Here is a 136,429-nt window from a genome sequence, read left to right on the forward strand (position 1 = left end):
AACTCATCTTATCTCACCCATAGTCTTACACCTGGTCCTATAGTATACACCGGTCACCTTATTAACCTTTCAAGCACTTTGCTCCTCATGCAAACACTTCCAAGAACTACACAGGCAGGACATTCCACCACACCCAGCATACTATTTAGGGGACGATCCCTCTTTTCTGTCAAACGCGCTTTGAAGTACTTCGCAAAAGCTACATTTCTGACCCTCATTTCATACCAGGCATAATAACAACCTGGCCTTCTACTCGAACCCACATGCCTTTATTTGATTTCACTTTTGTTCTTGCTGACCGATTTTTGTATTCACCTCTTCATGTTCAGAGCTAACCACCCGTTCTGGCGCTCTTTTCTTAAGCTGGCATTGCGCCATTAAAATCGCGCTATCATCATCATCGAAGCCGTCAAGATAACAGCTCCTGAATCCTGGTAGCCTCTTTGGAGGAGAAGTTCACCAGCCGGGCGCAGTCGAGCCGACTCCGTACAGGTGGACGAAGCGGGGAAAGGCAGGCGGCAGTCTCGTCTGACGCCGAGTTCTGGCGCTTTGAAATCGGTTGCAGCCTCGCCTGTGGCGGGGGGATCGGGCCGTCCGTGAAGGTCTGCAGGAAACCGCGAAATCCATCCTGCAGCAGGGTTGCGACATCCTCTTGTGGGCCTCAGGTGGTCCGCTCCGCTTTCGGTGCACCGCTGGGCGAGTTGCGATAATGTGAAGGGCCACCTCTTCATGGCTAGTGGTGGCTGCACGCGTGAACGTTGAGGCAACTCCACGTTTCCCTCCATCAAAGATGGACACCAGGATACCCAGCTGAGAGTTGGGCCGGCTTCGGAACCGCTGCAGAAAAGCTGACCCAGCCGGAATGCTCATCAGGCGCTCGGCATGATTCAGTCCGGACTGAAGGCCCTCATCTTGATTGACGATGTGGCTGCCTCCGTGTCCGTGCTCCCCACCGGGGATGACCGTGGTAGGCACAGGCAGATGGTTATGGGTCGACGGTGGTCGGCTTTTAACTCCTTTCAGCAGGCCTGCTCATCGACACAGAGCTATACTCGGTGACAACTTAAGAACGGCACCGGAAGTTGCCGCTGTGCCTTATCACCGTAGCCGGATGTTTCTCGACGCGGCGCAAGTAGGGCGTTACTGGGAATATTTTGAACATGGCGTGAGCCGTTCCCGTGATTTTGTGGACTTAATATGCTTATAAACGACTCCAGTGACGACAAACAAACTGCGTGAGACAAGGCAGACGATATCACGCATTCATAGCAAAGCCCTTTCAAAACGCGCCCGCACTGACGTCACGGGTCCGGCGCTTTGGTGGAGTGATACACTACATGTGGTGGTGCCGTTCTTGAGTTGTAACCGAGTATAGTATGGCTGCCGGTTGTGAAGGCACTACGGGACCGAACCACGGCTGCGCTAACATACGTACGGCAACTCTTGGCACGTAACAACTGGCGCACGTATGCTGCGGCACAGAAGGTGTTTCATGGCGTAGCCCCCTCGGCCATGCTGTACGCGCTGTCTGGGTTCCATCTGGAACAGCACAGTCAGAGCTCTTCTACGCGTGCACATGTGTTCTACCTATTGGCGGTGAGCGCGAACACAGGCGGCGCTGCGAAGCGCGCCTCCGTGACGTCAGCTTAGGGATTCTCGCATTTGTCGTCTGCTTCACTCAGTATCGCTCTCTCTGCTGTTTCTTTGCGCTCGGTCAATGTCTGATGCTTGTCCGCACCAGAATTGGTGTGTGGGTAACCTTTTATCATAATAATAGGCTTACAATCGCATACACTAGCTCATGGTGTCAATTAAAGTATAGTTTTGGGTACCGCTACGGGAGAAACATTGCCGGCCCCACCCCATTCCTTGCGAAGCCGGTCCTGTGCGGAGCGCGAAGAGTCGGAGCTAGGCGTCAGCTTCTCATGTAAGCATTCGAACAAAAGGAACAGTCAGCTGCTAATAACCGACAACAGCGAAAATGGAAGACCAAAACAAATTCTAGGCCTTCAGGGCTGTCGGCTTTGGCAGAAGGCATCACGATTCCCGGTAATCATATGTAAGGTAAAAGTTTTTGCAACCTTGCCGAACGCTCGAACGCGTTTTGTCACATCACTTTACGTTGTCAAGGCATGAAAGTTTGCCGACATGCGCTATAGTCTGCAAAAACTGTAGGTTGAGTTTCAAATAACCCAGTGTGTATATACGCGCGTGCTGATTCTATACCAGGCATCCAACCAGTATGGAGGTTTATTGAGCAAAACGAGTCACGTCTTCGTTAAATTTATAGTAACACATATATGTTTGTTAAGACCTGGAGGGATATTTCGGAACATTTTGCACAGCCATATTTTCCCGATATTCGGATATGCGTTATAGGAAAACTGCACTCAAGAGGAGGAGGAGGAGTAAGGGGAGGAGGGGAAAACTTTGTTTAACAATTAAATCGATCTGGTTAGTGGGCCGGGTCCTCAGTCCAGGACAAGAGAGCAAAAGTAATTTTCTTCAAATCATAGAACGCCATCCCGAGTAGAATAGGATTTGTTCTTCGCGCCTGGAAGGGTTGAAAAGCAATAAGGAGCTACTTGGAATTCTTCTTCGGTTTCGAGCCTTGTACTATATGCAGGTATACTATTTATTACGTTAGGTAGCGAGTATATCATGCCTTCAACACCGTAATTATGTCATCATTGTTCGAGTTCAGTTCGTTATGATAACGATATAATTACGATAGAAATTCGGAGCACAAAAGCCGCCTTCGAGTACTGTGGACCACGTTGTTTAGGGCGCGATCACGGTGGTGTAGCACAAACCTTCTCATTGTATTTGCATGTAAATAAACAAAGCACGCTGCGGATATGCACCTTCTTGCACGCAGCCGTAATGAAAGCCAATTTGTGAAGAAGGGAATGTATGCCATACAAAATGAAGGAAATATCCACACGGCCTTTGTGAGGCTCCCAAACATCCCGAAACCTCCTAATAAGAAGTTGGTGACGGCGCAGAAAAAAAATAATGCGTTGGGCAGAAAAAAAAAAGCAAGAAAACTTAATCCGATACAAGACAACAACGAAAGAAACAGAAGAAAGCCGCTTTATTTCCTGCTGTGCGATGAGCGTGTAGAGGCCACTGCTTGGTACGTAGTATTAGACTGTTGATTCTTCATAGGAGCATCTCAAAAATACTGCAGGGAAGTCTACGCATTTGGAATACTTATCGAGAAGCTCTGATCGCTGATCCTCGCGAATAAGCAAGAAAGGACGAGTTACACACGATCTTCTGACCGATACTCTGAAGAAAGTTGTTCTCTATCTCTTCGTGTGTTGCAAACTTGTGGGGGATACAGCTTCAAATTATTCAGATGCGTCAGAAGCTGGCAAAATAACTGAGTCGCTAGAAATACGCTTTTTAACGCACTACAGCAACGAAGCGGGCGATTTCTAGACCAGGCACTGTTGCCCCTCACAAGCGGAGTGTAGCAGACGACAGCGGCGCGAATCCCTAAGCCGACGTCAGAGCCAGGGGGCGCCACTCAAAGATCTCACCGCACATTCACCTGTCACGCGGAACTCACCAGGATAATTTTTCGTACTATTTTATTTACACTATATGGACACCATCGATATAACCGTTATCCTGGGAGAGCAAAGGGTGACTAAGCACGGGCGAGTTTGAAGAGATGACAAAGAAAAAGCGCCAATTTTTTGTCCTATTTCCGCCGCAATGAAAAGCGGAGAGAAACTAGGCAAAAAGAGGGAGCATAGTTTTCGCTGGAACACGCAAAAATTTCACGAAACTCTACCCACAAACAGCTTCGCTGTAATAATTACGCAATTGGATAGTTACGCGCCAGAACCAATTTACTCGCGCAGCGCTAAAGCAACGCCGTTGCCGCGTCGCCCTTAGTGCGGCCGGCTGTGCACTCTGCCGGCGCTTTCAGTCGCCGCCGATTGAAGCGCCGCCGCTATTTACAGTTGTTGGAGGCAAAAGCCACTACAGCCCCTCTATCGCGTACACGACCGTTACCGGAAACTTGCGCAGCGGATAAGAGCAGTTCAGGGAGGCTTTATCGGTCGGCGCCTGTTCTACTCGCACAGAGCTCCATTCGCGCTGCTGCAGAGCGGTGTGGTTCGCTTCTAGCTCGCTGTAGTAGACGGCTGCACGTGTGGCTGCATCGTCAATTACACATATCACGTCGATTGTGTTCGTAGAAGCGGGAAGCTCGATAAACACCTGTCCTGATGAGTTATTACGGTAAGTGTTTGGGTTTTATTAACTCTATATCAGATTTAGTATAAGTATACTCCTAGAATGGCGTATCCCGTAGGCATTCCTTGCACGTGCGCATGTGGCGGAATTCAATTTTAACGTTGTATGGTTTCTCAATTCAGTGCATGGCAGATGCGAAGCGAGTCAACTTTTGCCTGTGATTCTTACAGTTTCTGTGTTTAGCGGAACTCATTTCCCTGTTATATGTAGTTGTCGTCGTGCACCTTCCCTTTTAGAAGGTTTTCTTTGTTCTTCAACGTCCAGTTATGTGTGCGAGGCCGAAAGGTCGGCTGCTTGTGCGTGCATCCCGGTAACGGAATTCCGTGGCGATAAAAGTGAACGTTGGGCTAATCTGAGGAGTGGCCGTTATCTAATCGCTCGTGAGCTGAAGTACGTCGCTGAAAGAATTCGTTGAGAAGGTCAACGCTGTGTCCGTTTGTGCGTACGATATTCTTGGGCAAAGTTTGAGGAGGAAGTTTTATAAGGAGAGAAGTGTTGCTTGAGGAGAAAATTTTATATAGAGAGAAGTGTTTCTCGTTAAAGACACGGGTCTGGTAGACAGATTTTTTCAACGGGCACCTGTCAGGCCAGTGGCTTATGTTTTGTGTATTTGACGCAGTTGATCGATTCCGGCACGCATGCGATAAAGACAAATTGTTCGCCGACTTCTGTCGCAAACCTATTACGCCAGTTTTCAATCAATGCGATACATCAGTGAGTCAGTAAAACTTTTACTGAAGCCGAGTAAAAAGAAAGAAAAATACAAAAAGGTTGGTGGCCTTTTCTCAGCCTGGTCAGTTCGCACTCCCAAAACTCTGGGGACGGGAAAGGGAGGGGCGTTGGAAGATAGGGTCCTTAAGTTTTAGCAAAAAGTGTGAAGCATAAAATCTGTCACGACAGCAAAAAAAAAAAAGAAAAACTGCGAAGCAATGGAAATACTATCAGGTAAAATGCAGCATAGAACAGAGGAAGTGTGAGAGCTTGGACGGTGTGTTAAAAGAAAAGATCACCCACGGCTAAGTTCTCCCTGCGGGTGAGAGTGACACACTGCAAAAATTAGCATCACTATTTTTGCGGCAGAAATTGACTGGTGAATACTACCTACGATTTTTAAGACTTCTTAAAACTAATAACGTTATTATATATTTTTTTAAATATCAAAAACTTAGGTTAACCGCTACTTTCCACTAACTTGTACTGTAAGTGCATGGGTATCCATGACCTTTAAAAAGACTCTGGAATGGCTGTCAACGTGTTTATAGTTGTTGACTAGCCGTAGTACCCGCAGTGTTAACATATCGATGTGTGAACACATTGAGTAATGCGTATAAGCGCGTAATTTTACTGGAAACGAGCACTGGCCAAGTAGGTGTTGCTTAGGAGAGACTTAGAATGTACGTTGTATAATCCGCAATCGGTACATTACAAGCAAAAGACAGTTTGATATTTGAACGGGCCTGCGAGATAATAAAATTTTGGAGGGAACATTACCAGTTTTTACTTTCTTAATAGTGTCATAAAAAAAGCTTCATTGAGCTCCTACTTCATGATAGGAATGTATTCCTGGGATTTTAAGCTCTAGGTCCAGCACTTTGGGATTAGGAGTTGATATCACATATTACTCCGTTTCACTTTACACTTATTTAAATTTACCCCCATTGCAGCTCGTTAAGGGTACACTAACCCATTTCACTTTACAAAATTTACTCCCATTAGAGCTCATAAGGGTGCCCTTTAAAAATATCGGTTGGCCTTTTTCAGGTTTTTAAGACGAAATTTCGAAATTCTTACCTTGAAATTGTTTTGCTTTTGACATTTGTACCGGTAATATTTGCAAACAGGACCCGTCGCATGTATAAAAGGGCTCGAAAAATGTTGCGAAATTCGTACAAAGACGCAACCACATAAAACGGTTTTTAGGCATGCGCTTGAGTTACCTATATAAAAACAGCTATATGGGAATGCGACCGCGAAATAACGAAGTCATCCTAAAAAAACATTTTAGCAATTTCACTCCATTAAAGGGCGTAATTTTTAAACATTACAGCGTTATTTATCTCTGCGCCATGTTAGGAATGCACTCCCGAAGTTTCAAGTCTTCAGGTCCAGAAGTTTTGGTCAGCGTTCATATCACATGTTAGGCTTCATCACTCCGTTAGGTGTGGAATAGCAAAAAGACCTCTCGCCCTCTTGAAGGCTAAGGCTAGATCTTTAGGTTGTAGTGCATTTATATGAATAAAATTTGTAACAAGAGTCACTTCGATGTTTCAACAGGCCGGACATGCATTTAGTTATCCGTTAAAACAGACAATTTACTCCTAATCTAGATTCGCCTCATGAAGGTTGATTAGGGCAAAACCCTGTACTGGGTACTTAATAATTTTAATGGGTCACACATATCATAAAAAACACTTTGATCTCTTAAAGCGGCAGCAAGACAATGAGGATTTCGCTAAAAAAGTGGCCTCTTTTACTTGCTTAGGTGGTTTGAATTTCCAAACATTCAGCCTTATTGACCCCTACACTGTAACGGGAATGTACTTCCGGAATTCTAAGATTCCGGGACAGGCACTTTCGGCAAGGCATCTCATGATTCCGGTCAGTATGTCGATTACTTTTCTTTATACATGCAAATGGCTTAGTTCAATACCCCTAAAACGGAAGGCTGACACCTACGTGACAAAGACACGAAAGTTCCTAACAGAGTGATGTTTGGCATCTCTTTTTGGCGTATCATTTTCCAGTTTTTTGTGTGATCGCCGCGTTGATCACAAGCGATCAGACGCGACTTGTACAATAAACACACAAGCAAATGTTTTTTGAAAACTTTGGATTACTTGAAAACTTCGGATTGGAGTTGTAACGTCGAGGTGATTGGTTGATTGTGGGAGTTGAACTACAAAATGTTGTTCGGTCGCCGAAGTCGATGATCGCTGATCTGGTGAAGCGACGACTCGCTGGCTCGTTGGCCGACGGCACATAGCCGACGACGGTCTACTCCAAGTAAACTCAAAATGTACAATGTGTACACTTTATTTACATTACTTGTTTACAACTCATGGCTCGTGATCGCAAACAAAAGGTCGGGCAAAGCCCGCGCCGAGCGAGAGCTCGTCGCTATCCACCTCCTGTCTCTGTTCCCTCTCCGTTCAATCCATCAAACTCTTCGGTTTTACCGCCAAAACCCCGCCCACAAAAGGGACGTCACAACGGGAGAGTGAGGATGGCTCATTGATTACACCACACTAGGCCACTCATTGGCCGCCGTGACAAACAAAGCTAGGGGTACAAAATAATCACATGACCCACTTCTCTCACTCTCATACAGAAAACCAGAGGTATTCCGCAAAACGCAAATATAACAAATGAAAACCAACCAACTAAAAGCAGACCCAACTCCGGTAATCGGCTCTCGGGCGACACGTCTTGAAGTCTTGACATACCGTGCACGCCTATATTTGGGCTCCGCACCGCCAGGATTCCTTTCGTTTGCTGACACGTGGAGCGCCTAACAAAGTCTTGTCGCCTATACCTATTGAGGCATCCCAGCCGCCAAGTCGCCAGGCTCAGACGTGTGACGAATGGCAACTTCGCCCAGTAACTTTGAGCAGTGCAACTGTCATAGACTGAACGTCTGGTGACCAAGGTTTCACCCCTTGACCAACTTTCAGCTCCTGTCCGGTTCGGGGATTCTCGCGGCGGTAATCATCATCATCATCATCACCAGCCTATCTACGCCCACTGCAGGGCAAAGGCCTCTCCCATTATTCTCCAATTATCTCGATCCTGTGCCAACTGTGACCAATTTATCCCCGCAAACTTCTTGATCTCATCTGCCCATCTAACTTTCTGCCGCCCCCTGCAACGCTTGCCTTCTCTAGGGATCCACTCTGTTACCCTTAATGAGCAGCGGTTATCTTGCCTTCACATTACATGCCCTGCCCACGTCCATCGCTTCTTCTTAATTTCTACTAATATGTCTTTAACACCAGTTTGCTCCCTGACACTCTCCGCTCTCTTCTTGTCCCTTATTGTTACACCTATCGTTTTCCGCTCCATTGTCCGCTGAGTAGTTCTCAATTTAAGTTGAACCCTCTTAGTGAGCCTCCTACCTTCGGCGGTGGTAATCGCGGTAGTTAAAATATCGACGGTCCCCTTCCGTCGGCTTTTCAGACGAACGCAAAGAAATCCTGCTTTGGAAAGCTGACATCGCTTTCATCTATTATGGAGTGGCCGACTCGCTTGTATGCGTCGTCTCCGGGCCCGCTCGTCGGTTGAATATAAAAGCTCGGCGAATAACAAAGAAGCCTCCGCAGTTTCTTCCTACGCCCCTCGCGCCGAACCCAGCTAGGCTGGCGGGGAAGCAAACACAATGCAGGTAAACAAGCTAACCCCAGCGGAATATATCTAGTTGCCGGGCGGTTTTCATTATTTAGTGACGGGCCCGACCTTAACAGTGGGGTTTAACCCGCCGACGCAACGAAGGCGATGAGGCGCGCCGTAGTGGAGGGCTACAGATTAATTTTGACCACCTGGGGAGCTTTATTGGACGCCGAAATCTCGTACACACTGCCGTTTTTGCCTTTCGTCTCCATCAGAAAAGCGGCCGCCGTGGCCGGCATTGAACCCGCGTCCTCGTGCTCAGCAGCACAACGCCTTGACCACTGAGCCACGGCGGCGGGTGATTGATTGGTTGGTTGGTTAGGTGGAAAAACGTTTATTGAGCTTAAAGGTAAGGGGTAGGAGGCTGTGGGTTAGCCTCCTAAGTCCAGGGGGCGTCTTGTCTAGGCTGCCTCCAGGGCAAGCTGACCAGCAACGGTGCGGAGCTCGTCAGCTCCGACTCCCACACTTCAGTGGAAGAGGAGGGGTGTGGGTGTTCGGGGAAGGAGAAGACGAGGTGGTAGGTGTTGAGAGGGCGCAGTCGGGTTGAAAGAGCAGGTTTCGCTGTGCAGGCTACGGAGGATGTAGGCTTCTTGGGCGGTAAGGGAAGAATGGGGGGGGGGGGAAGGGGGGAAGGTGTCGCCGTCGGGAGTCGGTGTAGTGGGAGAGGATGAAATTGTAATTGGGTTCGAGAGTGGTCAGGGCTGGTTGGTCGGGGGCTAGGGGAGTTGCTTGATCGAGGCTCGGCGAGGGAAATGCCCGGGTAACCAGTGCGCGGGCTGCGGCGTGGGCCGTCTCATTCCCTGCCAGGCCGGAGTGGCCGGGGGTCCACACGATGGTGAGGTCGATGTGTTCAGGTAGGCGTTGAAGCAGTTGAAAGGCCGCTGGCGGTGCGAGGCCGGCTTGGTAGAGGCGGCAGGCTTGCTGTGAGTCGGTGATGATGGTTAGGTAGGGTTGGTAGCGGTGGGTCAGGGAAGCTTGGGCGTGGGGATGAGCGGTAGGAGGCTGCGGTGGGGTGGCGACTCTCGTTGGTGAGGACTGCGATGGTGGTGCTGTGGCGGGTGGAGTACTGGGCGATGTCGGTATAGCGGGTGTTGGGATCCGTGCCGTAGCGGCTGTCGAGAAGTCGGACGCACGCGTTGCGGTGGCCCCGGTTGTAGAAGGGGTGCACATGTTCTTGGGGACGGGAGGGACGTGTATGCGTGGACGAGTGGAGAGGGGAATACGTTGGGGCACGTGTGGGGTGGCAGGGGCCGTGCTTCTGATGAGCTGGAGTACCCGTCGACCAGCCGGTCTGAGGGAGAGTCGGTGCAGGTGGGAAGTGCGTTGGGCTTCCAAGATTTCTGTGAGGGTGTTGTGGAGGCAAAGCTGGAGGAGGCGTGTGTTGGAGGCGTAGGTAGGTAGGCCTAAGGCTGCTTTGTAGGTCTTGCGGATCAGAGCGTCCAGCCTGTTAGCTTCCTGTATCTTCAGGTTGACGAAAGGGCAGCTGCACGTGAGGCGACTGATGACGAGGGCCTGGACGAGTTTGCAGGTGTCCGGTTCGTTGAGCCCGTAGGTGGAGCCGCGGAAGCGCCGAATGAGGTGCGTGAGTTGAGTGATCGTCTTGTGGAGTTGTTGGAGAAGAGTGGCGCCGGAGCCGTCGTAGTGGAAAAACACGTCGAATCCCCGAACGGTGGTTACTAGTGGTGTGGGGATGCCGTGCATGGTCAATTGTGGGTCCGGGGTAGGTTGTGGGGGCGGCCGCGGATGCGGGCTCGGAAGAAAAAAATGAAACCTAATTTTTTATGAAGTGGCTTCTCTGCGTTGTTTCAGAGCGAACACTCTATGGTCTGGCTACATATACTGTAATGCTCTGTTTTTTTTTTAAATTAGAGCGCGATAAACACAGCGACATAGAAGAGGCACAACGGGACAACCCCTCACTGTCAGTTAAAAGAGAACTCTTGTCTCGTCCTGCTTCTGTGCCGTTGTGTTTATGACGCTCTATGTTACAGAAAAAGTATGCACCAATACGTCAGCAATGTATTGTACTGAAGCTTGTATTTTTTTCGCTGTGTTGTAGTCGCAGTTACGCTATCCTTTTTACCTACTATTCTTGCGGCTGTTCGATAAAATGCTACCAATGGGATGGATATATTGTCAGTCACTGAAGACAATACTAGCTACACTGGTATTTGCATAACACTAAGTGTATACACCTAGTATTGTGCAGCTAAGGCGCAGCCAGCATATGTATGCTAGCTGCGTCTTGATTGCCGCTGGTGTGAAATTAAAGTAATAAAGTGTAAATAGGCAAGCGGGCCAGCAAGAGCGAAAATTCTTGGGCTGGCTGCGTGTCGTGGTGAAAAGTGGGAAATGAATGAAAAACACGCCATCATCGCCTTCCGTCTACTTCAACGTGTCCTTTGCTCCCCCTTCTTCTTACATGATTGAGCGATTGGATCAAAAAAATATGCACGTTGTTAAATCCACCTGCACGCACTACGGCAAGCATAGTCTATCTTTCATTTTAACCAGTAGTCCACCATGTTTTATGGGGCTAGAAGTAATTAACCGCGTTAATTACCGTGACGTTATTTTTGAACTCTGCATATTTACCATTGCGTGCTTACTCTTGAAGATGCAATGCATGACCCATCTTCGCCATCGTGACCATCCAAATAAATAAATAAATAAATAAATAAATAAATAAATAAATAAATAAATAAATAAATAAATAAATAAATAAATAAATAAATAAATAAATAAAACGCTTGATCTCTCTGTCGTAGTAATCGGTAAAACAAGACAAAAAAATGTGCTCTAAAATCTGTAGCTGAGCGAATGATATGCGGGTCGCAGCTGTCTCGTGGGCGCGCTTGGCGAGGGACGTCCTGCTGGCGGGTCGCTTCGGCAAAGGTGTACTGGCGTCAATTCCGTGACGGATTTGACGGCAGTGAAATCTTGGTGTAAAACCCGACAACGAACAACCCTAAGTGTAATGTACTCCTTAGTACTAAATGTCGCTTCCCCGCAAGAAGACCATGTGTGCAGGGGTGCACCCTTTACAAGCCGCTTGCTTCGTTGTGCTGGCGTCATTTCCGTGAGGAATATGACGTCACACTGAAATATTCGTGTATCACGGAATAAAACACTTTCGTCTTAATAAATAAATAAATGTGACTTGAGCAGGTACCCGTTCCTATCAAGTAAAGAAGATGTTTACGGCGTCTCCAAATGCAGGCTGTAGTTGGACTATACACACACATCCACACGCCCACACACACACACACACACACACACACACACACACACACACACCCAAGCACACACCCGCATACACACACACACACACACACACACGCCCACACACACACACACTAAAAAAAGTCACAGCATATCCACGGGGTGAATGATGATGAGTGGGCGAAGCTCCTGAGGGGAAATCATCGGTAAAACCGTGACTCTTCAGTGAAAGTTCGCCCACTACATCTGTGTCCGAACGTAACGTCTAGAAAGTCTCGCTTAAACCGCGCGTCGGCACCTTGGGGCTAAGCTCGCCTGATGCGTTTTGCAGACGCCTCACGAGCTCTCACTGCATCGGGGTCTGCCTGCCGATACGCGCGCTTTCTCGCCGCTTCCCGTTCTCTGACGTTTTGGAGATCCTCTTCGCGCCGCAGCCGTGCCGCTTCGCGTACGGCAGGGTCCTCGCGCCGTTGCCGTGACGCTTGGGCCTCTCGTTCTCGAACGCTGGGATCTTGGCGACGTCGTCGCGCAGCCAGACGACACGCTTCGGCCTCCCGCTCTCGTACGGCAGGATCTTGGCGGCGGCGTCGCGCAGCTTCACGGAGCGCTTCTGCCTCGCGGGCCCGCACATCTGCAGCCTTATCCATCGGGCGACTCCGAGCGCGCGCCAACAGCGAACGGATTTCATTACAACGCTCCCCGCCATCTAGTAAACAATCCAAGAACTAAACTAGAGGTAGCCACGCCATCTAGTAAACAATCCAAGCGCATCTTTTCATCATATACAAGTACCGCCATCTAGTAAACAATCCAAGAACTAAACTAGAGGTAGCCACGCCATCTAGTAAACAATCCAAGAACTAAACTAGAGGTGGCTACATACATACGTCGAGGATGGACAGACCCACGCCTTAAGGAGCTTCGCCCCTAAAAAAGAAAACATTTCTTAACGAAGTATCGGTTCAGTATTCACCCTTCTTTTGTCACTCACCTTCATCAGCAGCGATTCCACAGGACTGGAAAGTAAATTAGTACCATTTTTAAAGCCCTGTGATTATTCGGCTCCCGCTGTGTGTGCATGAGGTGTTCTTTTCACTATTACTTCCTGTAGACTTCTCAAATGGATCTTACAGTTTCAGGTCATTAAATATCTGGGGTACGTTGACATTCTCCACTTTCAACATCATTTCCCGAGTGCTTCATTATTAGTACAGTGTAAGTTTGCTCAATTCAGTTCAATTTTCGCCCTTTGGAACTGCTCGCGCACAACATTTTTGGGACGTTGTGCACCTGGTAGGCTTATCGCAGCTCGTTTTTATTGTTTTATTGTTTTCTTTTATCTCGCCTCCCTTCGACAGCATGTGTACGCGCTTTAGTGCGCAGTACTTGATCGTCCGCTACTTCGGTTTAATGGCTAAGCCGGCATCGTGGCCGAGCGAACGAAGGAGACACCGAAGACAAAAGGGCAACGGAGGAGGAAAGTGTGGCGAAAGTGTAAGGAGGAGGGCGGTATGCCGAGGCGGCGGGAGACGTTCTCTCTGGCGGCGGCACGCTACGAGATAACCGGCAGTACGAACAGGCGGGGGATAAGAGAATAGGGAAAGTGTCACAGGGAGGACAGTATGCGGAGGCCGCGCCACAGAAGACCGGTACGCGCTGCATACTGTACGTACATGGGTTCTTCGTCGTCCTCCTCGTCGCCTGGCTCATCCGGACCACGTAAAATTTGCGCGGAAGGTTCAAACAGGATGTGCAACAACATACGTGGTGGCGGCAACGCGCTGCGAGATGACGGCAGACTAGCGCGCGCCACCGTGCGTTTGCTGATCACGTGATCACTTCCTGAAACGCAGCAGCTACGCGACGGGACCGAGGAGATCACGATTCCCGCTGCGCCCAAATTTCGTATAAGGGAGTACAGTAATCGCCAGCCATTTTTTTAAGTTGCTAGTTTAAAAGTCAACCTAACGTGTTTTTTTGTAAATAAAAGATCGGTGCCAGTATCATTTATGTTGTAGTTTGACTCGAATATCTCACAAGTTCTAGTTCCCTTAGCGCTACAAGCCATAGCAGACGTTTTGGTACTTTGGACCGGCCTTGCCTTCCTTACATTTAGTTGTAGCGTTACTTCAGCAGTTTTTTTGGCCGGGTGAATGGTTTTAATGAGCCAGGAAGAGAGACCAAAATTTTTGCCTTTAATTAGCCCTAGAAAGACTATCCCCTTTAGAAAATTTCCCGGGCCAATATTGAGGCGGCCATTGGCCAAGAATAATCTTTAAGATCTTTAAGATCTGCGTGCCACGTGCTTATAGAAATTCCGGATTGGTTCTTTTCTTGATCGCTTCCTTGACTGCTGATTAACTCAGTTGCAAGACTTTTGCATTTTATGCACTCAACTGCTTTACCAAAACGGAATAGCGAAAATGCGTCCTGTTCAAAGCTCTTCGTCTTAACGTTCATACCTTTTTGTTTACTAATTAAGTCTTTTCGAGAATGCTTGAATGCATTGGAAGGCCATGATGGCAAGGTAAAAGATGGGCCATTTGGCACGGTGTTCAAAATGTAACAGCACACTAATAAATGGGATAGAAAGATGGCTCTGTGCATCTTTGTGGCCAAGGTATTTAGATTGGTGGTGTAGTAGCTATTTCGAAGTGCAGTGATGTCTAACAATTCTATTTCATTTGCTCATGCAGGTGGTGGTTATAATCTTGTTGCGGGGGTGTCTCAAGCACCGGGTGAGTCTAGTTGCATTGAAAATTTCCATTATCCTTCCCACTAATAGGGGAGAAAGTGAGAGAACACTTTATTTTGAAGCCAGGGTCCAAGTAACTGAAATGGCTTAATAATACGACTCAAAATCGCTCCTCAAGTTCTTCAGGGGGTGTGACCCATGCCTCTTAGCCAGAAGGGCGCTTTGAGACAGGAATTGGCATCCCAGGGCCGCGTTGGGCGAACGTAGACGCTGGCCACAGTGGGGTCCGTGAATCCCATGCGCACCGTGACGGCGGCGCATTCCATGGGGACATCCACGACCGAGGCCAGGTCCACAGGAGCACTGTTGAGCACAGCCGTCACGTAGACAGCTGCCTGGAACTTACCTGGTGTGTGGCTGGCGTGTTGGCACGGATGGTTGGTGCAGGAGCGCTTGTTGCGCTTGCGTGGCACACGTACCACGGCAGGCGCAGGGAGCTTGTACAGACGTTGGTCTCCTGCAGCGCCAGCACATTATAGTGCTCCCGCAGCTGCTGCTCTCCAGTTCCGCATGGCGCAGCCCCAGGTGGTTTCAGTTCCACTGCAGGATGCCTGGTCGCTGGCCTGTCCTGCAGGGTCTGTTAGCCATGTTCGGGGGTGGGGCGTTCAGCTGTGCCAGGGTGGCAGTGGCAGCCAGGCGTGCGGGTTCCTCAACAGGAAAGCGACCCACTGGGCTGTGCACCAGGGCCAGGAGGACGGGCACCAGCTGCTCTTGGCCGGTTCCGGCTGAGGCCGCGTATATCTTCCCCACCACTAGCTTTGCGGACGGCTGGGCAGGTGGGCGCCTGGCTGGCTGGCGTGGCTGCGTGGCAGGAGGCTGCTGCATCTCGCGGCTGGCCTGCTGCTGGCTGAAAAGTTGGAGAAACAGTCGAACTGGCGCCCCTCTCTCTTGGTCGGAGACCCGGCTGTTGCACCGTCATCATCATCAGCAGCAGCAGCCCACTAGGTCCCCTGCAAAACGAAGGCCTCTAACATCGACCTCCAACCGCTCCTGTCCCGCGCCGCTCGAGTCCATTCTTTGCCTCAGAATTTCCTTATTTCGTCCCTCCATCGAGCAGTCGGCCTTCCTCTTTTTCTAGACCATTCTCTTGGTGCACCTAGTACCGGCTGGTACTGGCAGCGCAAACTCGGCGCCGGGAGCGGGAGCTTGTCTGGTATCGCTACTCGAGGGGCGAGTGTACGTTCACTACAAGGAGAATATCACGCCGCGAACGCTGGCTGAGTGTTCCCACTTCGTCAGTTGGTCCAGTGGCCGTCTGCACGTGTGCATTGTGAAGGAATGACTTTGCAGATTCGTCGTCATCGTCTGCAGCGAGGCGGACCCATGACGCGCTGGTCGCCACGAGGCACGCGCTCATGTGCGCTCGAGCTCCTCACGTGGCATAAGCCCACGCACGAGCATGCACGACACCGGGCGGACGCCATGAGGCACGCGCTCACGTGCACTCACGGTTTTCTGTTTCCGCCGGACGGATTCGTGATGGCCTAAAAATCTCTGCTTTTGAAAACGCGTTTGAAAGAATGTGTTAACCACAGAATATAAAAAAAGCTCGCACCGAAGCTTGGCGCTTGTGGATGGAGCACCAAGTCCAAACAGATGACGTGCCAGCAGTGCGACCGCGGGAAAATTGGATCTGGCAAATTTCCGATGGGTCGACCCAAACAGGAGGGGAACGGTGTGAGAAGAGGGCGGCCAGAGAAGAGAGGCAGTTACGTGGCAAGGGCACCGGAAGGTTATATTTTTTGGACGACATTTTCAGCGACGCGAGCAGATAGTTGCTTGCATTTTGCGCACCTGTGCCACCTCCTCAACATTTGCTCGCCAAACTGTCGTCTGCTGCGTCTGCGCCGGCAGATCATCGAACATCTGCGGGGCTGCGAAGTGACGTAGGGCTTCGATGGGCCGGCTTTTGTCGCCGTTGCTACGCCGCTGTTGCCAGTAGCACCCTGAGAGCGTGTAATACCACGCTGGTACCTCATCGGGGTTCAAGGGAACTTTGTTCTTCGAGCCGGGGGACGAGCGGGAGAGCCCCAGCCCTGTACGTAGGGACCTACCCGTAGCCAAATCTCAGCCACTCCTTTTTAAATAAATGTTTCTTTCTCTCTATGTCTGTCTGTCTCTCACTCTCTATCCACACTTCCCCCAATGCACCGGTGACCACCGAGTCTCTCTTTCCTTTCTTTGCTCGATGGCCAAAGCCAGTTAAAGGAACGGATAACCGATTTTTGTGGGGTGCATACATGTCATCTAACTCATATGAAACCGGCGTTTTGTATACTGGGGTAGCCACAAGGAATTGCTAATAAACAGGCGGAATTTTTTAAATTTACCACTCAAATTTCTGGAACCTGAAAGGTGGCGATACGTTGGGCGTAAACGTGACCATACGTTTCGTGTCCAAAACACTCTATCGATTTCAACGCGTGATTCAGACATTGCTTGAAGAAATAGGAAAGGTTGTACATTATTGTTATTTTAGCCGGGGAAACGTTTTTGAACACCTCTTTGAATCTCACGTGCAGTTAATGGTTGCCACATGGCTCACTGTCACGGTTGCAAGCACTCGTTCTGGCGGGACACGTAGGGCTGGAAGATTTAATAATTCCGATTTCAAAAGATTTAGGGGGCTATCAGGAAAACAGTTTCGAATCAAGGAGTTTTAAGTGATTTGCTTTCATTTGGGATAAAGAAAATATACTCGACAAAAATCAGTTGTCTGCCCCTTTAAACGTTTCAGAGAACTTCAGGTGGCCGGCTGATACAAATGTAAGAGCGCTGCGGGACCATTTAACGTTTATAAATAAGAAGCATAGTTTGCTCACAGCCGGCATCTGTAATTGCCAGCGCTTCGCTTGCCTCATCTACGAAATTCTGTGCATCCAATGTGCTGCTAAAATTCGGTGGTAGTTTTTGAACTATCATTGTGAGTTTTTATAAAAGAGCCGGCTTTCATAGTGGATGTGGTTATCTGCGACAAACGTACTGTGCAGTGCTATTTATCCACTGTAGAAAAAAAGTGACGTTAACTTGCAGTGATTAAATTACTGATGGACCGCCTCTTTATTTTACTCTTTTAGATCGGCCGTGTCATTACTGCGGAAGAACCAAACTAAAACCCACAGCTTCAACCTCATCTCAGACTGACAGCCAAGGCGAGGTGAGGCCGTGCCAATGTCGGAACAGTGTGGAATATGGTCTCTGTCAATGGAAATGTTACATACCTGGCGGGGACCTTCACTTCAGAACGGCTACAATTAATGCTTGAACTTCTTTACTTGCTATTACACACCGTAATTTATCTCTCGCGCTCTCTCTATTTCACACACACATACACACATGTATGTATAATACGGGACGCGCATCAGAACATTTGGGGGTGCGTTTAATGAGTACCCAATCGCGCCGAGGAGCTGCTGCAAAAAAAGTGATGATGATGAAAGTGCAAAGCTTGGTGGTGAAGGTGGTATAAGCGCTTGCCTGTGGGGCTATGATAAGTCCAAATGCTAAGATGGGTAGTTAAGCATCACCTAGGAGACAGGTACGTCGCTGGAGTTCACTGTTTCAGCTCTGGGCAGAAACTCCTCTTTAGACGGCAAAACATAAAGGGCGCCGAAGAAATGGTTCGAAGCGTGAAATATGCACAATTTCAGGGCCGTTGGAATGACGGTTGGGTAAGATGCAATTTGGGGCCATTTTGTAGTTGGCTGGAGTGTCGGCTCAAAAACGGCGCAGGGACTGGTACAACGGAGACGGAACTTTTTGCATAACCACTGGTGCGCGCAGATGACGCAAAGGAAAGGCTCAGCACCTTGTTCAACAGAGAGAAAGAGAGACGAAGTTTATTAACCATTCTGCCCTCTTGACCCAGGGAATTCTGCGAGGGCACAAAACAGCCAGCAAAAACTAGGGAATCCCAGACTACAGGACGCCCAGTTCAGGGCCGGTGCACAGAGCCGTTTCTGAAATTAAAAATGTATATTTTCCCTCCCTAACCCTCCCTGGAGATTTTCTCCAATGAAGATTGCCACCACTGTGCCTTGCTTCTTACGGGGGGCCCACATAGCGGCTCCAGCTGCAAAGTATTCCACCTTGGAGCACATTAGCAACTATACAGCCCCCATTGATTGCTCAGTGATCGCTGCATCATGGGCGATAGGGACCCGGATTCCTACGCCGCGCTCTAGGATCTGCACCCCGCTGAGTCAGGGATATATACACACACCCCCAAAATTCCCCCAGGGGTATTTCAACAACCCCCAAAATCGAAATTCTAGGTAAACTCCTGCCACGAAACATCTGCGAGCACCACTAAGCTGGCTGCTTTGCCTTGTAATTTAAAGCAGTCAGCCAACAATGGGGCGTCCTCTCCGATCCCCGGTCAGCCCTCAAAAGCTTAAATGGGCCCTAATAAGCTCCTAGATGTCGGGATTTCAGAAGTGCAATTGCTAGATTACAGCTTACGACAACATATACCAAATTTTACGCTCTGCGTAGTTCAGGGGCCGTACTAACATGCCAGAAAGAATCTTCTTTTTTTGATGTTTACATAATATGTATCCTCGTCGCCACTCACTGAAACACTGACGATTTGTGTTGGGGTGTGGCGCCGCCTCTATGATGCATCTGGTGCTGGAGACTACGGCACCGATATAGGTGGGTTCACTCAAGGGCTGCGGCGAATCGGCGTTTCCGGATTTGAGGGGGAAGGGCAACCGGCGGTTCTTTCGGCGGTTCGGACGGCCATCTATGCGAGCGACTCACCTACAGTAAAGCCCGCTTATATCGAACAGCGCGATGATTGTAAAATAGTTCGATATAGCAAAAATTCGATGTAGAAAGTGAAGCAAAAAAAACTTATATGAGAGCAATCTTGCCGAGAGCAATCTTGTCAATGGAGTAACGAGCTAACGCTGAGCTCTTACGACCCTGCAGTTCACTATTGATACGACACTTTCTCGGAAAGAAAACATTAATTTATTCGAGTGGAAGAACTGTGTGAGTGTAGCCTGCTTCTTGGAGCACAACGCGTTGCTGGTGACTGCTTGCTCCCGGTATCTAAACAGTCGACAAGCACAAGACCGCTGCCCTCAATGGCAGTGCAGTATCTCTGTAGCAGGCCCGCGGCAGCGACGGCTTCGCTCGTTCTCGGAAGTGGTATGGAGTCCTCTGCGTCTTCGACAGAGCGTAGACAAGCATGGATATAAGCGAATAACGGCAAACTTAGCGAACCGAGCAAGTTCGCACAGCGAGTGGCGCGGACTTGAAGTTCGGTGACACCGGAGCCCGCAGCGCCCAATGTGGCGCTTTCGGCTCCAACGGCATGCATGCGTGGAGCTGGTCCACCCTGCCACGGAAGTCGCAAATGACACCCGCGCCACCGCTGCGCGCCGATGTATTGCGGGAAAGCCAGCCGCATGCCTATGGAGGGCGAAAAATTCCATTTAAATTAAATTCCATTTAAATTAAATTCCATTTAAATTCCATTTAAATTAAATTACAATTAAAGCAAATGATGCTTTTAAGCTCCACACGAACTGTCTGAATTGCGTTCACCCAGTCGTTCCTGATACAGGATAAGTAGTGTTGCAACCTTCGTAAATTATGTACCGTGCGGCAAGACTGCCCTTTGCTTAACAGGGCCATAATTGAATGTGCGTACAAGAGCATATTAACATTGTTCATTGAGGTAGCGAATTCGGCATTGTAACGGCTGAAAGCATTTTTCTATGTTGCGCAAGATTCAGCTACCCTGCCATTTGCAAAGAACCTCAATGTTGCGCACTCATTTAAGCAGGGATTCAGGAATCTAGGGAAATCGGAGGAAGATACGTTCACATAATCAATTAGTGAGTGTGGTGCTTAGCAATCCCTGATTGTTTTGCTTTAGAAATGCAACGGCTGGTAGTCAATTTACGGACTAGTGTTCGACTTCAGCGCGTGCTGTGGACTAATCTATGGCCGCTGTTTTTAAAGCTATCTTTTGTAAGACTGGGGAAAAAAACATTGGCGGTCCCGTGCACGCATGAAACTATCCATGCTATCTGCGAAAAAATCAGGTTGGAGGGGCGTCAGAAGGGGAGGGAGATTGGCTGTGTTTCTACTATCTAGATGACGTACACACACCTTCACATCTACCGACGCCGGTAAGTGGTAACGGCGCATCGAAGGCCCAAAAAAGAATACCGCTCGCAGCAGAGCGCGAGCACACCAAGCTACTGCATGAAGCGTACAGCTCAAGCGACAATGAACGGCGGGCTGGGGCGGGGCAGCGCGAGCAGAGCCAGAGGTTAACTTAGAGCTTCGCTGGTTAACAATGTGCACTGAGTGCATAGGCGCATTCTTTTATGTTTTCATACTTACACAAGATTCTGCGGCCGTGAACAGAATATCAGTTGTAAATAGCGCTTCTTTTACATCTGCTTCTTGTTGCCATCCGTCGTGCTCAAGTGCAGTCTTGACCAAATAGTCGCGAAGATTTTGAGGACGTACTCCTTTCCAACGGGCCGGCTGTTGTACTCTGACCAAAAGTATTTGATTCCCGCCTTTTTCCTTTCAGTTTTCATTTCAAAGGTTTCTCGGACCTGAGGCCGAGTTGACCGACGTGGAGTTTGTGGTGGAGTGGCAGCAGACTGCCGTAATTCGCTCGTTCAAAGCGCACCGGCTCATCTTGGCCCTGCAGAACGAAGTGTTCAAGGCAATGTTCTACGGTGATTTCCTCAAGGAAGAAAAGGTGGTCATTACGGACTTGCATCCAGACGGCTTCCACGGTCTGCTTCGGTAAAGTATACCTTTGCGTTTAATCCAGCTATAACAGACTGGGCGAAAAACAGTAATATGTAACTGTCTTAGTGGGTTTTACGCTGTTTTTACGAGAGGTGGGACAGGGGTGTCCGGTCGACATCTTTAATTTTGGCGAAATTTTTATATAGTAGCCGAACGATTTTTCGGACGTGGAGAGGAACGAAAAATAGTTCGAATAAAAAAGCATCCCGAAAAATGCGCGAGTCGCAAAAACGAACTTAACAGAACTGGAGATGTCGCGTATGGTTCCGTGTCTTAAACTCCTCCTTCGTGTGAGGATAGGGGTTAACCCCGTGACCCAAAATTACCACAATGGCTGCCGATCAAGTAAAAGAACAGACTGCACGACGCGCGAAACAGGACAACCTGACGATGATACTGCTGCTTATATTCAGCGTCACCTGGTGCCTGGAAAAATTGATGCCTAAAAGAAAACTGGCCAAGTATGGCCCGTTTCCGGCTTTCGAGATTACTTCCGGCGCAAACAAAATGACAAATTATGGCCTACAAGATCAGTTTGTTACTCCGGTGGGAGTCATACCAGTCCCCATAGAAAGCTAAGTGGCTTAGAATTTGAAATGGCGTCGCCCTGGACTTGCACCATGGCTCTGTCGAAAAAAACGTCCGGAAAATCTAACTTTCGGCTTTATTTTGTCCGAAATCCGAAATATCCGTTGCTCACGTACATTACTTCTATGGGACAACTGGCGGTTCTTCAGGAAAGTACGGAATATACAGCAAGTCCAAATTTTTGTAGTTTGGAAAAATGGTCGGCTGTTGTAGCTCCTTGTGCGCAGGAGAAAACTTATGGAAAAACTTATGAAGGTATGGAAAACAATATTCCTCTTCCTCCTAAAAATTCTCGAAGCCGGCTCGAGTCACTGGCGCGTGGGGCGGATTGCGAAAAATTTGAAGTTTCTACCCCGGCAAAACAAAAAAACTGCTGCAACTATCGCCCTATAGTTGGTACCACAAGCTGCATGCAGCACTGTGGAGGCTACATTGTTGTCAACAGAGCGCCCACTGAGGGCGCCTAACTCACCGTGAAGGGGGTTTTGAAAAGACCTTTCATGCAGTCTCCCCTCTCGGTAGGTGGAACAGCAAGGCTCCGGCGCCTATCCTCGCTTTCCTTCGCGGCGCTTTATTGACAACAATGTAGCCTTCACAGTACTGTATGCAGCTTGTGGTATGAACTATAGCTTCCGAACACGTTTCCGGACAGTTCCCACTGTCATCAATGGTTTCATGGCAGCTGGGCGGGCCTGCATTAGCTCGTGAGAAAAGTGAGTGCAAAGTAGTTTAACCTTTTGTTTATCCCAAAACATCACCTGGAGCTTGAAGAACAACCACTGGAGAACACCTGCGGCAAGTTGTAACTCTCTGAGTGGTATATGTTTGGTGTTATCGACGTGTGAGTGCAACTTGCATCACGGTCATATGAGACTATACGGGACAACAACTGCACGCAATCTGCTCCAATCTGCCAAGTAAACGTAAACGTAAATGCAAACGTAACTAGATGCCCCCCTCCAATCGCCCAGTCATGTTTATTGTCTCTGCCCTAGCTGGCCATGTGCCAAAAAAAATCCAGAGCCGAACTGGACAGTGAAAATTTTGGCATGAGTCCTGCGACTATGACTGTGTCTATGAAACGTATGGAGAGGATGGTTCTCGCAAGAATTCAGTGGCATTTAGACACAACAGGCCACCTTCACCCACGTCAAACGGGGTTCCAGATGCACCTTTCTACTCTAGACAGCTTAAAATTGCTGTCAGAAGATGCTATAGCTAACACCTCATCATGTGATCCCCGTCTAGTGGTAGCCATCGACTTAAAAAAAAGCATTTGACTCGGTACTTCATGAGGCAGTTATCCAAGGCGCACGCAACCGAGGAATGGACGCAAAGCCATTCGCCTTTGTACAAGATTTCCTGCGAGACCGCCACTATCGAGTACAAGTTGGTGCCACACTCGGCCCCAAAACAGCAAACTGCGCCGGAGCACCTCAAGGTTCAATCTTATCGCCAACGCTATTTAATATCGTCATGTCTGACCTCCCCCCCCTCCTGGATGAGATTGGAGGCTTGCGTTTCACGATCTATGCAGATGACATTACGCTTTGGACAAAGGGAGGCTCATAGGCGAACAAGAACAAGCAATGCAGCAAGGTCTGAACACAATCTCTTCTTTCTTAACAGAGGTAGGACTCGCTCCATCTCCAGAGAAGACTGTTTCTGTAGTAGTGGCAAACAAACGGCTACACAAACAAAATATAAAGAGCCAGTTTAAGCTCACCATGAATGGAGTACAAATCCAAGAACGACCTACTGTCCGCATTCTCGGTCTTGACGTAGACGAGGATGGGGGCGCCATCACGTGGCTCAAGAAATTGACCGCAACGTGGAAAAGTACCCTTTCCCTGATCCGTCGGGTTACTTCAAAGAAGTGGGGCGCCGATGAACGCGTTCTTCGCATTTTGGTAAACGGCCTGTTGGTTCCAAACGCGACGTACGGGTATAACTTCTATAGACTCACAAAAAAACGAGTCTGTAGAATACCTTAACCGCGAAGCCATGCGAGTTGTCTCTGGTTTCCTCACTTTGCAATGGTCTATAACCTCCACTTTCACTCAGGGATGAACACCATTGAAACAGAGCTGAAAGATTAGGAGTTTCACAACTACTACGCCTGGAAAGCACTCAAGCCGGCATGGCCATTCTTCGTCAATGTGGTCACTCGCTGGACAAGAAGCCTCCGATCTACCAACCGCCTGAACCACGGAAACTAATAGCCATCGTTGATCACCGGCCCATGCCCAAAAACACAAGCGCAGCGCATCCGAAACGTCGCCAATGAGCAGCAACGACACACCTAAAAGAGCTCCAGCGTACCGACGACGACAAAGGGGTGCTCAGGATTTACACTGACGCAGCTCTTCAAGATGATCAGGTCGCCATAGCGTGGTACTGCGACAAGACCAAAACAAAAAGAGCTCTCCGTGGTACCCCATCTGTGAAGGAAACGGAACTGAGGGCCTTACTACTAGCGACGGAAGAAGCGCACAGAATTGCCGCCACAAGCCCGACTGAGGCACCAACCAATTTTCTTCTCTACGTGGACTCCAAGGAAGCCGTGAGAGAATGCGGAAAAAATAACACGCGCAGTCGGACGGTCGCAAGAATTCGTGCAGTCGCAAGAGACCTCCGACAACTCGGCCGCACACTTACAATTCGCTGGGTCCCTGGCCATAACGGGATACCGGGCAACGAGGAGGCACACAAGGCAGCACGGGAGATGCTTGGCAACCCCGATAATTGCCAGAAACCTCCGTCGCGACCGACGAACGTCTTCCCCGCTCTCCAAGCGTGGACGCCTCCATCTTTGGAGGTGCTGCCCGACAAGTCGGAAGAGGACGGGTATGACTACAAGGAAGCCATTGCCAAAGCACGTGCTGAGCGTCGTGCAGCGCTTCGACTTCGTCTACCCGAAGAGGATGACCCTCTCCCATCCGGTTACAACCGGCGGGCAACGGTCGCACTCCGACGCATTCGGACGAACACTGCCGTAACGCCGCACATCATGGCACGCTTTCGTCTACACCCCGGCGACGGTGCCTGCAAACTCTGCGAATCACCTGACAGCCAACAAGTCGCTGACAGTGAGCATCTGCTATGGAGCTGCCCTGCCTTGAAGGACCAGAAAAACCGCGCACATACGCTCATTCCCCCTCACGTCAGGCCACAAACGCTGCGGGAGTGGACCCATCCCGAAGGGTCTACAGAACACAGGAAGATGGTCCTCGAATCTCTTCTCGTATATGTTCGAGAAGCCGCCGTACAAAACCACATTTAGTCGGGACAATCAACGCCCCCCCTTCCTCCAACTCTCTTCCCCCACCTCCCCCTCCGGCGATGGCAAAGGTGAAGACACGGAGTGTAATTAGGACTGATAAATACATATTACAACAAAAATATGACTGTGTCGCTGAGGTGTGAAAGTTAGCATACTTTGGGGAGCCAAAAAGAATGTTAATCACGAGTTGGAGTGATGACTCAGTGCACAAACGGTATTGAACAGGGTACAGGCCATGGGGCAAATTCGATGTTTTTGTTAAGGTTTTGGATATCTTTGACGTAGAATGTATTTAACGGTACGTGTTTCTTTCCACATCGTATTCCACATAGTCCTCTTGCCGCACTATCAATAGCAAACCGTGCTCAAGTGTACGAGCATTTATGAAACGATCGCTTGTTTCTTCAGAAAAGTATCGCATTTTTAGGGCTTTTTGGAACGAATATTTCCTTGGTACGCCGAATCTGGCCACCCTGGTTTGGAGGGAATAAATAAGGAAGGGCAAAGCCACAGGTGATGACAGAATAACCGTGGATCTACTTTTAAGGATGGAGGTAATGGTCTACTTGGAAAGCCAAGAAAACTTGCGAGGATGCCTCCGGACGTCGAAAGTATGATGATGACGGTTGCATTTTAATGGCGCAAGGCACACTAGGCCAAAGAGCACCAAAAACAGAGGGTTAGTTAGCTTATATATTAATGATGATGATGATTGGTTTTTATAGCGCTAGGTCGACTAGGAGCAGTTAGCTTAGATTAAAAGTGAATACTAAACTTCAACCGCAACAGAGGTAAAAACAAATAAAGACCATGGAGATGGCTGGTGTAGAGGGCCAGGTTGTGGTTGAGCATGATACGATAATAAATTCAGAAATTTAACTTCCGATAGGTACTTAAAAACACGTTTGACGAATGCTATGGGTGGAGTGGGATTTGTCGTCTATAGATATATGGAAAGTGTTTGCGTGGTATGGTGTGGAGCGCCTTGCATGTGATTCGTATGTGAACTACGGATAGGCCCTCTCGACACATGCCGCACAGGGGTCTCGAAGACCCAGTGAGCAAGTGTGAATGTGTTACAAAAGTTTCGCCTATCCGTAGCCTGGCTAAGGCTACTTCCGTGTGTCCGTCTTGTTTTTCTGTTATGTATCTACCTAAGTGTGGCTTTATAGTGTAGAGTTTGTTCTCTGTTTGTGTGTCCCATGTTTCCTGTCAAGGTTTGCGTAAAGCTGTCCGTACTAGTGGCCTCAGGTTGAGGTAGGGACATACGGTACATCTATGCTACTGCGGAGAGCAGCCACAGCGGCACTCTGGTCAGCAATTTCGTTCCCCGGAATGCCACTGTGAACCGTAACCGAGTAAACAATTAGTTTTGAGTGATTAGCAGAGGTTAGTGCTTTGATTAGATGCTCGAGGACAATGTTTTTTGTATATTGGAAGCAATTTAATGCTGTTAGCACACTTAGTGAGTCTGTAAAGATAATGGAGTGTTCTGTTCTGGTTTGTGTAATGTGTAATCCCTAGTTCCTCAGCGAGGGCTATCACTCGGATAGAGAAAGGAGCGGTTGTCGAAGGCCGTACTGCGAACAACGGATCGGATGAGATATTCTTTATGATCAAAGTACATGGGTGATTTTTTATGGAAGTCGCCTTAATGGCATACAGCAACGAAGTGTAAGAACGTAAGTGTTCAAGGGTCAACCTATCACACTCTGCATATAGTCTTTCAATGGGGCTCGTCCGGAACGCTCCAGATGCAAGACGGAGTCCCAAGTGCAGCACTGGGTCCAACATTTTCAGGGCAGGTTTTCAGGAGGACCCATAGCCGACACTCCCGTAGTCCAACCGTGAGCCAACAAGGCTGGTAAAAACGCGGAGGAGTATTTGTTTGTCCGCCCAGTAGGAGCAATGCGAAAGGACCTTCAGGATATTCATGGTTTTTAGGCGTTTTTGTTTCAGGTGTGGTATATGGGGAATGAATGGCGTTCCTGTTTCAGGTGTTGTATATGGGGAATGAGTGACAGTTTTTCATCAAGTACCACGCCTAAAAATTGTGTTCCATTTTGGGAGAGATTGAGACACCTTTAAACTTAATATCAGGGTCAGCATAGATTCCGCGCCTCCTTGAAAATACAGCACAGGTACACTTTTCTGGATTAAGCTTAAATCCATTCCTATCTGCCCAGTCAGCGAGTTTGTTCACACCAAGCTGGACTTCCCCCTCGCAAACGGACTGATTACAGGATTTGAAGGAGATTTGAACGTCGTTTACATATAGAAAGTAAGAAATTGTTGGTGGCAATCCTTTCCCAAGTGAGTTCATTTTCAAAATAAATAGCGTGCAGCTCAAAACACCCCCTTGATGCACACCGTTTTCCTTGACGTGAACCCGGGGATGTGTATTTCCCACTCTCACACGAAAAGTTCTTGCTGACATGTAGCTTGCAAGCGTATTTAACATGTCTTACAAACCAAAAGACCTAAGGTCGCTAAGAATTCCATAGCGCCATGCAGTATCATACGCTTTTTCAATATAAAAAAATACTGTCATACAATACTGTTTATGAATAAATGCATCTTTGATGTAGGATTCTAACGCAACAAGCTGATCATTTGTAGATCGTTTCACCCTGACGCCTGCCTGGCAGCCCTCGAGAACACCGTTGTACTCCAGAGAGTACACAAGTCTTCTATTAATCATCTTCTCGAAGAGCTTGCACAGGCAGCTTGTCAGGGCGATAGGGCGATAACTGGCGGGAGAGGATGGGATCTTCCCCTCCTTCAGAAAATCAATACTATAGCCTCCTTCCACAGACCTCGGAATGTGCCCCGAGAGCCATATCTTGTTGTAAAGGCGAAGGAGTGGTACAAGAGTGTCTGTGTGTAGGTATTGTATCATTGTATATATTATGTTGTCTGGGCCCAGAGCTGAAGCCTTACAGTCGCTCAGAGCAGCCCTCAGCTCATGAAGCGAGAACTCAAAGTTATAAGAAGTGGCTGACTCATTTTTATCGCATAGTGGCTTCTTTTCAGCGGCGGTTTTGTTTCAGAAAAGTGTGTGTAAGGTGCGGAACTGGACACTTGTTGGAAGTGTTGTGCGAGTGTGTTAGCCTGGTCTTCGAGCGTGTCCCCTGTTGTGCTAACCAGGGGCAGGCTGTGTATCTGTTGCTCTTTAAGTTTACGTATTCGTGTCCGGAATTCTGTGTATCAGTGTAAGAGTTTATGGATGTGAGGAAGGTGCGCCAACCCTAGTACGACTATCCAGAAAAATCCCAACATAAACATACTTCACCAAAGGGGTTATGTCAAAGAGCTTAGGAATTACCGACTCGTCAATCTATTACCTCTTGTACACCCGATGTTTACAAAGCGTCTGTTACGACCTGTATTTGTAACAACGGCTCGAACAAGCTCAACTTCGGAAAGGTGCTCAACGGCGGATCACCTTCATGCCATACACCTTGGTAGGAAAAGTCTGCGGCGTACAAAAAACCTTTTTAAAAACGCCTTTTGTTCAAGTAGAAACGTCTGCAAGCATTGAAGGATTGAGACAACGGGCGTAGAAGAGACGTACATAAAGCTTTTAACTTACACACACTACATATGTGCGCCCACGATAACGTGTTATGTGAAAAGCGCGAAAGTTAGCATTACAAAGGGTGTCGGACAAGTAAATGAACTATTTCTGTGCTGTAACTAATTTGACCAAAATTTCCTAAAGTATGTATTTCGGGAGCTTATAGGAACAATTCACGGAATAAAGTGTGTAAAGAGAAAGTATTTGAACCAACTCAGATTTGTGAGTGACATTGCCTTGTTCAGGCGAGAATTGCACTCCGAAATCCTTGCCGTAGGAGTACCATAAACAGAGGGGGGCGAATCACATCGTCACTCAGAAAGAAGACGCACCATTCACCCTGGCAATAAACTACGCGATGGAGCGCATGAGTATAAATCAAATCTCCCTTTGTAAGAGAAAGATAGCTTAAATTCAGAGCTTTCTGCCATGCAACCTGAGCCAAAGACCAAATTCCAAACTGCTTCGAGCGTGTTGGAATGGCGCGGTTAGATAGACGTCGGCTTCATAACGCGAGAGACTCAGTTCGATTCCGACCATGCGAAACCTTTTTTTAACGCGCTTGTAGTGCCTTCGCTTTTGTTCATCGTCATTTGTAAAACACAGTGGGCAAAGTTCGCTTTCCCCCAGTGCGTTTTCGGGACGGAATGGTCCCCATCAGTCTGATCAAGGAAGCTTCGCTTTATTTATAGCTATTTCAAACAAGTTGTGAGTGCTCATCGAAACAATGACAACTAAATTGGACGTAAAATTCCACAGGCATGAGAGCAATCGGCAACCTCTGCAACCAAAAAGAATTCGTTACACAACCAATGTGTTGCTGAAAATTAGAAACTTGCATACTTATTACGCACCTCAGTTCACAAATCGACGATGGTAGCTCCTTCGTGGGTGGCACCTGGAAGGCGATGGTCTATTCTAAGGTTTACAATTAATGCTGAAGTAATACCTACAGAGCATAGGATTTCAGCTTTTGTGCAGAGCCCGCATCAAACGCGGTTCGCTTGATCCCCCGAAAACCCGGAACACCTGGGTTATATTACGAAGACCCCACTTCCCAAGGGGGCATCATGCCGAGAGTGAGAAGGAGCTGTTAATTAATCCACATTACGAAATTGATTGGCTAAGAAAACAACCAATCTAGCTGTGTGTGTGCACAAAAAGTTACATGACCCGACTCGCTCTATTGCGGGTACTCAGAGATGTATTCTCCAACGCCATTTAAATGAACAGGGACTGCAAAAATTCTGAATTAACTTCTTTTTGTACATGTACTGAATTTGCAGATACTTCTACAGCGGGCGATTTGAAGCAAACAGCATCAGTGATGCCTACTACACGAGGACCGCGGCTGCGAAGTACCTGGTCACGGACCTGGTCACCAGATGCACGTCTTACATCGAAGGAAACCTCAAGCCTGAAGATGTTTGCTCGTATCTGGATCACATATTGAGTTCCGGGGAAAGTGATGCGGACGCCCCTGCCAAGGTTTTGCTCCGCATTCAGGGCGTATCAGTACTCAACTCCAGAGCGTTTATTTCCTGCAGCGCCCAGACAGTGAACTACATACTGGACAACGTGTGGAATGTTGCTGAAAATGGGCTTGTGAGTATTGTGTACAGGTGGGCGACGACCCAATGCGTGGGAAAGGGTGTTGTGGGAGATCGGCTTCCCGAGATGGTCGGGGAGTGTATGCGCCCCTTGCTTCCGAAGCTCCGGTTGCTCGCGCTCACGGCGGATGAGTTTGTCAGGGGACCGAACACGTGGCGTATCATGACAGACGCCGAGGCTCTTGCTATACTCGGCAATATTGTGGCGAAAGGCTCCATGCCACTGCCTGCGGGATTTTGTGACGTGCCAACCCAAAGAGTTGGAGGTGACGCTGAGCGTACGACACCAAAAGGCATTACACAGTCTTCCAAGCAAAACGTTTTCCGTGGATGGTAGTGGTGTTGTTACATTACGTGACAAGTACACTTATACTGATAAGATATGAATATCAAAAGCCTTAAGCTGTGCGTGCGCTGCACCCACAAGTGGTACCGCAGAGTGATAAACAGAATAAAACTTTTTGGGAAGACGAAACCCTTAGATGTCTAATCAAACGCGACAAGGTTCCGTCGTCCGTTGAAAATGGCCGAAGCTGTAAAAAGAAAATAAACAAAATCAAAACACATTCTGTGTCATGTGTGATTTAAACTCAGGTCTTCATATCAGGAGCCAAGTGCTCTAACCGCCGCGATAATTCGGCCGGTGCCCAGGCAGAATGGCACAAGCATTAGTCTGATGCGTTCGTCTTGAATTAGCCTCATGTACGCGCCTTCGCATTAGCCACATTTTAGCTTGAATTTAGCCTGATTTTAGACTGAATTTACCTCGCATTAGCTTAAGTTCGCCTGATGCATGAGCCTTTGCATTAGCATGATTTTAGCTTGAATTTAGCCTGATTTAAGCCTGAATTTAGCTTGAATTTAGCTCACATTATCTTGAATTAGCCTGATGCATGCGCCTTCGCACGTGGCGGCATGTGCGAAGTACGGGTGCACGCGGAGGAGACCTCTGGCTGTGGAGAAACTCCCGCGCGAAGTGTGGCCTCTCCGCTTGTCTTAGTAATTCGTGACAGAAGACGAATAAAAAGACGAAAGGGCCGCAAAAACGGTGCAGCAGTAGAGAAGTCTTTGATTAATTGTCATAGTCGCCTTCACGCCAGGCAAGTTAAGTGCGTGATAATTTTTTTTTGTCACTCATGATTGTAGTAACCATTTTGCCCTTTTACTGGATAACAACACCGTCTGGCGCCTTACCTGCCGCGGTAGCTCAGTAGGTGTGGCGTTGCGCTGCTAAGCCCAAGGACGCGGGTTCGATTCCGGCCGCAGTGAGTGTTTTCTGGTAGAGGCTATAAGCGAAAGCGCTCGTGTGTCGGGATGTCGGCGCACGTTAAAGATCCCCAGCTTGTCAAAAAGAATGCGGAGTCCTCCACTCTGACGCACCTCATATATCAGGTGCAGCTTCGGCGTCTTAAACCTCACTAACATCTGGCCCCTTTTATTACCTGTAATCAAATACCCCAAATTGCACGCATCAAAAAGGGCAACAAAAGCATAGGGGTTACCTTTCGAAATGAGAAGGGTATAATGTAGTATATTGTATACAAAGTCCATTTACACTGCCGGTGTGTGCTCAAAAGCATTCCTGAATATCATATTGATTGATTGTAGGATTTAACGCGTCGACGCAACGCAGGCGATGAGGCGCGCCGCAGTGGAGGGCTCCGGATTAATTTTGACCACCTGGGCATCTCTAACGTGCGCCGAAATCTTCCACACACGGACGTTTTGGCTTTTCGCCTTCAACAGAGAAGCTATCGCCGCGGCCGGGAATCGAACCCGCGTCCTCGTGCTCAGCAGCGCAACGCCTTAGGCACTGAGACACCGCGGCGGGTCCTGAATATCATAGTTGAAACCCTTTTGGCCCAGCTTGCCACCTCTCGCTACGACTGTGCCTCTGTAAGTGCACCGGCGAGTTCACTGCGTCCCCTGAAGTCATACTTGAGACTCCCGTTCGAAAGGCAAAAAATCCGTGCCCGATATTTCTGCTCTGCTGCTAGTTGGCAGCTATAGGTGAAATTGGCTGCAGTGCCTGGATGCACCTCCGTCGCTATGCGCATTCAGGCACCCATCGGAAGCACCAGTATTCAGGCGCTCAGCTGGTGCTCAGCCGCTCAGCCGCTCACCTAAGCCAGTCGCGGCCACACCTCATTGGGTAGACAGAACGGGAACAGAAAAGTCCGACTGTGGCACCTTGCAGCCATCGAGCGCCAAAGTGTCAGTGAGAATCCGGAAGATGTTTTAGACAAGCGCAAAACTCGGTGTTTTAAGCTTTTTGCAAGGAAGGAAGGAAGAAAAAATTTGTTGAATGCCTGCAACAGGCACAGTGTGTACACTGCGCCCGGACGTAGCCACTCGTCGATCCCGACGTCACCCGAGTAGCGAAGGGGTGGTCCGAGTAGGAGAGCTTTTTGCAAACATAACCTGGACATGAGAAGCTACTGTATAGGAAGTCCCAATGCCGATTATAATGTACTGGCTTGTTTGATAACGAAGAGAAAACGTTCTGAGCTAGTCGGCGTTCCAAAATCAGAAGATATTTGTACAGCACCTGAGCAGCCTTCACCATCGCACGACGGTTTCCACATCGTATCGCCCTCAAATCATCCTTCGCAGGTAAACTACACCGGACCCACATGTCTGGCTTCAATGTTTTGTGTTCAAAGCTTTTAATTACACCCACTTTCGAGGCAAATGACTAATAGAAGCTGGTTCATTGCCGACTTTTTTCTTACTACTATTTGATATAAATCCGCTTGTTCCGCGTAACACTGGCTTCACATGGCCCCTCAAGTTGGCCCATTAGGTGTCATATGCATGCGTATTGGATAAATTATTCAGGGGCAGGACAGTTGAATCAGATTTTTGAGCAGCGAAATTTCGATTGTGGAGCAGAAGAACCTTGATTGGGAGCAGAACGACATTTACCACGTCACCTGAGGAGCCCAGAAAATCAAATTCCTGGCAACTCGGCGGGGGGGGGGGGGGGGGAAGGGGAGGGCACTGTTTAATAGCTTTTGAAAATACATGACATTGAAACAGCCGTTCAATAGTTTTTTCTACCAGAGTATCACAAGGTACGAACTGCACTACCTTTTTAGAAACCATTTTTAAATACTTAAGATCTATGCATAGATAGCCTGGAGTGCCGTTCAAAATGACCATTGAAGAACTAAGGAAATGTAAAGCATTTTTGTTATCATGTGAAAGCCGAAATTATTATTTTTGTAATCCCAGACTCTGCTTTACGCACAAGCGGAGAGCCACAACAAAAGTAGCGCAAAGCGAGGTGATAGTAGTGGCACCCCACCAGCCCATTTCAATCCCTAAGGTGCACGTCCACTACGATCGTACTCTGAGTGACGTTGCTATATTTAGCCACCTCCTTTTTGGCATTAAATTTCACCGCAGATAAACCATTATTACTAGCGTGCAATAGTTTGATGAAGATGATTGGGTTTGTATGGCTAAAGGCCGACTAAGGGCAAAGAGCGCCAAGGAAAAGCTGTTTTATAAGGATGAAGTGACAGTAAACGTAAAATATATAACTAAAATACACGCGAAATGACATAGAAGGCAATGTAGATGCCTGGTGTAAAGGGCCAGGGTGTCAACATGCATGGTAAGTGATGCAGTGCAAAACCTGACATCGCTAAGAAAGTTGATTGATTGATTGATTGTAGGGTTTAACGCGCCGACGCAACGCAGGCGATGAGGCGCGCCGTAGTGGAGGGCTCCGGATTAATTTTGACCTCCTGGGGATCTTTAACGTGCGCCGAAATCTCGTACACACGGGCGTTCTTGCTTTTCGCCTCCATCAGAAAAGCGGCCGCCGCGGCCGGGAATCGAACCCGCGACCTCGTGCTCAGCAGCGCAACGCCTTAGCCACTGAGCCACCGCGGCGGATTCGCTAAGAAAGTTAAAAGTACGCTTGTGGGTAATTATGGAGTCGTCCCCTAAAAACTACGATCGCTTTAGTGGGATGTGTTGTCTGTATATTTGTGAGAAGTGTTTGTGTCGTGTTGTTTCTAGTGCCTTGGATTGTATAAGGATGTGGATCACGATAGGCCGTCTCCACACCTGCTACACAGAGATCTTGGAGGTCCAGTGAGCAGATAGGAGTGTGTTGCATGTGTGTGCCCTATCCGTAATCCAGCCAAGGCGACCTGTGTGTATCTATTGCGTGTGTCAGCGGTGTATTGTGCCCCAAGTGTGGCTTTATTACGTGTAAATTCTTTTCTTCCTGTTCACTCCAGTGCGTTTGCCGTTTTTTGAGAAGTTGTCTGATGTGTGGCTTGATGCCGGTGTAGGGTAATATTATGTCTATTCTATTCAAGAGTGTAGCAGCAGCGGCGATATGATGCGCAGCTTCGTTCCCGGCTATACCACAGTGCCCAGGGACCCAGCAAAGAGCGCGCAATAAAAGCCCATTCCGCTATCGGACACTGCTGGAACATTTTGCGGCGATGTAGCTTGCGCCGCCACTTCTGCAGTGTCGATCGTCTCATTCCCGCCACTCGCAATCTCGCTGTCAAATGCAGCAATAACTTAGCGTTATATAACGCCGCAATGAGTCCGAAATTTCACTTCAAGCACGCACCGCGCCTCACACGCAAGGCCGAACACGGCGAATTCGCGAGCGCGTTGTTTTTGATGAACTCCTGTCTTTTCGAGTTGTGAAACTTCCTGCAACAGATCAAACGAATAAATGTAAACCCAGACACCCCCATAACCAAAACCACGGTAAAAATTGGCGTGAACCACGAGCATCTGCCTGAACCACGAGCAACTGCTTCGCCCGGCGGCCACGTTTTCCGAACTTCACCACACCAAAATGGCCTCGTCCAGTAATTTCGATGGTGTTTGGATTTTTCTGGCGCAAGGCTGACTGAGGGCAAAAAGCGCCAAAGGATAGTTGTTCATTTCAGTGATATGACTACTAAAAGTATTTTGGTAAAAGTACGCATCAAATCAAACTAAAGGCAATGAAGATGACAGGTGTAAAGGGCCAGGTAGTCGTGATACATGATAAGAAATGAGAGGTAAAAATTTGACATCAGTGAGAAACACAAACGCACTTGATTGAAAACATGGGCTCGTCTCCTAAAAAGTATGATGAGTGTAACGGGATGTGTTGTCTGTATACCTGTGGGAAGTGTTTGCATTGTGTTTTGTCAAGTGCCTTGCATTGAATGAGTACTATGTGGATTACGGATAGACTCTCTCCACACCCGCTGCACATGGGTCTTGGCGATCCCGTGAGCAGATGGGAGTGCGTTACATGTGTGTGGCCTATCCGTAACCTAGCTAAGGTCACTTCAACGTGTCTATTGTGTGAATCAGTTGTGTATCGTTCCAAGTGGCTTTATTACATGTAGTTTGTTGCCATTCTGTTCACTCCAGTGTGTTTGCCATGTTCTCCGCAGGTGTTGCCTGGTGAGTGGTCTGATGTCAGTGTAGGATACTGTTGTTATGTCTAGAGTGTTTCTGAGTGCAGCAGCAGCAGAGGCCCTTTCATCAGGCAACTCGTTGCCAGCGATCCCAGCGTGGCCTGGAACCCAGCAGACGGCCAGACTCAGAGTTGAGGCATATGCTAACATCAAAGATTTAAAAACGAGATTGACAACATAATTATGCTAGACCTTTGGGATGATGATGTACACGGCGCTAAGTGAATCCGTGAAAATGATGGACTTAGCAATATTATGGTCCATAATGTGATTTAAAACAAGAACTATACCATATGCTTCCGCCGTAAAAATGTCTAATTCACAATCATGGTTTTACAAGCATTGAGGTTGGGTCCATGTGCAGCACAACACCCCGCAGTGGACGTTTTCGATGCATCACTAAAAATTATTCCGTCCCATATATTTCCTGAAGATACATGAAATGCTGCAAAATGGCAGTTGTGGGTATTGTGTTTCTCTCAAATTTGGTAAATGACAAATCGCAGAATACCGGGCGAAGATGCCACGGGCTACAGAATCAATGACGGATGTTTTGAAGGTATCTAAAAACGAGAGAGAAAGTTCAGAAGCCTCCTCCCTCGCCTTAACTGAGAAAGGCACAGAAATAGATGGACGACTTAAAACAGTTGAGCTGTAGATGTATCGTTCATTATACATTTAATGGGATGGCGAGACATTGATGAAACTTTGAAAGCCGACAATAAATCGACATACTTGCGCTGGTACCATATGCAACATTTGTCACACTCGACGTAGTATTTGCACAGGGCTAGTACGGAAAGCACCAGACGCAAGCCGAAGGCCAAAGTGCAGCACTAGGTCGAGCAGTTTTAAAGCTGTTCTCCTTCCTGAACCATCTACAACACTCGCATAGTCTAACCGCAAGCCTACCAGGCTGGTAAACACCCGCAACAGAAGTTGTTTGTCAGCACCATACGAGTGATGCGACAGGACCTTGAGAATATTCATTTTTAGATGCAAAGCATCTTTTAGTCGACCCTCCGTCTTCCGGCGTCCGCAACTCTCCCCCTAAACTATATAAAAAAGAAATATTTAGCGGCGCCCGGTCTCGATCCCACGACTATCTGGCAGCAACGGTAGGTACGTGGCGCTCTTTCCACTTCGCTACAAAACGGGGACAGGAGCAAGTGCTACGAACGCGTCTTATGTTCTTGACTCATTCAAACTACGTCAAGAAGCTACTGATAGAACGAAGGCACGCGAAGCTGAACGTCAACGGAAACGACGAACTGAAAACTTTAGAGGAGGACGTTGAATTTCCCGTGGGAACGCTGTGGCGGAAAGCGCCACGCGCCTTGCAGCTAAACCAGAGAAGAGGACGGAGAGGGCGGGAGACGGGGTAGGAGCGTGAGCACGCAATAAAGACGAGAACCAGGAGGTGTTCGATCAGGTAACTCCGGTGTCGGTCTCTTCGCTGTCTACATTTCTCTACATTTCTCTGACTCTACATGGGGGTTCTCACTACGTTCCCATTCGTGCTCCGATAAAGGAAACAACATAACGGCAACACAATGGAACCTACACAGAACCCCTATGATGCTTCGCATCCTCCTCATGGTTCCCCACGGGAAGATGGTGTAATTTGTTAAGACATTTTTGTTTTAGTTGTTTCATATGCGGGATAAAGGAAAGTTTTTCATCGAGAACTATACCTTGAAACTTGTGTTCTTTCTTGACCGTAATCGAGACACCATTCAGTTTGATGTGTGGATCTAGCCTGATACCACGTCTTTGCAGAACACAACACAAGTGCCCTTAACTGGGTTCAGCCTAAAACCGTTTTTATCAGCCAATCCAGCTAGTTTGCTGACACCAAGCTGGACTTGGCGTTCGCAAATTGACCTATTGCAGCATTTAAAAGATATGTGCACATCACCTACATATACTCTACAGGAAATGGTTCGTGGCAACGGCTTTCGAAGTAATTCATTTGACTATGAACAATGTGCAGCCCAAAACGCCGCCTCGAGGTACGCCATTTTCCTGTACAAAAACACTTGAAAGGGCAGTGACTACCCTTACACAGAAGGTTCGTTACGCCATGTAGCTAGAAAGAGTGTTAAACATATTGCCCGAAACACCGAATACTTTTAGGTCACTGCGTATCACGTTATCGCCAAGCGGTGTCATAGGCTTTCTCAAGATAAAAAAATACCATTCTGCAAAACTTTTTATGGATGAAAGCATCCTTGATGCACGACACAAGGGCGACAAGTTGGCCGTTTGTTGATCGCTTTGCGCTGAAGCCTGCCTGGCAGCTCTCGAGAAGAGCGTTGTACTCTAACAACTACACGAATCTCCTGTTGATCATCTTGGGAAGCTTGCAGAGGCAGCTTGTGAGGGCTATAGCCGCGTTTACCTGAATGCGACAAGTGGCGCATCGCATCGCGTCGCATCAACATTCTAGCGCATCGCATCCATGTAAAAGGGGCTAATGTGCTAGGAGAGCGCGTCATGTTAATGCGCCAGACAGGGGTGGATTTAGACGCGAAAGTCGACTTTTGAAGTGCATGTAAACGCGAGCGCATCGCAGGAATTATGGCAAGGAATTTTCTGCGCGTCTGCTGCGCTCTCCAAGTTGCGGGACAGCAATTTCCGGCACTCGGGTGGAGAAAATTCTATTTGCCTTTTGGCCTGTTCATGTGCTGTTGCAATTAGGTACTAAACCGGTTGTACTTCGGTGGTACCAGGAGGCTATTGAAACCCCTATTTACTCAATGTCAATATCTAACTGGGGGGCAAAATACGACAGCCACCTGCTCGTGGTTCCCCCTGCCAGCTGGCTGGGCAAAGGCGGTTTCGGCTGCCTAGCTTTGGTCGGTTGCTAACGGCAGCGGTGGGTGGGTACGCCAGGACCCACTAGGGGTGGCAAAACCCCAAGGGAGTTGAGTGACTCCCTGGAACTGTATGGGCCAGTTCCTGCCCAAGAGGCCGATGCTGGACGCAGAGGAAGGGCCGGACAGCCTGGGTGGCTACAGAGGTTGGTCTGTTGGTTCAATTCGAACCAAATGTGCTGCAAAAAGGTCGCGGATCAACTACGACTCTCCAAGGAAGGGGGAGGTAATGTGCCCCTGTAATCCAGTGAAGAGGCCGGAGTGTCAGTGTTGCGAATAACTACAGCACTCATGCAGTACAGCCGTTTAGTTAGAGATAATCACGGAAGCGGTGGCCTGGCACAACCACCGTGGAAGCGATGGACACCAAACAGGCTGGGAGAGTAGCGAACCCCTGTAACCGTAGCTTGGAAGGCGATCTAATCTGCGCGCAAGGGGAAGTGACGAGCCTTTCTAATCTAATGTCGTATGGGTGAAGTGTTATGGTCCGTTATATAGTTACCATTGTGTACCACTATGAGGCCGGGGGAGTAGCGTGCCCCTGTAACCGGAGCTTGGAAGGGGCCTATAAGCGAGCGGATCTCCCGCCGAGGGATGTGGCGATTCCTTGTAACCTCAGTCGGAGGGGCAGATGGGTACCGTTCGTTTTATAGATGCACTGGTATACTACTATGAGGCCGGGGGTGTTGCGGTTCCCTGTAACCGTGGCAAGGTACCACAAGGGGCCTATAAGCGAGGTGATCCGCTGCTGAGGGAGGTGACGATTTTTTGTAAACTAACGTCGCAGGGGCTTTACCAAGGGAATTGATGAACACTTGTAACGTCAAGTCAGGGGGTCGTTAAGCGTTACAGTTTCGCGTTATAGAAGGTTCGTAAATATATATGTATACCGCTAGAAGGCTGGCGTTGTGGCGAACCCCTGTAACCGCAGCTGGGAAGCTGGGAAGGGACCTGCTAATGCAAGCTGATCTGCTGCTGAGGGAGTGACGAGCCCTTGTAACCTAGTCTTTCGGGCATAAGGCAGTACAGTTCGGGTTATAGCTGATTTGGTATACCACTATGAGGCCGGGAACGTGGCGAATCCCTGTAACCGGAGCTGGGAAGGGGCCTACAAACACGAGCTTATTTTCTGCCAAGGGAAGTGACGATCCCTCGTAACCTAGTGTAGTAGGGGCATGCAATACAGTTCGTGGTATGATGGCAAATGGTGCATCGCTATAAGGCCGGGGGCTTAGCAGTTACTGTAACCGCGCCACGGGGCCTACAATGTGAATGGATCCATTAGCCGAGGGAAGTGAATGAGCCCTCATAACCAACGGTCTTAGTTGCGAGAGTGCTCAGTTAGGGGAATTCCGCATTCCTCGTAAAAGCGGGGAACCGCTACCTCTTGCACGGGATGTCCACCTGGGTGCCGACACGTAGGTCCCTGGTCAGCGAGAATCAGGGCCAGAATCAGGGAGCGAAAAAGAGCCCCTCTTGCAGTCGAGCCTGCGCGCAGCGACGTACTGCGTGAAGCACAGCTCAAGCCCAGCTACGGTACGGGCGGAGATGTACATTACAGCTTCCTTGTTTAACGATCTGTACAAGTTCATGGACACATTTTTTTTTGTTTTTGCAAAACTTTTTGTTGCCCTGAGAGATTGCTATTAGTCTGCTCTGAATTCGACACGGCCTGATTGTGACAGCAGTTGACGTTTCCTCGTTAACGCCGTTAGGTTGCGAGGTTTGGCGAGTTGAATAACATGATGGCTTGGGGTTTAAGTGTGGAATACCGCAACCGATATTTAGTCCACTTTCATGCACAGGCGACGGCCCTCAACATCAACTACTGCTACACCGGCCTGTTTGGTTTGGCCTGTCTGGACACCCTGACGACATGGACAAAGTGAGTACATTCTTGGTCTCTTTATTTTATTTCGGTCAGCTCAACAGAAACTCTGCAATTTTTAGAGTTGAAACCTTGATGGTCCCATTCTGCAACAAAGCGCCGCCGTTGTCTTGCCAGGAAAATGGCCGCTGTTGTAAAGAGTAAATGAAAAACACATGCGTGATCTTGCAGGATTTCAGCCATGGTCTGCACAATGGGAACCCAATGCTCTACCACCCTTGCTAGCCCAGCAGGTTGCAATAATACAACATAGGTTGATTGATTGGTTATGAGGTTTAACACGTCGACGCACACAAGCGATGAGGCGCACCGTATTCGACGGCTCTTGATTAATTTTGGCCACTTGGGGATCTTTAACACGCGCCAGAACCTCGACACATCGGCACTTCCGCTTTTCGCCCCATTTGAAAAGTGCCGCGTCATTGGGCTCAGCCGCCCAATGCCTTGGCCACTAAGCCACCACAGCAAGTAGAACATAACATATTCCTTTTTTTTTGTAGCACATACCCAGTAAGGGTATTGGCCCGGAATCTGTAGCTTTGAGGAGCGATGTGCCTGCATCACACATTCACAGTGCTATGAATCTAAATGTAACAGATGTACAATAGTTCATGCCATGCAACACGTGAACGCGGGGGCATGTGAGAGGAAAGGGTGCACCACATCCGTATAGAATCCTGATTTCAGGAAACGGTGGCGTGTGCCACTCGGGTGGCTGGCGTAATTGTTACCGTAAGACGAAGAAATTAAAGGAACAAAAGAGACGGAAATGCGATGTAGCAGTAAAGACGTTGTTAATAAGTATCGCCAGGCTTACCCCTTCAATGCATGCAAGCACACTTAAGTGCCCTGAAGAACTTTTTTTTCCTAGAAAGAACAGTTTACCTTGTTCTGCGCTGACCAGAAATAACTTGCCTTTCTCAGTCAATGTGAGACATTTCGCAACACTCTATCACACTTTGACCAGTTTTTGTGTATTTTCTTGCACTTGACCAAGTCAGTGTTGTGCCAGGTCGCTGAGTTGCGCAAAAAGTGGCTGACAAGGACTTGCAGGAAGCCACGTGAGTCTCCTTTGGACACCCTTTTAAGTGCAGAGCCATTCAGGGGCGCGGCTTGTTGTCGTAGCTTGTCTGGGGTCATGGCGTGGGACTTCGCGTTACCAAGCCAGTGTCACTCCTATTTCACCACACACGCATGCGTTATCCTATGCAAAGAGTAGGGGAGGATTTTTGCACTGTTCCACTGCCACACAGGCTGCCGTTGCCAGGTCGCAAATAAGAACTCAATACCGCAAAATGAGGAAGAAAATTATATATTCAGGCATTAATTACCCCAAATTAATGAAAACTCAATCCAGTGTCTCTGTGCCGCCTTTTTAGGGGCTACGGCACCCTATTTGGGGTATTTTAGATGTCAATGCCAGACCCATGCTGAAACCAGTCAAGAGAAACCAGTCAAGCAGTCAGGTGCCACTGCCCCAGTGGCACTTGACAGCTTTCACATTGAGTGCAACTGCTCTAATCGTTCTCTTTTGCTTCTAAGAGGCTTTCTTTCAGCAAGCAGCGTGCTTCCAATGGTGCAAACCCAAAGTACCTCATTCTGAAAAGAAAATCGGGGCGTTGTTGTTCTTATCCAATACAGAAAATTGCGGCCGCTTAAGGAGTAAAAAAAATATTATGTTAATTGAACTTTTTTTGTTCTGTAGAGCAGCAGCCGAGTGTGTTACTGCCATGCTACATCAGCACACTGGCCGCAGTGGAGCTAGAATGGGCAATTGTTCCAGCAGCCGAAAAAGAATTAGCCTAGCATGCACAGTGCCGACATCACGTTGGTGACTGGGGAATATAGCGACGCGTGGGTAAAACCGGTGCACAAGACACGACGGACGTGTCGCCAATCTGCTTGCCAAGCCATCTGCACCAAAAGATGAAGAAACGAAAGCGAATAGAGGGACGCAAATATCGTCATCTCCGTCGTCGTCGTCGTCATCGTCGTAATCATCACCAGCCTATCCACGCCCACTATAGGGCAAAGGCCTCTCCCATTATTCTCCAATTATCCCTGTCCTGTGCTAACTGCGACCAATTTATTCCCGCAAACTTCTTGATCTCATCTGCCCATCTAACTTTCTGCCGCCCCCTGCCACGCTTGCTTTCTCTATGGATCCACACTGTTACCCTTAATGACCAACGGTCATCTTGCCTTCGCATTAAATACCCTGCCCTCGTGCATTTCTTCTTCTTAATTTCTACTTATATGTCTTTAACATGTGATTGTTCCCTGACCCACTCCGCTCTCTTCCTGTACCTTAATGTTACACCTATCACCCTCCGTTCCATTGCGCGCTGAGTCGTCCTCAATTTGAGTTGAACCCTCGTAGGGAGCCTTGAAGTTTCTGCCACGTAGGTGAGTGTCGGTTGTCATACACATTTTTCTTCAGGGACAATGGTGGGCTGCCATTCATTATCTGAGAATGTCTGCCATATGCACCCCACCCCATTCTGATCCTTCGAATTATCTGTGCCTCATGGTCGGTTTCCGGGTTTACACCTTGGCCTAAGTAGTCACAAGTTGGCCTAAGTAGATCATATTTGCTCCGCAAATAAGGGTGTAGCACAAATAAAGTATTTGACAAGTATCGCTCGGTTTTCACATTAAAGCACGTAAGCTGACCTAAGTGGCCAGAGAGCATTTTATTTCACCCTTCTAAATGCTGTGTTTGCATTAACATCAAAATATCTTCGGGCACGCAACAAAATTAAGAATAATTGACGTTTCTGCATAGGGTAGATGGCCAAAGGAGGTTTTAACTAGAAGCTCTGGCCTATTGATTTGTTAGTGGCACAGGTGTGTGAATGTCCTTTTTTTTTCGAATAGTTGAGTCGCTATATCCAATCGAATGTCGCACAATGAAGGTCAGATGCACTTAGCCACTACATAACATTTGTTTGACAATCCTTGAGCATAAAGTTCTATTGAAAACAATAAAAATCAACCACTGCATAAACACATAAGGTGTGGCTGTACAAAAATATCGATTGAAGACACCATTGCTAGAAATAGTTGACTCAAACCCGAAAATCACGAACACCAAGAAACATCAACGAAACAGGTCACCTTTTTCGCAGCGCTCAGTCAGAACAGTCAGAATAGTGTCATCTATTGCAAGGGCAATGGCGCATTCTTCTAGGGAGGTCGAATTCGGCGGGGAAAGAAAGGAAACCGTGACAGTGTCTAAAGAAGGGAGTTGGAGAGATGGTGCTGTGCCCGTTGAGTTTGAGGGGATGTCGCTGGCGTCAGTAAAGTAAACGATGGAACCGTGAGAGAGTATAAAATGAATTCCTCAGCCATTTTTTTCCCGTAAGGTCCTTGTCTCTGTCGTACATGCGTCGGGATTACGCCACGGGTCCAGCTTAAACTACCCACGATACCAAAATTTTCAAAGCAGTCGATGCAAAATTCAGAAGGGATCTCCCCGAGAGTGCCTCGAAAGATATGAAACAAATGTTGGCTTAATCGCGAAAACAGTATTCGCCATACAGTATTGCTCAGTTCCGTTTTTGAATATAGCGAGTTTGTATTGCAGCACTGACAGTTATCTGATGAGGTGATATTAGCACAATCTATAGCGTGTAGGCGTTTACTAGAGAGCACATCCAATTGACCCACTGCGACATTTAAGGGCACGTTTAACATTTATTCATCTGCTTCTGATACCCTATTCACATTAGCTGCATGGTCCGGTCTCACAGTGTAGTGTTCCGCCTATCTATAGCGAAATTGTAAAGCTGACATCAAGACCCATGCGCGCTGTTTTAAGGCGCAACCCTTTAACGGCCGTCTTCGGGTTCAGCGGCGTCGCCGTCGCAGCCGAGTGAACATGGGAAGACCGATGAGTGAAAGAAAGCCAAGGAGGAGAGTGTTGCGAAATTGGGAGGATGGGAAGGGAAGGGCGGTTCGCCGTGGCGGCGCGAGCCAACGCTCTCCGAAAGTGTGCGGTGGGGAGGGGAGGGGGCAGTATGCTGTACCCGCATGAGGCGCTCGATTGCACGACGCTTGGCGAAAACTTGAGGGGGGCGTGCGCGTGACTATGATGTGCGTTCGGTAAAGACGCTGTTCGCGGTCCCTCCCTGAGACGTACTTCGTGCCGCCGACGCAGGGGATCATCAGCGCTGCCGTGGAGAGAACCCACGAGTGAGTGCTGCCTTACCGCACTGCTGCTGCGCCCAACGCCCAAATACTGCATCAGGGGGTATCGCAATCGCCAGCCTTTCTTCAATAACCTGGGCCCCTGGAAACGACTTGCGCTAGACGCGCCGGCGGGGCTGGAATGAATGCCAGTTTTCACGTCTACAGGATTTCCCGCTCAATATAATCCAAACGCCAGTGAATATAATCCCAGCGCCAGTGAATATAATCCAGGCGCTAACCAATATAATCCAGGCGCCAACCAATATAATCCAAGACCCACGCAGTGCACAACACATGACAGCGCTTGGTAATTTAGTTGGCAACCAGTACAATTCGGGCGCAGTGTATTTTCATCCATGTTAGATGAACCAGGTTACGTGACCAGTTTAATTAGACGACCTAAGAACTGCGCAATAAAACAGTCACGTGACTATCCAGCACTCTCCCTAACTACTATAGTGAATACGAGGATGGTGTTATGGGTATGAATTATCGGATTTAAATTGCTCGCTTACTCGAAATTTTAGGGGAAACTGCCACAATGCCTAACTCTCGAAACCCAATACGGGCACGTTCGGTTTAATTAATTACCTAATATAGCTACTTAATTGATTATTCGTTAGTCATTGATTTGGATAAAAGTCAAATTGATGTAACCAGGGCTTGTGAAGTACCAAAATAATGGTCTCCATAAGGGGAATCACGTGGGAGAAATAAAAAATTGCTTCCTGCTTATGGTCATGAGATAGTCACGTCAGTCATAGATTTCATTAAGTGTCAGAGTAATGCCACTAGGGCTTGTGAGGTATCAAATTAAACGTCTCGATAAGTGGTATCACGTGAGACAAATAAAAAATAGCTTCCCGGTTGTAGACATGAGAGAGTCACGTGAGCCCTAGATTGGGTTAAAATTCAAAGTGATGGCACTATGGCATGTGAGGTATCAAATCAAAGGTCTCGATGAGAGGAATTTCATGAGAAAATTAAAAATTCTTTCCAGGTTAAAGTCATGATAATAGTCACGTGAGTCATAGATTGGGTTAAAAGTCAAAGATATGTCACTATGGCTTATAAGGTATCAAATTAAAGGGCTCGATGAGCGGAATCACGTAGTACAAATTAAAATTTGCTTCCTGGTTATAGTCATGGGATAGTTACGTGACTCACAAATTGGGTTAAAAGTCAATGTGACGTCACTGGGGCTTGTGAGGTACCAAATTAAACGTCTCGATGAGGGTAATCACGTGGGACAATTTAAAATTTCTTCCTAGTTGTAGTCATGATAACAGTCACGTGATTCACAAAATGGGTTAAAAGTCAAATTGACGCCAGTAGGGCTTGTGGGGGATCAAATTAAAGGTCTCGATGAGGGGAATCACGTAATATAAATTAAAAATCTCGTCCTGGTTATAGTCATGAGATAGTCTCGGGAGTCATAAATTGCGTTAAAAGTCAATGTGCGGCAACTAGAGCTTGTGGGGTGTCAAAATAAAGGTCTCGATGAGAGGAATCACGTGACACAAATTAAAAAGTGCTTCCTGGTTATAGTCATGAGATAGTCACGTGAGTAAGATTGGGTTAAAAGACAACTTGATGTCGCTAGGGCTTGTGAGGTATCAAATTAAAGGTCTCAGTGAGGAGAATATCGTGGGACAATTTAAAAATTGCTTCCTGGTTATAGTCATGAGATGGTCATGTTAGTCGCAAATTACGTTGAAAGTCAATATGTGGCTTGTGGGGTATCAAAATAAAGGTCTCGAATGAGGGGAGTCACCTGGGGAAAAATAAAAATTGCTTCCTAGTTATAGTCATGAGATAGTCGCGTGAGTCATAGATAATGTTAAAAGTCAATATAATGCCACTAGGGCTTGTGAGGTATCAAAATAAAGGTCTAGATGATAGGAATCCCGTGAGAAAATTAAAAATTCCTTCCTGGTTAAAGTCATGATAATAGTCACGTGAGTCATAGATTGGGTTAAAAGTGAAAGATATGTCACGATGGCTTATGAGGTATCAAATTAAAGAGCTCGATGAGCAGATTCACGTAGTACAAATTAAAAATTACTTCCTGCTTGTAGTCATGAGATAATTACGTGAGTCATAAATTGGGTTAAATGTCAATGTGACGCCGCTAGGGCATGTGAGGTATCAAATTAAAGGTCTCGAGGAGGGGAATCTCGTAGTACAAATTAAAAATATCGTCCTTGTTATTATAGTGATGAGATAGTCACGTGAGTAATAAATTGCGTTAAAAGTCAATATGAGGCAACTAGGGCTTTGGGGGTGTCAAAATGAAGGTCTCAATGAGGGGAATAACGTGGCACAAATTAAAAATTGCTTCCTGGTTATTGTCATGAGATAGTCACTTGAGTCAGATTGGGTTAAAAGTCAACTTGATGTCACTACGGCTTGTGAGGTATCAAATTAAAGGTCTCGATGAGGAGAATGTCGTGGAACAATTTAAAAATTTGCTTCCTGGTTATAGTCATGAGATGGTCACATTAGTCGTAAATTACGTTAAAAGTCAATATCTGGCGACTAGGGCTTTTGGGGTATCAAAATAAAGGTCTCGATGAGGGGATTCACCTGAGACAAAATGAAAATTGCTTCCCGGAAAATTGCTTTCAACACACCGTCAGCCTCAAGAAAGAGGCTGATGGTGTGTTGAAAAACTTGTTAATTGGATTTTAATGATGTCGCGGGATTCCTATGGATGATTAATCAGTCACGTGACTTACCATGACGTTTATTTTTCACGAGCAAAAGCATCTTAGGTATCAAATAATCGCCATTCATTTGCTTGTTTGCAGTATGTGCAAAAATTTGTCTTAGCAAACATTATTCCCAAAGATGTCGCATGATTTCCATGCGTCATGATTTAGTGACGTGACTCACCATGAGGGTAATTACATCACGAGAATTGGCATGATGGTTATGAAAAAAACACTGTTGAATTGCTTGTTTACGTGATGCGCAAAAACTTATTGTAATAGTGAACATGCCTCCTTTTGATGGCGCATGATTCCTATAAATCATGAATTGGTCAGGTGACTTACTATGAGGTTTATTACACGACGAGTATTGGCATCATGGGTGTCAATAAACGCTGTTTAATTCCTTGTATTTGATATGTGTACGAGAATCTTGTCATGGTGAATGTGATTCCTTATGATGACGTATGACTCCAATGGATCATGAATTATTCACGTGACTTACGATGAAGTGTATTACGTCCCCAGTACTGGCCTAATGAGTGTCAAATAAACGCTGTTGAATTACTTGCTTTACTGATGTGCAGAAAAAGCCTCTTATTGTGAACATGTTACCTTAGAACTCGTATCACACCTATTTATCATGAATTATTTATGCGAGTGGTAAGGTTTATTATACCACGATTAATCACATCATAGGTATGAAATAAATACAGTTGAACTGCTGCTTACGTGATGTCAATTTTTTTTTCTTGTGGTGCACGTGATTACGAATTATATGGCATTGTTCCTAATTATCATAAATATGTAATGTGACATACCATGAGGCTTACTAAGTCACGCATACTGTCACCGTATATATCCAAGAAAACGCCATTGAATCGTTCTTCACGTCATTTGTGAATACATGCTTTTGTGAATACGTGGGTGATTGCAGGCACATCCATTTGAAAGCACAAAGAGGGGCCTGGTTTTGCGAATGTAGTACGCTTCATGACACACTGTCATGACAAACACCGATGTGTTATATATATATATATATATATATATATATATATATATATATATATATATTTATATATATATATATATATATATATATTGCCTAGCCATGACGGAACTGTCATGAAGAGTACTACACCGATGTGTTTTCAGCCTTCGCGAAACCAGGCCTTTCTTTGTGCTTTTCAATTGAAGTGCCTGCAATCAGGCACTATAGCAAAACGCGTGTATTCACAAATCACGTGATGGCGTTTTCTTGGATATATACGGTGAGAGTACGCATGACGTCATAAGCCTCATGGTATTTCCCATTACATATTTATGATAATTAGGAAAGATGTCATATCATCCTTAATCACGTGCAAAACAAGAAAAACATTTTGGCATCATGTAAGCAGCAATTCAACGGCATTTATTTTTTACCTATGATGTGATTACTCGTGGCATAATAAACCTTATAACTCGCATAAATATTTTATGATCAATAGGTGTGATGCGAGTTCTAAAGTAGCATGTTAACAATAACAGGCTTTTTCCTCACATCACGAAAGCAAGCAATTCAACAGCGTTTATTTGACCCCCATTATGCCAGTACTGGTGATGTAATACACATCATAGTAATTCACGTGACTAATTCATGATCCATTGGAGTCATACGTCATCATAAGGAATCATATTCACTATGTCAAGATTCTCATACACATCTCGAATAGAAGGAATAAAACAGCGTTTATTTGACACCCATGATGCCAATACTCGTCGTGTAATAAACCTCATAGTAAGTCACGTGACCAATTCATCATTTATAGGAGTCATGCGCTATCAAAAGGAGACATGGTCACTATAACAATAAGTTTTTGCGCGTCACATAAACAAGCAATTCAACACGGTTCTTTTCATACCCATGATGCCAATACTCGTGATGTAATTAACCTCATGGTGAGTCACGTGACTAAATCATGACGCATGAAAATCATGCGACATCTTTGGGAATAATGTTCGCAAAGAGAAATTTTTTTGCACATACCGCAAACAAGCAAATGAATGGCGATCATTTGATACCCATGATGCTTTTACTCGTGAAAAATAAACGTCATGGTAAGTCACGTGACTGATTAATCATCCATAGGAGTCACGCCACATCATTAGAAATACAATTAACAATTTTTCAACACACCATCAGCCTCTTTCTCGCTTATGTAACTTTCTTTTTTACATTGGGGTGGACGATAACAAGCTCTGAGGCATCACTTTGACATTTAACCCAATCTATAACTCACGAGACTATCTGATCCCTAAACAGGAAGCAATATTTAGTTTTTCTCACGCAATTCTCTCATAGAGACATTAAATTTTATACCGCACAAGCCTTAGCGGCATCATTTTGACATTTAACCCAATTTATGATTCATGTGACTATCTCACGACCATAACCAGGAAGCACTTTTTTATGTGTTCTAAGTCTTTCCCCTCATAGTGACCTTCAATTTGATAGCTAAAAAGCGTAGTGGCATCACTTTGAGTTTTAACCCAATTTGTGACTCACGTGACCATCTCATGAATATAACTAGGAAGCAATTTTTATATTGTCCCACGTGATTACCCTCATCGAGACAGTTAATTTGATACGTCACAAGCCCTATTGGCATCACATTGACGTTTAACATAATCTATGACTCATGTGACTATTTCATGGTTATAACAAGGAAGCAATTTTTAATTTTTCCCGCGCGATTCCCCTCATCGAGACCCTTATTTTGATACCTCACAAGCCCTAGTGGCATCATATTGACTTTTAACCTAATCTGTGACTCACGCGACTATCTAATGACTATAACCAGGAAGCAATTTTTTATTTGTCCCAGGTGACTCCCCTCATCGAGACCTTTATTTTGATACCCCACAAGGCCAGTGGCCACATATTGACTTATAACTTAATTTATGACTCACGTGACCATCTCATGACTATAATCAGGAAGCAATTTTTAATTTGCCCCACGTGACTCCCCTCATCGAGACCTTTAATTTGATACCTCACAAGCCATAGCGGCGTCATATTGAAATTTAAACCAATTTTTGACTCACGTAACAACCTCATGACTACAACCAGGAAGCAATTTCTACTTTGTGCCACGTGATTCCCCTCATCAAGACCTTTATTTTGATACCCCACAAGCGAAATTGGCCTCACGTGGCCTTTTAACGTAACATGTGGCTCACGTGATCATCTCATGACTATAACTAGGAAGCAATTTTTAAATTGTCCCACGCGACTCTCCTCATCGAGACCTTTAATTTGATACCTCACAAGGCCCAGCGGGATCAAGTTGACTTTTAACCCAATCTATGACTCACATGACTATCTCATGACTATAACAGGGAAGCAATTTTTAATTTGTCCCAAGTGACTCCCCTCATCGAGACCTTTAATTTCATACCACACAAGCCCTAGTGCCTACATATTGACTTTTAATGTAATCTATGACTCACGTGACCATCTCATGACTATAACCAGGAAGCGATTTTTAATTTGTACTACGTGATTCCCCTCATCGAGACCTTTCATTTGATTCCTCACAAGCCCTAATGGCGTCACTTTAACTTTTAACCCATTTTGTGAATCACGTGACTATTATCATGACTATAACTAGGAAGAAATTTTTAAATTGTCCCACGTGATTCCCCTCATCCAGACCTTTAATTTGGTACCTCACAAGCCCCAGTGACGTCACATTGACTTTTAACCCAATTTGTGAGTCACGTAACTATCTCGTGACTATAACCAGGAACAAATTTTAATTTGTGCTACGTGATTCCGCTCATCCAGCCCTTTAATTTGATACCTCATAAGCCAGAGTGACATATATTTGACTTTTAACCCAATCTATGATGCACGTGACCCTCTCATGACTACAACCGGGAAGCTATTTTTTATTTGTCCCACGTGATACCACTTATCGAGACGTTTAATTTGATACCTCACAAGCCCTAGTGGCAATATTCTGACATTTAACCCAATCTAGACTAACGTGACTATCTCATGACCATAAGCAGGAAGCAATTTTTTATTTCTCCCACGTGATTCCCCTTATCGAGACCATTATTTTGGTACTTCACAAGCCCTGGTTATATCAATTTGACTTTTATCCAAATCAATGACTAACGAATAATCAATTAAGTAGCTATATTAGGTAATTAATTAAATCTGAACGTGCCCGTATTGGGTTTCGAGAGTTCGGCATTGTGGCACTTTCCCCTAAAATTTCGAGTTAGGCGAGCAATTTAAACCCGATAATTCATACCCATGACACCATCGTCGCATTCACATAGTAATTAGGCGAGATTGCTGGATAGTCACGTGCCTGTTTTATTGCGCAGTTCTTAGGTCGTCTGGTTAAACTGGTCACGTAACCTAGTTAATCTAACTTGGATGAAAATACACTGCGACCGGATGGTATTAGTTTCCAACTAAATTACAAAGCGCTGTCATGTGGTGTGCACTGTTTGGGTCCTGGATTATATTGGTTGGCGCCTGGATTATATTGGTTGGCGCCTGGATTATATTCACTGGCGCTGGGATTATATTCACTGGCGTTTGGATTATATTGAACGGGAAATCCTGTAGTTACGGCGTTGGAATTCAGGGCTTCTAGTCGTAATTTAATACGGTCTTTCTTTTTATTTTTAACGCCTAGTTACACTCACAGGATAAGAGTCTTTGTCAAGCTCGGGAAATATTTAACCCCTTTGGCAATAATACCTTAGTTTTCGGGTAGTTTTGTTCCTTTTATGTGGGATTAAGCTGTTGTTTTTCTATGTTTTTAGCAATTGTTTCTATTTTATGTCGGTTTCGACTACCTTTGTTACACTGTGGTTTGTTGCAATGTCGTATGGGTTCTGGTTAAAATTATTTTCAACATTAGTGCTCTTGTCCCCTTTGATTTCTTATGTCCATCGCTGGGGGCTGGCTGAGCTAGCTGTGGTAAGCATACTTGTACACTTTTTTTTTAATTTGGTCGTTCGGTTCATTTTAGCTTCGTTTTTACTCTCATTTATTTTAGTTAAATAGTAAGTTTTGTTAGATTCTTCGGGCAAACTTATGCTGCTGAAATGCTGCGGGTGTTATGTTTGGTGCCCGTTCTGAGCGACGTCATCGCGTGCGAATGCAGACCAAGAAGTACTAGCTAAGTCTACCAGAGTTGACCGACTAAATGCCCCATTCTCGACGCTGTAAATTCACCGAGAACTCGGAATTTGCCGGAACCTTTTTCTGATTGGCGTTTCTTTTTTGTCAGATGCTTCCGGTTGCCAAAGTGGTTTTGTGTACTTTCGTCATTTTTGCACTTCATGACGTTTACTGGCACCAGTTGTAAAGTTTGCATTATTTCACTCAATTGAAAGCGCAGAATTGTTTGCCGGCAAGGAAAAACCCGACGAAATGCAGCGGACATGACAACGTAGGCCTGTTTTTCCAATTCAACAACAATACTGCTTGTATATCACGCTTTCTCTGTGCCACACTCGGTCATGGAAAAGGCCTTCGGGCTTTCTGGAAAATCCACCAAAGTCTTGGACCTAAGAAAAAACAGCGACTTCCACTATTTGCTACCCTCACGCTCACAAAAGACCCAGTCAGCGTTGAACATGATATCATTATGCCTTTCTTCCCCCACGCCCAACTACATCCCCCTCCTCCTCTTCCACACATACCCATTTCATCGCCACAGGACGACCTCGACCTTCCGTTCACCTTCAATGAACTTTACATGGCCATTCCCCAAGGTAAACCCAAATCTGCCCCTGGACATGACGGTGTGACCTGGAAACACCTCCGCAACTTGCCAAAACCTGCCCTTGTTGCCATACTTGGCCATGTTAACCGCTGCTGGGAAAATGGTGCAGTTACTGAGCATCTTAAGCTCACTCTCATCTTCCCTATTCCCAAACCCAAGAAGCCTGGTACCGGCCCAACTGACCTCACCAGCCTCCGACCCATCTCTCTTACTCCTGTTTTCTGCAAACTCATAGAAAGGCTAATCAATAACCGTATCACCCATTACCTCGAATATGTCAAACCATACTTTCACCCTGCACAGACTGGCTTACGCCCTAACCTGAGCACTCTCGATAGCCTTTGGCTATTACGTCGAGTGATCAATCGCTCCCATCACAACCACCCTCCTCCCAACTTGATCCTAGCAGTTGACCTACGCAAGGCTTTTGATCGCGTTAACCAATCTGCCATACTAGAGGAACTGGCGCACGCCTACCCAAGCACCCGGGCACAAATCTGGATCCGCAATTTTTTGAACGCTCGGCCAATACGACTTCAAGGATCTCACCCAGGCTGGACTCCTCGCACTTACTACCTTGACCGCGGGGTACCTCAGGGATCCATACTTTCCCCGATACTATTTAATCTCGCCATGGTGAGGGTCGCTCGAAATCTCGAACGTGACTCTGCGGCACGATTCACAATATATGCGGACGATGTAACCATATGGACTGAATCAGCCGACTTTTCATGCTCCGAAGACATGCAAACCGAACTCCAAGCCGCCGCAAATAGCCTTGAATGCTCCTTGGCCTCTCTTGCTTTGGAATTAACCCCCCCCAAAAAAAACGAATTCTTACCTGTATTTGGCCACAAACCCCCTCCACACTATAACCTTCCAACTCTTCTTCTCGCTGGTACTCCTATAACAGCTAGTTTTCAACCCATACGACTACTCGGAATCCCAATCGGACACAAAAACAGCCCGTCAAGATGGTTACAGCAACTGAAAGCTAAATGGAAAACAATTCAACATGCCATACATCGTCTCTCGAACAAATTTTGTGGAGCAAGCCAGAAGGCAACCCAAACTTTAGCCCACGCTGTCGCAATTGGTACCATAACTTACGCAGCCCAAACCTACACCTCAACAAACTGGCCATGAGAACGCTTCAACACCTGCACCGAGCCACCCTTCGCACCATCAGCGGACTACCAAAACATACTCGTCTGGAGAACTTGCAAGCTGCAGTTGTTCTTCCCCCACTGGAAAATATAATTAAAGAGCAAGTGAATCAATCCCTTCATAAGCGCTGATTAAATCATCAAGGTGTCTCTATCATCCCCTGGGATAATCTCAAGCCGCCTGAACCCCCCGGCATCCCATCGCCTCTCGCTCCGTGGAGCCGCCCTTCTGTCACGGACTCTACGGCCACCCATCCCGTCCCGCGCAACGCCCGCCGCGTCCGCGCTGCCCGCATGAACGCTCTCCGAAACCGTAAACTCCCCCACGAAATCGACATTTACACCGATGCGAGCATTTCTCCTCCGCTAGTTGGCACCGCATGGGCTTCACCTGACCACCCTTCCATCCAAGGCAAACGATCCCTTAATATTTCATGTGCTACCATCCTCGAAGCGGAACTCCGTGCTATTGTTCAAGCCATAGACTACCTCATGTTTGACTTTCACTCCTCCGTGCCTTCCCAGATACGCATCCTGACAGACTCTTTCGAAGCCCTACAGACTCTAAAATGTCCTACGTCGACCAATACCATGGCCAACAAAATCATTCATCAGATCTCCATCCTGAAATCTAGCGGCATTCATGTTCGCATCGACTGGTCACCTGGACACGAGGAGTCATCACCGGGGAACCAGACAGCCCACTCGGCTGCGTGGGAGTGTATAATCTCTAGTCCTACGCTGCTACCCGACTTGGCTCCTCCACCTACTGAGACATTACCACCAGCGATACAGCTTCTACGTTACAAAAAGGGAAAAAAAGACCGCCTCAAGGCCCTGACTCCAACCGGCTTTTTATCCGCCCTCCCCCCGCTCCCAAGATCAGCCGAAATTTTCATAAACAAATATTTTGCTAATGCTAGCCTTACCCCTGAGACCTTGCGTAAATGGTACACCCCGTCTCTACCGCCTCGATGTCCCTTCTGCGCCTCCCCCACTCCCGCCAATCTCCACCACCTAATTTGGCACTGCCCGAAGTTCGCGCGCTACAGAACCTTCAAGCCTCCTCCAAATACAACCTCTTTTTACATCGACCCTCGTACACTGGAACCCTCCATGCTGGCTTTAATTGCACACTTTTCCCTAAAAAGTGGTCCAGCGCGAGCAGTCTAGAGTCGTGAGCCTGCTCTCCTCACCCCACGCGGCCTCTTCAGCCTTCTTAAGGAGCCCACCTGTTTTGGGTCGGACTGTACGCATTTAAGATGACCAAAGTTACAAACCCCCCACCTTCTACTTCCCCTTCCCCCACTTCACGTAGAGTCTTCCTGCCACAATAAAGGCTACCTCCTGCTCCTCCTCTGTGATTGCCTGAAAATACGTGACGCAATATAACCAGTTTGCGGGAATGCTTACGTCGCACATTTGCAACTTCAGCCGTCCTAAGAGGACGTGCTACCTTCAGCCGTCCTAAGAGGACGTAACATCTTGCAAATGGGGACTGCTATCTCCTTGAAATAGGCAAACAGTTCACCGACGTTTGGCGCCGTGAAACTTCCTAGAATTTGCAGCACGGGCAGTTTTGGACGAGGTGTGTTTTAAAACTATTTTATGGCCGAAGAAATACTAGTTTTGACTGTTTCCAAGCCAGAAAAAAAAACAGAGCATGAAAATAACATCCCGTATTATGCTCATGTTTCGCATTGAAATAAGTATTTTTCGTTTGGCGTAACACCAACATGAGAGGGCAGCACCTGCCTCTACATTACAAAGTACCCAACGCATGACATTTGTCCATGCTCCTCCTAGTAAGCTGGTGTGTCATATGATCGATTTCAAAGAAAAATAACATATACATAGAAAGCTGACTGTTTTATTCATTACTGCGCTGACGGAATTCCAGCTGGACGAATGCGTGAATCAGCGGCATCGGTGCTCTCCGCCGTGATCAATTGAAACATTCCTCTGTCCTTCCCGAGTCATAAAACAGATGGTCACCTTCGTCTTTTTCTGTCATCCCCCCATAAAGATATAATATTGCACTAGACAACAGCATGGCGGATGTGGCGGCCGGGAAGGTGATAACGCGACAAAGATTGCATTGAAGTAGATAGCTCAATTAGGTTACAAAAAGCGATTGAAATGATTAAAAAGATACGGTAAAAATGAGCGCTTGATGTTTTTTAGCTCTACACCCGGCATTGGCTCACTCTCGAAACGACGTTTTAAATGCAGAGCATTTCAGTAACTCACGATGTCACCCGCGTTGACGTCCGTAGTCCACACCGTCGTTGTCCCTACTATATAAAAAAGAAAATACTATCCGGCGCCAGGTATCGATCCCTCGACCCTGCGGCCGGAACGCAATGTACATGGTGCTCTACCCACTGCGCCACAAAGCCGACACAGAACGGGACGCTACGAACGCGGCTGATATCGTTTACTCATTCAAATTACTGCTGACGAGCGCTCTCTCGTCAGCAGTTGCCACAAGTGCAACAACATTAACGTAACACAAACTACTTAACGTCGTGCGCCCCCGGAAATGCTCTGCATTTGATCGTGCCCCTCGCGAGGGGGATGTTTATACAGGAACTCCTACTTCTAGCGGACTCCTGGCGCCCTCTTTCTTGATTGCGTTGTGGTGTTGACGTGAATTCTGACCCGAAGAAATGTGTTTTTCTGGTCAGCCTCAGCTGCCGTTCTAATTTTTATAATACATGCCAAGGGTTATGAAATCTTTTAGGCACAATATTTAATGCTTGGTTGAGATGTTTAGAAGCTTAAAGTCAAATTACGGTGCACGTCGTCACAGCTATACTTGTATTACGTCACTGATTGCTTACGTTTTCATTACGCCCAAAACAAGGCGAATTCACCGTGAAATAATGCAGTCCAGAATAGGGTCCTAAAATGCATAAACCAGAACATGGCTGCGCCAGCGAACCGTCGCAGTGTAACTAATGTCACGGGATGCGAACTGACCTATGATCGTGTAGGCGGCACGGAACAATAGACGAAAAGAGTGCCAATACTGTGAAAGGTTATCTAGTGACATTACACGCCACAATCAAGAAGCGCAGGAAGCAACAGGAAGCGCAGCTCAACACGTTTGATGAGCTAGTGCATCAGCGTCGACAAGCCCGCCTCCAAAAACAAGCCCTTGACCCTGATTCCGCCGCTCTTGCAGCGTACATGACCGGTTCACCAGCCCCACCACTATCAAACACCAATATACGGCCCCCATGGAAGTTCCACCAATTAACGGATACACGACCTGTTGCCCGTATTCATCCCCGGACAGTTGGTGCTCCGATTCCGCCTTCTATGGAGATTGGTAGCCCCTCGTCTACGCTGATGTTTGTCGACGCCAGTGCTTCCGATACCTTACTTCATACGGCTCTACTCTGCCCGACTGTGGCTCCCGATCCAGTGACCTGCACTTACATAACAACGGAGAAGTGGCCGTCAACGCAGGCAGAACTCCTTGCAGTGCGGGATGCTCTGCTACACACATCGTTGCTAATCAACCATGCTTCACCACAGTGTACAATTTACACTGATTCGTCGGCAGCTGTTCGAGAGCTCCGTAAAACTCTCACGTCCAACGAACTTCTTCTAGAAATCCAGGACATAATGGACACTTATCCGTGTCGTGTGCGCGTGTCATGGCGCCAACGGAATAGCCACCCCGCAATGCAGGCTGCAGATGCCGGAACACACCCCGTGCGTGTGCAATATCCAGCTCCCCTTGCGCCTTCTTCAAACGGTGTTCGCCTTGCCAGTGCAAAAGAACGTCTACGGCGCACCGCGCGCGCTCTCATACCCCCGCGCGGTGCAGATCTCCCTGGCGGGTTGTCTCGCCAAGATGAGGTCCTGCTCAGACGTCTTCGCCTGGGAGTCGCCCTCACGCCAGCTGTGACGAGGTCCTGGCCACCTCAATACCATGCCCCGTTCAACTCCGCCTGCCCCTTTTGCCCCGCTCCAGTTGACCAGGCAACAGCAGAGCACCTGGTGTGGAGTTGCCCTGCTCTGCGAAGCCTACGCGCTGTGCACATCGCCACCTGCGGCCCGCGCCCCGGACGTCCGCCACACTTCATGGCGTGGATACAAGGACCACATCATGGCCCCTTGCTCCGATTCCTTCGGGAATCCGGCGTGTATCTATACATTTAGTTTCCCCTTATGCTGATTAGCAAACTTCCGCAAAAAAAAAAAAAGAAGGTTGCACGTGCTCAAGAGTTTCATTGGAAGCCGAAGAAGAAGCAGACAAGGATAGCCTGTGCCTCCCACCGCGCTGCTTTATCCGTTGTGATCCGATTCCTTCAGTTATCCCGGCAGCGCTAATTTGATCCGCTGCCAGGTCGCCGCCTCGCCAACAGCTTCCCGCCATGGAAGAGGAGAGTGCCCGAGCCAGAGACGAAGGTATTTGGTAACCATATCACAGCCTTACTTTTGTCTGACCACACCAAGTGACTGCCCTCCATGCCACCCAATGTTTTGCCGGCCACGTTATGATTACGGATAATTGTCAGCAGCCGGCACCATCGCGCTGCGTACTCCTTTGAATAATGCGTGAACTAATTTCGCGCTTTGGTGGTATTCCTTTCAGTTAAAGATATTCGCAGTATGCGTGCAGCCGTCATCCCGAAGCGATGGTTTTGTATTGACGGAGCGAATGTGCTGCTGACCAAGTGTTTCCTGCTGATATGGAAACGGCATGTAACAGGTCGAAAAAGGCGATTGTTACAAGCAAACGTGTATATTGTGTTGCTTTGAAACCCTCGGTCAAATGCAAAAATACAGATCGTCACTTATTCTCCCCGCTGCGTGGTGTGCGCGCAGGAGCCGTACCAGCGGCCGAAGCCCCAGAAGCGCAGCCCCCCGCTGCGCCAGGGGAGGAGCCGGAAGAGGACGACACCGGCCACTCGCACCTTTACGTCCTCTCGCCTCTCTACCTGCTGCCACTCTTCTTCATCCCTCCACCGGTGAGTGCGCTTGTGTAGTGCAGATTGTGGGACGGTTAGGTAGGCCTAACGGTATTGGGAGACTTTATTGGTCATCCAGGATGATGCATAGAGGTAGGGGAGCCCTAGCATGCCGCCGCAATAGCTAGGGCCCGGAAGGTGGTCACGTCTTGGTTCGACTACTTCGGAACGCGCAAGATGCGCTCCCGGAGATGAGGTGAAGGAAGTGGGTATCGGTTTGCAGGGAATTTTCGGAGGGAATGGTGTTGAGTGCAGGCTGGACTGGTGGGTGCAGTGAAGGTTTTTTATTTCGCGCGCGCGCGTTTGTGCGTGTTCGTTCGCGTGGTGCGTGCACGTGGTGCGTGCATGCGTGTGCGCGTGCGTGTGTGTGTGCGCGCATGTATCTATGCGCGTGGGTGTGTGTGCGCGTGTGTGCGTGCTTGCGAGTGTATGTGCGTGTGTGGGGGTGAGCGTGCGTGTGTTAGCGCCTATTTGTGTCTGTGGGTGTGCCTGTGTGTGTGCATGCGTATGTACGCGCGCGCGTGTGTGTGTGTGTGTGCGTGTGGGGGGGTGGCAGTGGCTGTGTGTGTGCGTGTGCGTGCGTGTAAATATGTGTGCGCCTGTGCGTGCTTGCGAGTGTATGTGCGCGTGTGTGTGCATGCGTGTGTTAGCGCGTATTTTTATCTGTGGGTATGCCTGTGCATGGGTGTGTGTGTGCGTGCGTGCGTGAGCGAGCGTATATGTGCGTTTGGGCTTGCGTGCGTGTGTGTACGTATGTGTGTGTGCGTGTGTGTGTGCCTGCGCGTATATGTGTGTGCGTGTGTGTGCGTGCGTGCGGGTACGTATGCCTGTGTGTGTCCGCGTGTGTGTGCCTGTGCGTGGGTGTGCGTGGGCGTGTGTGTGCGTTTGTGTGTGCGTGCGTGTACGTCTGCGTGTGCGTGTGCGTGTGTGTGTGTGCGTGTGTGTGTGTTCGTCTGTGCGCGTGCGTGCGCGTGTATGTGGGTGCGTGCATGCGCGTATGTGTGTGCGTGCGTTCGCGTTAATGTGTGCGTGCATGAGAGCGCGTTAAGTTTGTGCGAGCATGCGCGTATATATGTGTGGGCGTGTGTGTGCATATATGTGTGTATGCGTGCGTGTGCGTTTGTGTGTGTGCGTGCGTGCGCAGGTATGAGTGTGCGCGCGTGCATGCGCGCATGTGTTTGTGTGGGTGGGTGGGTGTGTGTGCGTGCGTGCGTGCGCGCATATGTGTGCTTGTGCGTGTGTGTGTGCGTGTGCGCGTTTGTGTGTGGGGGGTGTGTATCTGTTTGTGCCTGTGCGCGTGCGCAGCGTGTATGTATGTGTGCGTGTGTACGTGTGTCCGTGTGCTGTGTGTCTGTGCGTGCGTGTGCCTTGTGTGTGTGCGTATACGTGTGGGTGTGCGCGTGCGTGTGTGTGCGTGTGTGCCTACGTGTGCGTGCGTGCGCGTGTATGTGCGTGCGTGAGCGTCAATGTGTGTGTGTGGGAGCGCGTGTGAGTGTGTGCGAGCATGCGAGTATATGTGTGTGCGTGTCTACGCGTATATGTTTGCACGTGCGTGCTTGCGCGTATGTGTGTGCTTGTGTGCGCGCGCGCGTGTATACTTGTGTGCTTATGCCTGTGTGTGCGGGCGCGTGTACGTGTGCGTGTGTGTGTGCGCGCGCGAGTGTGCGTGTGCGTGTGTGTACGTGTGTGTGTATGTGCATGTGCTTGTGGGTGAGCGTATGCGTGCGTGCGTTCGTGTACGTGTATATGCATGTGGGTGTGTGTGTTTGCGTTGCGTGTGTGTGCGCGTGTGTGTGTGCATCTGTGTGTAGGTGTCCTTGTGCGTGCGTGTGCGCGCGTATGTGCTCGTCTGTGCGTGTGCGTGTGTGCGCATGCGTGCGTGCGCGTGTATGTGTGCGTGTGTACGCGTATGTGTGCGTGTGTGCGAGCGTCTGCGTGTGCGTGTGTGGTACTGTGCGCGCGAGTGTGTGTGTGGGTGGGTGGGTGGGTATGTGTGTGTGTGCTTGCGTGCGCGTATATGTGTTTGCGTGTGTGCATGCGCGCGCGGGTATGTGTTGTGCGTGTGTATTTTTGTATGCGTGTACGTCTGCGTGTGTGAGTATGCGTGTGCGTGTATGAGCGTGTGGCTGTGTGTGTGCTCGTGTGCGTGTGTAGGTCTGCGTGTGCGTGCGCCTGTGTGTCTGCGTGCGTGTATGTGTGCGTGTGGGAGTATGCGTGTCCATGTGCGTGTGTGGGTACGGGTACGTGTGTCGTGCTTGCGCGTGTGTGTGCGTATGTGCGTGCGTGCGTGTGTTAGCACGTATTTGTGTCTGTAGATGTGCGTGTGCGTGTGTACGTGCGTGCGTGAGCGTATATGTGTGTGGGTGTGGGTGTGTGTGTGTGCTTGCGAGCGTGCGTGCGCGTATGTGTGTGTGCGTGCGCGCCTATGTGTGCGTGCGTGTGTCGCGTACGACTGTGTGTGTGCGTGTGCGTCCGTGCGTGTGTGTGCGTGTGTGTGCCTGTGTGTGTGTGCGCGTATGTTTGCGTGTATGCCTACTTGCGCGTGGAGGTCCGTGTGTGTGTGCGTGCGTGTTAGAGCGTATTTGTGCGTGTGCCTGTGCGTGTGTGTGTGTACGTGCAGGCGTGCGCGTATATTTGTGTGCGTGTGTGTTAGTGCCTATGCGTGTGTCTGTGTGCGTGCACACGCGTGTATGTGTTTGTGTGTACTTGTGCGACTGTATGTGTGTGCGTGAGTGTGCGTGTGTGCGTATGCGTATGTGTGTATGTGCGTGCGTGTTTGTGCGCGTGTACGTCTGCGTGTCCGTGCACGTGTATGTGCGTGCGTGCATGTGCGTATATCTGTGTCCGTGCGGGCGCACCAATGTGTGCGTGCGTGGGAGCGCGTGTAAGTGTGTGCGAGCATGCACGTATATGTGTGCGTGCGTGTGTGCGTCTGCGCGTGCGTGCGCGAGTATGTGCGTGCGTACGCGTATATATGTGTGCGTGCGTGCGTGCGCGCGTGTGCTTGTGTGTATGTGCGTGCGCGTGCGCGTATGTGTTTGCGTGTGGGCTTGTGTGCGTGTACGTGTGCGTGTTTGTGTGCGCGCGCGTGGGTGCGTGCGTGTGTGTGTATGTGTTGGTGTGTGTGCATGTGTGTGGAGCATGTTCCTGTGTGTCTGCATGCGTCTGCGTGTACGAGTGCGTGTGCGTGCGTGTCTGTGTTTGTGCACGTGTGCGTGTGTGCGTGTCTGTGTGTGTGCATGTACATGTGCGTGAGCATGTGCTGGTGCGTGTGCGTTGCGTGTGGGTGCCTGTGCGTGTGTGTGTGCGTGGGCGTGTGTGTGCGTTTGTGTGTGCGTGCGTATACGTCTGCGTGTGCACGTGTGTGTGCGTGTGCGTGTGTGTGTTCGTCTGTGCGCGTGCGTGCGCGTGTATGTGGGTGCGTGCATGCGCGTATGTGTGTGCGTGCGTTCGCGTTAATGTGTGCGTGCATGAGAGCGCGTTAAGTTTTTGCGAGCATGCGCGTATATATGTGTGGGCGTGTGTGTGCATATATGTGTGTATGCGTGCGTGTGCGTTTGTGTGTGTGCGTGCGTGCGCAGGTATGAGTGTGCGCGCGTGCGTGCGCGCATGTGTGTGTGGGTGGGTGGGTGTGTGTGCGTGCGTGCGTGCGCGCATATGTGTGCTTGTGCGTGTGTGTGTGCGTGTGCGCGTTTGTGTGTGGGGGTGTGTATCTGTTTGTGCCTGTGTGCGTGCGCAGCGTGTATGTATGTGTGCGTGTGTACGTGTGTCCGTGTGCTGTGTGTCTGTGCGTGCGTGTGCCTTGTGTGTGTGCGTATACGTGTGGGTGTGCGCGTGCGTGTGTGCCTACGTGTGCGTGTGTGCGCGTGTATGTGCGTGCGTGAGCGTCAATGTGTGTGTGCGTGGGAGCGCGTGTGAGTGTGTGCGAGCATGCGCGTATATGTGTGCGCGTGTCTACGCGTATATGTTTGCTCGTGCGTGCTTGCGCGTATGTGTGTGCTTGTGTGCGCGCGCGCGTGTATGCTTGTGTGCTTATGCCTGTGTGTGCGTGCGCGTGTACGTGTGCGTGTGTGTGCGCGCGCGCGAGTGCGCGTGTGCGTGTGTGTACGTGTGTGTGTATGTGCATGTGCTTGTGGGTGAGCGTGTGCGTGCGTGCGTTCGCGTACGTGTATCTGCATGTGGGTGTGTGTGCGCGTGTGTGTGTGCATCTGTGTGTAGGTGTCCTTGTGCGTGCGTGCGCGCGCGTATGTGCTCGTCTGTGCGTGTGCGTGTGTGCGCATGCGTGCGTGCGCGTGTATGTGTGCGTGTGTACGCATATGTGTGCGTGTGTGCGAGCCTCTGCGTGTGCGTGTGTGGTAGTGTGCGCGCGAGTGTGTGTGTGGGCGGGTGGGTGGGTATGTGTTGTGCGTGTGTATTTTTGTATGCGTGTACGTCTGCGTGTGTGAGTATGCGTGTGCGTGTATGAGCGTGTGGCTGTGTGTGTGCTCGTGTGCGTGTGTAGGTCTGCGTGTGCGTGCGCCTGTGTGTCTGCGTGCGTGTATGTGTGCGTGTGGGAGTATGCGTGTCCATGTGCGTGTGTGGGTACGGGTACGTGTGTCGTGCTTGCGCGTGTGTGTGCATATGTGCGTGTGTGCGTGTGTTAGCACGTATTTGTGTCTGTAGATGTGCGTGTGCGTGTGTACGTGCGTGCGTGAGCGTATATGTGTGTGGGTGTGGGTGTGTGTGTGTGCTTGCGAGCGTGCGTGCGCGTATGTGTGTGTGTGTGCGTGCGCGTCTATGTGTGCGTGCGTGTGTCGCGTACGTCTGTGTGTGCGTGTGCGTCCGTGCGTGTGCCTGTGTGTGCGTGTGTGTGCCTGTGTGTGTGTGTGTGTGCGTATGTTTGCGTGTATGCCTACTTGCGCGTGGAGGTGCGTGTGTGTGTGCGTGCGTGTGTTAGAGCGTATTTGTGCGTGTGCCTGTGCGTGTGTGTGTGTACGTGCAGGCGTGCGCGTATATTTGTGTGCGTGTGTGTTAGTGCCTATGCGTGTGTCTGTGTGCGTGCGCACGCGTGTATGTGTTTGTGTGTACTTGTGCGACTGTATGTGTGTGCGTGAGTGTGCGTGTGTGCGTATGCGTATGTGTGTATGTGCGTGCGTGTTTGTGCGCGTGTACGTCTGCGTGTCCGTGCACGTGTATGTGCGTGCGTGCATGTGCGTATATCTGTGTCCGTGCGTGCGCACCAATGTGTGCGTGCGTGGGAGCGCGTGTAAGTGTGTGCGAGCGTGCACGTATATGTGTGTGTGCGTGTGTGCGTCTGCGCGTGCGTGCGCGAGTATGTGCGTGCGTACGCGTATATATGTGTGCGTGCGTGCGCGCGTGTGCTTGTGTGTATGTGCGTGCGCGTGCGCGTATGTGTTTGCGTGTGGGCTTGTGTGCGTGTACGTGTGCGTGTTTGTGTGCGCGCGCGTGTGTGCGTGCGTGTGTGTGTATGTGTTGGTGTGTGTGCATGTGTGTGGAGCATGTTCCTGTGTGTCTGCATGCGTCTGCGTGTACGAGTGCGTGTGTGTGCGTGTCTGTGTTTGTGCACGTGTGCGTGTGTGCGTGTCTGTGTGTGTGCATGTACATGTGCGTGAGCATGTGCTGGTGCGTGTGCGTTGCGTGTGTGTGTGCCTGTGTGTGTGCGTGCGCGTGTGGTGCGTTTGTACGTGTGCGTGTGCGTGCGTGCGCGCGTATGTGTGCGTGTGTGCGCGTGTGAACTTGCGTGCGTGCGCGTATGTGTGCGTGCGTGCGTCCGCGTGTGTGTGTGTGTGTGTGTGTGTGTGTGGGTAGGTATGTATGTGTGTAACCCGTCGCGGTGGCTCAGTGGCTAAGGCGTTCTGCTGCTGAGAACGAGGACGCGGGTTCGATTCCCGGCCGTGGCGGCAGCTTCTCTGATGGGGTCGAAAAGCAAAAACGCCCGTGTGTACAAGATTCGGCGCACGTTAAAGATCCCCAGGTGGTGAAAATTAATCCGGAGCCCTGCAGCACGGCGCGCCTCATCGCCTGCGTTGCGTCGGTGCGTTAAACCCTACAATCAATCAATGTGTCTGTGTGTGTGTGTGTGTGCTTGCGTGCCCGTATATGTGTGTGCGTGCGTGTGCGTGTGTGTTCGTGTGCCTGTGTGTTTGGGTGCGTGTGCGTATGTGTGTGCGCGCGTGTGCGTGTGCTTGTAGGATGGCGTGTGCGTGTGTGTGTGCGCGTGTGCGTGTACGTATGGGTGTGTGAGTATGCGTGTGCGTGCGAGTGTGCGTGTAGATGTGTGTGTGCGTGCGCGCGCGTGCCTGTGTGTGTGTGTGTGTGTGCCTGTGTGTGTGCGTGTGTGTGTGTGTCTGTGCGTGTGCGTGTGTGTGTTCGTGTGCGTGTGCATGTGTGAAGTTCAGTTCAGTTCAGTTCAGTTGAGCACCCAGCGCGACACACTCACACTGTGTTTCTGGTATGCGTAGCGTGTGTGCTCGCTCCATCCAACGAGCTTGCTGTCTGCTGGTCGGTATTGGCAACGGAGGGGGTAGGGTAGTATCCCTGTTTTGTCGGGAAAGGTTGGCTTGCCTGCAGGGCCGTAGTAGAAATCGCGGCTCGGTAAATCAGTTCGCGAGCACTCTGTGGGCACCATATTGTTCCCGACGGTTCAGACGTCTGCCACTGTGCAACGAGGAAGAGAATAGCGGTATCTCTTCACGTTCCTCGTAAGGGTTAGGGACAAGGAACCGGATGAAAACCCGTGATCCATTTCTTGATAGGGACCATGATACCCTGTTTTCATCCGCGCATCTCCGTTAGTCAGACTGGAATCGCCTCCAGGAGGAGGTTACGACAGTGGCTGCGCCAATGTACGCAAGCACGTGCGCCAGCATGCCATTTTCCTGAATAAAATCTTCCTGATGAAAGTACGCATACAGTTCCGGCTTAAGCTAAATCAGTGGGAAACTTGTGCAAGGCATAACTTAGCAGTGTTCAATGCTTGTGGACACCAGCCGGGCGATGAGCCAAATGGAGCGTCTGGAGAAGGGGGACTTGTGCCTACGAACACATTTCTCCGCTAGTGCCAGGAATACATCGTAATCGCTGCTATGATGGACAGTCATGAATAATCGCACCTACGTTATGCTTTCTTAGCCAGGTAAAGAGCGTCGTTGGAGACTAAATTATGTACTCGTTGTTGCTACGCAAACCTTATCAGTCACGGAGAAGTTGACAATCTGCGCCACGATATCTCACACTTTACGCGCGAAATGCCATCTTCAATGCGTGTTTCCGAACGCTGGGCAGACTGTTGTGCTTTCGCGCACAGCACGGCTCCTGCCTGTACTGCGTGCTGCTGCCCATCCTGCTGTTGGCATTCCCTTTGATGCCCAAACCAGCCACGGCTCTCGTCCATCTCATCACTGTGCCTCTGCTCGGCCTCATGGCGTCCGAGGAGCTCGCCGAGGAGTATCTCTCGGTGCGTATACGCTGACCTTTCTCACGAATTTACGCGCTGATGTCAAGATTTAAACCAGGCGTGCTTGAAGGCTTAGCGGATGGACTGAATGGACGGACGGACGGACGATAGATGAATGGATTTATAAAAATAATAAATACATGTATGCAGGGAGGAATGGATGGTCAGTTCTTTTCAATGGTCCAGGAACAAATAAATCAAGGCTCGTTTTGGGCCGAGTGTCGCTGAGTATCATAGTGTCTTATGATTTGAAGTACACTTAGACAGTTTCCGCCAACTGGCTGCAGAAACACGAAACAGTACAAATTGAGTAATGGCCCGATGGATGGCGGACGAATGTCGGCGTAATTGAATGGATCAATGGACGAAATCATGTATGGATGAATTGACAAATGCGAACAAATGAAGCGAAAATGGACAAATGGGTTGATGGACAAACGGAGGAATGGACGGATGGATGGATCAATTGGTGGATGAATGGGCAGACGAATGGATGGATGGATTGATGACCGGACAAATGGTCGGTTCGCTGGTTGGATGGACATATAAACAAACAGATAAAGGACGGGTGGACGAACGGATGGATTGGTGACTAATGGACGGGTAGATCGATGAATGGGCGTATGGATGGATGGAATAATGGTATTTCATGTATGAATACTCGGCAAATTGCTGCGACAGACTGACAAATTTGTGCCGTTACAATGTGTGGAATGCCGTTTCAGCACTCCTCAGAGTGGTTTAATAACAGTATAGAAACAACTGGGCTGAGCGCCCGTACTTGGATTCCGTGCTGTGAGGCCTATCGTTCTCTTCCGCAGCTACCTAACCAAGTAGCTTAGTTTATGCGAACGATCGCTTATGTGGAATGGTTGTACCTGTCCTAGAGCAAAGAATTATTTGTTTGAAATAACGAGTTATCACATTATCTCCGATACCGGTTGCACAGACGCTCTTCAAATGCTGCATTGTGCTTATGCTAGCTCTGCGTCTTGTACAAGGGGCTCTGGAGATAAAAGAGCCGTCAAGCGCAACAATAACACCTACGTTCCATGACTAATTGGGCAAAATCGTGAACAGCTTGACAAAGCTCTCTTCCGCACCAATTTTTCAAGGTAAACGTTTTAGAGCGCAAAATATTGCCCCTTGAAACGGTTCTACCTGGGCCGCATACTAGGTTCTTGAAAGAACACCATTTGTCCAAAACCGTCGAGCGCAGTAGTTATTAGTGTATCATTTATGCTGTTTTCTGCTCAGTATGCCGCGCTTCGTACCTCCTAGAAAAACAGGCGTCCATCAAACAGGGGCAATGTAGTAAGCTGAAGATCGCGAGGTGTGACCTACGAAAGCTGAAATCTGCTGTTTCGGCGTAGTTTTTCAGTAGACGTGCCCCATAACCAGTTTTAGATAAACTCTGTGGAACACCACTGAACCATATCACGCCATTTGCGCCCTCACTAGCGTTGGTTCTGGGGGCAGGTCGAAGCTCTGACCGCCGCCTTGTCGCTCTTCGTCGTCGTGCTGCTGGACAACCAGAGCGAGATTGTTGCCAGCTTGGCGGTCCGGACATGCCAGCGCTTCGGCCTGCAGCGTGGGTCCCTCTTCCTAAGCGTGTGCCTGTACGCCTTCGTCAGCGCCCTGGTCCTCCCTCTTCCGGTGGTCTCGGTGCCTCTGCTCTACTTCGTGGACCGAGTGCTGTCTACCATCCACAAGGAAGACATGGACCGGCGGCCTCTCCAGGCGATCCCGCGCGGTTCAACGCTTCAGATGTCAGCTTCGCACTCCCAACACAACACGACATCCCAGCCCTCGAGGCTCCAGCTGGAAAAGCAGCCGCTCTTCGACAGGCTTGCAGTGGTCATGCGCTCCTTGAAGAAGCCCGACCGAGGGCGCCCCCTCAACAAGCTTCCAGGCCTGAGAACGGGCAGCGCAGTTCGCTCCACTGTTTCGGTGACCACAGCACCACCAGGCAACGAAAAGGTGGGTGATCATAAGTTCCGGTAGGGCTTACTAAAAGACTTCGTGTACATACCTCCCCTCTAGGAGCAGAGTTGTGCGTCCGTTCGCTATGATGAGTCTCCAATTCGTGCGGGAAAGCTACTCGTCGCGCATGTAGGAGCAGTCTCTCGAGTGCCAGCGAAGGACGGGGTCGGAGCGTGCGCGTGTGTCTGCGGCGGCCGCATTGTTGAGCTAGCCGTGGCCACTCTCCTGCATATATTGAGAAAAAGCCACCGTGCACAGGGTTGCAAGCAGGGTTTGCTGCTACGGACAAGCCGCGCGGCTTTTCCTTGAAATCATCCGCGTAGCAGTTGCTCCCGTAGGCAGCATATGCCGAAACGCTATGTTATACTGCGATATTGATTTCTACATTCTAGGCTGGGTTTTGTATTGCGTTTCAGTATTCTAGCATGCTTTACTAACTTAAAATGGAGTCCCACTGTCTTGGAGCAGGACGGCATCCAAATGGTCATACAGCGCAAAAATATTTGTTTGGTACAGTTTGGTATTGTACAAACAAGCTTTTGTCTCTGTGCTCTAACCCGCGCACACGCATGCACACACACACGCACATCTGTGTATGTGTGTGTTTATAATGGCAAGTTGTAGTGCTAGCTCAAAGCCATTGCTTGGCCCGCTACTTTTAGTAGGCCACCGTCAAACCTAATAGATTCTTTTTCGCATTGGTAATTATCGAAGCTTGGGTATAAATATCTTGGAGTTCACTGAGCTTTCTGTGAAATCTCAATATTAAGTGCTATTATTAAATCTCAATATAAAATCTCAATATTAAGTGCTCAATATTAAGTGCTCAATCTCAAATTAAGTGCTCAATCTCAATATTAAGTGCTCCGCGATCTCGCACGCAAGAACTAGGCGTACAGTGTGGGGAAATAGGGTGTAACAGGTACGAATAATGCTCCACACGAAAGCTGCCTTAAAGGAGCCATGAAGACAAAACACAAGTTTGGTTCATTCAAAAGATTGCCTCGTTTAGAATCATACTGACACCCCTATTAACGTAAACTTCTCTCAAATAAGCTATATAATTAGGAAAAAAGGGAATGGCCATGCGACCCACTATCTCATTTCCCGCAACCAAACCTATGATGTTATACCAGACTGCTCTGCGATAGGCGGAGGCCGCCAAAAGCAAACGCGAATTAGGCAGAGCTTATAAGCTTTCCGAACAAGCTATTTGCGCCTAAATGTAATGCCTATCCATTTTACAGCAGTAAAAATGGTACGGTAAACAGCAAAAGTTACGAAAATACACGTAGACATAGAAGTACCGATGCGCACTGCTGTTGGTACTGGGCTCACTATGCTTGTTTTAGCTGCACAGCAGTCCGCCGCTTTGGAGTTGTCTTATACGACGCTGGCCGATTGGCGTAAGCGACGTTGCCTTACGTGACCTCGTTGGTCAAGCATACCCCCTGTTTCACGAAGCGATTACTTTCTACCGTAACAAGAAAAAAACCAGGTGTAGATACGGTCAAAAACAAAACAACGGCGGCGTGCTGAGCATGCTAGCGCCATCTGGGAGGTTTGACGGCAGGTAAGGCTGCAGAGCTGAATGGCGCAGTGGAAGTTGTTTTGTATAGGCGCTGTTATGACTTCATTGCAGACGTCACCAAATCACACGATTTCGCGGGATAATCAAAATTTTAACCTAAATTGATTAATATCTCACTGAATACGGCATCATTTGCTGCCGCACAAGCTCTGGGGACACTATAAAACACGAAATATTTCGAATATAACAAACTTGTATTTTCTCTTCGTGGCTCCTTTAACCTAGAATAAAATTCAAGCTTAAGCGGTCATAAATGCATTGTCAATCACTCAATTTATTATTCAATCCTCGAACAGTATGGAACCTTGTAACGTTTTGTGCGAGCAAGCCTTCATTTGAGATGTAGCCTGGCGAAATAACTAGCGAAGCGGGAGGGGTAACTCGAAAACATTTTCCTTACCGAAGCCCTTAACTCCGCACCTATTACAAATGTTAATTTTGTAAGGCAGTAATAAACACGTTACAATTGAACTATCATTCCATTCTCGGCAGAGTTAACTCTCCAAAACGAAAGGAACTGCTGCCGTATTATATAAGGTTAAATCGTGTGAAAAACGACCATGTTTCGTTTGCGCGGTACGGTGAGAAGATGAATACACGCCTAAAAAAAGCTCGAAGCTTGTACGATATCTTGGCTTGTAGAAACACATTTCTTTGGGCAAACCTATTTGGGAAAGAAATGTGTAAAAAGTTCGGCACTGTTACTGAAAGCGCAATGGTGCGCCGTCCCGCTACTGTTCGTCTCCTATAATGCCTTCTAGCCAGCAAGAGTGCGAGCCGCCGTATTAGAAATTAATAAAACGTCGACCGATCGATCGGTCAATAAATAATTTATTAACTCAATTCAATCCTTCTAGGCGGCTTGTATTGTGGAGGGGTAAATTCTGCTTTGTTCATAGGTCTCTCTGCAGAAAGATTCCGTTGTGAAGGCAAAGTGAAGGGGCACTAACACGGCGCTATCGTCTTCGGCCAGAAGTCGCAGTAGAGCAAAAACTTCAAATCAGGTGCATGCAGGGCCCTATCATTGCCTCTGCGTGCTTACAAACCATAATTAAGCAAAACAAGGCAACTAAATAACGCTAGGTACCACGCTGGCTACGACATTACCATGCCAAAGATCCAACGTGCTCTAATTTCAAAGCCTGGGGATGCGAATGAAGAGAAAATTGACAGTTCCAGTAGCGAACAATATCAACTTTATTCAGCAATAAATGCCCAGGAGCGTTGTGCGAGGCAGCTTACTGAAATAGCATGAACTTAAACTGAGGTTTGCCTACATCAACGGTGAGAGGGTCATGCAGGATAGGCATGCTTAAAATCGCCCCTTAATGTCGCCTATAATGAAAGCCAGAAGCGCCATCTTAGGTATTGTCAAGTGTTATTGAGAGCACACTCGCTATCTCCTCCGCCGTTAGCTAGTGTATAGTCCGCTCCTTGGTCTGCGCCTGTCGACCGTAGGATATCGACTGTGCGGGGCTGTGACATCGGTTCTCGGTTGTCCAGCCTTTTGCGCCGTCGCCACGACGTCGTTGCCAGAAACCTTCTTAGAGGTGGAAAAAATCGTCTGACTCCCATCACATTTCTCCCAATGTGCGGAATATTTGCGGGACGTTTCGTACGATCGTTTTTCGCCGTGTTGGGAGGGTTATTTATTTGCTGGGGAACTCCCAGAGGGTTCAGATGCGCGAGCGACGACTGCGGCCAGCTTCAGCGCAGGAGCAGATGAAGGTTTGACTGGGAGAGTAGTTATGATGTCGGTGATAATGATGATGACGAAATGATGCACTTCGCAATTGCAGGAGGAGCTGAAAACGGTGACCCTGAAGACCGATCACTATCACTCACCCCACGAGCACCGCCTTGAACCAGGAGTCGGTGGGCCAAACAACGCTACCTTTGCGCAGACTGGAGCCTCCCTCGACACCACTCCCAAAGACCAAGGCACTACCAACGAAAGTCCGCAGTCGCCTCGAGATTCACCGTCCGTACCACCTGCTCCTGAAGATAACGAAGGTACGTTGCTAAGGGGGCAAAAGAGGGGGACACCACGAAGCTGGGCGACCATATTCGCGGCTTTGAAATTCTTTAAACAAAATGGCGAAATATAAGCGAGTTCTTTTTGATGCGTTCCAGTGGTTGACGAACCCAACTCACGGCCCTTTGTTCTCGGCACCTGTACAGCTCCTGACTATGGTGGCGGTCAAACCAGCCTTATAGCAGGGGGTGCTAAGAACGTGTTGAGTACGGATACGCAGTCTCGTTGACTTGAACTTGATATCGTTCAATGCGCGAACTCTGCCCAGCGAGGGATGCTGAGCTGTACTATTAGAGAAGCTCTCACATTGAGTGGGATATGATAGGGATAAGACAGGTTAGAACTGCGGGATAAGGCTTCGTAAAGTTGAGTACGTGACACATTCTGTGCGACCGAGAACCTCAAGAAAAGAAAGAGCATGAGGTAGGATTCTTGATCCACAGACATAACTGGGAACGTGAAGGAATGTGAGGGTAAACGAAATAGTACGAGTCGTCATGATCAAGATCAAAAAGATATACAAGCTATCGTTCAAGTCTATTCACCAGCAGCTAGATACAATTGTGAGGCTGTAGACCGTTTCTACGAGGACGTCGAATCAATAACGAATAAGAGAACAACGCAGTTCGCGACTTTGGTTGGCGAGTTTGACGCAAAAATATCGGGTGAAAAGTGTAGGATAAAGAACAGCAACAAACATTCGAATGGACTTTTGGAACCACGAAGGAGATATACTGGTTGGATTTGGGCAGAGAAACAACATAAGGCTACTAAACATATTCATTAGCAAACAAAATAATGGGAAATGAACACGGAAAAGCCCAACGGAATAAGTACATCGAAATTGACTTTAAGTCAGAATCCAAGTATTGTGCAAGACGTTTAGGTACTGGAAGATTCGTACCAACGATCTCAAGATGGGTATGAGCAAATTAATGTCAAACTTCAAAAGGGAAAAGGGAAAACTAGTGACAAGTAGAAAACCAAACATGAAGTCACTTACAGCCAGGACGAAGGAGTTTAAAATAGGCCTTCAGAACAAACTCCTTTAGCCTGTGCTGACCAGGGCAGGGGAATCATGCTAAAAGACAAATTAACAACGGCAATCACAGAAACAGCAGTAGCTGTTGGAGAAGCAGCATGTAGAAACTAAACTGGCAAACTAACGCAAAAAAACGAAGGAAATGGTTGCGCAACGTAAGGAAATGATAGTGTCGAGTACGGTGGAGCAAATATAATTAGCCGAGCTGTCGAAATTTATTAACAAAAATCAAAACAAACAGCACTCGTTCGTTTAACAAGGCGGGGGCGAGGAAAATGTGGAGAGAGGTGGAAGCTTAAAAGCAACAAAAAAGCTAGGCAAAGATAGAATGTACTCCCTGAGAGACGAACAGGGAACATAGCACACAATGTGGGCGAGTTAAAGTAACAGAACGATACTGCACCGGTACACGGCAAACACGCTGGAAAAGCGGACACTGTAGAGCCTACAGGCTTTGCCCGGAGTGGCAGGCTTTGCCCTGGTAATAACTAAAAGGTAATTTGAAAAAAAGTGCTCAAAGGCACGAGAAGAGAAATCGCTGCAGGTAAAGGCTATACAACCGTGGATCTCCTAATGGTCGTTGGAGATATTGTACTGGAAAATTTACTAACGTATTTTCAGAATATTCAAGCACTTTAAAGGTGCCCGTAATCTAGAAAAACGCCCACATCATTTCGATTTACAAGAAGGGAGATAGCAAAGATTTAAAAAATAAGACAATTCTGCCTAATCTTAATTCTTCATTTATTGTGGTGTTTAAGTCGCCGAAACACTACCTCGGCTATGGGACGTGCCACAGTGGAATACTGCGGCCAATTCGACCACCTGGGGAACTTAATTGCGGATGCGCTAAAATATCGACACACGGGCGTTTTCGCTTTTCGTCTTCTTGAGAAAAGCAGCCACCATTGCCGGCATCGAACCCCCGTTTTGGGATCAGCAGCACGCCATTGGCATGGAGCCACCGCGGTGGGTCCTACTCAACTGAGTAAGCAATAGCCTAGATTTCCGACAATCCATGGAACAGGCTGGGTTTAGAAAACGATACCCCACAATCGACTACATTTATGTCACCAATCAAGCAATAGGAAAATCCGCATAGTATCCTAAAACCCTTTAGATGGCATTTATAGACTGAGAGTAAGCGTTTGATTTAATGGCCACCGCAGCAGTGCTGGAAGCATTAAAGAACCAAGGAACAGAAACAGTGCCCATAAGGCACATAGATGACATATGTAGGAGATGCATGTGCAGGATAATCCTTCGCAAGCAAAGCGAACAGTTTTTGTATGTGAAGTGAGTAGGAAAGAGGATACCATCTCTCCGAAATTGTTATGAGCCTGTTTACAGGGGTTGCTGGACGCTTGATGGGGGAAATGTAGCACTACGGACAAAGGCGGATGCTTGAGCCATTTAAGAGTTGCTGACGACATAGCCTTTCTGATTGAGTCAGCAGAACACCCACGAAAATGCTTGAGGAACTCCAATGAAATTCTGGCTGAGGACCTGAAGATACAGGTGAATAAATTTCAAATATAATGATGAATTTACAGATATAAGGAGACGTGCCCTACACACTCATTCACTCGCTTGCTCACTCACCCACTCGCTCACTGACACATTCACTGCCTCACTCACCGACTCATAAACGCCCAGTCAAAATTCCCATACATATAGAATTAAAATTTCGGGAGTAAATTTCCGTCATGCCGCAGGGGCCGACCAAGGGGGGATTTTTAACCGCAAAGCTGTTTAGGCCGACACAAAATCTTTGGGCATGGACCGGAAACCGCGAAGCCTTAAAAAAACGTATGGTTAGGTATGTACCGGGAATCGAACCCGGGACCTTTATGCCGTGAACACTGCAACCTAATAACTGGGGCACCCAAAAGCACGAATGGTGAGCAGCGTTGTGGAACAATAACATAAGCAGACAATTGGAAAGAAAAAATTACACCATCTTCCCGCATGGGAACCCTGAGTAGTATGCGAAGCAGCCATGCGGTCGACTGAAGTTCCCATTAGTTTTCAGTTCGTCGTTTCCGTTGACGTTCAGCTTCACCTGCCTTCGTTGTATCAGTAGCTTGTTGACGTAGTTTGAATCAGTGAAGGACATAAGGCGCATTCGTAGCACATGCTCCCATCTCCGTTTGTAGCGCAGTGGGAAGAGCGCCACGTACCTCCCGTGGCGGCCAGGCAGTCGTGGGATCGAAAGCGAGCGCTTTTTATAGTGGACTGCGCTGACGTCAGCCCAAACGCTGACGGGGCTGAAGAGACGCGCATACGCAGTAGAGTGCGGACAGCGGACGAAAAGGGAGGGAGGAACACAGCCCCGAGCATGAGATTCTCCGCATCTAAAAAACTGGCCGCGTATCTGCTCCTTTCGTTGCAAATGTCGTCAAAAGACGATATTCTTTATCGACTTTTGTCAAGTAAATGTCTCCCTTCGCTTTCCCGCTCACCTCTCATGTTGTTCCTCTTGCGTCGCGCTCCTCCCAAGGTAAAGACGCCAAAGGTTTGCTTAAATCATTTTATATTTCCCGCGTTCCACTGCTCCAAACCGTGTGTTCCGATGCCAACGCTGCCGTACGGCGAAGACGCGCGTGAATCGAGGCGCCCTACTTCAACGTTTATAGAACCGCGTTTCTCTACTCCACGTGCGTTGCAAGTAGAGCGTGGAATCTATCGAGTGGAACCTTTCGTAACTGTTGCCGGTTGATTTCTTAAAATGCCGCCAGAAGTTATAGTGGCGCGGGCGACAGCAGGCGATGGTGGAGGGATTTTAAGTGCGAATGCACTTCTTAAGCGAGCCTGAAGCGTCCGCCGCCGTCCGCATAGCAACAGCTGCGGGTGCGCGCGCTCCTCGTCTTCCTTGGCAACGGGGGGAGATGGGCGCGCGCTGCCTGGCCGCTGACATGGCACATACCCACGTGGGGGATTGGCCAGGAATCGGGCGTGAGAAGGGCTAATGCACCCGATTAAAGGAGTACTGACATGAAATTTCAAAGCTGAGATCCGCTCTAGCAATCAAGTACAACGACAACACAAATAGGTGTCTGTGAATAAATGCATCTTTCTTTCTTTGTAGTTGTGTGGGTGGGTGTGATCTCTCTTTCGCGAACATTACCGAACCGCGCAAATTCAACTCGTGCATTCGCACTTTCACATTCTTCCCCTCGGGGAAATGCGGGGAATTTTTTTTTTCTGCAGTTGATGGAGTATTTAATCTCGCACAAATCGAACATGTACGATTTTTTATAAAGGAACGCTGCAAATATCACTTCTGTATAACTTTGTTGTCTTATATTTGCGTAATATCTTGTTGTTCTTCACCAATATTGACAAGTATGAACATTACACCGGACTTAGACGGGCACATTTAGCTGTGACTATATAAGACTATTGCGAGGCCTTGTTTTAGTTTGGCCGGGTGGCTGAATCGGGTCACAGACAGACAGACGGACAGACATACAGACAGACCGAAATTTCTGGGTTGAAGTAGCCCAAGAAAGACTATCGTGTTTTAAAAATGTTTCCCGTCGTCGGAATCGAACTAGTTTTGTTCTTGGCCGGGGATTCTAGCACGGGCTAACGCAGGCCACCTTGGGAGAGATGTGAAAGCCTGCAGACGAAACCATCTCGGCCTGCTATCCGTGCACGGAGTAACAATCCGGGCATAAAACCGGACATGAAAACGATCTGGGCACGAAAAAACTTCAGCAGCAACTTCTGAAATAAATGTGAAATGATGAAAACTTGGCGCCTCGCTAAATAACTTGATAGCATACTTAGGTCGGCTCAATGGGCCATGTAATTAAAAAATATCGGAATAACACTTAGGCACCGTAACTGAGGTTCCTGTATCAGAGAACGAATTAGAATAGAAGATACCCTAGTTCAAAATAAAAAAAAAACGAAATAGACTTTGGCTCGCCACGTAAATAAGCGAAATGACAAACTGTGTACAACGGCATCTAAAAATGCGTTTTAGGGTTTCGCCCCGACCAACACTATCTGGGTGATTCTGCATTTCCAAACAAAATGGGTGTTCTTAACGATTCGCGGAAAATCTCTGGCTGAGGGATTTATCGCAACTGATTTTTGCTAATAAATGTTAGTAATACCAATGAACGACACCAATTTTAAGGGTTTCCGCCTACGACGCTGCTAAAATGGCGAAAAGGATTTTTTTAAGGTAACAAGTGTTACAGCCATTGGTGTAATTAGTGTAGTGGCCCAGCCTAGCATCACCGTGTACTACCCATAGCTAAGTATAAACATGCTAAAAGCGCCCTGATATTCATAGGCAATCAAGTGCTCCAACAAGTAGAAGGGTATGAGTACCTTGGACAGGTGGTCTGGCGATCCCAACCACGACAAAAAAATCCAGCGCAGATTAGAAATGGACTGGGGTGCACCCGGCAAACATTCCAAAATAATGAGCAGCAAGCAACATTTGTCACCAAAATAAGCTCAGTCAAACACCTGTATAACGAAGTGTGTGGGACCGCAATAATTGTTCTTTAGACAGGTCACTTCGTTATATGCGTCCGGCATTTCACTAAGCTTCAGTGAATCAGATAATCAGAGAAATTATCACCAGACTTAAACTACAACACCGGGACGAAAGCGAACAGTTTTATTGTGCACCATAGTATGATGTACTGCATGTGCAAGCGGCACCGACCTGACGCTGTCAAGCTTCACGGCGTGCTGCGGCTTGAGGACAGGAGTGACAAGATATTCATCTGAAGCCCAGCAAATGAAGCTACCGCTTCGCGGTTCCCATAACACTTGGCTCCTTTGGAAGCTCTGGAACGATGTGGTCAGCCATCCGGTGAGAATAAACCAGGACGTGGCCAACCCACGAGACGTAATCTTCGGCCTTCACAATTGGTGCTACGCCGCAACACACACCGTATATGTTTATCGATTCCTGCAGCTGCCTGGCCTAACTAAATGGCTGACGGTGGCTGGCACACCTATCGGCTGCGCGTTACCCCGTGTAAGGCTAGGCGTTCGTTATCAAAGAACAGATCAGGGAATCTGAGCAAGAATTTTTTTTTAAACAGGTATATTCGTTGTAGTGGTCTTCGCTGTATTGGCGTTCACAATACATCGGAAGCATAGGAACTGGGCCACATCATATGATATGCTTCGTTGTGCTGGATATTTCGTTGTAGAAGGTTTCGTTGTAGCGGCGTTTGACGTATTATACTACGAATACGTCCAGCTGGTGATTACACATGCGACAATACCATGGCGTCTTACTGAACTATAAAGCAATCTTTCGTCGGCCCAACGGGCCACAGGGCTTGGGATGATCAGAGAAAAGCTTAGGGACAGAATACAAGCCTTCTGAATCTGGAAAGAAACTCGGGTAAACGATAGCATATTCCAATTCAATAAAAATAATTTGGCTTGGGCTCGTCACGTAGTGGGACAAAATGACAACCGGTTGACTGGAAGAACAGAGGGGAAGCCGAGAGACGGGCGTAAAAGTAAGGGGAGACCATTGAGTTGAAGGATGGACGAAATAAGGGCGCTCAAAGTCAACGAATGGGCTCGGGAAGCGCAAGAAAGTAGCTTGTGGAGACCTTCGTCGAGCAGTGGACATAAATAGGCTGCTGAGAAAGATGATCATGCCTTCATAGAGCTATGATAACACGCAATGCAAACCTAGTCCTGACAATGGTATGGCTGGCATACGTAGTACTGAGTTCCTGGCTTTGTCAGAGGGGCTACCGTTCGCCGCATGCTGCCGTAAACGCGCGTACAGGTAGAGTGGTACAGCTTAAACAACTTACTGAAAGGCAATATTCTTTAACTTCTTCATGGAAAGGGGTATTATTGATATTGATGAAAAAGTGAAAATAAGACGATTATCCAGTCTTTTAGTACCATCATATATATCTTTTTATATCTGAGCCTACATATATTGCTATTACTTCAAAGTAATCTTATTTTATATCTATACCATAATTTATCTATTTAGCAATGTTTTTATAACGGAGTCGGGGCAGCCATCTTTTCGCATAATGCGCGCTCTTGTGTAAGTCGAAGCTGTGAGATATTGTAAACTTACGCACCCCAAGCTTTGAAGATAAGACACTCCTAAAAGTAGTGCTAACTGATTGTAATATGGTACCACATTGTCGGAAACTGAAAAAGCTTGCAGTTTAGTCTAGTAAATAACATAACTCGTCGTAACCTCCTATTTGTCAACTGTACTGGATGATGTTCGAACTTAAGAAACTATTAGAGATGCATATTGACTTTGCAGGTCACGTAGGACACAATTTGTTTCAAGGATTTCACTCTAACCTCTTTTAATATCCCCAGTCGTCTGTCGGCGGTACCATATCTATTGTAATCGTTGGTGACGGAAAGTTTGTTTGTTGAATTTGAAAATCATGCAGGTTCCCTCAATCTGAGAAGCCTGCTCCCACCGTCCAGAGGAAATACGCTGCCTAAAACACAACCTCGAAGTGCACAAGAAGAGCAACGTCCATCATCTACCGTGCAGCTGCACCCACCGGCGTCGGTGACAACTCCTGAGGTGCGGTGCGACGCAAAGCAGTCGGCGCCACCCGCCTTAGGCAGCTCTGCGCCTATGCAACCGCAGAGAAGTCGGGCACGCGCCTTTAAACCTTCCATCTTGTTAGACAGTAACCAGAAGAAGGATTCGAGGAATACCGAACGCTCTGCCTCGTTTTCTGGAGGCCTCTGGCGCAAACTCAGCTTATTGGGCGCTCTCGCTCGGAGAGGGTCTTCCGTTTTTTGGCCCGCAAAGCACGACACGGAGCAGGACGTGAACAACCACTACGCAGTTGAGGGAGTAGGTACCGCTCTGAATGAACTGTGGGCACCGACAGGGCTTCTCACGCATGCCCAGCCAGGGAATTCGACAAATCCAATACGTGTAGAAACACCGGCAGAGGCATTAATTCGAAGACAAACAACCCGGCAGCCACAACCGGCAAGGCTAGAAGAGCTGTCTGAAAGCGCAGATCCGGAATATCTGACAACTGCTGCAGATCTTGCGGGGCTGATCCATACAGATGGTATGCAAACACCAGCAACGATGACCGATAAGACCGAATATGCCCCCGAACCCGACCCAGAGGGTGACGACGCACAGACGAACACGGTAACGTATGCAACCGCAAAGAATGAGGGAGTACTTTGCGATCCATCACTGTCGATTGCATGGAGCGATCGCACCCAATCGGCGCAATCACACCCGCTTGGTTCGCAGAAGCTCCAAGCCCCCTGTGAGCATTTAAACGTGTCAAGGTCAGCAACATCTACAAGCATGGCTACAGGCACATGGACGGATACTACTAGCCTGCACAGCACACTGGCATCTTCTTTGGCTGGTGTTGAGCAGGAGTCGAACGTAGACGAGCGTAAAGTTCAAATGAAGCAAGCAGTTGAAGCTCAGCATCAGTCTCACAGCAAGCCTAGTGGCAATGAGAGTATGGTTTGTGGGAAGACTGACGAAAAATTACACCAGCAAGACGACGACGTAAGTAACAAAGGCCTAAACAAGCAGGTCGGCAAGAGCGTATCTTCAACACCACAGGAGGTTTCACTTCAAAAAATGAGGAAAGTACAAGGCACGAAAGGCAAGGGAAGCGACTACAAAAAAGCTAAGAGGAAGACACCATCTAGAAGAAGCAAAGGTACCTGCCCTAATGAAACCAAGCAGCCTAGAAAAAAGACCAGCGGCCTCCCCAAAACATCCCCCGGTAGTAAATCTCCCGGTGGGAGGGTTACTCTCATTCAAGAGAACCGGGAGACTAAAGAATACGAAGTTCCTGCGCCCACCAACAATAGTCGGCGTAGCGAATTCCCAGCTATAGTTCCCGCAAACAGCGAGCAAAGGCGTATTACTCAAGCCCTCGAGGTTGTGTTTCCAGGTAATAAAGGAATCTCTGGTGGGTCATCTGTCTTTCAGGAACTCGCTCTTGGCGTGGGAAACGAACGAAACGCAAAGGAAAACGTAGCTCCGAGTTCGCAAGTGGGTCTGCAGGATGAATCCGGAAATGAACCGCATGGGACACGCCAGATTTTGCGCAACGAGGACGTAGCTCTGTCTCAACCGCAACAGCACGCGGAAGAGCTGAGGAAGCCTGAACCACCGAACGCGTACGCCGAAGCGAAGTATGGTACTGGCACCCACACCATACACAGCCCAGGAAAGAGGGGTCTCTGGGAACCTAGCCGGGCATTTAGGTCACTCGTCAAAAGTGGCCGGCGGGAATGTAGCCAAGCCGGAAAGGGCGTGATGGACGTGATGACGACAGTGAAAGCTAAGCCAGGTGAGCTTCCACTCGTGAAAAGCCTTAGAAGCAAGGCCTCGACGCCTCAGTCTTCTTACAACGGGCCGACTGAGAAGTCATACAAAGCTGTGAATGCTGCGCCGGTCCCGCCTAATGAACAAACAGTAGGGAGAGTGCAGAACATGGCATTGGTTTCTGTAGGGAGCGAGCAGAACATTGCACTGGTTCCTGAATTCGCTGCTACAGACAATGCGGGAACAATGCAGCCAGAAGGAGCCACAAAAACATTTCAACCCAAACATGTAATGGAAGCGATTGCTCGTGAGGCAGAGCCCGGAGATATTTTTGATACCATGCCTCGTTCTCAGACAATTGAAGCCGTAGTAGTGAAAAATAAACCTGAAACATCGGAAGCAATCACAGTCGAGCTTGAAAAAGAACCGGATCACGATCGTTCGAGTGTAGGTGTTCTTCAGAGTGCACCTGATGACAAAGCTGTAGTCGTGAGGCGGCCTGCAGTGACCTACGGGCCGGAAACCACTAAGATATCGGAAACTGGACAGTGTTCAGTGACGAACGAACCCTCTCCTTCTCCTGGCTGTGATTCAAGACGACGTCCTAGCTCAACGTCGTTTGTTTCCCTCTCCTTAGTCAACAAGGACAATGCGTCAGTAAGCGGTACTGTGGTGTCTTTCGGACGTGACGTAAAAGAATCAGAGGAAACGTTGCCTCGGCGACATGCGGTAAGTGCTACACAACTGTGCTTATTTTGAGCAGTTTGGTTCAATGGCATCGCACTAATGTTCTGCAGGCCCCGTCCTCTGCGCCACCGCCTGCAGCGGAGCCAGTAACCCTGCAGAGAAGGCGACTGTCCATCCTCAGGCCCCCGGGTGCCGTGGCCGCTCCGGGTCGAATTTCTGGGGGTACACCGGTGGTAGACTTTGGCAAGGACGTTTGCGTCGTCATCAGGTACACTCCTTTGCGTGGTTCCTTGTAAAGGATCTAGAGTTTTGGAAATTTTTCTAAGTGCCTGGTCTGCTTGCATATTTTATGAGCAAAATGCGTGCAGAGACCGTTACGCAATTTTCAATTAGCAACAATACAGACCGTTGCTTTTAAAATAATGATTGAAGTGCGACGGGTAAAAAAATGAAAGGGAGAGAGAATTGCTTTGATGTCAAATGTGCAGAATTCTTCAGCAAAACAATGTTTCAATTAAGAGCTCCGTGTTTTTTTATGGCAAAATCTCACGTGTAGTTGCTTCGAAGTTATTAGCGCCTGCTTCCAATCTATCGTACATTTGAATAACTGAACTATGTTTATGTCTAAAGCACTTTAGGTGAGCAAAAAATTTTCTAGATGTCCAGCCGCTTTGCCTTCGCTCATCGTTATCCGCCGCGATGATGCTCCGTAGTGTCCCACTTCGCAGTCTTGTACTCGGCCAACCTCGACATATATACGGCCACCCATTCGCTTTCAAAGCACGGCACTTTTTAATGGTCCTTGTCGGGCGCTTCGACGCACTAGCTGGTGCGGGCCCTGGAAAGCGCAGCGCGGAAATGGGAAAAACGTGTTGCGCGGCGCTTTCCAACGCCGCGCATTCCGGAAAGGCCGCGCCTGCTCGCGCCGGATGTCCTTTCGCCCACCACATGGGGATGGACCCCGACGGAGAGGACTCGCTTTCCCACTTCCCCCGGTCCTCAGCGGCAAGATGAAGGGAAGATGAAGACTGACAGACGCGGTCAGGGTGCCGGAGAACTCGGCCCGTCGTCTTCAGGCTCCGCCCGAGTACTGTTCAGGCTCCGCCCGAGTACTGTTTCTTAGCCGCCCGCTGGGCTGTAAATAAATGTACAGTTTTTGTATCGGAAGCTGAGTTTGTCGATTGAGGATACCTGAGGTCAGATCCTCAGCGCTCTTGCGGATTGGAGAAGCCCCGGGGAAAATAACGTCTTGAAGATAACTGGTGCAGTCGGCAGGATCTTCAACAGCGACGACTCAGCCAGCCGCCCGGTGAGACGGGCCCTTCGACGGACGGAGCACGCCGAGAAATCGCGGTCTGCTGAACGAGATCGGCAGGAGCTGCGAGCTCGTAAGCCAGGTGGAGAAGTGGTTCGACCGACGCTCAACGGACTTCTCAACGGAGACCGGGGCAGTGTCTGCGGCCTGCTGAGCGGTAGAAACGCACATTGACCGGTGGTCAGCGGATGCAGCAGCAGCCTGCTGAACGAGATCGGCAGTAGCAGCGAGCTCGCCGGCCAGGTAGAGAAGCGGCTCGACCAGCGCCCAGTGGACCTCTCAACGGAGACCAAGGCAATTTCTGTGGCTTGCTGAGCGGCGGAGAAGCAGCTGTACCAGCGGTCAGTGGAGGCGTCAGCAGCCCACTAAACGAGGAGTGGCAGGTGCAGCGAGCTATCGGCAGGCGAGAAGTCAGTGGGCCATTGTTTGGTGGACACCTCGGCGGAAGGAGCCCCGCATAAATGAATACCCCATCTGCACCTGTGCGGCATCTCCAGAGGCGCCGAGCTATGCAGGTCAGCGCCTCACTTGATCCTGGGTGCGTGGCTCACCATGACATGTAGGGTACTTCATGAGCAGCCCTGAGATAATTGGGGGCGGTTAGTTAGGTATGGTGAGATGGAGCTGAGTCTGAGGGCTGACGAGGCAGCAAGCTTCAGGATTAGGTCACCCATGTCGTTCGCTGACGAGATGGCCCTACTGCAGGCGAAATTGAAGATCTCTGCGGTGGAGTTAACAGCGGAACGTCTAAGGAGTGAGCGTTTGAGAAGCGCTAACAACGGCACCGCCTCACCGATCGGGCAGCGAGCACGAGGGTGCAGCGAGATCGATGGGAGATTAAACTGCATGAGCATTCTGCAAGGAATGCTCGTACATATGCCATCCGAGGAAGCGCTTGTGCTTGATTGGTTCGCTGGTGCCGAGGCCAAGCTTGAGTCCTACTATGTTCCGCCAAAATGGCGAACCGGGGTAATTCTTCCCTAGTTGAGCGTGAGCGCTAGAGTGTGTCTAGCTGGACTCTCAGGGGAGCAGCGGAAGAACTATGCAGTTCTTAAAGCAGCAGTACTGAAGGGGCTGGGGCTGGCTTCAGGTGAGCGTGAGCCCGTTGTCGCACCGTGCGGAGACGAGTAACATTCTGGTAGCATGGCCGAGCGGCCAGTAGCTTTGCAGGATGCAGCACGGGAATTGCGCGAATAATCGGATGCAATTGGTGTCGCGCAAAGCTCATTTTGTGCTTCTGGAGATACCCAAATGTCGAGTCGCGAAAATGTGATTGCCATGGGACGCTCCAGCGATTTAGAGAGGAAGTGCAGATCAGGGTACGGCCGCTGATGTAATGCAGCCCCAGGGAGTTGCAGGTAGGACTGTAGCAGTGGCTGAGGAGATAGCCTCTCCAGCATTGCATGTCAGCGTTGATATGGCCCCTAAATAGCCCTCTCCTGCGTACGCTGACCAACGGTGTGTAGTGGAGCACTGCGTTTCGAGCGCAGAAGCAGCCGAACCTGAGGGTTCGCCTAGAAAGAGGCGAAAGCGTCAGCCAGCTTCACCTTAATGCAGCGTGGCTGCAACGCATGCTGACGAGCCAGCAGCAATCCCTTCTCGAGCGAGAAAGCGAGGAGCGGGGCCCCTGATACTGTTGTGTGACGGGGTGCGCCGCATGGCGAGGGTGTTTTGGAACGACGACGGCCGGTGCGTACCGCCTTCTAAAGGCCGCTCACTCTGAGTGAACTTGAGTGTTGTGGCTATAAATGGTCATGGTGACCTGCAGCCAGGGTCATGAGGCACTGGCCAAGGTGATTGTTGTGTCGCCAATTGAAGGAACGATGGAGCACGCGCGAAAAGTGTGTGTGGTGTGTGTGTTCCGTGTGTGAAAGGTTCCTGAAGTTATGTTTGACAGTGGCGGTGGAGGTATCATGCCCTTCGACGCACTAACTGGCGCGGGCCCTGGGAAGAGCAGCGCGGGAATGGGAAGAACGTGTTGCGCGGCGCTTTCGAACGCCGCGCATTCCGAGAAAGGCCGCGCCTGCTGGCACCGGATGTCCTATTGGCCACCACATGGGGATGGACCCCGACGAAGAGGACTCGTTTTCACCCTTCCCCGGCCGTCAGCGGCAAGAGGAAGGGAAGATGAAGACAGATACGGTCCGGGTGCCGGAGAGGTCGGCCCGTCGTCTTCGGGCTCCGCCCGAGTACTGTTTCTTAGCCGCCCGCTGGGCTGTAAATAAATGTACTGTTTTGTATCGGAAGCTGAGTTTGTCGGTTGAGGATACCTGGGGTGAGATCCTCAGCGCTGCTGCGGCTTGGAGGAGAAGCCTCGGGGAACAGAACGTCCCGAAGATAACTGTCCTGGTGGCTGTTTTTGCCTGGATATGTGAAACAAGAAAACGCTCAGGTGCACAAAATGGAGGGACGTGTTTTATATCTGGTTGTGTTAAACTAACCGTAGCCAACGAGTTCAGCAGAATGCATAGCCAGGGTGTAGCTTTGGTGCACAGCAAAAAAGCCAATGCAGAGGGAAAATTTCACTCTGTGAAGAAGGATCACGAGCGAAGCTGGCAAGGTCCAATGAGTGCATGTAACAAAACACGTTTGTGTGTAATTTTAAATAGAGGTTACTTTCTTTAAATTAGCTGAATTAAACTTGCAAAAACTTGTTATTCTGGTGGAGAAACACTGGGCTGTTGGTTTCCCGCTCGCGTGGGAGGCGTTTTATTAATTATCTGTGTAACACTAAGTCAAACCACACGACCACGGAAGACAGCACACATCCGGATTTGTCTTACCGGTACATTGAGCATGTCATCGGTGAGAGCACGAAGCATCGCTGAGTGTGCACGCCCCCTCCACCTCTCCAACTGTGCACGCATAACTTGCAAGTGGTGGTGTTTTGGCGTGAAAGTGACCGTCAAAAATGTCGCTCCAGAAGCATTTAACCAGGACGAGAATAACGCCGAGGAAATCTCAACCTCTGGAGTTTCAAGAAAGATATACACCAGTTCTTTGGAGCAAGAAATTTCCGGTCTTCACCCATTTACTTACGCAACATTTACGTGAAAATGGAGGCATATACAGCTTCGCAGAAAAAACATGGCTGCGGCTTAGCTCGGTTAGGCCAGTTACACAAACGAAAGCAGCCAAAGCACAGCTTGTCAACCGGACAATATGGCTGGTAGAGCATTCCGCACTGCGAGCAGTCACTACCGTAGTTTTGTCGTTTTCCGAAGCCGTCATCGAAGTTTAAACACCGGAATACATGGAGCGAATATGCGATGGCGAATAATACCCCGCAGCGGCTGAAAAAAACGTCATCCGCCGCCGATCCACCTCGGCCCGATATCATCGTCTGCGCCCTCACTCGCCCTCACTGGGCCCTCACTAGCTCGGCCCTCACCAACCTGCGACTTGAGCCGTGGCCTGCGCCTCTCCAGTCCTGGTAAAATCCGCCACCTAAAGCTCCTGCTGGGTACGCTACAAGCTTGTGGCGCGCCCTGCAGCGTTTTCGCCTGTACCCCGCTGCCCGAGTTGTTGGTGACCGGCTTTGCGGTGACGCGTATGGCACTACGAGGACTACGACTCCAGGCGACCACAGTGCTCCATCCAGGCCGCCGACGTAGTACACTGCGACACAGTTACCATTTCCCACTCTTCCCTCCCCTAACAATCCCTCCACCGACCCAGCACTTATCCATTGCCGCGCCCAAATGCAACAAAATGGAGTAAACATGTTTTCAATCAGCACATCTCCCGACGCTTACCTCGCCGAGGGTCCCGTTGTTCAGTCGTACTTATGTTTCCGGCTCACCCCTTTAGCAAAAGCTAGCAACTTCAGCAGGATGGCCCGACGCATATTGCCGCTTTGGCCACTGCTACGGCGGAGACACAACTTCGCCGCAGACGGGCCAGCTCGCTTTCGAACGCCGCGAGCTGGCGTTCGAACGCCGCGAGCTCGCTCACCTCCTGCCTGACATCCTCCTCCCTCAGTCACTCTCCCTCTTTCACGCCGCCGCGGCGTGGGGGAGGGTCGGCACTGGAGGTACGGCACTCACCGCGAAGGCGAGGCACGTGGTTTTGCTTCAAGGTCGAGAGTCACCCACGGCGAAACTTGCTGGACAAGGTCAGTAGTGCTTTCGCAATGAACCCCGTCCCTGTTCCCGAGTTTTAAGTGTGTGTTATATCTCTGGTATTGTAAACTAACCCGCAGCCTCTCAGTAGGGCATGCCGCATAGCATAGGAATAATTTTAGTGCATAGGGAAAAAATCGGCTACGTATCTGCTCTCTTCGCTGAAAACGTCGTCGAAAAACGATGGTTATCTGCCGTCTCTGGCAGGTAAACGTCTCCCTTGTCTCTCCCGTCCACCTTCATGCTCTTCCCTCCAGTCTCCCTTCCCCCACAAGCAACACGTGAATTCACTTTTCCCGCGTTCCACTGCTCGGGCTACATTTATTAGAACCTTTGGCTACAGCTTGGCTACAGTTGGATGTCTACGATTGTTTTCAACATGTTTTCAATATGTTGTTCAAATATGTTCAAATATTGTTCAATATGTTCAACATGTTCAAATATTGTTTTCAACGAGTATTTTTATTCCTTTTGCAAAAACACGCACGCATCTATTTTCAATTCCACCAAGACTGAGTTACAGTTGATGTTTTGCCTCGATTATGTGCAATGTTTTCTTTCGTTTCAACGATGGTGACAAGTATAAAGCATGCTTCCAGATTTAGTGGATTAGAAAGGTTTTTCCAAAGGAGTATAAAATTCTGTCGTTTCCTATCGAGTATAAATTTTAGAATGCTTCTTGTTTTAGAATTCCTTTAAATAGAGGGATTGACTTCTACGCAGAAAAACTGACTGACCAAAATTTTCTGGTCTAAGAAACTCAGGAATTGCTTGGGTTTGGGCGAGTTCGTTCATATCGACTTGAAAATTCAGCTTGAACGAAAACCAGCATTGTGTCCGTGCTTCCTTCCCACGTCCCGTGGTTTTCGCCAGCATTGTGTCCGTGTTTCCTTCCCAAGTGGTGTGGTTTTCGTTCAAGCTGAATTTTCAAGTCGTTTCTAGTCTAAGTGGCGCATGAAATACTATCATTGTTAACAATCGTAAGGTGAAGCTTTCTTTGCGAGAATTCGCAAAGCCTGGACCGTGTAATGCACTGCATTTGCGTAAAAATCCACAACTTGCTCGAGCTACGCATTTGAAGTCAAGGGTGTGACAGAAGCCTGTCTGGTCGAGATGCATTTTGATGAAGAAAGACAAGGACGCCGACCACAAGTTAGGGCATGCCGCATAAACCACAGATACAAAGGCGGTAATATTGCAGGTAGAGATAATTTGCCGAGTCGTATTTCTCAGGCCGAAAATTCAAAAATAGAAAAAAAGAATTTTCAGCAACATAATAACGAAACCAAAAAGAGGCAATCTCTACATCTCAAAAAAAACACTGAAATAAAAATCTATTAAATAAGCATCGAAACAACAAATACAAAACAGAGAAAACGGGCCGACCATGTAGCGCCCTGAATATGCACATTCTGCAAGTAAGATATTTCATCGGTAAAATAACATAAATGGAGGTAAATAGCAAATCAAGATTTGAAAAACTAGTGAATACAACAAACGAAAAAAATAAAAGTTTCACACGCGAAAAATAAAGAAATCAGAAATATTTATGCCTAAATGTCATGCAAATACGAAGACTGAAATAAATAGTTCCGGAAACGAGCGTAGGAAACGCGAATAAAAAATAGGGAAAACGGCCAATCCTGTAGCGGCCTAAATTGACACAAAATCCATAAGCAGGGAAGCAACGCATTTAATTTCTACGCGGCCAAAGATACCTGGTCGAACAGAGTTTTGAAAACCCAGCAAATAGAAAACGAAATTGGAATTTTGCAAGAACAAGATAACGAAATCAATAATCGCACCCTATAACTACCCAAGAAAGGTTGTAGCAAATTTATATTCCCGAAAAACGGCGTCGGAACCCTGAATTAAAATGGCAAAAAAGGAGCCAACTGTGCAACGCCCGGTATTTCCACAAAATGCAGAATTAGCGGAAGTAACACATTTATTCGCTGTAATGGCGTAAATTAGGCTAACCTGTCAAACAGAATTTTGAAAAAATACAAAATACAAAAACTTAAAGAAACAAAACTAATAAAACAATAACAAGGTCAAAAATGTGCATCGTACTGACAGTGTTGCTAGACTGAACTGTTTGTAGCCTTACTGGGCAACGTAATTTTTATGTTGGCGTTGTATTAAACGATTGGGCTATGTGGCTATATTGGGGCTACACCTTCACAAACGAAATAACACTCAAAAAACTGTTTTAACGATGCACTACGTTTCGAACCTAGTGTGCTTGCACTACGTTCGCAAGCCTGGCGACTTTTGTTGCCAGTTCGCAGAAACCTCAAGAATTGATTTCAATAGGGACAGTGTAGAACCCGCAACGTCAGCTGCTACGCGCCACTATGTGGATGGGCACATCTTGATAAAAAAACTCGGAGTGAAATAAAAAATCTAGCAAAACAACAAAGGAAACACTAATAAACATTTTTTACTGACAGCCAAATCGCGCATTATCGCATACATCCGCATAAAAGTACTCTACCGGCGAGGTTAAGGCCTTTAATTGCTGTAATGGCGTAAATGCATAGTATAGAAAAAAAAGGGAAACATTCATAGCAATGAAACAACTTCAATTGTGGGCTACCCAAACAAAATCAAACAATAAAAATTTACGATGAGCACAAGCGGCGTAACAATGGGGCTCATTCAGAGAGAAATATTTGAATTTCTGCACATTATTATTTACCGATCACTTTGGAGAAGCTACACAGCGCACGTCGCGATGTAGAATAGCCATAGATTGTACAAGACCAAAAGAGCAAGCACTTTTACAATTTAACCCTTCGTGTCAACGTGTAACAAAACGAAATCAGTGCCAGCAAGTTTTGGTAGCGTTGTGACATGAACTAGTTTTTCGAAATGGACGCTCGTATACAGATACCAAATATATCGCATCTCAGCAGTAGTCCAGCTCATTTAAACTGGAAAGGGAAATTGTAACTGATGTTTTGCAAATGAAAGTACTGCCGAATCGCGGTACTTCCACAGTAATTGGTGGTTCGCAGTTCGCAGTAATTGGTGTAACTGTAACTTCCCATTCATTGTGTCTCTCAAAAAATATGAGGGTTGTCACTTCAAATCAATGAAGAGTTCGGATATAAAAACTGTGGAGGGATGTGCAATGTTTCAGCCGTTCCCTAGATACCACATATATTTTGCGGACGCTGAACATCAAACGAAATGCAAAAAATTTGACGGAGATACCGGAAGCGAGAAGGACTGTGTCAAACCTCTTCAAGCGTTATTCATATCATTGATTTTACAAAGATTTTCCACACTTCAATACCGAGTGTGGGCCACGAATAGAATTTCTAACATTGATTCGCCTGTGAACATCGAAAAACAAGGATAAATGTCCTCTGAGATAATATGAGATAATAATATGAGATCAAATGAGATAATATCTTCTGGTAGGAAACATTCTACATCGCTCTCGCTACAGAACGTTGGTTCCACTTCTGCTTGAACCCTGTAGGTTACAGCGCTTTTCATCTATTTTAATTGCAAAGCACATATCCCGAAAGGCATTCATAAGCTCAACTGCACCTTAGGTCGATTCGACTGTGCTCACTCTGTCGTGGTGCTACACAACGGCTTTACGAGCGCAACTGGTTCGACAAAGCCCATTAGCATACATTAGCTTGGTGAATTCCTATAATTTCTTAAAAGGCTTTTGTAAGGGCAAGTTTAATCAGTCACTAAGGTTCAGTTTTTTGGAAAATGTATTTGATAAAACTAATGTGGTCAACATGGTCAAGTGCGGAACTCTCTGTCCCAGCCCAGAGAAGTATCGGGACAGTCCTGCGGGAGTCCTACGGCCAGTTCGACGTGTCTCCTTGGCGGCAGTGCCTTTGTCAGTTGGAAACGCTTTGGAGCGCCAGCCACGGAGGCGGTCACTCGCACCACGGCGATTGTTCCGGCTCAGCAGGGCGTCTGCTTTCGAGGAGACATCTCGGAGCACTATGCGGCCATCCATGACATGTGAGTGCCTTGTATCCCCGTCGTCCTACCGTTGGTCTGTGAACACGGGACCAAAATTATGTACCAGCATCGAAAACCAAATACTTAGTAATGCATCACTTCCTGGGTGACAATGTAGGGAGCAAAGCGGCGGGCTGTAGAAGCGATTAGCTTACCTACATTGGGAATGGGGAGAAGCGGGGCTACAGAGGACCTCTTGACATTGCTTCGAAAATCTCCCACTCCGTGTATGGACGACTTAGGAGGTTTGTGCATGTTTCATGATTACTATTTATTCCCACCAGCTGACCGCAACGGGAGTGTTGAATGGATGGGTACATAGAGAGACATTCCCATTAGGGCCTCACATGAAGTAGTCAATGTGGCTGCGCGACCCCTCCATAGCGTTTGTCGGAAACTTAGGCAAGTAATATAGAGAGCACAAGACCGAGGCTGAGAAACTAAGTAGCTGGTTTTCAAGAGATATCTGCATTAATGTTCTAAAAGGATTCGAGCTTTTGCATATTTCCCGGCAAGACTTCGGAAAACTGCGTGTAAAGCGTCTGCATCGTAAAATTTGCATTCAGATAGCCTTCTCCAATAATGTCTAGTAGGTTACCGCTTCAAAGAAAAAAAATGGCCTACAATATTTTTATAGGTCCCTGCAAATGGGTTCGTTAGGCTCCAGGTTGCCGAAACTGCAATGTAAGCCGTTCTACGCTCGCCGCTCTCACCACCTCAGACTCTTTCCGTGCACTCCCGCTCCCCTCGTGATGAGGTTTATCCAATGCAGTTACTTTTCCGCCTTCGCACTATTCGCTCGCCCAGGGTTCAGGACGCTCGAATCTTAATTCTGTTTTCATTATTTTTGGGCATGGCAGGGCACGCGCGGAGCGGGGTTCTCTGTTTTATACTTGCGTTTTGCGTCAATTGTCCCTGAGGCTTTCTTTGTGCTAGATAACTCGTCATGTGCGATTTCTGCCAGCAGATTTAGTCGCTTGCAATGGCTTTTGCTATTGTCACGTGTTGAGAAGGAAGCGCGTTGATGTAGACATTAACGTGTACTGCAGCGAACTGGTGCTTCGCAATAAAGTCCACGAACACAGAAGCACCGGAGAAGCAGTCAACACGGAGACGTTTGCTGATGAGCGCCCGCGAATGGAGGGCGGCGTTGCCTCTGCACGCATTTACCTACAGTGCTCTTCGTATTGAGAACATCGATTCGCAGTGGCAATTCAGAATCAACCATAACAGTGCTGAAAGGGGTCGCCACGCAACACCACTTCGCTATTTAACGGCGAGTGGCACTGCGCTTACACAAGGAGCAAAACGAGCTTTGCTATGAGATAGTTGGATGCGACCAGGGGCCGACTACAAAAGAAACAAATCAACAAGCATACTTAAGAACGTACCATTCTAGAGGTGTGCCGACATGATGCTAAAACCAAACAATTGTCCGAACATTGAACCTCCGTAATATCGCGTTGTAAGGCTCGAAGCGAACCATGTCGACGACCTGAGGCCGAATGCGTCGTGTTAATGTCCCGTAGTCACAGTGAGAAAAACATCGTAAACAACTTGGCCAATATGTCGTTGAACTCTGTATGGCTTGAAATTCGGTCGCAGGAGCTTCTTGCTAAGACCACGTCGTCAGATTGGGGTCGAAACCTATACAAATTCACCCCGTCGATACTCCGTTGCTCGGTATGGAATAATGTGACGTCCAGCATTCACTGGCTGGTGCTCAGTTGTACGAACTCGAGCAGGCTGGCGGGTATCATCCGAATATTGAGGTAGCCTTGGATGTCGTCGTTGTGTCCATTGTTTTCTACTTGCATTCCGTCGAGCACGGCAAACGAGCATTGTCGCTGGCTCTTCCCATAGACAAGCTGAAATGGAGTCATCCGCGTAGTTTTCTGGATGGCTGTACTGCACGCGAACGTGATGTATTTCGTCGCATGTATTGCATTCAATACTGAGGTTATAGAGAGTATATCTGCTATCATCCTGCTGAGGTATTCGTTAAGTTCGTTGGTTTGGGGATGGGATGGCGTGGCTCCTTGGTTTTTCGTGTTGCTGTAGCGCAAGATTACTTGAATGAGCTCTGCTCTGAACACCGTTCCGCGGTCTATGATTAGGACTCCAGCGGTTCCATGTCGTAGCACAAGTTGATGGAGAAATAGTTTGGCGACCTCTTGATTGGTACCGTTCGTCCTTGCGGAGCTTGTCATGCACATCATGGCTGCGACAATACAATTGTCTTCGGCTAAAGACCTAGAAAACAAGCCTAGAAGGTCTATCCTCCTTGTTGGAAGGGTCTCAATGCTACAGGGATGGGCTGAAGAAGTAGGTCAGGTTTTGTTAGCAAAACTTTTGGCCGCCGCCAATCCTGGTAGCTCTGGACGTAATAAGTGAGTCGGATGTTAGGCGGGGCCAATAGTATTTCACTTTGATTTTGGCAAGTGTGCGTGCTGCGTCCAGGTGTCCGAAGGACGTGCCGTCGTGGCATGCTTGCGAAAGTTTATAGCGACGTCTGAGGAAATGACGAAAGCGTAAGGTGTTCTCGTTCCGGGGACGAAAATGTTCTTGAAAATACGGAGTTCTTGCGGTGAATTCGGGTAAGTTTCGCTTGAAGGTCCTCTGCGCGGCGCCGTCGCGTCCTTCGACATAGTTGATCATGGCACGCAATTTTGGGTCAGTGTGGCTAGGTCTCTTTCCGTCACGATTCCGGAAAACGTGCAGAGTCCTGTTACGGCCCGTCAACTGAGGCGAGTGATGCGCAGTCGGCGTCGCAATGTTTTTGCGGGATTTGTAGACGGCGGTAACGTCGAGGTTTTGGGGTAGCAAGGAGTGGTTGACTTTAAGGCCCACCCGTTGCCCGGACCTTTGGGAGCGGCTCCGGTTCCGGTTCTTCAAGCCATTGGGTGACTTCTCCCGTCCCTTGCTTCGGCTGCGTAAGGAAGCTATAAGTTCACACCGATTAGACGTGGGCAAAGCAGGCCGCTCTTTGGCTGAAGCAGTCAATGGAGGGTGCTCATACAGCACAGCAAAAGTTGCGACCAAAATATGCATTTTCTGTTGCTTCAAAAGCACAGCGCATCTTGCGTGTTAGACAATGCGGAGGAGAATCAGGCTGTGGTCACTGTAAACGATAATGTCCGTGAAGGGGGCAGCTGGACAGTAAACGGCGATCATAAAGCGAACACGGTGAGGCACGGTGACGTGGTCAATGGCAGTGCTTAGAGCGTCCCGTTGTTCGGGGCTTGGTTTGGGCGCCATTGCGAGGTCAGCGGAGAAACTAGTTGCACTGGCCTTCCAATTAATTATAGTTCCGTTCCTTGTCAAAACGCCCATTTTGAACATGAACGTCGCGGAAACAGTAGGGCAGTACGACAAACACAGTAGGGTACTTGGTTCCATTTATGGTAATGCGTGACTTGTACACATTAAATTTGCGTGACGAGATGGCATCCTGCTGTGCGCATGTGCGGACCACCCTAACTTGTCTGAACTTAAATCAGCCACCACGCAAACTATTTGCTCACCGTTGAACAGCTGGTCCCGTGTCTAGTTCGGTTATCTCAAGACAGTCAAGGCAATGCGGCACGTCGGACGTAGGCGCATGGTGTCGCGGCTGGTTCGTGTTCGTGGACTGTTGCTGCTCGTCGTCGTCTCCGTCACAGCGGCCAGAGTGCAGTCATCGTCGTGCTGTGTTATCACGTCAAGGATACCGTATTTCGGGGATTGTGACGGCACACCCAATACTAACCCGCATATAAATTTATTGAAAAAAATAAATCAATAATTTGATAGCGATTCTATCGCTGTGTAACAGCCATGGCACCCTGTACCTGGCAAAAAAAACACTTTATGTAACGCACCCAACTCAGCAGCTCAAATGTCTTCACAAACTTGCTTATCCAGCTCCTGCTGGCGTAATAACTGGAGCGGGGAATATTGATGGTGTTTGCGATTTCAAATGCCCCGAACGTCATAATTTTAGACATTCTAGGGAGTTTTCATTCACTACTAAATTAGGAATTTCCCTGTGAAGTCCTCAAAGACGTCTGTGCTCAGGGGCGGCGAAAGAATGCATGAACATATGGCCCGGCTTTGTTTCCGCCAATTCAGCACTCATGGCTCCTCAACGCCCACAGTACTCGATGCTGCTCCGTTGTCTTCTCTGTGACAAAGTAAAATTACATTTCGCTCAATGGACTCCTAATAGTGATAACTATTGGGAACAATAACGACTGACACGAGGAGCAAATTGCAGCAGCAGAAATATGTGTAACGGCTGCCTAAGGTATGCGTATTGAGGAATTGGTGAACCAAAAGTTATTTAGGTGATTTTTTATTTTGGTTTAGTTGTATTTTTCTAGGAGCTCATATCATGAAATTCTGCTCGAAGCTTTGAAGGCGATTTTGGTTTTGAAACCGACTGTAACGCGTACACACATTTTCGGATAACGTTTACGAAGAAATGTGGTATGCAAACATCAGTCAGTGGTGATGGAGAAGCGTCAGGCTAATCGCGGGACCTGTTTTTCTGGCTTTTGTTGCGTCGTTGGAGTGTTGGCGGCATTTAGCCGTACAGAAACTTCACTTACACTAGCTTCTCCCTTAAGGTCCCCCTATGAGGGCTGAGGGATCTGCCACGCGTGAAGCTAGTGTTGGTGCAGCGGCTGCGATTTCTGAATGGGTAGGGCAAATGGCGAACGGAGAATCTATCTGGACATTGGTTTGTGTGAGACAGGTATTGGTCATTCTAAATCTTGCGCTGGCCGGGAAAGGGCCGGGAACATCGATAGAAAAACATCGCAGCTGCAGTGCTTGTTGCCATTCTGCCAGCATAACTTCGGTAAAAGAAGCGACTTGGGATTGTGGCATCATTGCAAAAAGTTGGCGCACTTTTTTTAAGTACGACAACGCGTATCGTTCCCCCGGTTGACAAATTAGTCGGTGGGGTTCGCCGTGAAAGCGTCAATTTGCCTGTTGTACTATCTTGAAAGCAGGCCCTGGGTCCTTGCGACCGTTGTGGCATCTGAGAGAAATTCATGAAGAGATTTTGGGTTGCTGTGGAAGAGGCCAGCAACGAGGTCTTGCTTTGCTCCGCACATCACAAACCGCAGTTTCTTCTTTTCGACGATCTCTAGATGAGTGCAGCAAAATAATCTGTTCCTCTCCTCAACAAACACACATTTGCAAATAAAGCTTCGATCGTTGCTTTCACATGACCGCAGTAAAGATTTTCAAGAATTTGATCTGAGATAGTGCCCAAGTAGTAAGATAGCTGTCATCGTAAGATAGCTCTCATAGCTCTCGAAGCAAAGACGACAGGAATCTACCAAATAAAAAAGCACACGCAGGGCCGATTCTTCGTCGTCGCATCTGTTCAAAATCGTGATTCGCTTCAGCTTCTCCAACCACTCTTCTGATTCATCCCCAGGGGATCCTCCGCAGGACGATGGTGGTTCCCAAGGCTGTTTAAGAACAATAGCCTGAGCGGGTTCTTGCACCATGGTGTTGGTTCAGGTACTGGGATTGTCGGGCTTAACGCGCCGACGCTGCACCTGGGCGCGGTCTAGCGGGGGGTTCCGGGATAATTGTGACCACCTGGACGGCTTTAACGTACGCCAAAATCTCGACACGCGGGCGCTTTTGGTTTTACCCATAGCGGAAGAGCAGCCAGCGTTACCGGGATTAAACCCACGTCCTTGGGCTCAGCAAGCATATTGGCCTGAGCCACAGCGCCACCACGACGGGAGCCATAGTGTTGGTGGCGATGGTCTTCTCGTAGTTCCTCCTTTGCAGAAAACGAAGCTCGTCCGTAAACCGTGAAATCGGGGGTTCGCTCTACCTGAACTGGCTTGTGTACACAACCAGAGACCATAGAAGACCTGTGTCTGTCACACACATATAATTATATCACTTTGTCTGACATTTCTTTGGTAAAATAAGTGTATTACGATAGAAAAAAAAATTGTTCTACAAATTTAGTCTGCGGTCATAAGAAAGTAGTGTTTGAATGTGTTGTTATATGCAAAAATATATGCACTTGATACAAATCGCGGAAGCCTTATTTGCTAAGAAATTATTGCATAGTTTGCCTGCTGTCTTCTTGTTTTCTTTTGGTTTTTTCGGTTTTTTTGTTGTTTTTTGTTGTTGTTTTTTCTGGAAGGTGGGGCTTTGTCAAGCTGCATCTGCGCAGCTTTCTCCTCATTTTCCACACCACATTGCGTTGTTGACATTTCTGTTTGTAGTTTCTTTTGTATGAGCACGCACTGCTTTGTGGTCAAATAAAGAAACTTCAAAGAACTTCAAAGAGTTCGGAGAGAGCACAAAGAGTGCTTGCGCAGCACATTCCGGGATTACTAGCGCAAATTGAAGTCCAGAGTTCCTAGGCCAAGTTTCGACCACTCTGGGTGCGTTTACGGAATTTATTTAGTGGAAAAATCACTTCGAAAATGCTGTCCTCCTTTCTGCATCATCGCCCATTTTCTGTGGCGTTTTCGTGCGCCGTAAGGAAAAAATGACTCGGCTTGACTGCGCTACTGCACGGCTCGACGACCTTCCGACAGACTCAGTCGTCCGCTGACGGGTCGTCGCAATTGATTCGCTCAGTTGAAACTAAGCCACGACACGTTTGGAATAGAAGATTGTGCCTTCCTTCAGTTTCAGCAAAATGCGAAGTTGGGCGAGTTGGGACGCATTCATGATGAAATGTAAGAGTGCTATAAACGACGAGAGACACAGGTGAAATTCACAAGACGTGCACCGACTCGCAACTATTTTATTGGAAAGGAACACAAACTTATTGTCGACACGTGCAATCTGCTGTGCTGAGAACAAACAAAATTTGAAACCTCTGATAAAATGTCGTAAAGGCCTCAGAACCGCGCGCAGAGTTAGGTGGCATCTAAAAGAGCTTTTTCCTCCTCGTACAGCATCAGTGAAGGCTGGGTTACACCCCCCGCTCGCATCTTGTTGAGCTGGTCTTTATGTGTCAACAGAATGTCGCATTCAAGAAAACACACCTTGAGACAACATGTTCGGCAGTGCTGTTATCTCTTTAGTCTGTTAGCTTCTACACTGTATCAAGCTCCAAGTCCAGGTCACTCCACAGAAGCGCTGCACAAGCACACATGCGACGCTTCGCTGGCTGGCACGCTAGTCGGAAAATCTAAGACGAATCGAGGGCGAGAGAAGAGTCAGCTAAGTTCAAATAGGTACTAAGGAAATAAAATCAACTGATACTTTTACCGTACACCGTAAAACTAGGGTGCAGGAAGCACATTTTGTGCTGGGTGAACACGCGCAGCCGTCAGCAGCACGACCACACATCTGCGAACGCTTTTCCGTCCAATAAATGCAATTGCTAGACGTGCGATATTGTGGAAATGTGGGGCACGCTTACTGCACGAGCGCTATACAACAAAAAGTCATTTAAACTGCTTAAAATGCTAAAACTAAATAAAAATGTAAACTGTTTATACATTATATACCTTATATTTCTAACGCGTGATAGCGCTGGTTTGTGGCCGAATCGTATCGAGAGATAGGCATGTTATTTTGCCAGTCGCAAGTTCCAATCCCCGAGACAACGTCCTTTCTATTTTGTAAGTGAATTTCTTCGGGTTTGGACGATGTTTTCTGTACTGAATCTGTCATTTTTGGGCCGTAATGTTCATTGCTCCGCGAGCGAGTTCTCGTTGGCGTGATTTTGCGATAAGTAGCGACTGCTTGCGGGCAGTGGGTGCAGGTCAGAATCAGAATATCCTTCGCCTGGTCGCCTGGTGCGAACACGCCTTTCTATACAGGCACGAGTGAGACAAGCTCCCAAGATGGGGAAAAATCGAATGGCATGTGAGCATCTGCGGTGACGCGGTGGGGCGTAGTTCCACTGTGTAGGCCTCGGCTAGTGATCGCTGTGATTGGCATTTTAGAGCCGACAACATAACAGATGTGCGGTATGGCGATTATTGATATATCGAGAATGCCATCCAACGATAACGACGGGTGCTAAGCATGTTTTCCACAGTACCAAAACCGAAACTTGTTTCAATGTTAATATTGGGTATTGTCCAATAACGTAGCACCTTTACCTGACGTCACTGCGGTAGTTGGTGCAGCTACCGCAAACCGCACATGATAGTTTTTCGTCTTTCGGGCTTTGTAAAATAAATATCGCCTTATCGCCCATTTAAACGATGAAAAGTGTTTTCGTTTGAGCCAGCCCACGCACTGCAAGCAAAAACGGGAGCTCGACAAGTTCACTTCAGTGTCCCTTTAAAGTAGGGAGCTCAAACCCACAGGACTTCTTACGAAGCGGTTTGAAAGAAAGCTTAGGTGATTGCATTAATTGAACAGCGCTGAGACGGGACAGAGTGAAGACTAACAATCCAGGTATAGCTGTATGTTATTCTTTCCTCGGTCCTTTCTTTGCGCTGTTCGATTTATGCTAAGTACCAACTCGTCCCATTAGAAGCTCTCCTAAAGATTGGGTAAGCTCCTTGGTAAGAGCTTTGGCAGGAAGGAACAATGGACGTGTAGTTTATGCGATCTGTGTGTGCTTGAAATGGTAATTCAAGGAATGTATGTCAAGTGATCGGTTGCGGGCTTATACTCACAGAACAGCAAATAATGGCGGTAATGGCGACCTCATAGTTTTAAAGAGGTTTATTCCAGCCTTGATAACAAACCTCGATTTCCTATTTCCAGGGAGCCATATAGCAAGCCAAATGTTGAAACTGCGTTCGAAGAAAACAAGCTTAAAGCGGTAAGTGCACTTTGTCGATGTGCGCGTAAGCGTGCGGTTTTGACATCGGTTCGTCTCCATTAGTCCTGTACTCACAATTTTAGTAAAATAAACAGGTCATGTTTTTTTGAGCTCCAGGTCGCCAGGAAATCCTAGTTCGCATTCCGCATATGCGGCTAAGGGCGCAGAATCTTCGCCTCTACGGTTGAGCTGACCTAACGTACTTTGCAGCATTCGGACGGACGTACACAACGCCTTCCTGCTGGGGCCCTCGATTGTGATCGCTCTGGGAGGCGTGTGTAACTTCTTCGCAAGCGGAAATAAGAAGGCGCTGGTCCACATGACTTCCACGTGAGTACGGAATCCTTCCGCGAATGAGCAAATAGTCATTTCCGCAAACTGTAATTGTATGTGCAGACTGATGTGCGAAGGGCTACGAAAAAAGAAAGGGGCGGGTGTGTGGCGTCTGGTGTAGTTTTGAGAGTTCACTTGCGTTCCGACCTCAGAGCCACAGTTTTTACTATGGAAACCGCCACCGGGTGCTGGCAGCATGACTAGAAGAAGAGGAGAGTTTGTGAGGAAAGGTTGCCGGCTGCGGCGCGTTGGGCGAGAGGTAGAGCAGAACGTACGAGCACAGATGGCGTTGTGAGTAAGCAGTGGCCAGCTGAACCAGGTGCTTCTGCAGGTGAACGCTCGTATTCTTTTAAAGACAAACTAGTAAACACGAAAATTGGTCTGTCTGTCTGCCTGTCTGTCCTGCGATTCAGTTGCCCAGCGAGAGCTAAAAGGGTTCTTTAACGAAACGTTTTTATAGGCAAAGCATTTCGAAATATAAATCTGGTGGCAATACTCGTCTTCGTGAAAATTGTTAAGCAAAAAAGAAGCATTAGGCATACTCATTCACAACATCGATACATAAGTGATAATTATAGGGTTCTTGCTATTAAAAATGAATGAATGATTCTGTTTTGCCATAGAAAATGAAAAGATACGTTGTCATGCGCGGTCGCCCGCGAACCTAAACTTCCTGGCTGCATTTCTAAATGTTGAACAGTAACGAAAGATGTCCGTAGATGGCGCGAGGAGCGCGCCTGCAGCAGGCCCTTAGCGTGCAGCAGTCGAACAGGATTGACTTGAATTCAGTTACGAGGCCGGGGCGCCGGTCGGCTGTGTTCTTTAAACGACGTTTGCAATAAAGCCAGAAGATACGCGGCCATTTTTTTCTTTTGGGGGTAGTCAAGTGTCGATCTGGTAGGGGTCCGTGGTCCGCGTTCACATTGTGAGTAATTAGTTTGGGTCCTTCCAACTAGAACTTGACTGTCGAAATGCATCCAGAAAACAGATGTCCGCTGCCCTTGAATTATTGCAGAGGGTTTCATTACTTCCGCATTTCTTATCATTTTCTAAAACGTAGCCAAACGTCAATATAAGAGCTTGTGAATGGCGTGCCATTTGACGGATTTAAATGGCCAGCCATATAGTCGGATGAGGGCAATTAAGAACTTCCACGAAAAACTCGTCAGGTATACCGGGTCTAGGTATAGATACAGGGTGGAATAATCACAATGCCCTGCAGCACGTTGTGGAAGATCACAGAGACAGACTGAAAGATGCACATAATCAAAATTTTGTTGTTTCTAAATTTATTATCGGTTTCGTATCATTCCACAGGCAATCGCGCGATGCTGCTGCCGTAACATGGTGCTAGCTGTGGCAGTTAGGCATTGTATTCAACCGAATCTTTCCAAGGCTTTCTGAAGAAGAAGATATCGCCAGTTTCGCATTTCGCAAAGTCCTTCTTTGGACTTGTCCTTGGTTGTGATGAAAAAAAAACGATTTAGTCATCAGTGCTTTTTACTATCAATTGAGCAACAGCGTTTAGACATCGAAAAGCACTAAGTGCTACGTTCTCTCCGAACAACGGCCGTTCTGGTATCAATTTTCATAAAAGCAGAAAGAGGACACATTATTGAAATGGCCACGGAAGTACTATCACATATAAATGGAACAAGCGTTTATCCTTAGAAACAAACACAGTGTAATGCATCGGGATGTAACGGAAAACGGGAACAAGGTGTTGTGCCTCTGTATGCGGACAAGTTCTTCTATGCGATTGGATGAGCAGTGCACACGCTTTGTGGTGGGTTGTGCATGGGTAGCGTTTCATTTTTTGAAGAAAAACTTGCCATCGCAGGGCGGAGTTAATGACCCCAGTGACTGGCGTCACCTGGATGATCGTGGCTGTTCCTGGAGCCCTCGTGGTGGCGGTTACATGCACCATTATGATCTGGCTGCTCTACGTGAAGCCTTAGTAAGTGTTTTTCTTTTTCTTTCGTCCTTGTATTTAAAAAAATGTTAACTTCATTAACCGTAGTAAAAAAAAAGCCTAACCACACCCCTATGCCTCCTTTGGCGTTGGAGACTGCCGACCTATCTTTCTATATTTCCTCAACGAGCCCCTCATTTCCTTACTATATATATATATATATATATATATATATATATATATATATATATATATGCTTTCCAAGGTTTTCTTGACTGCCAACCCTTATTTCTGTCTTATTTCATCAACGAGCCCCTCATTTCCTATTCTGATTCGCTATATATATATATATATATATATATATATATATATATATATATATATATATATATAAATATATATATATATATATATATATATATATATATATATATATATATATATATATATATATATATATATATATATATATATATATATATATATATATATATATACTGCGAATCCGAATGAAAAATGCGAGGCTTGTTGCATTACGACAGAAGTAAGGGTAGGCAGTGAAGAAAACAAAGGCAAGCAAAGGGGAAAATGTGGTAGGTCATTTTATTATCTTTATTATCATGAAAACAGATAGCTTTTTAAAACAAAGTGGAGAAAAACATGCCCGCCGTTTGGGATCCAAACCCACGACCTCCCGAATACGCGTCTGGTGCCATGACCACAACGCTCCCGGCAAGTTGTGCTCCCCACTACTTTCTTGGGTACTTATGTTAAGGTAATTGTTTCCTGTGCTTGGGGTTGGTATCCAGCGCCACTCCTACTACTCAGGGTAAAGGGAACCTTTCTTTTAACCCCCGCGTAGTGACTCGAGTGTCTTTAACTGATTTAAATGTGAGCTCATCAGGCTCAGACATGTTTTAAATACTTCGGGCACAAGGTATCAAATACCACAGTCCCCGCAAAACAAGAAAACGTAGGTGCTATCTTAGCGTTTCAAACACTCCCATGCCATAAAATGTTACTGCCTTCTCTCGGCACCGTAAATATTTACCGCTAGTACACCGCGCAAATCAGTGAAATTCATTGCCCGCTTACACGCCGGCTCAAAGATACCAGTTGAAACTGGGATCCTGACTGCGAACTGACCTTCACTGAGCAGAACCAAATGTAATATAATAGCCGATCCTTAAATACACGGTGCCTACAGATCCTACGGTACTAGAAGTATCGGCTCCATCTCGAATCAGGCTGATGATGACGGCTGAGAGCACCCAGTTTGTATATCATGTACACTACCTGAACAAGGACGAAATCTATTACGCCGTCACTGAGGTGCCAATTAATTATGGTATTTAGTATTTAGTCTTAACATTGCTATCTACATAGAAATCGTCTATGTGGCCATCCATCACGGGCATTTCAGTGTCTTAAAGGGATCTGCAATTCGCAAGGTCGTCAGTTACGGAGGCCTTCGAAACTATATAAACATGTATTGCACAGGAATCACAAAAAACGGCTCTAGTCGCGTTGTAGCCGATACACTCTTCATGCATACCGTGGGGTCCTTCTTTCATGCACTTGGAAATTCAGCGTAAATCTGTTCTGCTCATTTATTACAAATATCCTTTGAGCGATTCGTAAACCAACTAATGAAAGAGTATAACATCCCAACCTAGTAAATCAGAGATTAAAGATTCTTTATCCTGCAAAAAATTCGCCGCGTATCTGCTCCTTTCGTTACAAATATCGAAGAAAGGCGATAGTAAACTGGAACCCCTGCCTAGTAAATTCCAACTTCTTTTTCCCACTCACTTCTCATGCTGTTCCTTTCCCGTTTGGTAAATCCCAAGATAACACGCTAGAGGTTTGCTCAAGTCAATTTACTTGTAACGCGTACCACTCCTCCGAGTCGGGGGCCTCGATGCCAGCACTGGCGTAGGGCGGAGACGGGCGTGAATCCAGGCATTATAGAACCACGTTTCCCTACTGTACGAGCGTTCCAAGTGGATCGTGGAACCTATCTAGCGGAACCTTTTGTTGCTGTTGCCGTCTGATTTCTTAAGTGCGTCCAGAAGGTACAGTAGCGCGGGCAACAGCAGGCGACAGTGTACTGCAGTTCACGTAAAATTTCATTTGCTACCGCAATAACCACGCCTCCATATTTTTTTTAAATAAAGGAACGCTGCAAATATCACTCATTATTGATTTTCTGCCTTACATCTGCGTAATGCCTTGTTTTTGCTCAACAATGCTGACAAGTGTGAACATACACACCGGACTTAGACGTTTAAATTTTGATTGATTGTAGGGTTTAACGCGCCGACGCAACGCGGGCGATGAGGCGCGCCGTAGTGGAGGGCTCCGGATGAAGTTTGACCACCTGGGGATCTTTAACGTGCGCCAAAATCTCGTACACACGGGCGTTTTTGCTTTTTGCCTCGATTAGAATAGCGGCCATTGCTACCGGGAATCGAACCATCGACCTCGTACTCACCACCACAATGCGTTATCCACTGAGCCACCACGGCGGGTACGTTTAGATTGAACTGTTGGTATATAAGACTTGCGCAGCTTGTTTCACTTTGGCCGGGTGGCTCAATCTAGTCAGACAGACAGACAGACAGACAGACAGACACAGACATGCAGATAGACCAAAATTTGTTTAAGTAGCCCAAGAAAGAGTATAGTCTTTAGAAATCGTCTACAAATGCAGAGTATGCATCTAACCACTCAGTGGTCTAAAACACGACGACTCCGGCCCGCCGGCTTTTTAAAACAACCCTTCTATGGTAAAACATCTCCAAATTCTCATTTTCCCGTAAGCTGTAACCAACCATGAATCAAATGCTAGCAGCGGCACTCAATAGCGTCGACACGATTGACCATATTGTATTTTTACCTGCACTATGAATGTGGTATAATTTTCATTTGCATGGTTGTTTGAGTTGCACCCTAAATTTTCCGGCTTTTCTTGTGTTGAGCTTTTACTGACCACATCATGCTGTTCGGGATTCTGGCACTCCAGCTTGCGTGCTGTTGTATTCTCTAAACGAAATAAATCAGTCATAAATAAAAATAAACTCGGATATTTAGAGTGTATGTGATGAAGACATGTGCAAGCGTCCCCACGATAAACGACCTTGGACGTCTATCATTAAGAGGGTGGATGAAACTCTCATTCATTCTGTTTTGTGGTCGTATCTGCTTCAGAAGCCTCATGTTTGGTATGACTTGTGGTCCTCGCATACGAGTCTCCTTGAACAGACAATTGAGACCCTGCTTTGGTGGGTTCGATTCGTTGTGCAGTGACCCAGAGCCACTGTCGTCGCTCAATGTGGGCGTCATGAATGCGGCCAGACCGAGAACTCGCAATACCAGTGTAAGGTGGGTGTTCTCGACCACGACCGCAACCATATTGATGTCGTAACATTGCCATGTGGTTTAAATACATTGCAGGTTCAGAAACAGGGCACTGCTTTGCATCCTCTTTAGCCACTTGACGGCCAAACGAAGTAATGCTCTCCAAATTCATTGTAAAATGGTGGGAACGAAAATTTGATGACCTACAGCAGTTTATGTAGCAGAAGCCCGTAGCTACAGCTACCTACCCAGTTCTTCAACCTACTATACGCTAAATGGTGCTGTCTTTACATGTCTACTTCACACCAGCGCAGCTTTTTAACACGAAAGTGTTTTATGCCGGGATACGCCAAGATTTAACTGACGTCATATCCGTCACAGAAATGACGCTAGTACAACAAACGCAGGAGAAACGCCAGAAAAAGTTTGATGTTGACGCAGATGTTGCTGCCATCTACGAGAAGTGAAAGGAAGTATAGTGCATCATGACACTAAAGAGCGCCTACAGCGGCTCAATCGGGCAGCGTTTTGGAAATGTAATCGGGGTAGTTGAACATGATTTCGCCGTTTGCCGCTGAAAACCTTGCAATAAGCCACTTTTGCATGTTGGAAGACTTCTCTCAAACTATACCAATCCAGGTGAACGTTAACACTGAAGTATCAAAGCGATTTGGTAGCGCAAATCACCCTTTTCTTAATTAATGTTTATTTGAGCTTGCAGAAACATAACGGTGTGAAATGCTCTGAAATATGAAGGCGCTCTGCAGTTTCCTTTTGTTTGTCGAAAATCAATGGGTTGCATATGATACAACTTGACGTGTCCGTCTTGCAGGGTCGTGCGGAATGTCTATGCCGCGTACGCTGCAGTCTTCTGCTTCACGTACGCACCTCTACTTATGCTTGGCACGGAACCTGGGTGAGCTATTGCTCTTATTTGGCCTCTCTTCACTGCAATGTTTTCAAAGCGTTTGGATGTTTGCGCTCTCCGCTAGAATGCCTACACTTCGCCCTTTGCACGAACTACCAAGGCCATGGTGTGAATGCTTAACGTTTGCAGCTGCCGCTGTTTTAAAAAGTTAGCGACGACAGCAAACCCCCACTTCTCTGTGACCCCACCCTGTGGAATATATGTGTGGAAGCTATCGCGATGACGACAGCTGGTATCAGTTCGCACCCCCTCTGACGTCAGCATGCTACAGTCGATTCGAACACTTTTAGTTGGTTAGTATATCTAGCCTTCCTGAGACTCCCTAAATTCACTCAACATCGTGAACATTAAACATTTTTTTTGTATAGTCATTATTCCATTGCACTTCGGTGCAAGCGGCATATGATGTGTTCTAGTAGTATTAAAGAATAGCCAAATTTTGCAACATGTAATATACACAACGAACCCGGTTGACTCAGGACTTGTACCCTCTGTATAGGGTTTACGAATGGCAGGCTTGTAGTCGGTGTAAACATGTGGAACAACAAATAACCGTAAATGCGGAGGCTGTTTTCGGTAATAACTAATTCACTACGCGTGTACTATAACTATTCCTTAGTAAAGTTTAGGTATGACTCGTCCTGTATAAATTTCGTGAGCTTGTAATGGTTTCACAAATCTTGCTTCAAAACAAAACACTTAAGACAGCTTACGTGCGGGAATAGAAAGGCAGCAAATTTCGGTTTCGCAATTTTCTCAAAACATTCGACAAGGTTTTCGCAATCGCGCTCTCCAGAATGCTCCAGGAGTCCTGACTACATGCCCCTAGCACAGGCTAACACGTCTAAGGCCACACCCCATTCACTGGACCTACCTATTTTAGAGCCAATGATCTCCCGCGGTATAACCGATGTGCCATGACTGAACGTTCTTCTGATAAACATCCAAAACATCAAACAGCATAACAAAACAAAAGGGCTCCTCCAAATAAACATTGGCTATATTACTCGATGCGCTAGAATCAGGACTACCCGAAAAGACCAGACAGGCGACATCAGCCCAGGCGCATGTAGGTGCTGAACAGCGTACGTGACCGAGACACACAGCTCGAACGCAAAACACTCAGCACCCAAGATGCCACCAAGGAACAGAATACCCGTGACAAGGGCCATCTTACAATGCAATTATGGCATAAATAATAAGACAAGCGGTCTACAGCATTGACTGTCGTCATTGTATCCACGAAAGGAAACCAATGCCGCCCAAGCAGCAAATGGAAACACCCGACTCGCCGAAAACGATACTTATGGGGATCCGTCAGAAAAATACACAGCCACGTTAGCTTCGAGCAGCATTGCGCAGATCCACCAAATAACTCCGCAGTGGGGTTGCGAAAACACACTCGCCGAAATTCTGTCTCACTCAAACAACCGAAGGAAAAATCTATTCACAATTAACTCTTATTGCCGTCCCTTGTACAAGCTACCAAAATTGAAAGAAACCGTTCAGGATCTCTTAGTACTAGTAGGCTGTCGCCCCGGTTTTTTATTGGCGATTGCAACCCCCGGACCAAATGTGGAGATAGAAACACAGCATAAATTATGGACAAGCAATAGTCAACATGATCGAAAAAAACTACCTTAGTCTAAAAAAATAAGCCCATACCACCAACTAGGCTGGGCGCCACCACATCCCGTGATACCGGCCGTGACATCTCCTACGCGACAGGTCACTGGACGATTTTCGGACAACGACCTAGGCTAATCTATGCTCCCACAGTGATGTCGTATAGATCCCCATCATGGGCACGTACTACGAGGCCCATGTAGGCTAAGCTGACATGAAAAACTGGGACCACTTCTGCAAGGGGAATATGCTCAGGGAAAAATTACAGGGCTCACCCATGGCGACTGAAACGCATAAGTTACGGCAGACGTAATGAAGCACACCGATTATATCGCCCCGACATACGTACATGACATACCACGTAGACTCCAAGCTTCGACACTAATGGGAAGCCAGCCTTAGTGTCAACAGAAGCTGGAACCCCTCAGTCGCAAACCTGGCAAGAAACTATCCGGTGTAAACAAACACGCGGAAACAGCATGCAATAAGCAGGGCTTCAGCAATGCAAAAGATATTAAGGCACACTATACGCTACAAAATATGGTATTAACCGTGGCATCTGATGAACCCATTAAAACTAAAGAGATTTAACCCGCAGTATTATCCGCAACCTAATGCATTCCAGGTCACTACAGACGAATTCTTGGTATATTGAAAAAAAATCCTTTCGAACCGAGCAGGATTTTTGCCCATAATCCTGACCAGGGCAGCCCAACACCAAACTTGACAAATCAACTGCACAAGCTCAAGGCTGCCTTAGCAGTAAGGAGCAAACTAAGGGAGTCTGGCTCAGACCAGATCACGTAGGCATGTGGCGATGCAAAGCGGTGCTTCTGTGTGTGCTGCAAAAAGCGCATGCGCACCCAAGAGAAAGTTATCTTCGAGAGGAAGGCTGATAATAAGAAGTCAGTTGTTGTTTGGGACGTGGGTTCACTTGCGCAGCTCTGCCGAGCAGCGCCTCCCAACAGGAACCTGGCGTACCTGGACGATCAATACCTCCAAACTATACCAGAAACTTTCAGCAACTACTGGTGTAGAGAAAAATACCGAGGCAGTGGAAGATGGCTCAAATTTGTTTTATTCCCAAGAAGGAAAAGTGCCCGCATATTGAAATATTTCGGTCTATCTTGCATCATGCTTACGCAAATATTGGACAGGCCTCCACAAATACCTTGATGCGACAGAACAAGTCCCACTATCCATGATAGATGCCAGACAACACCTCAATAAGCAAGATCTCGTCATCCATAGTAAGAACGAGATGCTTGTTCCTGCCAAACGCCATTCCATGAGGGCCATTGTCACACTCGATTTAAAGGGAGCTTTCGACAGCGTGGCACACAACAAAATCCTCCGGAACATGAACAACACCGGCGGTGGGGGGGGCAACATATGTTTACGATATCCACTTCCTAACACCGAAAGGCCGTAATAAAAATAAGGGACGTCACTTCTGATCCCATCGCACTCCGATGTCGAGGAAGTCCCCAAGGCTCGGTCGTCTTCCACTCCTGTGGAACATTGCGCTGGGACGGCTGTACGGTATTCTCAACCTATGCCATGGACTTTACGCAGACGGGTCCTGAAAGTTCTTAGACAGGAATGTGTTTAATTAAATGAAGTGGAATTCACTAAATGTTACTTCTTTCAATGGGTATGCCAGGTCAAGATTCATCCTGTATATCAAGAACCATGAATCCCTAGTATCGTGAAGGGGGACACGTGGCAAGGGCGAAAGATTTGCGAAACAATTTTCGGTCCCTCGTAAGTGTCGCCTACACGGAGGCTGCCTCGCACCATGAAAGGCGAGCTGAAACTGCGGTAGTATTAAGAAAGACGTCGTCTGCCAATCTGCCACGAGGCTCAACCTGAGAAGCAGAAGAGCTAGCTGTAGCTCTAGCGTTAACATTGACCAAAGCAACAGTCATCATATCGGATTATTAGCAAGTATGCACTAGGCTCACGTCGGGCTCGTTTGCGCAGGCGGCCCATGGTAGCAGACAATAATGCGCTCAGACAAGAGCGTTGCATTGCGTGGGCACCGGCCCATAGCCTAAAGGGCTACTAATGTGCCCACCCTTACCCTTCTCAGTCTGGAGCCCAATGTAAATACTGGAAACAGCCGGGATCACTAAGACACGTTCTTTTAGATTGCGAGAAAACCCAAGCCTACTGCCTCTATCCCCTCCTCAATATACACAGCAGTGGAAGACACTGTTGTCCAGCTCCCATCTTGTCGACCTGTTCCTGGCGGTTGTTGGAGCGTTTGTAACCACGGTAACAAATGGACGCCCGTTATTTCATGCGCCACTCCCGCGTGAACATCATTTCCCTCAATAAACGTTTTTAAGGGCTCGCGCTGTTGGCGTCTCCTGTCGTCGCCATCGTAATCGGCGTTCATCTCATATAGCCGCAATACTAAAACGCCGGGAAACTAGTTTACACCTCGCGCTATAAGGTCACGCGTACAAAACAATTCAGGGGAATTTGTTTATGCCTCGCACTGGAGCGCTTCCTAAAGCTCACTCAAAGAACGCCGGGACACTCGTTCACGCCTCGCGCTAGAGAGCTTCGTGCTTCAAAGACAAAGGAATTTTACAGCAAAGCTGTATACCTGTACCCCCCAACAGTTTCATCTCCGTTGGCAAAAACGCCAAGGCGCCAAGAATACACTCATATACTGCATGCTTCGCCCCTCACCAGGTGTCACGTCACTCGAGATGGCCCGGGATTTTTTCTTTCTCTGTACTCCCATTGCATGAGGCTTGGATTCGAATCTGAAACCGGAAGTCATGCTGCTTTTTTACAACTATTTTTTTGCGAATTATAATTTATGAAACCGCCCTGGGTCACCCCTACCCCCGATTTTCCAGTTGTTGCAAATTTAAAAGAACCTCTAGCCGATGCGTACGGTTATATGTGCAGGCCTGGTTTATAATTCCAAGGACGCAGCGATGGCTGCCGGACAGCGTTTCGCTATCGCGGTGCAGCCATCACCTGTGCTGACGGACACTCGCAGGTTTCGGAAATTTATCTCGTTTTGTCGCTGTTGCGTGCTCAAGAACAATGCTTTTTTACCCCCGTGTTTACCCCGCAACACGTGAGTGTCGGCAAATGCAGCTGATGGTACAGGGGTGATACCAGAGCTCTGCTACAATGTGCGCTGTCGCTACGGTCTGGGAATCTTTGAGCAAGACAGTACGTATGTATACTAATGGTTTTCGCGTTAAAGATATACATTGTTCCGAAAATATACATCTCTCGCGGTTGTTCCTGTGTTTGTTCCTTCTCATTCGGATGAGACTAAATTATGGGCTATTTACTTTTGCGTTTGTCAACTTCGCCACTTAGACGATTAGATTAGCAGCTGGATTAGCCTGTTTGTTATATTAAACCGGAAGACTTTTATTCTTGCTCAGTGGGTGTTCGTTGTGGCTGAATGTCGTTTTAGTAAAAGTCTGGACACGCGCAGGATAGCGCTACTGGGTGCCCTCACGCCCCTGCTTTTGGTAACCGGCCTGATGACGTCGTACGTGCCTGGCGTGGTCAATGTCGTTCGCGACACCTGGAATCTGCTGCCATGGGGGCCCCTTCTCCTACTTGGCGCCACTAAAGTAGCCTCCAAACTCGTACAGGTGCGCACGTTCATTTGGAATTTGCAGTGCCGGCTGGCGGCAGAACAGATGAGGCGAACCATGCTAGACGAGGGTGCAGGTTGGTGTTTAGAATGGCGCCACGACAGCTCGAGCAAGACTCTTGGACTCTTATTGCCGCATTTCTAATATTGTAAATAGATCCTTCTCACCTACCATGGTTCGTTTCGCCTTCATACTACCGCTGCGTAACCATATTACAAAAGAACAAAATACGTAGTAGACGTAATCATTGTGGGCTACTTCCCAAACAGCCACCAGTGTTTGCTGTGCCAAGCATAGGGTCCTGCCTGGTGCGACAGCACTTGTATTGTTTCTAAGGCAGCCATATAGACGCGCATTTTTCATGGCTCATACCACACAAAGCTCTTCCACTCTAAAGCGGCTACGCAATCCCGGGGCCCGCCTAGGTGGAATGAAGGAGCAGCCCATACCGAACGATTGATATCAATCGTTCGGTGTATCAAAGCATATTAAACACTGGGAGAACTTACCACACTCTGGACATACGCCCAGAGTGTGGTAAGTTCGCCCGGTGTTTAATATGCTCGTCGAAGCCGCAAGTGCGTGAAAGCACCCTTATTCAGAGAAATCGTCTCCACATACAATTCCTTTATTTCTGAAACACGCGTGGAGCAAGTTTTCAGGTATTTGAATTCAAGCTTCCCAAGCACCACTCGATGCTGTTGCACAGAGGTTCAGAAAAATACGTAGGTCCGCGTTATCTTGGACGACATAAACCAACGTTTGCTCGAGCTCGTGGTACACGAGCTTCTTGCTTGCGCTGTCCCTTCAACGGGAAGTACCACTACCCTTGAGCCCCTGATCTTCCCGCCTGCTATGTTTCGGTGGGAAGCTCGCAGCAACTCTAGTAACTCCACAGGGGTTAGATGAATAGCACTCGCTATACTGTACTCACAACAGCTGAGGCTGACGTTTTGTTCGATGTGTTACCAGCCCTTAACGAGCTGAATCACTGTTTCCCGTTTTGGTTGGTTACGCACAGTTGAGAGGAAAACAGACTCAGCCAAGAATGGGTATCAACAGATAACAGTTGAATTTAATCAATAAGGGTTTAAACGGCGCCGTCTCCCTCACCGGTCTCCAGGACGCGTAGCGTCGGTGCTCGTGCGGCTCCTGGTGAGGTACAAGCGTGTCAGCCGGGTGGCTTGTTCTGGGTCTTCGAGGCAAGGTATCTTCCGCTCTTGCGCCAGGTGGACGGGAGGCGCACGTTCACCGCTGGATCGGGGGTGCTCGGGCTCTCGAGTCGGGGAGCGCGTACTTCTCTGGGCTTTGAAGGTGATCTCGGAGTGTAGCTTTGAGCCCGCTGGTCCGTGTTGGTAAAAGGTGCAGGAAGCGGAGGTCTTCGCCGGCTCATTCTTGTGCCGGGATGCAGGAGCACACTATCGGATGCAGAAGCACACTACGACGGCTTTCTCCGGCGGAATCGGTTGGCGTCGGGTGGAGAAGGCGACCCCGGGGGCTTGTTTCGACGCCTGCTTATACCTTCCGCGGGTTGCGTGGAGGGAAGGGATGGCGCGTTGGGGAACGAATTAGGTCCTGCCTTTCATTGTTCGCTCCCTGCGCGTACGTGACTCCTTCACCAGCGTTGCGGGTGCTTCAAGGTTGACCTGGGCTCGTATCCGTGAAGGATGGCATGTCCGCCCGTGCAATGCTACGAACGGTGGCGCCGGTGGCAACGTCCGAACGTCACAGATGCATTCCCTATCCTGCTGCTGTTGAGTGGACCACGATGGAAGTAAAAGTGAAGCACTGTTTTGTTGACTGCTGAATGGAATGGAAACGGTGATCCTGCACACTCAGCTCACATTACTCGGTATCAAAACAATGTTTGCCTTGTCACCCTCAACAAAAGGGCCAACAATTTGCAACCGCGACTTGTTGCCGAGGCATTTCTTTGAATTCTACCTGTTATGCCGCGCGATTATTTCCGCGCCTAATTACATGAACTGCCCTTTCGGAATACTGTCTCGGAGTGACAAATGACGATGATGTGGTTGAAGAATTATAGACATTTTTTGCTCTCTTGCGCCACACGCGCAGACATGCAGCCTCCTGCAAGAATCTCTGGGCCGCGTCCCCGACTCGTTCTGGGAGGAGCGAAGCTCTGGCACAATTCAGGCCGCCCTGGCATTTGTGGCCGCCACGCTGGCCGAGACAATGGACAAGCAGCTGCTCACCGAGGTCATGACGCCACTCGTCCTCCACGTAGTGAGTTCTTAACTGCACATGTACACCGCAATTTGTCTGCCGTATTAGCGGGCATGGGGACTGGATTAAAAAGTGTATCCGAGCCAGGGACGAAGAGCCTAAAAACTACAACCCTAGAAAATAGATTGCGCCAGAAACCTGGCTCCGGTTCTTCTTTACTGTATCGATTGCTGGGCTATGTCATTCGCCAAAGTAGCGCATTTGGTTAATCTTGCTGTTCCTTCACGAGCGGCGTAGTGAATTCAATCCGGCGGCGGTTTCTGAGAGTAAAGCCGGCAGTTTTCAAAGCGCTGAGCCCAACATAGCTTACTATACTTTTGGTTAACCGTTCCCGCTGCAGGCCCAGCTGAAGCGCGTGAACCCAGCCGCCATCGCTGTACCCGTGATCATGGGCGCCTCGTGCAACGTCGTGCTGCCGGCATCGATACACATCGCTCTCCTGCACGAGATGGCCACAGTGCCTTTCTGGATAATTGTGAGTTTCTCAGGGCAGAGCTGCCAGACGGAAATTAAAATACTGAGATGTAGGCCAATGAGCCTAAGGCGGGGCTAGAACCCTGGTGCCAAAGAAAAATACGAGGGACGATTAATGGTCCAACACTCGTTCATTAAAGTATGTACAATCTACACGGCCCACCGTCTTTGCAGCGAAGTTCCAAGAGCAGTGGAGGGCGCAGCGCGACGAGCGCTGGCTGAAAATTTTTCAACTCGTTCGGTGGCCGCCGTTTAGATTGTGTGGTATGACGTGTGGGATGCTAATGAAGAGATTGATTAAAGTTGTGAATCCTTTTTCCTTGGCTTGTTTTTTTTTCGGCATTATTTCTCCAATGTTCAGTACCATAAAACGCGCACCACTCGTCGCAACAAGCGATAAGTGGGGGTACCGTGACGTGTTTACAAAGCCCTGCTTGTACCAGTTGTATCGCGCCTCCGACAGGTGGTGACACCAATCTCGCACGAGCGCGCACAAGGGATAGCTACGGCAAACCTTCTGTGCTGGTGCGCACGATGATGTCATCGCTCGGCGAGGTTTTCCTGCGCGCGTTCGCCAGCCGAGTCCAAACACTGGACTAAACAGCATCGCTGTTAATAACTACGCCGGGACTTCAATTTGTCAAGGTCTGTCAGCCATGGGTTCTTATGTATGGTCAACTCAAACTGGCCGCCATAATGCAGGCATCTGTACAAAATCTGCATGTAAATACCGGATCTCACGCTTCCCCACGAAACCTGAACTCGTTGTTGAAGTTAGGTTTCAAGCTGTATTGCACTACTGTATTTAAAATTCAGCGAGGAAATTCATGCATAATATACAGTCACGGTAGTGTTCTACGGTTCCAAACTCGTCACCTAACTCCAGATCGGGAACATCGTCCGGTATTTTCGTTTATCTCGTTTAGGGAAGACTTTCAACTTTAGCATATTTAAGGGATCTATAGCGCAACCAAAACACGAAGGACGGAATGAATATACAAGGACATAGCGATTTGTACTTGTGCATCCTTTTCGTTGCGCAGTACATCGCTGAAGTATGATGAACCAATTAGTCCAACAACTTACCTTATTAGCATATTTACTTGTTCGGAAAGCACACCGATTGGTGGCTGAGTTGTCTCCAAATGGCATTCATGCCGTCGTTCATCCTTCAGTTCAGGGGCGTAGCGCACCATGTTTTCGTTTGAGACGCTCCGTAATGGCGCACGGTACAAGAAGGCTTCGCAATAGCCTGAGTTGATACGATGCGTCGTTCTTGGCCGTTGCGTCCTCTACAATGGCCTTGCGCCATTGGTCGGGGTCTTCAACTAAAAATTCCTTCTATCCTGGTCACGGCACCAAATTGGTAACAACTACGCAGAAGGGGTGGGTTAGAGGTCACCGGGTTTATGGGCTACCTTCAAACCACTAGCCTAATTAAGAAGGAGAGGAAGATGACCATGTCTCAAGCATGCTGCCCGTGCAGTGGCTGGTGGCCTCTTTGCTTCCGTGTCGTCGTCTTCCCATCCAGATGGCATTTTGTAAAAACCCTAAAAAAAAAGAATTCCCCAGGGAAATGTCATTCCCTTTGGGAGCGTCAAGCCCAGAGGAGCCGACGCTCACTCCTTGAGGGCCTTAATATTCGGCGGAAGAAAAACTCTTTACTCAGACAGGAACCTTGAGCGCTCCCACAGCAAGGGGTGCATCGTGGGCCCCGTAGGTGGCGATAGGTGGAGCACGTGACGGCGGTGGCCTCTATGCGGGTATCGCGGGTTCCCTTCAGGTGTTTTTATAGGCGGGGAGCGTATGTCCGTCAAATTACGAGTACGTCTTTCGTAAGAGCAGTCCAGCCTTTTTCCTTGTGTTCCAAGACTTGGCCTCCCTGGGAAGTCCTCCTTGCAGTGGAATTTGCGTCGTTAGACGTTGCGGCGGGGAGCTTCGCTGTGACCTCTTACTTGGCAGCGGTTCTGCCATCCGCAAAGTCAGGGTGGGGCCGAATTGGAAAACAGGGGGTGATGGGTCGGAGCGGATACTTGCTTCGTCCCTCGCCCGGCGTGGGCGCCCAAAGCACAGAAGAACAGAGCTTCCGCTCGTGCTGTTCCAGGTAGGGCAGGAAACAAAAGATAATAAAGGATATGCGCGCCCCTATGACGCGCGAGCAGCGCGAAGGCGGGAAATTTGAGCTGCATTGAACAAACATCTGGTGCATTCATTACGATAGGAGTGAGACGAGAGAGAAAGAGCGTAAGAATAGGAGGGGAGAGCAGAGAAGGGCTCACGTCTTGAAGGCGGTCCACGACTGTCACTTTTGTACGTCATTATCATTAAAGCTAGAGGATGTGTGGGTAACTTTGTATCTTAAGACTGGTGCCTGTTAACTCCTCCACCCAAAATACGCATCCAAATGTATAATGCATAGGCTTGAGGTCCGAACCAATGTCTTTATCGGCATGCGAGTTTAATGGTGATAGCATGCTAATAACACACACTCAGGCCTCCCGTTTACTAACGCCTCGTGCTATAAAATGCCTCGCTTTCAAAGACACGTGACTTCGACTTCGCAGACATTAAAACTTTATTGAACAATAAGCTTTGCTTGAAAACGTCTGGTGTGAAGCGGCAGTTTCCACCAGTGAGGCTGGTACGGAGTTTTTCTTTAAGGGCTGCCTCAGGTGAACTCTCTGGAAGAATCGCGTGGCGGTGAACTCCTCGCTGCTCGCTTGGTTCCTGACGTAACGAAAGTGAAAACACGTAAGATATATAAAGCTACACACACATGGGCGCCTGCGTTTTTTTTTTTAATCACGCAGGCTGATGGTTTCAGGAATGCAGAATCGCACTACTCAAAGTTAAGGATACAAATGGAGGCATGAAATTTGTAGTTAAATATTTGGTGTTGAAGAACCTTCTTAAATGTACTCAACTTGTCAAGGTAACTTGACACTTTTTGGCTTTGCCACGGATATTACTGCAGTGAGTGTAGCATTTACCAGGGTGTTGCATTTGCTTTCGTCTTCCCCCGCAGCTTCTCCTGGGACTGTTCGCCAAGGTTGTTCTTCTGCTCTTGGTCATCGCATCCGCCAACATGGCTGACAAGATGGGGTTGTTTGGCCAGTAGTTGCTTCCCAGTTATCGGGGTCAATGCGCGGACGGCTGCTACCTATTTGTTTTCCCTCGATTCGTTTGTACTCCCGAATTTATAGTTTGGGGCACAGCAGCTTCAACCTTCTTTTGACTGTGTGTGCATTGTATTTATAAGAATGTATGCATTCCTGGGTTTTTTAATACTCATTTTGATAAGCGAACAACATGTTCGCTATAGCTTCAGAAAACGATAAATATATTTCTAAGTGCGTTGTTGATTACACGATTGTTTGGTGTCATTACGGAACATACTGTATACCTGAGGATTCAAAGTAGACACACCAAAAGCCTCACTTGATTGCAACACGTTGCTGTTACGATGATATTTATCCTAAATTGGTGTGTCTTTCCAAAATACTGCGGGAAATCATGCCCCAAGCCGTTTTGAGTTTACTCAGCAAACGCGCCTCTCTCTTCACATCGCTTTTTCTAGTTAACGCATGAGCAAGCGATACAGCAAACTTTGCACCAAAGGATCGCATTGCAACGCTGAAGGCATCAAAGGCGGTCCCGCCTGGGCCACCAATCATGTTCACAGCCAGCCTGCGTGTTGTGGTGGCGCAGTTGGCGTTGTCTTCGTGCTCGGATGTCCGAATCTTCGCGTCATGAGAATCGCTTTGCAAACGTAGACACGCGCATGTGGCGCTTAGGCTCTGAAAACCACTGTTGTTGAGTGTTTGCATCGTCTACGGTTGCATTTGACTAACGTCGCTGTCGTTTTTGTAACTATTAAATGCTGTTGTTTTTAGACAGCTGCAAACAGTAATATGTACACTGGAATTTGCCCGTATACAGCCGTGTATTGTACTGTAATTAAGAACGGCGGCGGGAGGTGCCCTGCGCCTCATCACCCAAGCCAGCCGTTCCTCGACGCGGCGCGAAGAGTTCATTGCTGCCTATATTTTGATGAAGACATAAGTCGTCGTCGCAATTTTTCTGCCTTAATCTTCTTTTAAAAACTTCTAGTACGCCACACCAAGTACAAGGGAAGAAGGGTAGTAGTCGTTTGAACAATTCTCTAACTGTTTTTCTGAATGGCCGGCGTAGAGTCGGCGCCACCGTTTCGGATTCCAATTCCAATCATGATGATTGATCCGCACGGATGACGAATAGCGACACTCAGGACAGCGAGTAGAGGAAGGAAATAATTGTGCAAAAGCAAGCGGGTAGGTCAGCAATGCATTAGCAGTTAGATGGGTAATGTGCTGAAGCGACCCAGAAATGAGCAGGTGTAAATACAACTTGGAAGAATGACTGCCTTGATTCAGCTGAATGTTCACAGGAAGGTCGAATTTCGGGCTTCGTTTTCCAAGTTACAGGCAACAGAAATGCGTGAATATGTTGCAGTCAAGCGAAACCTAGTATCTATGGGCGCTAGTTTAGGCGGTTTGAATTTCAAAGGTAAAATATTTGTGTTTTCGTTCTGAGAAAAGCCATCGTGGGTGTCGTTCTTTTTGTCGTAGTTGTTGTTTGGTAAAAAAATCACCAATGCAAAGGGTAAATCAAAACACGTGTGTTGCAATGGGATTTCAAGCGCAACGGGCCGCAGAAATAGCAGTTGTTATTGTTGTTATTTGCACATACTCCCTTGCGGGATTAGGCGGGAATCTGAACGTGTGAAGGGCTAATCCCCCCGGTTCACAACATTGAAAAAATTAATAATTGGAATCATAATGGCTGGTGCGTAGAACAGTCCACACGAGCCGCGCAGCACCTTGATTGTAGGGAAGCTTGCGAGTGTGTCAGAGTGCTTGGGGAGATATTTCGCGGCGTAAGACGAAGAAACAAAAGGCTATAAAGAGACGCAAATGCGGGCTAGGAGGTAAGAAGCCAGTGGAACTGAGTCCCCCCAAAAGACAGAGAAACGAGGGCGAAGAAATAAAAGCGCGCACACACGCGCGCACACACGCAGACACAAAGGCGCGCACACACGCGGATCCACACGCGCACGCACATACCCACGCACACGCATACATACATAGATACATACATATATACATACATACATCCATTTATACATACTTACATACATACAGGCATGCATCATTGCATGCATGCATTCATACATTTATACATGCATTTATACATTTTACATACATACATACATACATACATACATACATACATACATACATACATACATACATACATACATACATATTGATACAGACTCTTCTCGGATAGATGACGATGAAGCAGTCGGGGCCTAGCTCGCCCTTGTTTCGAGAAAATGATAGTCTGCGCTCTGCCGTAGTCTCTAGTGGATGAACTGTTACTAAATGTTTGCTTCCGCGTCGGTGGTCTGTATCAATACACAGGTATATGTATCTTGTAACAGGGTTTAAGGTTGAACCCTAAACTTGCGTTGACTTAAGGAGCCGTCAGAATAAAGCTGCTCAATCCAGTCCTTCTTGGGAACACTGCTGCTGATATTTTAATAGGATGTCAGAGAAGTGGCTCTGGTGATGATACATCATCGTGCAGGGAACTGGGGTTTAGGGGATTTTCCCTCTGCTTCGTTGCAATAGCCCCGGGAAGGGGGTGATCGGGGAAGAAAACGTCATCCTGGTGAAACTAGGGGTTCGTGTTGGCGTTTCAAAGAATGCATGAGAACAGTGTTGATTTGGGTGGTAAAGACACTGTGATGGAGGTACGGTGTACCAATACCGAAAGTAAAATTGAATATTGGGTATGGCGAAATGACGGGAAATCATTTTAGAAGGAATACAATGCGTGTCGACGTCAGTGTAACATACTTCTGGTTCATATCCCTGCAGGGTTTAATACAGGTAGTTTTGACTGGACTTAGTAGGTATTTGGCATATTACAAAGTTTGTATTAATTATCGATATATCAACACCTCACCGTCAGCCACCACTGTCGCCAACTATAAACAAAACTTCCCCTCTCCAGAATTTCAAGCTGCTCTGCAGTAGTTGAGTACAACATGAATAAAATGAACACAGCTTCTGGAGAGCATCCGCCGTTGGGCAACTTATTATTAAGCGTCTTATTAAGCGTCCACCGTTCGGCAACCAGACAAGCTTTCGCTTTTGCGTTGCTTTATCTAGGTTTGATGTGCCGACAAAAAGACGTCATATTTTGGTAATAGACTGAACTCTTGGATGAAGTGAGCGAGTGAACAACTTTACTTTGCCCGAGTCGGGGATGGGGGAAAAATGGAGGTGGAATCCCCTTCAGTAGTCCCTTCCCCCTTTCGCTCAGATTGGCTAGGGAAAGGGACAACCTAGGGAGGTACTATAGTAGTCTCTGAAAATCGCCAACGCCAGCCCACGTTTGGAACCGGGTATGCCGCAATGTGACCGCAGCAGCAGTTCAGATGGAACCAATACCATCTGCGGCACAGGCAAGTTTCAGCGACCCATTTTAGTTTGGAAAGAAGGTAGAAGAATTTTCTGCCACTACTCCAAGGTAGGAGTGTACAGAAAGAGCTCAGAAGAACAAAATTGCGAAAAATCTTGTGTGCCCTTAAGTGCGCAACTCGCAAGCTGCTAGTCTGGCTCATTTATTAGCAACATTTCATTAAAATAATGCGTAAATTAGTGGTAAACCCGCACGTGCGATGCCTACAAAGCGTAGTCAAGGCAAAGGAGCAGCCGCGCCACGCCCGCCGTGATAGGTGCGCACACTCCAGAGAGGGAGAAAGGCACTCCGCGCGCCGCGGCCGCTGAGTCCGAGAGTACGTTTCCTCTCGCCCTATGTTAAAAAAATAAACGTTCCCAAATAAAATAAAAGAAAATAAATATAAACGGGAACAAACCTGTACCAGCGTTTCTATAACAGGTTAAAGCCAACTAGAAAAATAAAATAAAAGGGAGCCTAGGCTCTAAAGGTTTGGAAGGAAAGCCAATTAACAAGGGAAAAAAAGAGGCTCTTGCTTCGGTCGACAGAGAACAACACGGCCCAGAACCAACACCTTTATTGAACCACAATATAGGAAAGACGCCTCTTGCGAATTATATGATCATTAAACCCTCGTGTCTCGCAGCCCCCCTCCCTCTACACCAACACCACCCCGCCCGCCTCCCCCCCGACACCACCGGACCCCCCCCCCCCCGAAACCATCCCCAAAGTCCCACCCACCCCCACCCCAGCACATCTCGGCCCCACCACTACCCCCCCCCCACAACGCCAGCAAACACCACGGTGCCGCCCACCCCACCAAAGCAACATTCCCGCAAACCACCGCAACACGACCCGTCGGCAGTCCGCACCACAAACCCACAACCCACCCCGCCCGCCCAGGTCGAAGCCCACACCAAAACCCCAACAGCACCAAGTCCCCACACGAGATCCCGCTCAGTTGCTGTTCACTACGTCGCTGTCCAAATGACCCCCCCCCCCCAGGTCCACCTCCCCCCTCTACAGTGTCCCGAAAAGAGAACACGAGTCCAAAGAACAGAGAGATCAAAAATCGTTCCAATACGCAGTCCGTCTAGTCACTGAGACCAAAAAGTCCATAGTCCCGCAGCACCGATCGCTCACATTGTTCTAGGCCTCTCTTTTCTGTCTCCACGCGGCACCAGCTACCGCCGCAACGATGCAAAAATTTCTCCCCGCACAAAAGTTCCCAACAAAACAAAGTCCACACACAAAGTCCCACTCCCCAAGTCAAATGTTCCCCCACATCATACCATCCCGAGAAGAGATGGCCAGTCCGATGAACACGTCCGTGCAAGAGTCACAGCAGAGCGTCCGTTACCGCTCCAACACAGGTCACCAGCATGGTCCGAAGCCATAGGTTCCAGTCTCCGGGAGACCTAAATACCACAACCACTGACTTGACTTCACAGGTTCAGGGACCCATCCACAAGGTCCATCACCGAGGCACTCCAGCAGTAGCCGGCAAGCTACCCCTGGAGGACGTGAATGCCTGGGCGATATTCCACGCAGGACCCGTATGCAACGCAGTGATATCCCGCTGCACCGCACGACATACGTGAATCACTTTCCACAGGGCAAGTGCGGGACAAACTTTCCTGCGGCACCGAGGGGTTCCTAAGGACCAGGGCGAGGTCCACGGAGGCAAGAATCGCACCATGGAGGACCCAGGGAATTTGGCGAGGCCGAATCAGAAAGGCACCTCCGCCCGCACACAGGTTGCAGGAGCCCTGCAAATAGGGAACAAAGTGCCAACGTCCCCGCCCCCCCCCCCCCACTACCCCTGCGGGGGAACAGAAAACCGCTCCAACCTGAAAGCAGAACATCACCTCCCCTGTAGGGGGTTGACCACAAATGCTCCCTCTTGCCTGTCGCAATTGCGGGTTAGTACATACTCCCCGGGGAATTAACCAATAGCAATGACACTTTTCGAAGTTGACCCATGCCAAAGAGACTGTCAATTGGCGCCGATGCCCCATTAAGGAGATTAACCCCTCAGACGTCTATAAGTAATTTCGAGCTTCACCATTGTATATGACGGCCTCTTAGCTGTGTTGTCGCTGTAAAATTGCCTGACGTCGCGCTGAAGGATTTACATGATCTGATTGTAAATTTAGCAGAAGAGTGAGAAAGAAGAAAATTAGTGCTGTCCGACTGCAGTAATTCGGGTTTCATTCACAACTAACTTTCCCTCACCACCATCGACCACCTCATCCACAACGCAATTCGCACCTCTCGTACCGCTCCTCTCATTGTTTTAGGTGACTTCAACGCTCCGCACCCAGCATGGGGCTATCATCACGCAACCAAAAAAGGGGCAACCTTACTCAACGCCACACAGCAGCACGTTCTCACTCTCTGCAACGACATTACCACACCTACACGGCTGGGCAACAGTGTATCACGAGATACGAACCCCGACCTCACCTTTTCACATAATATTTCCTACCTGGAATGGCAGTGTCTTGACGACACATTGGGCAGCGATCATCACATTATCTGTATCACTATACCCCGCCTCACCCTCAAACCTCGCATCGGTCAAGCCACACTCACCGACTGGGAATCCTTTCGTAAAGATCCTGAACCCTTTCAAGACACTATCACCAACCTAGAAGAATGGACGTCGCAATTAATCACGGCTGTCAAGAAGCATTCCAAGACAATTCCTCTGACGGTGGAGAATCCCTCAGTTGACTCCCATCTTCTCCATCTATGGGAGGCTCGCCGCGGCCTCGTTCGTAGATGGCGGAGGCAGAAATATAATAGATCCCTGAAACGTCGAATTGCTGCCCTGACCCAAGAAGCTGCTATTTACGCGCACACCCTTCACAAACAAAACTGGGCTACCTTTTGCGACCAGCTCCAAGGAACACTCAGCAGTAAACGCACGTGGCACCTCCTCCGTAGTCTTCTTGGCTCGAAACCTGCCAAAGCTGCCACCCACAATCACGTCCGCCGTCTTCTTAACAACTATCCCCATTCGAATGATCAGCTACTAAAAGAGCTCAAGACCGCCCTTTTTGGTACCGACAGCAATACCTCTCCTTTCTGCCACGCTGATTATACTGGCGCTCCAAATCCTGCCCTTGACGCTCCCTTTACGCTGCAAGAACTCGACCAAGCTATCTCTTGTCTCACTAAAAATACCACTCCTGGCCATGACCGTATAACTAACAAAACTATCCGTAACTTGGGCAATACCCCTCTAACTGCTTTACTAGATTTCTTCAACAACCATTGGACAAACGGCACCCTCCCTCCGCAATGGCGGCACGCAGATATATCACTAATTCCTAAGCCCAACAAGCCAATCCAGCTCTCCAACCTTCGCCCCATCTCCCTCACCTCCTGTCTCGGTAAACTCTTTGAACGCATGGTTCACACTCGCCTCACTACTCACCTTGAAGACAACGACCTATTCCCTCACACCATGTTCGGCTTTCGCTCACACCTGTCAACTCAAGATGTTCTCCTACAGATCAAAGAGCAAGTCATCGATCACCTGAGCAAAATTCATCCCAGTGCCATCTTAGCCCTCGACGTAAAGGGCGCTTTTGATAACGTCACCCATCAGGCCATCTTAGAAGGACTTCGAGAAACCCAGTGCGGTGCGCGTACATACAACTACGTGCGGGCTTTTCTAACCGACCGAACTGCCACCCTTGGCATTGGACCACTTCGATCTGACACATTTCGCACTCCTCCCAAGGGAACCCCACAAGGATCAGTTATATCACCCCTCCTCTTCAACATCGCTCTCCTCAAGCTCCCACCTCTCCTAAAAACCATTCCTGGCCTCCACCATTCCTGGCCCCCACCTGCCCTATACGCTGATGATTTAACTCTTTGGACGACCACCGGATCTCCTGGCACACAACAAGATACCCTACAACAAGCCATCGACACCATTCTCGCTTATCTCCGCCCTCGGGGCCTCACGTGTGCCCCCAGCAAATCAGCCCTCCTCATCCTCCGCTCCCGAACTCGTGGGCGATGTTCAGTTCCCACACCCAATCCTGCTCCAACAATCGGTTCCACACCCATTCCTAAAGTACACACCCTTCGTATACTCGGAGTCCAATTCCATCAAGATGGCTCTGGCGCTGCAGTTCTTCCCCACCTTCAAGCCACTGTCAAACAACTTACCCATCTCATCAAGCGCATCACAAACCAACGTCAGGGCCTCAAAGAAGACGATACAATACGACTAATTCAAGCACTTTTAATTAGTCGCATCACATATTCCGCCCCATACATCGCCCTCAAACCCAGAGAACGGGAGAAAGTCGATATACTAATTCGAAAAGCTTTCAAAATTGGACTTGGCCTCCCCGCTCAAACCTCTACCTGTCGTTTCTTCCAACTCGGAATCCACAACACCCTCGAAGAACTCCTGGAAGCTCAACGCAACAGCCAACTCACCAGACTCCTCCTCACCAGCACCGGCCGACACGTCCTCCAGGTTCTCGGATACCCGACCCCACCTGCTTCACAAGCCCTTCAGCGCATTCCATCTTCAATCCGGTCCCACATTACTGTATCCAAAATTCCTAACAATATGCACCCAGAATTCAACCAAGGTAGAAGGCTCTCCCGGGTTAAGCATCTGCGTTCACAATTCCACTTTCACCCCGATACTCGCTACATCGACGCCGTCCTCTACCCCACACGCCAGGCTCATGCTCTGGCGGTTGTAAACTCAGAAGGCACACTTCTCACCTCCCTCACAACTCTCTCGACATCAACCACCACTGCCGAAGAAATTGCCATAGCCATCGCCGCTACAACTGGCTCCGAATACCTTACAATAATAACAGATTCCCAGCAAGCCTGCCGTAACATTCAACGTGGACGCATCTCACTTCCTGCATTACGCATACTCGCCTCAATCAATCCCCTCCCCGACCTGTACATCGTCTGGACCCCTGGCCACTCGTCCCTCGAGGGAAATGAGGCGGCTCACGCCGCTGCCCGCGCCCTTCCACACCGGGCATTTCCCTCAGGAACAGAACCTACGGTCCAGCCTCCTCCAACTCCCGCTGTTCCATCACGCTACCACGACATCCTGCACCATTATCGCAACGTTCGCCTCACTTTGCCTCAACCTCACCCTCAACTAACCAAGGAGGAAGCAGTCATCTGGCGTCGATTACAAACAAACACATATTACAACGCACCCATCCTCCACGCTATCTCCCCTACCCAATACACCCTCACCTGCCAATTCTGCCCCTCTCTTAATACTACCTACCACATGGTGTGGGCCTGTCAAAACACCCCATCGCTTACCCCCAATCCCAGACCTTCCCCAGAGCAGTGGGAGGGCCTGCTGACCAGCTCCCGTCACGCTGACCAGATCTTTCTGGTCACCCGTGCCAGGGCTGCAGCCAAGGCCCAATGGTACCTGGACTGAGGTGAACCCACCCCACCGAGTGACGGCTCAACCACCACCGTCTGCTCTAATAAATGTTTCTTCTCTCTCTAACTTTCCTTTTACAGCCTCTTTCCGGAAATAAGTATTCCCCACGTTTTTAACCGGTTTAGCCCTGGTCAATCCCCCCTTGTGGGTACGTGCCAAAATATTTGAGGACATCATCATCATCATCAGCTGCCTCCCTGGGACCCCGACCACCCCCTCACCCAGACACTCCCCTGACCCACTCGTCATGGTTAAGGAGAACACGATGGGCCACCGCCGCCAATCCCAAACAAGTGCCGCTGCCTCACCTGCGTAGCGTGACACACAATGGGTCGCACCCCCAAGTTGTCAACTCCAACCGACTGCACTACCGCCAACTCCACGGTCAGGAAGCGAAGCCACAAGTAGACCACAGCTCTGAGCCACCTGAACAATCCACGACACCCGGGATAAGCAAAGCGAGGCAAAAGGCCAATTCCGGAACGACCATACGCAACGAGATACCTGCAAACAGGTACTTCAAATTAAGAAAAAAACCTTCAAAAGAATTATGAAGTGATAAAGGAACGCCAGCCCCCTTATCCCAGCGATGTAAGTGTCTTGTTGCGACCGGGCGGGGGCACCCGATCCTTTCTCCGTGGCCTCCAACATACGATGGGTAGCGTGTTTGGTGCGAGCGGCCAGCCACTGTTGCAGCCGTGAAGAAGTCCAGAGCAGTAGGATAACGTAACTGTTTACTTCATAACGAGAGGTGAGCCGAAGCCAAAAAACCATACAATGCCCTGACGGGCGAGGTTACAATACAGGACACGAGCAGAGCGACCGCATGGATTCGCTGCTCCGACAGGAATGATTTTCAGAGTTTGTGCCGCTTCTATTTATACCCAAAAAACGCCCCCAAGAGTAACACGACACGAAATCACAGACGCACACACACTCTTTCCATGGAGTGAGTCATTCATGGCTTCGTCCCAGATGGCGTCCGAGAGAGGGGAGAGAGTGTCCTTGAAAGGTGCCGGGGTCGCGCTATCAACTGCTGATCGCGCCGATAGCGAAACGTCTGAGCGGGGGAGGTCAAGGCGACGCGCAGGTGCCTGAAGGGTGTGGCGAACGTCGTGGCTTTGCACGTGGAAGCTGACAGCCGCCGGAGGTGCGTTGCAAAGCGAGGTGACTGACCCGGCATGTAGAGACGCGAAAGTACGATTCACCGACACGCGGGCGCACATGGTCGATTCCCACGTGGTCGCTGATGCGGGAAAACACGTGGCGTTGGCCGATTCGTAACAGGCTGCAACCCCGTGCCAACGGAAACAACACTAGGCCAAAAGTGCACCGATTCCAATCCCCCCCGCTCCACCGCAACGGGGTGCTGCCCATGCCCTCCACCTAGAGTTCCTGTATATAGCTCCCGCAGGGAACTAAGAATTGCGCGACCGCCCGCCATCTTGTTATCCGGATTACTGCGGGAAAGCCGCCCGTCGCGAGTGTAGGAGCGTCGCCGCCACGCTTCCGACGGCGGCCGACGCGTGGCGGGGGCGCTTCGGTCGGCGGCGCCTTACGGCGGCTACGCTGGATTCCTGCGATGTCGCTCACGCTGGTGCTGCTGCAGTTCCTGGGCGGGGCGCGGGGCCGCCCGCGTCGGCGGGTGCGGCGCAGCCGTAGTGGGGGCTTCTCTGCGCGGTAGGGATAACCCGAGTGACGTCATCACGGCGGCGCGTGGAAAAGGGTCGCGCAACTGTTAGCTCCCTGCGGGAGCTATATACAGGAACTCTACCTCCACCGACTCCGCAACAACCTTCCAACAACATTGCACAAACCATGGTAGAGGGGAAAAGCTACCGTGCGTCTCGGCCACACCACCAAGGCGCGCCAAGGAGGCAGTCAACCCTCCTCAGAGGTCAAGACCTGCCGCCACGGAGCGGATCCTAGGAGGGTCTCGAGCAGGGCATGCTCATACGCCTGCGGGCTCAGCTATACTCTGAGGGCATGCCGAGAGGGCAGCAAATGCTCCCCACGGGTAAAATCCCAGGCCTCTCTTCTTCGAGGTCCCCACTGCACCACACGGGCTGGGGCAGCCCCGAGGCAGAGGCGATCAAGAGCCACCCACGGGAGAATCACCATCAGAATCAATCAGTGGAGGGCATATGCAGATTTATATGCTCAACCATTTCTTTCAGTACTTCTACCGCTCGCGCATCGCGCAGGGGATATCGGGCAGGAGACACGTCCTCCCGTAACCGGCTGGCCAACCGCCCGCGAAATGAGGAGGTGCCAGCGCATGTTAGCATGTAGTTGTCAATGGAGAAGCATGTCGAGCTGCAAAAGCATGTTGGGGAGGGGAGTAATGATATATCGTGCAGATAAAAAGGGAACCGTCCGTGCCCTGTTATGAGAAAAACAACTTTCTTATGGGGTGGAAAATTAGGCGGCAGGGAACGCACATCAGGTAGCCATTTGTAAAGCTCCGTGTGTCTATGCTCCGTGGTCCATTCAGCGTGCCAGCGCCTCCATACCTCACCCTGGAGCGCGGACCGCACCACTCGTGCCGAAAGCGCCACCACCCTTGGCTCGCCCACCGAGCATGCGCGCACCGCCAGGTGGTCAGCCAACTCATTCCCCGGGATACCCACATGTCCCCTGACGTGAAACAAGTGGAGTTGCAGTCTGGTGGATAGAAGGGCGTACAATGATCTGATGTCTATGTCATTGCTGCGTGCACGGAGCGATGCCAGTGCTGACAACAACGATAACCAGTCCGAATATATGTATAGAGGATTCCCCGTGGCATACCCGACGAGATAACGTAGCGCCTCCTGGAGGGCAGTCAGCTCTGCCGTATAAGCGCTGCCCGCCGACAAAATACGAAAACGTTTAGCCACTATCAGACGGCCCTCGTGGGAACATGCCACGAAAGCTGCTCCGGCTGATGGACGGGAGAAGGCACCGTCTGTAACACTTGCAACCCGGGGCGGCGCGCAGCCTGCAACGCTTGCTGGAAAGACAGCCGGCTAAACGGGCATACAATCCTGTCCGCCGGGTGAGGCGCCACGGATAAAAAGGCTTCTCCACGTACTCTGCACGAATGTGTAGTTGATCGAACGACATATCTCTGCGCAGATGAAAAGCGAGAAACTGCACGCGCAGGGCCTTCAGCGTTTCACAGATCGGAATTATACCAGTGAGCGCATTCAAAGCCTCCGTCCTAGTCGTCCGCACCGCCCCTGTCATTGCCAGCTACGGAAGGCGTTGAACCGACTTTAAACGATTTTTTAGATAGGTAGTAGGGGCTTCGGACCACCATGCTGGCGAGGCGTACGTAATTACCAGTTGTACAATTTGAGTGGATAGTTGTTTCAGGCTAGTGGGTGGGAGGTGTTAATGCACATGTGGATGCAAGTGAACTATTTGGGTACTGTAATCTCCAATTTAGACTTCAAATAATTTACGTGAGGCATGCAAGTGAACCACGGGTCTATAATTACTCCGAGTATCTTCATTTCTTTTACACGAGTTAGGCTTGTGCCGGCTAATCGAATTGTGGGGATGCGGCGGGCCATGCTGATTCGGCCATTAGGAAATAGCATGTAGGAACACTTTGACGGATTGAGCCGAACCTTGGCCGAGTCTGCCTAGGCACACACCACGGCCACCAAAGCTAGCTCCGCTCGACTCTCCAATTCCCGCCTCTGCTTCCCCGAAACTACCAAAAGAGTATCATCGGCGTACGCTTGCATGTGCACCCCCGTCGGTAGCTGTGTATCCAGCAGCCCGTGGAGAATAATGTTCCATAGCAGGGGCTCAGAGGAGACCCCCACGGACTGCCAATGGACTGCTGTGCAGAGACCTCCCCTTCTCTCGGCTTAAACACCACAACCCAATGACTAAGAAAAGAGCGGAGCAAGCGATACAAATTACCGAGGCAGGAATTTTGCCGGAGAAAATTTAGTACCATCGGATGCCTGACAGAGTCGAATGCTCCCTGGAAATCGAGGAAGATTAGTATTGAATGAAGGAGATTTTGACGCCGTGCATGTAAGACTTCTTTTAGATGATGCAGTGCCAATGTAGTGTTTTTGTTGTGCGTAGGACCGAATTGTGCGGGATGCAGCAGTTTCCTTTTAGCAAGAAAGAAATAAAGGCGAGAGAAGAGGAGTTTCTCAAGCAATTTCCCGAACACGGACAGCATACATATCGGCCGATAAGAATTTGGATTCTCGCCGAGGGCGGCCTAATTTAGGGATAAAGTCAACTTTAGCGAATTTCCAAGCTGTAGGGAAGTGGCCTAATCTGAGCGCGGTGTTGAAGACGAATAGAAAGAACTGCGGGTGAGCCGCATAGAACGACTGCACCATCTCGGGCGATAAGTCATCAAGACCAGGGGCAGAACGCATTTTGAAGCCCTGGACAGCCGTTCCGACCTCAGCAGCCGTGAACGGCCTGTCATTAACCGCCAGGAGATAAGGAACCTCTGCCAACCGGCGCACTGCGGAGTGAAGAGGGCCGTCCGTAGAGGGGTCGTCCGCTTTAATCTTCGCCAGCAGTCATTGCTGAGCCAACTGCAACTGAGATGCAGTGAATGACCCATCGGAATTTTGCATGGGAGGAAGAATAACCGGGGCACGAAATTTCCCGAAGGCCAATTTAAAAGGGTCACCAAATAAGAATTTTTTTGCAGTTTTCAGTGCAGAACTTTTTTATGGACGCATCTTTTGCTTTCGCTATGGCGCATTTGTATTTCTGGAGGGCCGAATAATAGATGTCACGACGGGTCAATCGTTCCGCCGGGTCATTCGTGCGCTGGTAGCGACGGCGCAAGGCCCTGACCCAGGACCTTTGCCGAGCTATCCCGTCCGACCACCACGGCTTAGCCTGCAGATACACTCACGTTCGCCGTACACTCCATGTTCGCCGCCCTCGCATTCTCTAAAGCATCGTAAAAGTGGTCTACCACAAAACCCAAAGATTGCGGGTCTTCCAAGTGACAATTGGACACCTGTCGAAACCATCGGGTGACGGCCAACGAAGCCAACACCCGAGAACGCCCGGCCCGTGTCAACCGCCTACAGGTTGGTAACCGGCTGGAACGGACTGAAAACAGTGTATATCGGTGATCTGATAGGGTAGGAGTGTCACACACTTTCCAGGCCGTGGAGAAATTTCTCCAAGCGGGGGAGAAAATTGTCACGTCTATCCATGCTTCGGAGTAGTCCGTCGAGAAAGTAGGGTCGGAACCGGGGTCGTTAAGCAAGTCTAAGTCGTGGGCCATTAGAAACTGCATTAATTGATCTTCGCGATCATCTGCCCTCACGCCCCCCCCCCCCCATTGTGGACTTTTGGCGTTGAAATCCCCAGCTATTCACGAATGGGGAAATATCCCTCAATAGCAGCTGGTCACACGCTCCTATAACTTCTGCAATCCGTATCGACGGAGCGGCATAGATGGCCACTAGCAAAAACGAAAACGACCGCGAAGAAAATTTTATAGCAACAACGTACTGCAAAACCACTACGGGGAAAGGGTCAAAAGGAATAGAATGAGTGAGGAGCAGGACCTTTGGATCCATTGGGTGGGCAAACTGCAAAATTGTATGGGGCAGACCCGGGAATTTGCCGGAGCGGACATAGGGATCTCCAACAATAACGAAGTGGATAGCCTGATTCTGTACAAAGTCAATTAAGTTAGAAGTGGCTGCCCTTGTATGGTGCAGATTAGCTTGCATAAATTTGAGTCCTTCAAGCGACATCGGTGGCAATTCAGCACTACAGCTAGGTCAAGGGGACACGCGGTTGTTCCCCGCATCCTCCCCGTAATCCGTACGTGCCCTTAGTCGGGTCACCCATGCGGAAACGGAGGTGCACGTGCTGGCACCGTAGTGGTTGTGTGGTATTCGCCACCTTCGACACTCGTGGCAGACATAATTTGCGTGCTCCGCGAGCGTACATATCGATGTGTCGTGCTCCCCCACGCAGTTGTTGCAGGTGGCATGGCTAGCCTCACACCGCACAGTGGCATGCCCAAGTGTTGAACACTTAAAACACATTGGCAAGTAGAGGTTCTCGGTGAGTACACATGAGGTCCAGCCAATATGCAGCTTCCGCTTTTCTTTAAGGATGGAGAACACTCGCGGTGACACTTCCACAATATGTGCTTTTGTCCCAAACCTTTCGGTAAACAACGTGCGGTGATGAAATTCCTCCGATGAGATAAAAACGTTGTTTTGAGCATTAATTTGGCTTAGTAGCATGGCCGGAACAATAGTCGAACCCACACCCGAAATCTTAATCTGAGGTAGTCGCCTAATAGGCTTCCTCACTTCTAGTGCAGAACGGGTGACAGGCGTTGCTGTAATAGCCAGCTCCAAATTGTCTAGGTAACCTTAATTGCACCTTGCAGGTCACATTAAGCCCCAAGCGAGAGGGCCGGAATGTAACCGGGCCGACCCCGATGTCGTTGGGGTTAAAGGTCGACTTAATTAGCGTCGCGATGTCACTTGCCGGTGACGCAGATGGAGCTGTCAAGCGAAGGTGCAAGGTGTGCTCCAGACGACCATCCACTACAGACGACGCCGCGCAAGACAGAGCAGGAGAGACCGGCGCAGCCCCCGCTGGTGCAGCAGGCGGCGCGCACACGTCCGCATATGGAAGCGTAACCACTCCTCCACGTGCCCAGCCGGACCGCCGACCATGGTCCCTCAAGCCGTCCAGCTCCCTGCGGAGTTCCAGCACCTGCCCCTCGGCCCTCGCCTTTCCTTCAGCCAGCGACATGACCATGCGCTGTAGTTTGAAATAAGAGCCCATTACTTTTTCACGAACCGAGCACGGCACCTTATTGCGAGGATCTTTAAGCAAGGCGAATAAATCTTGCCTAAGAGCGGAAGGCACATCCCCAGATGTAGAGGGATTGGCCGAAACAGACCCCTCTGTGGGATTGGCCCCCTGAGGCAGCAGCGCCACCCGAAACCGATCCTGGGGAATTGCCCCAGATCGTTCGCTCAGCTGCATCCACTGCTGAAATTATTGATCTGGCCTCGTCCGTCGAAATGGAGCTACAAGACGGCGAAACAGACCGATTAGTGGCTTGTTGACCGTCCATACTACACTGAGAGCAACACGACACAAATAAAATTAGCGAAATCCGGGCATGCCCTGGGACGACCACGATTGGGTGCCCCGCTAACCCTAACTCCCGAATTCGCGCTCGTCGGCTAGAACCACCCCATCCTACGCTAACCCGGCGACCCGGGCCAAAGCTATAGGTTAGAAGCCATCCCAGGTATGCAGGCGGTAAGAAAATGGAACGAGCTCACCAAAATGCTGCGCCAATACGGAGCCGACGTAAAGGGTCCTATTCTTCACTTCGGCGATGGAACGGTCTATACTTCATTGCGAATCTCGACTGACTGACCTGTCCCGCGGCTGCTGGGGCCTTTACACCCAGGCCCATATTCCGCCATACTGAGTCTGCGTAGAACTCTTCGGGTGTAATATCGTCTTCTTCCACCTCTACGCACATCTGGCTGCAACCGGATTCAACGAATACCGAATGGTCGTCTCCATGTTGGGCTCCATATGGGTAGCCGCCGTTCTGGGGCGACGATTCTTCGGAGCGCCAGAGCTTGGCCTAACCAACTACACGCTTAGGCTTAGCGAAGCCACCACATCGCCGCAGTCTAAAAGTCCCAAGAAGATAAAAAAAACCATACCTTTGGTACCAACTGGTACCGGTCGATGTCCCGCATCTTTACAGACACATTGGTAATAATAAAACTCCAATTATCGTTGATCAACACTGCATAATTAATCATAAAATCCGGAGCCGATGTAAACACGTATGCTTGCTTCGGCGATCGCAGCGCCCTCCCCTGGTGAGCAAACTGTCTTCCAGGCGGCGATTGGATCGGAAGCCATACTGTAGCTCCGTCAGTGCCCCGAAGCACTCCGCCAGCCACTCATCCAGCTTTTCACCACAAGGGGGAAGAGCCGGTGCAATATACTGGTCACCATGATGGCTCGGTAATCCTGTATGTTGCCAGCATCTCCACCTAATTGTTGCGGACCCGGCGCAGGCGACCGCACTGCCAGGCAGCTGAAACTGGCTCCCGGGCAATGTTTGCAGCGCCAGTGTGTCCCGGGCGACATCCCCTAGGCTTTTTTACCAAGCCCGCCGATATTCCATCCAGACCCTGGGCAGTGTGCGAGCTCATTCCAGCAAGTGCGCGGTCCAGCGCGCGCCGAGACACCTGCCAATCTCACACGTATGTATCCGTGATACTGCTGTGTGGAGCGGACTCTTTACGTCACTCTTCAGTTGTTTTAGGCGGCAAGGGGTCGTACAGCTGGGCCATGCAACAGGTGAGGTGTTCCACGGTTAACTGGGAGACTACAGTGGAACATTGTTAGCTGGCCGGGAGACTAACGGCATCTATCGGCAAACGGCCGAAGGAGAAGGCGCTCGCCGACAGATAAGCAATCTGTGGCCGATACCAAAACACGGACGCTGGCAATCAGCTGATCTGTGCCGATGACTTTACTCGTGTTTTGCGGCAGGTAGGCTGTAGGACGCAGCGCAAAACTCTAGTCAACGACGAGGTAATGCTTTTCAGCTCAGTGGGTCATCCTCACGCATGCACCGCCATGCCGGAGCCTGCGCGTCCCCGTTGCTATAGTGTACTAGAATAGTAGTACACTATACCGTTGCTAAGACAACACACATTTGCCGGTATGCAAGCCACGCCAGTGAATATGACCAGCCGGGGATACGGCGGCCATGCTATTTCACCATCCTTAATCGATGTTAATCCACTATTGTTCAACTTAATTCTTATTAATCCGCCCTAATCTATCTTAATCCACATTAATCCCACCGCCCAAATAATTACAGTTATACCTGGATTCTGGATGTAATGAAGTTGACAAAAGTTCGCAATTTTTCGTTACATACAGGTTGCGAGGTGAAGCTTGCGGGAATGAAGCAGAAACGAAGACAAAATGCCAGACATCACTGATGAGTGATCGTGAACTCACCGGGGAATTATTTCACAGCGAAACACTGCATATGTTGCGCCTACTGCTTCCACACGAGCTTAGGCACTACACGGCACTCCAAATAAGCAAGGTATTGATTTGATTGT

General features: G+C 48.6%; 2 protein-coding genes across 3 annotated transcripts; both read left to right on the forward strand.

Annotated features, from left to right (window-relative positions):
- The first annotated feature begins 4,014 nt into the window (after positions 1 to 4,014).
- LOC144138785 (BTB/POZ domain-containing protein 6-like) lies at positions 4,015 to 31,036 on the forward strand. Of its 2 annotated transcripts, XM_077671250.1 has the most exons (5): positions 4,015 to 4,254; positions 14,571 to 14,612; positions 17,707 to 17,786; positions 21,186 to 21,406; positions 30,147 to 31,036. In XM_077671250.1, exons 1-5 carry the CDS (start codon positions 4,242 to 4,244, stop codon positions 30,805 to 30,807), a joined length of 1,017 nt encoding a protein of 338 aa, XP_077527376.1. In that variant the 5' UTR covers positions 4,015 to 4,241; the 3' UTR covers positions 30,808 to 31,036. The 2 variants fall into 2 exon arrangements, with proteins under 2 accessions (XP_077527376.1, XP_077527377.1); XM_077671251.1 differs by lacking the exon at positions 14,571 to 14,612.
- Positions 31,037 to 59,168: 28,132 nt separating this feature from the next.
- LOC144138786 (uncharacterized) lies at positions 59,169 to 119,363 on the forward strand. The gene is made up of 16 exons (XM_077671252.1): positions 59,169 to 59,529; positions 66,836 to 66,985; positions 68,465 to 68,965; positions 72,359 to 72,572; positions 80,056 to 82,664; positions 82,733 to 82,890; positions 91,852 to 92,054; positions 100,755 to 100,812; positions 101,023 to 101,142; positions 102,986 to 103,102; positions 106,364 to 106,441; positions 107,250 to 107,333; positions 112,444 to 112,606; positions 114,689 to 114,856; positions 115,197 to 115,331; positions 118,356 to 119,363. Exons 1-16 carry the CDS (start codon positions 59,251 to 59,253, stop codon positions 118,446 to 118,448), a joined length of 5,130 nt encoding a protein of 1,709 aa, XP_077527378.1. The 5' UTR covers positions 59,169 to 59,250; the 3' UTR covers positions 118,449 to 119,363.
- The last annotated feature ends 17,066 nt before the right edge of the window (positions 119,364 to 136,429 follow it).

This window comes from Haemaphysalis longicornis, unplaced genomic scaffold, assembly GCF_048455015.1.
Source record: "Haemaphysalis longicornis isolate Haplotype H1 unplaced genomic scaffold, Haemaphysalis longicornis Haplotype H1 scaffold_5, whole genome shotgun sequence".
NCBI lineage: Eukaryota > Metazoa > Arthropoda > Arachnida > Ixodida > Ixodidae > Haemaphysalis > Haemaphysalis longicornis.

Coding starts and splice junctions, on each gene's coding strand:
- LOC144138785 (XM_077671250.1), top strand. Junction 14,613..17,706: donor GGGGGTGTCTCAAGCACCGG/GTGAGTCTAGTT, acceptor TTACTCTTTTAG/ATCGGCCGTGTCATTACTGC. Junction 21,407..30,146: donor GGCTTCCACGGTCTGCTTCG/GTAAAGTATACC, acceptor CTGAATTTGCAG/ATACTTCTACAGCGGGCGAT.
- LOC144138786 (XM_077671252.1), top strand. CDS start 59,251: ATGGAAACGGCATGTAACAGGTCGAAAAAGGCGATTGTTACAAGCAAA. Junction 72,573..80,055: donor TGCTCCTGAAGATAACGAAG/GTACGTTGCTAA, acceptor AAAATCATGCAG/GTTCCCTCAATCTGAGAAGC. Junction 115,332..118,355: donor CAGTGCCTTTCTGGATAATT/GTGAGTTTCTCA, acceptor CTTCCCCCGCAG/CTTCTCCTGGGACTGTTCGC.